This window comes from the organism of the source record quoted next, unplaced genomic scaffold (genome assembly GCF_019419815.1).
Source record: "Pyrus x bretschneideri cultivar Hongxiangsu unplaced genomic scaffold, Pyrus_bretschneideri_v1 Contig44, whole genome shotgun sequence".
In the NCBI taxonomy this organism is placed as follows: Eukaryota; Viridiplantae; Streptophyta; class Magnoliopsida; order Rosales; family Rosaceae; genus Pyrus; species Pyrus x bretschneideri.
Window position 1 is genome coordinate 773,120 of NW_025999768.1, and position 117,512 is coordinate 890,631.

At 37.1% G+C, this 117,512-nt stretch overlaps 18 protein-coding genes, 1 long non-coding RNA gene and 1 pseudogene across 28 annotated transcripts; 11 read left to right on the forward strand and 9 right to left on the reverse strand.

Moving 5' to 3' along the window:
* Positions 1–2,788: 2,788 nt before the first annotated feature.
* LOC125469672 (hexokinase-2-like) lies at positions 2,789–7,779 on the forward strand. Its single transcript, XM_048567322.1, has 9 exons — positions 2,789–3,272; positions 4,076–4,226; positions 4,313–4,495; positions 4,995–5,069; positions 5,198–5,353; positions 5,446–5,544; positions 5,635–5,765; positions 6,620–6,701; positions 7,031–7,779. Exons 1-9 carry the CDS (start codon positions 3,001–3,003, stop codon positions 7,376–7,378), a joined length of 1,497 nt encoding a protein of 498 aa, XP_048423279.1. The 5' UTR covers positions 2,789–3,000; the 3' UTR covers positions 7,379–7,779.
* Positions 7,780–7,841: 62 nt separating this feature from the next.
* Positions 7,842–9,344, reverse strand: LOC125469673 (receptor-like protein kinase 5). Its single transcript, XM_048567323.1, has 2 exons — positions 8,872–9,344; positions 7,842–8,537 (listed from the first exon to the last, which is right to left on the reverse strand). Exons 1-2 carry the CDS (start codon positions 9,233–9,235, stop codon positions 8,119–8,121), a joined length of 783 nt encoding a protein of 260 aa, XP_048423280.1. The 5' UTR covers positions 9,236–9,344; the 3' UTR covers positions 7,842–8,118.
* A 112-nt stretch (positions 9,345–9,456) lies between these two features.
* Positions 9,457–11,511, reverse strand: LOC125469546 (receptor-like protein 52). The gene is made up of 3 exons (XM_048566948.1): positions 10,759–11,511; positions 9,607–10,669; positions 9,457–9,515 (listed from the first exon to the last, which is right to left on the reverse strand). Exons 1-3 carry the CDS (start codon positions 11,509–11,511, stop codon positions 9,457–9,459), a joined length of 1,875 nt encoding a protein of 624 aa, XP_048422905.1.
* A 20,614-nt stretch (positions 11,512–32,125) lies between these two features.
* Positions 32,126–34,050, forward strand: LOC125469728 (ubiquitin recognition factor in ER-associated degradation protein 1-like). Its single transcript, XM_048567454.1, has one exon. The coding sequence runs from the start codon at positions 32,608–32,610 to the stop codon at positions 33,592–33,594; it is 987 nt and encodes a 328-aa protein (XP_048423411.1). The 5' UTR covers positions 32,126–32,607; the 3' UTR covers positions 33,595–34,050.
* A 948-nt stretch (positions 34,051–34,998) lies between these two features.
* On the reverse strand, positions 34,999–36,291 carry LOC125469721 (probable 3-hydroxyisobutyrate dehydrogenase-like 1, mitochondrial). Its single transcript, XM_048567446.1, is given in 3 exon segments — positions 34,999–35,577; positions 35,580–35,694; positions 35,696–36,291. Coding segments are annotated over 3 exon segments (1,044 nt in total). The 5' UTR covers positions 36,221–36,291; the 3' UTR covers positions 34,999–35,173.
* Positions 36,292–36,889: 598 nt separating this feature from the next.
* LOC125469723 (mitochondrial import inner membrane translocase subunit TIM17-2-like) lies at positions 36,890–38,844 on the reverse strand. Of its 2 annotated transcripts, none has more exons than XM_048567448.1 (2): positions 38,141–38,844; positions 36,890–37,198 (listed from the first exon to the last, which is right to left on the reverse strand). In XM_048567448.1, exon 1 carries the CDS (start codon positions 38,842–38,844, stop codon positions 38,158–38,160), a length of 687 nt encoding a protein of 228 aa, XP_048423405.1. In that variant the 3' UTR covers positions 36,890–37,198; positions 38,141–38,157. The 2 variants fall into 2 exon arrangements, with proteins under 2 accessions (XP_048423405.1, XP_048423406.1); XM_048567449.1 differs by lacking the exon at positions 36,890–37,198 and adding an exon at positions 37,600–37,843.
* On the forward strand, positions 38,810–40,288 carry LOC125469722. Its single transcript, XM_048567447.1, has one exon. The coding sequence runs from the start codon at positions 39,377–39,379 to the stop codon at positions 40,076–40,078; it is 702 nt and encodes a 233-aa protein (XP_048423404.1). The 5' UTR covers positions 38,810–39,376; the 3' UTR covers positions 40,079–40,288.
* LOC125469547 (rRNA methyltransferase 1, mitochondrial-like) lies at positions 40,082–41,543 on the forward strand (the record flags this gene model as incomplete). The annotated part of the gene is made up of 1 exon (XM_048566949.1): positions 40,082–41,543. A coding segment is annotated over one exon (1,284 nt), but the record flags the coding sequence as incomplete, so codon positions are not given.
* A 4,280-nt stretch (positions 41,544–45,823) lies between these two features.
* LOC125469677 lies at positions 45,824–51,014 on the forward strand. The gene is made up of 14 exons (XM_048567335.1): positions 45,824–46,215; positions 46,877–46,932; positions 47,063–47,237; positions 47,692–47,793; positions 48,078–48,149; positions 48,355–48,471; positions 48,564–48,641; positions 48,811–48,873; positions 48,978–49,074; positions 49,370–49,448; positions 49,530–49,741; positions 49,917–50,062; positions 50,309–50,431; positions 50,556–51,014. Exons 1-14 carry the CDS (start codon positions 46,120–46,122, stop codon positions 50,703–50,705), a joined length of 1,566 nt encoding a protein of 521 aa, XP_048423292.1. The 5' UTR covers positions 45,824–46,119; the 3' UTR covers positions 50,706–51,014.
* Positions 51,015–51,485: 471 nt separating this feature from the next.
* LOC125469678 (cytochrome B5-like protein) lies at positions 51,486–53,288 on the reverse strand. Of its 2 annotated transcripts, none has more exons than XR_007251894.1 (6): positions 53,127–53,288; positions 52,694–52,811; positions 52,558–52,589; positions 52,387–52,464; positions 52,205–52,297; positions 51,486–51,703 (listed from the first exon to the last, which is right to left on the reverse strand). XR_007251894.1 is itself a non-coding variant. In XM_048567336.1 (6 exons), exons 2-6 carry the CDS (start codon positions 52,770–52,772, stop codon positions 51,637–51,639), a joined length of 348 nt encoding a protein of 115 aa, XP_048423293.1. In that variant the 5' UTR covers positions 52,773–52,811; positions 53,127–53,288; the 3' UTR covers positions 51,486–51,636. The 2 variants fall into 2 exon arrangements, 1 of the variants encoding a protein (XP_048423293.1); XM_048567336.1 differs by having other exon boundaries at positions 52,205–52,291; positions 52,382–52,464.
* A 4,092-nt stretch (positions 53,289–57,380) lies between these two features.
* Positions 57,381–58,485, forward strand: LOC125469548 (protein BEARSKIN1-like). Its single transcript, XM_048566950.1, has 3 exons — positions 57,381–57,540; positions 57,874–58,052; positions 58,141–58,485. The coding sequence occupies exons 1-3, from the start codon at positions 57,381–57,383 to the stop codon at positions 58,483–58,485; spliced, it is 684 nt and encodes a 227-aa protein (XP_048422907.1).
* Positions 58,486–61,784: 3,299 nt separating this feature from the next.
* On the forward strand, positions 61,785–64,143 carry LOC125469698 (senescence/dehydration-associated protein At4g35985, chloroplastic-like). The gene is made up of 5 exons (XM_048567395.1): positions 61,785–62,510; positions 62,891–63,018; positions 63,105–63,271; positions 63,465–63,549; positions 63,815–64,143. The coding sequence occupies exons 1-5, from the start codon at positions 61,920–61,922 to the stop codon at positions 64,005–64,007; spliced, it is 1,164 nt and encodes a 387-aa protein (XP_048423352.1). The 5' UTR covers positions 61,785–61,919; the 3' UTR covers positions 64,008–64,143.
* Positions 64,144–68,660: 4,517 nt separating this feature from the next.
* Positions 68,661–69,302, reverse strand: LOC108868298. The gene is made up of 2 exons (XM_048566951.1): positions 69,149–69,302; positions 68,661–68,971 (listed from the first exon to the last, which is right to left on the reverse strand). Exons 1-2 carry the CDS (start codon positions 69,300–69,302, stop codon positions 68,661–68,663), a joined length of 465 nt encoding a protein of 154 aa, XP_048422908.1.
* A 1,278-nt stretch (positions 69,303–70,580) lies between these two features.
* LOC125469607 (uncharacterized protein C3F10.06c-like) lies at positions 70,581–77,783 on the forward strand. Of its 4 annotated transcripts, none has more exons than XR_007251833.1 (7): positions 70,581–71,081; positions 71,179–71,336; positions 71,846–72,545; positions 72,735–72,832; positions 72,919–76,362; positions 76,635–76,694; positions 77,140–77,174. XR_007251833.1 is itself a non-coding variant. In XM_048567158.1 (7 exons), exons 1-7 carry the CDS (start codon positions 70,784–70,786, stop codon positions 77,316–77,318), a joined length of 1,602 nt encoding a protein of 533 aa, XP_048423115.1. In that variant the 5' UTR covers positions 70,588–70,783; the 3' UTR covers positions 77,319–77,783. The 4 variants fall into 4 exon arrangements, 2 of the variants coding, with proteins under 2 accessions (XP_048423116.1, XP_048423115.1); XR_007251834.1 differs by having other exon boundaries at positions 72,919–75,844; XM_048567158.1 differs by having other exon boundaries at positions 70,588–71,081; positions 72,919–73,027; positions 77,140–77,783.
* Positions 77,784–83,789: 6,006 nt separating this feature from the next.
* LOC125469620 (putative ABC transporter B family member 8) lies at positions 83,790–91,018 on the forward strand. Its single transcript, XM_048567211.1, has 9 exons — positions 83,790–84,534; positions 84,668–84,722; positions 85,138–85,316; positions 85,684–86,141; positions 87,388–87,928; positions 88,186–88,365; positions 88,473–89,762; positions 89,847–90,274; positions 90,455–91,018. Exons 1-9 carry the CDS (start codon positions 84,259–84,261, stop codon positions 90,798–90,800), a joined length of 3,753 nt encoding a protein of 1,250 aa, XP_048423168.1. The 5' UTR covers positions 83,790–84,258; the 3' UTR covers positions 90,801–91,018.
* A 757-nt stretch (positions 91,019–91,775) lies between these two features.
* Positions 91,776–92,718, reverse strand: LOC125469549 (annotated as a pseudogene).
* An 8,027-nt stretch (positions 92,719–100,745) lies between these two features.
* LOC125469550 (E3 ubiquitin-protein ligase CIP8-like) lies at positions 100,746–101,138 on the forward strand. The gene has a single exon (XM_048566952.1). It carries the CDS (start codon positions 100,746–100,748, stop codon positions 101,136–101,138), a length of 393 nt encoding a protein of 130 aa, XP_048422909.1.
* A 2,515-nt stretch (positions 101,139–103,653) lies between these two features.
* On the reverse strand, positions 103,654–105,538 carry LOC103942050. 3 transcript variants are annotated; one of them, XR_007251915.1, is made up of 7 exons: positions 105,283–105,538; positions 104,956–105,173; positions 104,718–104,881; positions 104,582–104,637; positions 104,364–104,456; positions 104,209–104,288; positions 103,654–103,857 (listed from the first exon to the last, which is right to left on the reverse strand). It is a non-coding gene; the product is annotated as an uncharacterized LOC103942050 (long non-coding RNA). The 3 variants fall into 3 exon arrangements; XR_007251914.1 differs by having other exon boundaries at positions 104,773–104,862; positions 105,283–105,535; XR_007251913.1 differs by having other exon boundaries at positions 104,773–104,881; positions 105,283–105,535.
* A 392-nt stretch (positions 105,539–105,930) lies between these two features.
* On the forward strand, positions 105,931–109,095 carry LOC103943898 (2-oxoglutarate-Fe(II) type oxidoreductase hxnY-like). 3 transcript variants are annotated; one of them, XM_048567475.1, is made up of 11 exons: positions 105,931–106,220; positions 106,301–106,527; positions 106,622–106,720; positions 106,856–106,907; positions 107,273–107,394; positions 107,479–107,579; positions 107,681–107,739; positions 107,968–108,024; positions 108,194–108,239; positions 108,565–108,644; positions 108,809–109,095. In XM_048567475.1, exons 2-11 carry the CDS (start codon positions 106,389–106,391, stop codon positions 108,897–108,899), a joined length of 846 nt encoding a protein of 281 aa, XP_048423432.1. In that variant the 5' UTR covers positions 105,931–106,220; positions 106,301–106,388; the 3' UTR covers positions 108,900–109,095. The 3 variants fall into 3 exon arrangements, with proteins under 3 accessions (XP_048423432.1, XP_048423433.1, XP_048423431.1); XM_048567476.1 differs by having other exon boundaries at positions 106,306–106,527; XM_048567474.1 differs by having other exon boundaries at positions 105,934–106,220; positions 106,332–106,527.
* Positions 109,096–110,238: 1,143 nt separating this feature from the next.
* LOC103962461 (NADP-dependent malic enzyme-like) lies at positions 110,239–114,977 on the reverse strand. Its single transcript, XM_048567282.1, has 19 exons — positions 114,758–114,977; positions 113,908–114,028; positions 113,605–113,679; positions 113,280–113,431; positions 113,092–113,197; positions 112,920–112,985; positions 112,692–112,787; positions 112,532–112,603; positions 112,349–112,432; positions 112,154–112,246; positions 111,989–112,036; positions 111,818–111,871; positions 111,625–111,723; positions 111,449–111,538; positions 111,266–111,343; positions 111,082–111,156; positions 110,897–110,987; positions 110,644–110,772; positions 110,239–110,533 (listed from the first exon to the last, which is right to left on the reverse strand). Exons 1-19 carry the CDS (start codon positions 114,892–114,894, stop codon positions 110,445–110,447), a joined length of 1,755 nt encoding a protein of 584 aa, XP_048423239.1. The 5' UTR covers positions 114,895–114,977; the 3' UTR covers positions 110,239–110,444.
* Positions 114,978–117,512: the final 2,535 nt, after the last annotated feature.

A 117,512-nucleotide genomic window follows, 5' to 3' on the forward strand; every position in this document is an offset into this window, starting at 1 on the left:
ATGCGACAGAGGAAGCTTATCCCTTTTGAGGGTTCGACTCCATCGGAAAGGCAGAAACTCGTCATGCGATAGAGGAAACTTATCCTTCTAATTCTTGATAGGGATGGAATTAGATAAATTTTCTTAATAAGTAACTACTTATTAGTAGGAGCATACATTTTGTGTGTGAACAAAATAGGTATATGATTGTTATTTTCTAAAAAATGAGGGTAAAATAGAAAAAAAATAGGAATATGATTGTCATTTTGTCAAAAGGTACTGTTCACATCCTCCCACATTATCCTCAAACGCAACTATTTCAGTTCATTCAAACTATCCAAAAAACATTATGATTTCACTTACGTGTATGAAAAAATGATGATGATACGATTTCTCTTAATAAGTGCATATTTTTTATCTTATGTAAATATTTTGATATAAAATTACTATTTTGCCCTCTTATGTAAATCTTGTATATCAAAAGTGATAGCAAAATAAGAAAAAAGAGGAAAAAGTTCAAAAGATACAAAATTACTATTTTTCCCTCCTTATGTCAACGTTGTGTATTAAAAAACGAAGGCAAAATTGAAAGAAAATGAAGTAAAAAGTTAACAAGTCCTCTTCTCTTAATAGAATAGAAGATTTATATTTTAGATTTAAGTTGGACGCAATTTTTCTACTTCAACATATTTTGAGTTAGTGAATTGTTCAGCCCAATCAATTTTAGAGACCAAACAAGATCTCTGTTATTTCTGTTTGTTGACGTGGTGAAACATCTGTTACGTTGTTTACGATTAATTGATCATGTTATTTAGAAGAAAGAAAAATAAACATATCGTTTAATTTATCGTGTTAAGAGAAAAAAAAAAAATGAACATCCCTTCTGTGTCACGATCATAAGAAATTTCTTCTCGTCTAAAGTAAAAAACAGTGCAATTAAAAGATTCGAAGGGACAACTCAAAAGCAACTTGTGGACCATAGTCAAATTTGGAGACTTTAATAGTTGTGAATATAATAATCATCCCATATAGCATGCGTCGTTATCCTTTGTACTTTATGAGATGGCGCCATGGCGGATCCCTATTTCATAAAATATATTTTGCTTTATCCTTTTTGCTGCAGTTGTTTATTTGATGAAAATATTGTGGATCCAAAATTTCTAGGTGGAAGAATTAAAAGAGTTATAGATTATCTGCTTTCAGATATTCTATGGATTATTAAATTTTCCAGACAAATGATGTTTGACATGGCACCATGTTTCATACTTTCATAAACTATTGGAGAGGTTGATTTCATTGTATACTACACAAGGGAAAGTCCACTTTCCTTATCTCTTAAACTATTCCTACCTTTTTTTTTTTTTAATTTTTCTTATAAATAACACTTTTAAAAAAATCGATTTAAATTTGATATTATCTACATCACATTAAGGAGTAAGAAAGTAGGCTGAATCTCATAATTAGCTAGCCATAATAATTTGGTTCGAATTTGTCTTTGACGAAAATCGAAACGAATACCTCTCACTTATAAATGAAGAATAAAGTATAATGTTAAGTGATTTTATAATGTAACACTTAAAAATATTTTCATTTCACAAATTTAATGTTATGCAATAAAGATTTGATTCGGTTGTAAAGCTATATTCTAAAAGAGGAAGGAGTTGAAGACAAGATCTATATACTCTACAAGAGCAATACGAGAGCAATGGTTGCAAGTGATTATTAGAGAAAACCACTCATACACGTATTTCAAGTCATAAATGTTTTTTTGTTGTTCTCATAATCATTCAGAGACATGTTAGAATCACTTTTTGAGAGAAGGCCACTCGTAAAAAGCACATATAGTCATGCACTCAACCATAAATGAATATGACATTCTCATAAACACTTATGACGAGACAGATCAAAATCACTCGTTGAGATAAAAACAACTCGTCAAAAACATATGCACTCCTAGCAATAAAGTGGATACGAATTCTCAGAATAACTCAAGACGAGATAAGTTGAAAACTCACTTAAAATAAAACTACTCGTTAGAAACTTAGAAGCACATATGTTTCAGCCAAAGTGATTATCGTATTCTTATAATCACTTAAGATGAGACATTAAACAAATTAAACTGAGCTACAAGCTCATCGGCTAGCATATTATTTGAGGAAAACTAATGAAAATGACTTGAAAATTTTGAGTTTTAACGATAATGACAAAATAAAGGGTAAAATAAATACTATCAGGATTGAAGTATAAAAATATGATTTTTCATTAAAATGAACAGTATCAAAAACTTTTCGTTAAAATTCCTATTACATTTTTGGTTCGAAGCTACAACATGTCAACATGTAAGCATGGGAATGAGGGAGAACCTCACACGTATCCTTCCTTAATCTGAATGCTCCAAAAATACCAAACCACCTCAAGATATCGTGTTCGTCCATATAACAGAGTCGCAGACAGCCTCGTGCTTCACACTTACAGGTCTATCTCGTAATTTTCATTCAAAACCATGTTCACTTTTCCTCCAAAAAAAAAGGGCAATTCATTTTTGACGCCAACAAGATATCTTTTTATTTTCCGAGAAAGTGCGAGAAAATCCCCAAGAAAATTTAATAACACTGAAAAGGGGCTAATTTTCCGAGAAAAAAAATAGGGCCAAGAAAATCATAAAAGCACTTTCTATCTCCGAGAAAATTGAAAAATACAGCTTAATTTCCCGAGAAATTAGGCCGCAAATTGGAATTCCTTGATTAACAATTTTCCATTCGTATCCCTCCCCAAAAGTCCTATATAAAGCTTAGGGCTTTTTTCGGATTTTCCTAAAATTATATTTGAATTCTCTACTTCTCACTTTCTCTCCAGCTCTCTCTCTCTCTCTCTCTCTCTCTCTCTCACTTCCAAAACTTTCTCATTCATGCAAGCACGAGAATTTAAATAGGCCCATCAATCCCTGACCAGAAATTCGGGTTCTGGAGATTTCGAACTGAAAAACCCATCAAAGATTTAGTAATTTGAGCGGCTGTGGTGATGGGGAAGGTGGCGGTGGGGGCGGCGGTGGTGTGCGCGGCGGCGGTATGTGCGGCGGCGGCGCTGGTCGTTCGGCACCGCATGAAGAGCTCGGGGAGGTGGGCCCGGGCGATGGCGATTCTGAAAGAGTTCGAGGATAAGTGCGGGACCCCCATTGGGAAGCTGAGGCAGGTGGCTGACGCCATGACTGTCGAAATGCACGCTGGCCTCGCATCCGAGGGCGGCAGCAAGCTCAAGATGCTCATCAGCTACGTCGATAACCTCCCAACTGGGTATTTTTGCTTCTCTCACCCGCCCTTAATTGTTTTATTTTCGATTGGGATTGGAAAGACTCGTAATTTCAACTGGGATTGGGTTTTAAAATAGGACTTTTGGGTTCAATAATTTTGTCTTCTTTTTGAAATGATTTATTTGTCCCCTTTTGTTATTTATTTTTTTAGTTAAAAGGGTTAAAGGTCGAATTTTTATGTGCTTTCTGATTAATTAATACGATTTAGTTATGTTGATTTTTCATGCGGCTCCCATATGATTTTTCGCTTCGAAATCATTCCTTTAATATTTGATCTAACTGTAGATATTGAAGTCTGATTTGCTAAAATTGGCGGTTTCCTTATCCCATGTGTGCTTCCGATGAGGCTTTCATGGCTCTCTTATTAGTTTCCGCCTTTGGTATGTTCTTCATTTCATGTGGTGTGGGCTGTGCTATTTTAGTGGATTATAATGTTCTATGCTCTACGGATCAATGTGCTTCTAATCTTTCTAGAGTGTCATCGTACTGAAAAGAAATTGACATGCTATATTGCAAATGGAAAAAGAAATGCAATTTAAAGTCTACAAGCTTTAGAAGGAGCGTTAGAAATGAATATTTGATATACTGGGTAGATTATATTGGTGATTTGGGTTCGTAAACTGACTGAGTGGCTGACTATGTGTGAGCTATATTTGGTGTCCTTTTCCCCCCTTACTTACATGTTTGCCGAATTAGGCACGATTGTGTTAAAATTACGCCTTGCACTTGAATGTCTCTGGGGGATTATTGGATCCGTAGTACATTCCTTTTACTTTATCGTTTCAGGGATGAGAAAGGACTGTTTTATGCATTGGACCTTGGTGGGACAAACTTCCGTGTCCTGCGTGTACAGCTCGGTGGGAAAGAAAAACGCATTGTTAAACAAGAATCTCAGGAAGTTTCCATTCCACCGCATTTGATGACTGGAACTTCAGAAGTTAGTATTGTATTTCTTCAGGCAATCTAACAATCCTGCTTAGATTTGTTCGTACTTGGTGGTAATTTATCATGATGTGGTTTCAGGGATTATTTGATTTTATTGCTGAAACACTTGCGAAATTTGTTGCTACTGAAGGAGAGGGTTTACATCCTGCACCCGGTAGACAAAGGGAGCTGGGTTTTACCTTTTCGTTTCCTGTGCGGCAAACGTCAATTGCATCTGGGACTCTTATTAAGTGGACAAAAGGCTTCAGTATTGAGGACGCGGTACTTTGACAGCTCTTGCTATATTGATTTTTGTTTGCTAGTTAGTCATGTAAATCATGCCTGGAGGACACTGTACCTGATACCTTGGGCATTGGAGCCTTTATGTTGTCTTTTCTTAACATATGTTCTACCTAAAACATTATTTGCTACCCACTGGTTACCTAATGTGTTCTAATACAACAACAACAACAAAGCCTTTTCCCACTAAGTGGGGTTGGCTATATGAATCCTAGAACGCCATTGCGCTCGGTTCTGTGTCATGTCCTCCGTTAGATCCAAGTACTCTTAAGTCTTTTCTTAGAGTCTCTTCCAAAGTTTTCCTAGGTCTTCCTCTACCCCTTCGGCCTTGGACCTCTGTCCCGTAGTTGCATCTTCTAACCGGAGCATCAGTAGGCCTTCTTCGCATCTTCTAATAATAAAATTAATTTAGCAGCTCTGGACTAATCTATATCGTGTGGTGCCCCCTTGTGACAGTTTCCTTTTGCTAATATTGGTGCAGGTTGAGCAAGATGTTGTAGGAGAACTGACCAAATCAGTGGAAAAAATTGGACTTGATTTGCGTGTTACAGCTTTGGTAAGTCCAGTTTGGTGTCTAATTTCAGCAAGTCGGATGTTCCTGTTATGCTTTAAGGAGCTGATTTAAACCTTGGTGATTTATTACTTAATCATTTTGGACAATCCTAACTTGCCAGGCTGATGCAGGTCAATGATACAATTGGTACATTAGCAGGTGGTAGGTACCATAATCAGGATGTCATTGCTGCTGTGATATTGGGCACCGGAACGAACGCTGCTTATGTAGAACGAGCGCATGCCATTCCAAAATGGCATGGTCTTCTACCTAAATCAGGTGAAATGGTTAGTAATTGTAGAACTATGATTTGTTGCCTGATGCTAAGGTTTAGATCTATAGTTAGAACATTGCTAATTCTTTGTTATTTTTATAATAGGTTATCAACATGGAGTGGGGTAGCTTTCGCTCGTCACACATTCCACTGACAGAATACGATCAAGCACTTGATGCTGAGAGTTTAAACCCTGGAGAGCAAGTAAAGATATTTTCTTTTACTTGTTTTTGGCTTTTTGCATGTGAAGATGGCTTGATTGATATATCATATGGATTTTGTTTTTGTTTGCAGATATTCGAGAAGATCATTTCTGGCATGTATTTAGGGGACATTGTGCGCAGAGTATTGCTCAAGATGGCTGAAGAAGCTGACTTTTTTGGTGATGTTGTCCCGCCAAAACTGAAAATTCCGTTTGTCCTAAGGTATATTCCAACATTTTTTGTAGACGATATTTTTTTCAAACCTTGTTAGCTTGAAGTATGTCATTGGACGTGTTTGTGTGTTCCCGAATTTTAAGAGGATTTGTGTTTTGAGCGGACCTTTTTCTGTGAAATACTTGGGTGTACAATATATGGTCATACTTGCATAGTCAATAAAATTTATTGTAAGTATACCTATGATGCACTTGAAGTCTTGAACCAGTTTACAATTAAACTCTCTACAACCAGAAATCAAATCCGACCCATTATATGATTATCCCATTGATATTCTGGCAAGCGTTTCAAATTTTCATTTACGGCTTTTCTTCTTGTTCTTTGCTGCCTGCTATGAATTCTGTGTCTTGATGTCTTGGAGTTGTGTGAAACCCAGATTTTGTCCCAATTTGAAAATCTAACCACAAACTTGAAGCTTAAAAGTAGCCAGCCTTTCCATTTCGTTTGCGGATTAAATTCTGGGAATGTCTTGGATTCTGCATAGACAACTGTCAAGAGTAATTGGGCAGGTCTATTCCTGAATATCAAAATACACCATCGCAATGGAGCATCAGATAATGTGGTTAATTCCATCTGTTCGGAATGGCAAGTGACTTCCACATGGTCATAACGTCTGTTTTGCTTCTCAATGGTGCCTAGATTAAAACTTGATGCTTCTGCCATTGTGGATTACTTGCCAATTGTCGTTTTTTTTTTTGTTCAAACGGAGGTCTGTGTCTGAAAGTCTATGAAAAGGTTGATAATAAATTAAGTGTTTCACCTATTGCTTTTGCTTGGATTGTGCATTAACTTTGGAATAGCGTACAATTTTCTGAATCTTTATGGTGTTGTATTATTTGCAGGACTCCTGTCATGTCTGCCATGCATCATGACTCATCTCCGGATCTGAAAGTGGTCGGGAACAAACTCAAGGACATCCTTGAGGTAAATTGCCCATTCTATTGGAAAAAAACGATCATTTTGTTATCTGGCTGTGCAACTTCAGATTTTTTTTTTCTTTTCCTTTTCATAATTCTCGTGGGAGGGTGGTTAGAAAAGTAAAAATTGATAAAAGGTTGAAGACATTATACCTTTCACTGAATAACATTTTCATAGGGTGGACATGATACGATTGTGTTTTTTTTTTTTTTGTATCATCCTTGAGCATGCACTTTTAGAAAGGGACCATAATTCCTATTTTTCTATAAAATTTCAAAGCCAATCTTTCAACAGGTGACAAGTGTTTATTGTTTTTGATTTCTTGATAATTGTAGATCTCCAACACCTCATTGAAAATGAGAAAGGTTGTCGTGGCGCTATGTGACATAGTTGCCACTCGTGGGGCTCGCCTATCTGCTGCTGGGATCTTGGGAGTGCTTAAGAAGTTAGGTAGAGACACAGTTAAGGATGGAGAGAAGCAAAAATCGGTGGTAGCACTGGATGGCGGTTTGTATGAGCACTACCCTGAATTCCGCACCAGCATGGAGAGTACTCTCAAGGAGTTGTTGGGCGACGAAGCTGCTGAGCACATTTCTATCGAGCTCTCAAACGACGGCTCCGGAATTGGTGCTGCCCTCCTAGCAGCCTCTCACTCCCAGTACCTCGAGGTAGAGGAGTCATAAAATGGTCAAGACCAGGGTAGATGAATGAAGTGTGAAATTCTCAATTTTGGTGTATTTTCGTTTCCCCTATCTTCCCACTATTTCCTTTGGATCAATTCATGTTATTCATAGCTCCTAGTTTGGAAGATCTTGCACCCCATCCGTAATTTATGAACCTTTAGAGCCGGTAATTGGCGTAGGATCATAATCGGCAGTAGGAGTAGGCAATCGGCTAAGCTTTCTTGCTGCAGCCCGTTGTTTCCCTCTGCGGATGTTTAGGCGTTGTGTTGTTGATCAATTTATAAGCTTGTTTCTCCTGGATTACTTAATAAAAATAGGGGATGTAAACTGTGAGTATGCATTTTTTGCGGAACATTCTCTCATGTTTCCCTGTTGCAAATAATACAGGTTTTTACGGGCCATCAGTTCTTGCTGATTTTTCGAGAAGTTTTCGCTACTCGTTATTGTGATACATACTCAAATATACAGGGTAGTTTTGTCGTCTAGAGTGCAGCTCGGCATCCTAAACGATGCTACTCGTTATTTTGATACATACTCAAATATACAGGGTAGTTTTGTCTGCTAGAGTGCAGCTCGGCATCCTAAACGATGCAGAGCTGCACTCTAGTATTAGTATACATCTGATCACTATGACTATCTAATTCCTTCTCTAGTATGCATTTGATCAGCTTAAGAGCGACCCTAAATGAAAGTCTTATTTCCCCTTTATTTGTTTCCTCTTCGTGAATTCGATGAAGGCATCAGACATTTGTTACCAAACTACCATTCTTGTCTTCCAAAATCCTCTCACGCTTCGAGTTCTTGAGCAGAGGAGCCGCAACGTACTCGGTCTTTTCACCGTTGATAACTGGACGGCTGCATCGGAGCAAGATTTGCAGAACGACCTTCATGGAAGGCCTACTAGCTGGAAGTCTCTCTGTGCAACTGAGGCCAAGTTTGAAAACCGAGCACATTTCGTCCAAGTAACAAGGTTCTTTGACGTCCTGGTCCAAAGCGTCGGCGATAGTGTTTTCTTCGTGAACATGGCGCCACGCCCATTCAGCGAGGGCAGTGTGTTCATCGCCGTGGTTGGCTTCCCTGCCGGTTGTCAACTCCAGAAGGATGACCCCAAAACTATACACATCGATCTTTTGATTCACTCGCGTTGTGTGGGCGTATTCTGCATTTAGGGTAAGAAAAATCAGTTTACAGATTGCTAATGTGAAATGAAAGAAAATACACATGCTTCTTTAGGCACTAAGGGCTTACTTGAGATTGCCTTTAGAAGGGCTAAATGCACTTTTCTAACTTCTAACTGCTGTTGGCAAAAAAACTTAAAAAGTGCTTATGGGTCATAGAAGCTTTATTTTTTTTTTTTTGGGTCGATTGCTTTAGCAAAAGTTTATGAGCAGAAGAGAAAACCACTTCTTGCAAAAGTAATTATAAGAAGTGCTTTATAAAGAAGCGGTCTCAGACATGCCCGAACTTTAGCATTTGTGGGCTATAAGGTTTACCTGGAGCCATGTAGCCAATGGAGCCAGCAACAGATGACATTGTAGCAAGTTCTCCTTCCTTGACCAACATCTTAGCCAGACCAAAATCTGCTATTTTTGCATTGAAATCGGAGTCCAACAAAATGTTGCTCGATTTCATGTCACGATGTACCACAGGCGGCACGCAATCGTGGTGCATATAGCTGAGGCCCTGAGCTGCCCCCACTGCAATCCGCAACCTCTTAGGCCAGTCGAGCGTGACATGATGGACTGACCTCAAGAGATTGGATGGCCTGTTTCTCGTGTGCAGCCATCGATCCAGGCTCCGATTATCTGAGTACTCGTAGACGAGAAGTTTTGAAGTCTGACTGGAAATGCAGCACATCAGCTTCACTATGTTGGCATGTCGAATTGAGCTCAAGATCTTGACTTCAGCAAGAAACTCTTTCTCAAGCTTCTCTTCTAAATTCTTATTCTTCCAAATCTTCTTCACAGCAACAACATCACCATTGCGATTCACAGGAACACGATAAACTTTTCCTGATCCGCCACTGCCAACCAGATTACTTTCTGTCAACCCCGATAGGATTTTCGGCACTGTGAAATTCAAACTCTGAAATTTGTTGAGCTTCCAGTTAGAATCACTATTTCTGTTGCAGTAAACTCTGACCAAGATGACCAAGATGGTAAAAGCCAACAAGCACAACAGTATGCCTAAGGATAAAATCAGTGCAAGAGATTTGGACGAAAGTTTACTGGACTTTCGGGATTCAGAATTGCATATGGAGAGCTTTATTGCCGCTGAGCTAGATGTGCAGAGGCCTCGATTGTCCAAGAAGCTTCCTTCATACGCAGCGTTTTCAAATTCGATAGGGATCTCCCCGGAGAGGTGATTGGAAGAGAGATTGAATTGGTTGAGCTTCAGACGCCCGAGTTGATCTGGAATTTCGCCAGAAAGTTGGTTTGCTGAAAGGTCTAATTCAGTAAGTCCCGGCAGAAGACCAAGTTTCTCAGGAATTGTTCCAGAGAGCTGATTTCGACTGAAATTCAGACTAGCGAGTGACTCCCACGACACAATATCCGATGGAAGGGAGCCAGTGAGCTGATTCTGATCAAGAGAAAGAGTCATTAAACTAGAAAGCGCGGTTAACTCCTGAGGAACAGCACCGCTAAAGTGGTTATTACCGGCGTCAAAAACCTTCAAACCTGTCCAGGAAGACACCCCGATTGGAATGTTGCCCGAAAATCTGTTGTCTCTCATTTCCAACCGCGAAAGATTCGATGACATCTTCTCAGGAAGCTTGCCAGTAAGCGAGTTGTTGCTCACCAGCACAGTAGTCAAGTTTGGCGCCGTCCACATACCGCTAGGAATGTTTCCAGACAGCATATTATCTTGAACCTTGACAATCTTCAAACTGCTGCAATTTCCAAGAGTGCTTGGCAATTCTCCACTCAGATAATTCCCATAAGTTACAATGTCTTCCAGCTTACCCCAATAGCACAAATCGTCTGGCAGTTTTCCTGTTAGCCTATTGACGCAAACTTCAAAAGCTTCGAGCTTCGAGTACTTCCCAAACTCTGGAGCCAATGTTCCTGAAAAATTGTTGTTGAACATTCTGAATTTTCTGAGGTTTGGCAGGCGGCCAATGCTCTTCGGAATTTCACCCGAAAAATCATTGAGAAACAAGGCCAACTCTGTTAATTTGGTAAGATTGCCGTACTCTTCTGGTATTGTCCCTGTTAAAGTGTTCTCAGAGATATCAAGAATGCTCAAGTTCCATGACCCAATCACTTGAGGGACCTCCCCGGAAAGATTGTTCTGTAGAGATAGACTATACTCAAATTCTTCAGCGTAAACAAACCGTTCGGGATCCTCCCACTCAAACTGTTTATTGCCAAATCAATTACTTCCAATGCTTCCATCTCCCCAAGTGTCTCAGGAAGCTCTCGAATCAAGTTCGATTGGCGTATCAATAAATTCTTGAGCTTTTTCAACTTGTTGAAACTGGAAGGCAGGGTCCAAGGCACAAGTTTTATGTTGAAAGACATGTTTAGGTCTTTGAGATTGGACAAGTTACCTATTTCTGGTGGGACAGAGCCATTGAACTGGTTCATCCACAGCTGAAGATTCTCGAGCTCTTGCAACCGCCCTATCGCGGGAGGAATATCGGAGAAGTTGTTTCCGCCGAGGATAAGCTGCTTAAGCCGGGGCAGGCTGTCGATGTCATCAGGAATCGGGCCTACAAAGTAGTTTTGTGAGAGGTCCAAGTATTCTAGCTTGGAACACTTGTAGAGAGATTTTGGGAACTCTCCGGGGAGGTAGTTGTAGCTGAGATCGACGTGTGTGAGGTTTGTGAGATCACAGATGAAGGGTGGAACCGGCAGGGTTATGTTCAAGTTGACGAGAGACAATCCAGTGACGGAGTTGTTTGTGCAGGAAATTTCAGGCCAGGAGCAGTGGGAAGAAGTGTTTGAGTTTGATGGGATCCAATGGCTGAGAAATGGTGGAGACTGTAAGTAGGACTTGAGTTTCAGAAGGACTGCTTGTTCTTGGTCTTGGAGGGATTGGGAGTTGGCATGGCGGAGGAGGAGGAGGAGGAGGAGAAGGAGGAAGAGGTGGAGGTGGGTTTGGAGAGAAGATGTTGGGGTGTGTTTAGCCATTTGGAGGGAGGGGAATTTCAAAAGTTCGTTGGTTCCCGCGGTTGTGTTGAGGACAAGTTAGAACTCAAGGGCTGTGATCCTTTTTATGAGATATGAAATTGTTAGAAATTGGGGGATTTTCCAGAATCATTGCAGGGTCACAAATGGTATGGAGTTTCAGTAGGGGACGACTTGGAAAATATATGGTCAATGGAGAAAGCGTTAAAAACCCACCAATTCTTTGTGGGTTTGTGCCCATCACTTAGCTGTTAACTCATATTCGTAGTTTTTTATTTACACTTGCTTACTGCCGTCACTTTTTCTCGATACATGCATATTGCAGTCTGACACGTAAATTAATAGTATTTTAAGCCTCTAATGATAATATTCGATAAAAATAACTTATTAAAACCATAAAAAGAGAAATTTATGCTCGCATTTCAAATTGTAATTTGTCTATAAAGATGTGTGACCTCTTACATATAAAGGAACTGAGTATTTTCATTTTCGTTTTCGAATTAGGTTTTAGTTTTACAGTCAAGGGATATGAGATGAAGTTCAGAAGCCCTACTATTTTACTTTAATGTATGTGATAGTTATTACACCAAGGGCGCGTTTACTAATCCGTAATAAGATTGAGGGGAATTGAATTGAGGAAGAATTGAATTGAAGGGGAATTTGATTAAGAGGGAATCAGAATCAGATTCCTGTTGAAGTTGTTTACTAAAGCATCTGGAATCGAAATAAAATTGGTGTTAATTCCATAAAATTTGTTTATTTATTCAGTTGAATCGGAAATAAAAATAGTATCATTACCAAACTACCCCTTATTCTAAATAATTATTTTTCATATAAAGTTATCGGAATTGATTTATATATCATATCATATTAATTCATAAAATAATTGAAGAAGCTCTTCTTAAGGTAATATTTATGTAAATAAAAAATAAAAAAGCCACCACCTCATCCCCTTCCTCTCGATGTCCCAGCATCCTCATCTCCTCCCTTTCTTCAATCCTATCTTTCCCCGACCCCCACAACCTTCCCACAACCTCTCGTATTCACAGGTCCTCCACTCCTCCTCCCTTCCATCCATATCCTCTTCTTCCCTAGCCCCCACAACCATCCCACCACCTCCCGAATTCGCAGATTCATATGCATCCTTATTTGTCTCTCTCGTTCTTAAATTCTGCAAGTGACGAGGAGAATTGGAGTTCGGGTGTGACCGGAGCCAACGCTCCTCCTAGGAAAATTGGATGAGACTGGAGAAGATAGTGATATGGGTACCTCTATTGGATTTGGCGATGAAGTTTGTAAGGCTATTTTGAAATTAAGAAAATAAAGTAAGGTAATTTTGGAACAAAACTTTGATTCCTGGATGTAACATTCCACATCGTCCAGGGGTGATGATCTTGTAAGCCTTATATGTATATTTTTATCTCTACCTAGCACGAGGCTTTTTGGGAGTTTACTGGCTTCTGAGTTCATCGGAACTCCGAAGTTAAGTGAGTTCGCGCGAGAGCAATCCGAGGATGGGTGACCCACTGGGAAGTTCTCGTATGAGTTCTCCAAAACAAAACCGTGAGGGAGTGGTCGGGGTCCAAAGCGGATAAATATCGTACTATGGTGGAGTCGAGCCCGGATTGTGGTGTGGGCCTGGGCCGGGATGTGACAATTTGGTATTAGAGCCAATCATTGGCCAGAAGTGTGTCGACGAGGACGTTAGGCCCCTAAGGGGGGTGAATTGTAACATCCTACATCGTCCAGGAGTGAAGATGATGTAAGTCATATATGTATATTTCTATCTCTACTTAACACGAGGCCTTTTGGAAGCTCACTGGATTTGGAGTTTATCGGAACTCTGAAGTTAAGCGAGTTCGCATGAGAGCAATTCCAGGTTCCAGGATAGGTGATCCACTGGAAAGTTTTTGTGAGTTCCTAAAAACAAAACAGTGAGAATGTGTTAGGAGTCCAAAACGGATAATATCATCCTACGGTAGAGTCGAACCCGGCGTCTGATCCGTCTTCCTCCCAATTTCTATTTCATCCTTCTTTCTCAAAGACGACGACGTGGAAGATGGTTCACATGGGTTCCAGCGGGGGCATATAGCGTCGGCGGGTTATCGATTGGAGAAACTCCATCTGCCACTCTCTGCCTGTTGTTCGTCTGTGAGGAAGAGGAAGAGAGGGAGGTGGTGTGGTACCAGATTTGGACGAGATTGAGGTTGGTGTGTCTCGCCGGAGAGGGGTTGTATGGCCTGCATATTTTGTATTTGAGTCTTTCAGTTTTAGTTTTTAATTAATTAATTATTTAAAAGATAAACCTTGTAGATTTATTAATATTGTCAATGGTGATGTTAGGTCCGCAGTCGAGATGTTTAATTTTTTTGGGTTTAGTTTTTGTTTAATTAATTTTCTTAAAAACTAAAACAGATAGAATTTTTAATAGGAAACGTGGCATCCTCCGATTAGATGAGTACACCAACTGTTCATGATGATGTGGGGTTCCCGTCACTTCAGAAAATTTCTCCCGCTGGTAAATTCCTCGTAAACACGCCCCAAAAGTGGACAGAAAGAAGAGAAACCACATGCTTGTAAGTTAAAATATAATTTACCAAAGTTTTAGGTTGCAAGAATTTCAATTCCACTTTGTCCGTTAGCCGAACGTGAGGTACGTGAAAAGCGAAGGCAAGGAAGATTCCTCGAATCTGAAGCGTGGACGAACGCCTTCGTTGAACGAAGACTTCTAAGAACGAAATTATTATATTTTCTTGTGGAAGACCTTGACCTAATCAAAGATAAGGATTTTGATCCCATTTTTTCCATCGGAAATTTATGATTTGGAGGAATGAAAACAGCACGACTGGGTTCACTGACATAGACAGTAAATGACGAGGGCGAGTGCATCAGGCCTTGTTTTAAAAATCTTCACCGAACGTCTAACTTTTATTTAGATGCTATACGATTAACTACCGTCCCGACTAATTTTTAAGAGTTTGAAAATTAAAAAACAGTGCTTAGACTTGTTTAGACACTAACTTAAGTTGCGACTTTCACTTTGACCAAAAATAGATTGTTTTTATTTTGAATTTTAATTGTTTAAGGAATTGTAAGAGACTTGTTGAATACTTAGATGAACACACATTATATATTTGTTTCCAATGTTTTAATTATGTTCTAATATTTTATAATCATCATGTTCTTCAATTTTTCAGTTTGTGTATCCCAATGAAGTTGTGTATTTTTTAAGTATAAACAGACATTTATTTATACAATATACAATAAATTTACTTAAATCCGCATAGTCTCCCACATAAGCTCCACCTAGCCGCTTAGGCTCTAGGCCCTAACCCACCGCCCGGCTAACACCTAGCGTCGTTTAGAACCTTGATGTCAGGTAATCAACCATTGGCGCTCTATTTTTCATGTCAAATCTCTATGATTAATCAATTTAAATACCGAGTATGCAAGAGGAGAAAAAACATGTACGAAAATTACTTCTGGAAAACAAGGGCAGAAGGTGACCAAGTGGCATTGGAAAACAAGGGGTTTTGTAGTTGGTGTTTGTTCTCCTAATACGCTCACTTTTCTTTCTTCTGGAAGATGCACAAAAAAATTCAAACATTCATTTGGGGTGCTAGGAGAAAACAAGAGAAAGTGATATTGAATCGACTGCATATTATTCCACCCACGCACCCACCCACTTGGACGGTTCAGTGCATGCTTTAGAAAAATGATCAGAAAGTGACCAAATTAATGTAAACATAATCTCTGATATTATACCTCCCCATGCATGGTTTTAGACCAACAACTATATGGATACCCTTATTTCTAGAAACTGATACTGAAAAATCAATAGCCAAATCTTTGACCAATCTGTGTTCGATTTCAGGCACCAGTGAATCACAAGATGGTAGTCAGGAAGAGGCTGAAATGCCTTTGTGAGTCTTCCCAGCCCCTGTAATGGTAGACTGACGTAACTAGTCCCTTTTTATGGGGAAAAAAAAGAAGAGAAACAATTGATCTATTTTTCGGATTCAACTTCTATGCTACGTATCATTAAATTCTACGAACATTGGATTGTTTGAATTTTTGAGACTATAGTAACTCATTAAAGGTACATAACTTATGGGCGTGCAATTTATTCTAACGACATATTAGTAACAACTTTTTACTCACGTGTCAAACTGTAATTAACAGATAAATTAAAGGGAGCTTTAGTGAAAATGGCTTCTCAAAACTTTTAATTAATCAAAAACTATCTGCAAACTTTATTTAATAAAAAGGGCTTAAACTTCAATAAAAATGATTCAAATTTTAATGAAAATGATAAAAGTTTTACATAATAATAATAAAATAAAAAAACAGCCAACACATTTTGACGCGCGGGACCACACGTTCACATACTCTTCCTCACTCAACCATTCAACCTCTTTCTCTCTCTCTCCCTCCCTCCTTCACATATTCCCATCAATTTTTCTCTCTCATTTCACCTCATACATCCACATCAACTTTTTTTTTTCTTTTTTATTTTCACCTCTCCCCACTCTTCTCTTTCCTTTCACCTCACTCTATAAACAATTTATTTATTTATTATTTGTTTATTTGACTATTCTTTCAATTTTTTTAGGACAAACTAAGTAATAATATTACAAGATCAAAAATAAAGAAAATTTTCATTATTCAGTTTTATGAACACCAATACTGTCACTATTTATTAAACAGAACATTGACTACTTCTTAAATTTGAACATTATTTCTTAAACTGAACATTGATTACTTTTTAAACCGAACACTAATTCTTAAACTGAACATTAACTACTTCTTAAACCGAACAATATTTCTTAAACTAAACATTGATTATTTCTTAAATAGAACACTAATACTATCACTTCTTAAACTGAACACTGACTATTTCGTAAGCTGAATACTAACTATTTCTTAAACTGAACGCTAGTACTATTACTATTTCGTAAACTAAACACTAACTATTTCTTAAAATTAAAATCTTGTAAACTAAACACTGATTATTTCTTAAACCTAACACTAGTACTATCACTATTTCGTAAACTAAATAGACTATTTATTAAACCAAGTAATAGTACTATCACTATTTCGTAAACTAAGCACTGACTATTTCTTAAACCAACCACTAGTATTATCACTATTTTGTAAACTAGTACTGTCACTATTTCGCAAACTAAACATTGACTATTTCTTAAACCAAAAACTAACTGTTTCGTAAATTAAACACTAACTATTTCTTAAAATCGAACACTAGCACTATCACTATTTTTTAAACTGAACACTAAAAGGTTCAAAATTTGAAGCTCTTTTCTCATTATCATATGAATCACTGACAATAATATTTATATTCTTACAGAGTTAGAATAATGATTTTCACATTCCTATTTGTTCTTTAACATTATTCGAACAATTTATTTGACTTCCCTTTAATTTATTCAATACAAAATTAACAACAAAAATATAAATGAAGGATTAGAAAAGCTAATGTGCTTTCATTGAGAAAAGTAATCTAATATTTTTTATTTTTAGGTTTTAGCTGGATAGGGTTAAAATTAATAAAAAATTTCATAATTTGAACATGGGGTGATGATGAGATGCTACCCACGTGTAGGGCTAAGTGTTAGTCATGTATTGATATTAGCAATATATTTTTTTGGGTAAAGTACAAAAAACTACCTTAACTATTGGTGTCACGACACTTTCATACCTCATCTTTTAAAATTGACAATGTCATACCTCATCTTTAGAATTTGGTTGAATGTTATACCTTCCGTTACTTTGCCGTTTACTTTTCAGTTAAATGCTGACGTGGCTTGATCCGGGTTCCACTTTCTATAAAAAAATTAACAAATATTATTAAAAAACTAAAAAAAATCATTTAATAATTTTTAAATATTAAAATAATAAAGAAAAGTTAAAATAAAATAAAAAAACCTTGTGTTCGTACCCTTCCACCCCTCTTCTCTCTCTTCTCCCCCATCTTCATCTTCTTCTCCCTTCCAGTCACCTTCCTGCAACCTAGAAAAAAAGGAGGAAGAAGAAGAAGAAGGAAAAAAAAAAATAACTGAATTTGCAACCCAGAAGAAAGAAGAAGAAGGAGGAGGAAGACTAAGAAGAAGAAAAAAAAAATCCAAATCTGCAAAAAGGAGGAAGAAGGTGGAAGAAGGAGGAGGAGGAAGAAGAAGAAGAAGAAGAAGAAGAAGAAGGAGGAATGAGGAGGAAGACTAAGAAGAAGGAAAAAAAAAAACCCAAATCTGCAAAAGAAGAAAGAGGAAGAAGGAGGAGGAAGAAGAAGAAGAAGGAAAAAAAAAAAAAAAAAACCCATATCTACAAAAGAAGGAAGAGAAAAAAAAAAAAAAATCCAGATCCCATTGAGGTGGAATCGGGAAACCTTCGTGACCTCCTTCTCCTTCTTCTTCCTCTTCCTCCTCCTTCTTCTTCCTCTTCTTCTTCTTCCTGGGGAGGGGGGGTTACTGAGGTTTTTTTTTTCAATTTTTTTTTACTTTTCTTTTAATATTTAAAAAATATTAAATAAGTTTTTAATAATTTTTAATAGAAAATAGGTCCCGAATCAAGCCATGTCAGCATTTAACTGAAAAGTAAATGGCCAAGTAAGTAACGGAAGGTATAACATTAGACTAAATTCTAAAGATGATATATGACATTGTCAATTTTAAAAGATAAGGTATGAAAGTGTCGTGACACCAATAGTTGAGATAATTTTTTTGTACTTTACCCTTTTTTATATCTCAAATTTCTCTCTCTCTCTCTCTCTGAACATTTTCCTTCCCGATGAAATATTTAAAATGTAATTTGTGTGCTACTTTTGCACTGTCGGTTTTCTGTTGAATTGGTAAATGCTGGCTTTCGCATTGCTAACATGCACACACGCTTTGGGTTGAATAAGTTTTTGTTTTTTTATCTCTTGTCCTTATCATTAAATAAAAGTTATTAAGTGACTTTTGGTTAAAACTCAAAATTTTGAAACCTTTTTCATTAGTTTTCCTTAAATTAAAATGACGACTTAGAAGAAGAAGCCAAATATTTTCTTCAAATATTGATCCAAGTCATATACTCACATGTTGGTGTGCAAACCGCTGGGAATATTGATGACTCACCGTGACCTCTTTGCTTAGCGAAACGTGATGTTAACCACCCCAGTCGCTACCGCTCCCATTTAGTCACTGACCTAATTGTATTATTTATAAATATTTTAATTATATTTTCCTTGTTCCTTTGAGATTAGTAGTTCCTAATTCTTCATGGATCATTTGGTTTTTAAATTACTTATATATAACGCAACTAATGACGTCCATACTTCCCAGTATAATGGTTAGGCGCCAGTCTCTTTTGCCGTGCTTAGTTGTGCAAGTCATTTTATATCGAACTTTAATGATCCGAACGTTTATTTTATAAGTCTTGATTCATAAATCATTTATGCAAAAATTTAATTCAATCCGAAATAATTTGCTCATTTAATTGTCACAATGAAATTTCGGTATTTCTTAGAAAATAGTGTTCTTCACTTTGAATTCAACTAGATGCCTTATACACTTCCAATTTGACAAATATTTTACAAGAATTGTTCATGAGATGCAATATGAAATATAGACGTTTGGATTATTGAAGTTTAATATGGGGTCAACCTACAACTAACCCTATTTTTTCAAAAAATGGAATATCCTCCGTTAAAGAATCTGATATTGACAATATCGGGTGGGAAAATACATTGCCTTTTCAGATTTTGAAAATCTATACTACCGATTAGATTACCCTCATTTCTTCGAAGCACGTCTCTATTTAAAAATAAAAATAAATAAATAAACCTCACGTTTTCTCCATCTCTCTCTCTCTCATTTCCTTCCAGAGTAATGATGTGCCACCAATAAAAAAATAAGCATATTTATCAACGTTTAAATAATAACTCACTCATCAACTTCTATGTCATTTAATTTATATTTTTTCCTTCCTCCATCTCAATCAAACTCACAAATTATAAAACTCAACTTTAACCGTGGATGTCGCTCATCCTCCTCCTCCTAGTCAAAATGGGCCATGTCAAGACCTTTCCTTCCAAATTTCCATAGAGAAAATTGTTTCTAGTGGGAAGGGGGTTGTTGTAGAATTGAGTCGGATGAGGTTGTTGTCGAAGTGAGTTGGATCATGTTAATTGTATCTAGGATATTTTAGGAATAAAAGTGGGTGGAGAAAGAATATTAAGTATTTTTAACTTTTTATGGTGGATGAAATTATAAGGTGGGTAGGAAAATAGGACAATGAGATGGGTCTATTAACACTCTCAATAAAATGCTTCGGTATTTGTTGAAGTGGAATTATGATATTTAAACTAATTTTTTTTAGAGATACAGTTGATGTGAGATATTTCAATTGTTGATTCTATATAAGTTGTTTTAACCCATTTATCATGTTGGTTTTGCTGCCGCTTGCAAAGAATGGCAATCACGTTGGTGTACGTACCTTCACTCATGCTCGTGATCCCTGTCCAGTTCCAAGGAAAAACTCGCCGCCGTATAACAAAGCAAAGTAAATGTTGTGCTGCGGCCATGGTTGGTTGGCTGCAATACACACTCTTGGTGAACATAAAAGTACTGAATGTAACTCTCACCAACGGCCTTTTTAAAAAAGAGTAATACTATTCATACCATATTTTTGTACTATATTTTCATACCACTTTAGGTGGCATTTAATTATTAGTTTATTAAATAATGAACTAAATTAAAAAATTTGATTAATTCAAATGATGTGACTGTCCACATCAAATGTCATCTAAAGTGGTATGAAAATGTGGTATAAAAACATGGTATGAATATCATTACTCTTTTAAAAATTCAACACCGTTGACAATTGGCCTCCCTCCTTTGCATTTTATTTGGCAAATGCGTAACCCTAATTTTTACTCTTACAAGCATTACATTCCTAGGGTTATTTTGTCAGCCAATCCCGTTTTGAATCCGAACAATTATGTGGTTATGGTGTTTTACAACAACCAAGTTGGCTTTCATTAGAGGGGACAAGGAACGAGCAGCTCTGGAATGATAAGGTCGAAAGTTCTGATATTGTCCTATCTCGTTGTTTCTGTTGGTGGCAGGAGTATAACCGCTCCTTGCCTTGTCACCCCTCCCTTCCTCCTCCTGTTACTTCTCATTGGTCTTGCCCACCCACTTCCATGCTTAAAATCAACATTGATGGTGCGTGGAATGAGCGGTCCAAATGGGGAGGTATTGGTGTGGTGATCCGGAATGATTAGGGTGTTTTTGTGGCGGGATTGACAAAAACTTTTGATCATATTGGCTCTCCTCTGGTTAGTGAGGCGTTGGCTGCTAGAGAGGGTGCTTTGTTGGCGACTCAAAGGGGTTTTCAAAATTTCATGTTACAAAGCGATTCTCTCTAGATTGTGACAACGCTTAATGATCCCTCCATTAATTTGTCTATCATTAGGCACATTAATCAGGATTCAAAGGCGCTCCTTGCCTCAGTCGCTGGAGCTATTTCTACCCATATTTGTCGTCAAGCAAATGGTTGTGCCCACCGGCTAGCGCGCTATGCTCTTCTTTCAAATTTCAATTGTACCTGGAATGGGATACCCCCGGATCTGATTCTAGACCCCGTTTTGAAAGATGTTTTGTTGTAATGATCCCTTGATTTGAACTAATGAAATGCTATCGCTCTTTCTCGGGGAAAAAAAAGAAAAAAAGTGGACAAGAGTCTTGGAATCTCATCCCAGATGACAGTTTCTTTGTTGATGCTATCTCTTATGACGGTTGAGGCTATGCAGTCGAAAAGCGTGGATCGATTGTCGTCAAATTTTGACGTGAACTGCACCAGTGATTCTTTAGTGCCATCACAAGCAAAGGCACTTGACCTACCTATGCGTTCCAACATTATGCTGCTCGTGCATATCTTGTGGAATCAATCAAGGGAGACTATTGCATGTTCGAAGAACGACGATTTGCGGATGACTGATAACTTCAAGGTTTACAAATTGGTGTTCAACGACAAAGACAAGTCGATTGCACAACAGGTCGAGGTAAAAAGTATTGGAGATGAGGCTATGTTCGAGGGTGATCCACTACTAAACAAAATGCCCTTTAAGGACACGGTTTTAGTGTCCTTAATTTATTTAAGCACGCGAAATAAAACTAAAATTTGTATCCTCTACGAGGCAGTCATTATATATATAACCTTTTATGTCATATAATTGTCCTCATCAACCACCAATTACTTGTACTGAACAAACCATTCAAAATTCGATGGAAGAAACTCAATGCTAACATCAAAGCAACATAAAATATTCCCAGAAGGAATATTTTCCGAAATAAATATACAAAAGAACAAAAATTGGACATTTAAAATAAATGGACCAATTTAATGAAAAAGCACAGATTTGAACTATTTTTCATCGATTTCGTTCAAAAATATTACGAGTTTGAAAAGAAGTTAGAAGTCAACACCAAAGAAAATTGGGTCAAAGAAGACAAAACCATAGTCTCTTCTAGTCACCTTTCACAAGAAATAATTTTAATCACAACTGCAAACACACAAGTACCAGCCACCCATTTCAAACTTCCCAAAGAAGATGCAGGGGTCAAGCTAGTCATTGAGCAAAACAATTTCACAAACCAGAGTCTACACACCATAGGAAAACAGTTACACAAAATTGAAACCAAAATAGATAGATTTTCTCAACCAAAACCAACAATTAGGGAAAAACCCCTAGTCAACTTCCCAGAGTCGTCCTCTAACTCAACGGCTTTAAAAACAATTTCCACAAGCTTAGGTCAAATGCTACAAGAATTGAAACAAGAAAAAATAGTCAATGTCTTGCATCATCCAGAAGAATCTCAAGCTGAAAGAACTTCTGCATTATAGGATTTAGAAGGTGAAAGTGAAACGAGTTCAATTAAGAAAGTAGAAGAAACTTTTCAAAATCTTGAACTAAAACGAATCACAAACAAAAGAGTCAACCCAACAACTCTTACCAAAAATTGGTATCCAAGGCCAACACCTCTAGATATTCAATTTGAGGAAAGAAACATCCAAAACCAATTCTCAGTCTCAGCTAATAAACTCTATGAATGGAACATAAATGGATTATTAGACTAAGAACTTTTGAACAAATTACAACACATCTCCATGATTGCTAATAGTTATATTACCAATCATAACCTCAGTCAAACAGAAGTTGTCAACCTTTTAGTCACTGGATTTACAGGAATGCTTTATTCCTGGTGAGAAAAACATCTCACTGAACAATCAAGAAATGAAATTAAAAATGCAGTCAAAAGAGATGAAGAAGGAACACCTATCTTTGATGAGCATATAGGACGAGGAGTCTTAGATGCAGTTAACACATTACTTTTCACCATTATAGAACATTTCATAGGAATACCCTAGTAATGTCACCTCCAAAATTCATGACCAACTAAGCAACTTAAGATGTCCAACCCTAAGTGATTTTAGATGGTACAAAGATGTTTTTATGTCTACAATAATAGTTAGAGAGGATAATAATCAACCATTTTGGAAAGAAAAAGTCATTAATGGACTACCAAATCTACTTGCCCATAAAATTAGAAATGTTTTAGTTAATGAAGAAGATATCATACCATATCATACCCTTACTTATGGAAATATTATTAATATTATATAGAAAGAAGGATTGAAAATGTGTATTGATATGAAAATTACGAAACAAGTCAACAAATATAAGTCAATAGCCAAATACAAATTAAGAATATTTTGCGAACAATATGGATTACTTCCTATTGCTCCATCCAACAAAAAGAAAAAAAATCAGAAGCCTACAATAGGTACCCAAATAGGTACTTCAGTAGGAGACATCCCAAATATAACAAATTTAAAAATAAGAATTTTGAAACAAATAGATTTTATGAGAAACCCAAGACCAGCAAGTGGAAGAGGAAATCCTCAGGAAAATTCCACTCCAAAATCAAGAACAAAAAGGAAATTGCTACAAGTGTAGCAAATTTGGTCATTATGCAAATAAATGTAGACTTAAGAAAACAATCAACCAGTTGAAAATTTCTAAGGAAGAGAAAACCTAGTTAATCTAAGTCTTAGAACTTAGAGACACAAACCATAGTCAATCTGAAGATGATTTAGGTTCGTCTTCTTCCAGTCAATCCTCAAGTAGTCTCTCATCCCCTGACACTAAGATAGGATGTACAAATGCTTGTTGTAAAAAGATTTCAGTCCTTAATAAACAAGAAGAACAAGAAGATCTTCTTATTGAGTTAATCAGTAAAGTAGATGACCTTGAGTTAAAATCATTTTATTTAAAAAAGCTTAAAAAGTTAGTCTCTCAAGAAGAAGCCAGTACTAGTCAACCATAAGTAACCCCAAAAATATGTCTTAGCACAACTCTGGAAATGTTTAATAAGGCTAAGAAAGAAATTACGGGCAAAGATCTACAAAGAGAAGTCAATAAGATTAATGAAGAAATTAAGTCATTAAAATCAGAAAACGTAGAAATTCACTCACACCTCAGTAGCATTTAAACACAAGAATTTCTTAAAAACAATGAAATTCAATCTCCTATCAGATGAAGAACAAAATAATTCTTCATCCGATCAACAATCAGAACTAGAAGAAAATTCAACAGCATAACTTAGTGTTAGGATTATTACAAAAAATTAGAATCCAGAAATGGTATTCTAAAATAAAAATAATAATTGAAGACTTCCAGTTGGAAACAATTGCCTTAATTGACTCAGGTGCAAACTTGAATTGTATTCAAGAAGGTTTAATTCCCACCAAGTATTTTCATAAATCAACATAAATTCTTAGTTCAGCAAATCAATCACCAATGTAATTAAAATATGAAATCCCAAAAGCACATGTTTGTCAAAACGATGTTTGTTTTAAAACCCATTTGTTTTAATAAAAAAACATTTCAGATCTAGTCATTCTAGGGCTCCCCTTCATAGCTCTCCTATATCCTTTTAAGGTACACCATAACAGTATAACTACCAGAATGTTAGGACAAAAAAATCACATTTGAATTCTGCATGGAAACAAATCTCAAAAAATTAAGACAATTACAAAAAGATAGTATCTCAAAAACCATCAATCTAGTCATCAAAAAATCACAACAAATTAGTTTCTTAAAAGAAGAAATTAATTACAAAAGAATTGAAGAACAATTAACAAACAAATCTTTGTTACAAAGCATTGACAACTTTCAAAAGAAACTTGTTAATGAAATTTGTTCGGATATTCTCAATACCTTTTGACACAGAAAACAACACATTGTTAAACTTCCTTACAATAAGGAATTTAATGTAAAGAAAATACAAACAAAAGTCAGACCAATCCAAATGAGTCAAGAAGTTATGGAATTCTGCAAAACAGAAATCCAAGAACTTCTCAATAAAGGAATCATTAGGAAAAGTAAATCACCCTGGTCTTATCCTGCTTTATATGTCCAGAAAAATGCTGAATTAGAAAGAGGAACTCCTAGGTTAGTCATTAATTACAAACCTTTTAATGAAGTCTTGGAACGGATACGATATCCAATTCCTAACAAAAGAGATTTAATTAAGAGACTTAGTCAAATAGTAATCTTCTCAAAATTCGACATGATATCTGGATTTTAGCAAATTCAAATTCATGAGGTTAACAAATACAAAACTGCATTTGTCACTCATTTCAGCCATTATGAATGGAATGTAATGTCATTCAGTCTTAAGAATGCACCCAATGAGTTTCAGAATATCATGAATGAAATATTTAATCAATATAGTCATTTCTCAATTGTTTACATTGATAATGTTCTCATTTATTCCAAATCAATAGATGAGCATTGGAAACACATAAACATGTTTGCTAGGATAATTAAGTCAAATTGATTAGTTGTCTCAGCATCCAAAATTAAGTTAATATAGACCAAAATTAGAGTTTTAGGATACAATATTCACCAGTCAACCATCTAACCATTTAACCAATAGATAGAGTAACTTAATTTGCAGATAAGTTCCCAGATGAAATCACTAACAAAACCCAATTACAGAGATTTCTAGGATCTTTAAATTATATTGCAGAATTTTATCCACATCTTAGACAATAATACAAACCCTTGTTTGATTGTCTAAAAGAAAATCCCTCATTAGGGTTCAATACTCATACTTCCATAGTCAAACAAATCAAATCATATGTTAAGACTTTGCCCTGTCTTGGCATTCCAACTCCTAATTCCTTCAAAATTTTTGAAACTGATGCCTTTGAAATTGGTTACAGGAGGTATTCTCAAACAGTCAATTTCTTTCTGGATCTACGGAACAAATTGTTTGTTTCTATTCAAAGGTTTCGAGTCCAGCACAAAGTAATTATAATACTATTAAGAAAGAAATATTATATATATTATTATGTATTAGTAAATTTCAAGATGATTTATTAAATCAAAAGTTTTTAGTTATAGTCGATTGCAAATCTGCAAAACGTATTTTACAAAAAGATGTTCAAAACATTGCATCAAAACAGATTTTTGCACGATGGAAAGATATATTAAGTATTTTTTATTTTGAAATCAAATACATCAAAGGTAGTCAAAATTGCATCCCTAATTTCCTAACTAGAGAATTTCTGCAGGGGAAGAATGACAGCAAGAAGATCTGATCAAATGAGGCTTCCGACCACTCTACCACCACCACCAGTAAAACAAGAATCATGCCCAAATTCTTCATCGGCCTTAGGCATTACCAATCGTTTCACTTCCTTAGGTTCCATAATAGGAAACCTTAGGCCAAATTACCAAACACCATGTCCAAATTACCAAACGGCATTAGTCAGTCAATATGATTCTTATTCAACCCCAACATACCAATCATCATCATCCCAACCAGTCAGTTATACCAAAACATTACCATACGTCAAGAAAAACCTTAGTAAATATCTTTCCAGTATCCCTTTCAATCTTGATCAAGAACAAGCACCATAAAAATTAGCCAAAACAGTCTTTCCACCTAATTTCCATTATCATCCTAAAGCATCACATAAAACACTGAAATACTATTAAGCCATCCTCAATGAAACTGAGTCCATTTCAATCAAACCTCTTTACAGCAAAACCAATGAAAACAAAATCCTCTAACATTCTCTTTACATTGGAAATTTTTTAATCGAATCAGATTGGAGATTCCCCCTTTACAAAAGCAAACCCCTTCACACCCAATATGTTCACATTCTCAATAACCATTACAATTACTTTGATTATATTGATGCATGGACTAACATCTTTCTCCATTAAACAAAAGATTTTAGTCATTCGTGGTTCTTTAATTTTGACAAGAGTTTTAGATTAGATTTTCCTGCATGGTTCCTAAATGATGGTCAATTCACGGCTCAACAACTAGTCTTATACTAGAAGAGCTTATGCAGGTCCTCTTTGCCAGTTTCCAACAAAAATTTGACAGAAGCCGATTCAACTACAAAATTATACTTCTCCCAATTTTCATGGCCAAATACAAAGTCTCGTGGATCATGAAGTGGAATTATGAAGTTGAAATCGGTAAAATCAACAGAATCAGATCGGTCAAGTGGTGGGATAAATTCAACCATCAAAAGACCATCAGTCAAGTCTTCACAGAATTTCCCATTACTCCATCAATTCTGGAACAGCCAGCACAACCATCCCTGCCAGCCATCCCCGAACAGTCATTATCGGACATTAATCCATCATCATCACTCAAAGGAACAGCCAAGTCATCCAAGTTAACTAGCTAAAAAAGAAAAGAAAAGGCCACCCAACTCAAAGACCTAGCCTAACAATTACTTGCAAAAGTAGCAATGCTCTATACTGAAGAAGGAGAATCATCAGACTCCGAATCTTTAGATGCATCCTCACAGCAACTAGCTAACGCAGCAAGCCAAAAACCACAATCAGCTAAATGGGTTGACTACCAGGACTCCCAAGACCCTTTTGCATAAAGCCATGTGAACACAGTTAATCACCATGTGAAAATTAAAGTCATCAAGTTAAGTCATCATGATAATTGCCATCTTTTCAAAGTCACCATGTGAAGCCAAAGTAACAATGTGAAGTTTTCAGATAAAGTTCCATCAATAATTCCTACAAAGTAAGGAATCACTCAGTTACCTGCACATTCCACAGTAAAAGTAGCAATTATTCCAACAAAGACCATTATTCATCAACAGTAAAAGCAAGTCATCATTCATCCGGTGCTTCCATATTAAAGCAATCAATCATCCAAGTAGTCACCATTCATCCCGTTCTTCCACAATAAAGCAATTAATCATCCAAGTAGTCACCATTCATCCCGTTAAATGGTCATCCGATGCTTCCATAGTAAAGCAATCAATCATCCAAGTAGTCACCATTCATCCCGTTCTTCCACAATAAAGAAATCAATCATCCAAGTCTATTTTCCAAGTCTATATGCAGAGGACTCAATTGGAGAAGACTTCAAGTTTGGCATTTCCACAATTTCTCAGTAAAAATTTTCTTTGAGTTCACACTGTATTTAAAGAAATCAAAAATTGTAAACACTTTTAATTTTCAAATGTCAAGGATGCCTGCGTGCACCAATATCCTTTTCATCAGTCATTTTCTTATTTACTGACTTAATCGTCAGTAAATCAATTGTAAGTTCTAGTGTAAGTTTTGCAATAAAACTTAGGCTTTTTAGACAAAATGGTCCTTGAGATTTGCATAACACATTACGTTGGTCCCTGAGATTGAAAATCAATAGAAATGGTCCCTGAGTTTGTCCACCATCCATTATTTTGGTCATTTGATTAAAACTCCGTTAAGTGTCCCGGAGCTCTTGGCTAGAAGTTTGGGCAATTTTCAAAACTTCGTAACTCAATCGTTTCTTAACCAAATTGGACTCATAATACATCAAAATGAAGATAGGAAAGTGTAGAACAAGATTATACCTATTTGGAAGCCCAATCATTGCTAGAGATTACCGGAAAATAGCCTGAAAGGTGACTGGTTCGCGGCAAAATTGGAAAACTTGCCGAAAATTGGGTAAACTTTAAACGTTCATAACTTCTTCAATACTCAACGAAATTGAGTGATTCAAAAACAAAAATCATACTTCTCGACAAGAAAAAGAGATTGGTACCTTTATCAATGTCTAGTTCACTGTGATTTGATCGAAAAATTGCTCGAAAGTGGCTATCTTGGTCTCAAGTTAGCCACTTTCGAGCCATTTTTTTAAAAAACCACAACTAATTAGCCATCGAGAAAGTACCATTCTCTTCTTCACTTCGAGAAGTATGATTTTCATTTTTGAATCACTCGATTTCGTTGAGTATTAAAAAAGTTATGAACGTTTAAAATTTACCCAGTTTCCTGCAAGTTTTCTAGTTTTCCTGCGGACCTGTACTTTTCAGGTTATTTTCAGGCCATTATTGGTAACCATTGGGCTTCTAAGTAGGTATAATCTCATTCTACACTTTCCTATCTTCATTATGATATATTATGTGTCCAATTTGGTTAATAAACGATTGAGTTACAAAGTTTTGAAAATTGCCCAAATTTCCGGCCAAGAGCTCCGAACACTTAACAGAGTTTTTAACAGAATGACCAAAATAATGGATGGTGGACAATATCAGGGACCATTTCTTTTGATTTTCAATCTCAGAGACTAAAGTGATGTGTTATTCAAATTTCAAAGACCATTTTGGCTAAAAAGCCTAAAACTTATTTTCAAAGTATATTTGCATGATTACTTTGAATTCATTATTTCCATAACAACTAATTTTGAATGGCATAAAATCTTTACGTACAGTCAATTCATTGAATATCTCAAATTTAAGGTAAACACAGACCAATCATTTGTTCAATTCTTTTTATTTGTTTATAACAGTTGGTTTTATGAAATATTTAATCTTAATTATCCTCCACATCAAATTGCCAATAATTAACAATTCATTCAATTCTGATCATCATTGTTCTCGAACAATTATATATATATATATATGACACTGTTTCATATACTACACACACGATTCGGTAACATGTCTCACTTGTCATCTTGTAAATTGTCAAAACAACACGTGGTGATATCGGTATCTTCAATTTAGAGGATGGAACCACTACACAACCTTCTCTAAAAAATCTTGGGACGATCGGGTGCCACAAGCAATGTGGATTATGCCACAATTTTACAGACTATTAGCTAAGCTTACAGTTCGTCTTATTTAGTACAATATATGTAACTTTATTTATATTGACGATCTAATGGTACTCCTTTTTTTGGTAAATAATATTACGGGGTTTCAAATTGCGATGCATGACCATATACGATGATATGCCTCAAGTGCAGATCTCGAAAGATAGAGTGGTAGTGGCGGACCTCCTTGCTGGCAACGGTGAGCTTGTCGAAGAGTTAACAAGAAGAAAGGGCACGCAGTGCGATTGTAGGGTTTTGGCACTGTCAAATTGACAATCTTTCTTCTTTTTTTCTGATCAAAAGTCACATTATTAATCTCAAACATGTGTGAATTATACATTTTTTAATACAAAATTTTGGAGAAAGAGCTCTCCAAATGCTCCATATAGTTGTCAACACCAAGTCAAAAGTCAGCTTGGAGGAATCATGAGCAAGCTTAGTTACCCAATCTCTGAAACATACTAATGAATTATCTCGGCCTCTAATGCCCAAACTTGCGAATCGTATTGCCCGAGCCATCGAACAATCTCTCAACACATGCTCGACAGTTTCTGGCTGCCTAGAGCAAAATAAACACTCTGTTTCCTTGACAATACGTTTTCTAGCAAGTTTTGTTCTAGTAGGTAGAGAATCCAAGCACCCCTGCCAAACACATATTTTTACCTTACCAGGAACACAAGCATTCCATAATCTCTTCCAGATCAACGAATCTTAGGCATTCGAACCCGATGTTCCAGCATCCACCTCTCACTTTGCCAAGTAATAAGCACTCTTCACCGAGAAAATACCATTCCGTTCGTAATGCCAAACTTGTCTATCAGACATACGTCGAATACTGAGAGGAATGCTCTGAATAACTTCCACTTCTTCTAAGCTAAACAATCGATGAAGCATGTTTTTGTTCCAAGTTCGTGTCCCATCCAAAAACAAACTCTCCACCGTGGCTTCAAGTAGTTGCGGCAATGGAGGTGGAGTGAAAACTTTGAAATAATTCTCCCTTGGCAACCAATTGTCGCCCCAAATTTTTGAAAGAGTGAAAGCTAACGAATAAGGCTGCATGATAAATCTCCACGCTTGTTTCGCAAGAAGAGCAATGTTAAAAGCATAGAGATCTCTGAAACCCAAACCCCCTTCCTCTTTTGATGTACATAAGGTTCGCCAGTTCACCCAATGAATTTTGCACTTCCCAGGTTCTCCGCTCCACCAAAACTTGGCTGTCATCGTATTCAATTACTCATAGAAAGATTTTGGAAGAAGGAAACACTGCATAGTATACATTGGTAATGCTTGAGCCACGGTCTTGACTAGCAATTCTTTCCCTGCAGTACTCAAAAGGCCTCCACACCACCCATGCAATTTTTTCTATAATCTCTCTTTAACATAGGCGAAAGTCTCCTTTTTAGATTTACCCACAAAAACAGGTAACCCAAGATACCTATCATGGGTTTGCACCCTTCGAACACCCAAGCAATCTGCCAATAGTTGCTGATTTTATATTTTGACATTCATCCAATGTGTCCCTAGCAAATAGAAAGCTGTCATCTGCGAACAAGAGATGGCTTATACTTGGAGCATTTTCACAAATCGCAACACCTTTAATAAGTCCTCTTTCCTCCGCATTTCGAAAGACCGCCGGGAGACCTTCGGCGCACAACACAAATAAGTAAGGAGAAAGCGGATCTCCTTGTCGAATACCACGTTTAGGAGAAACAAAACCCACTGGTTCACCATTTACTTTAAAAGAATAGTGACCGTGGACGCACAAATCATCACCAATCGAATCCACTCCTCAGAGAAACCCATGCACTTCATTATAGACTCCAAAAAGTTTCATTCCAACCGATCATATGCCTTACTAATATCTAGCTTTAAAGCCATAACTCTGTTCCAGCCCGAGCTACGTTTATGCATGTGATGTGCTATTTTTGCCGCCACTAAAGTATTATCAGAAATTAATCTTCCCGGTATGAAAGCACTCTAAGTAGGACTAATAATCGTCGGCATGATACTCTTAAACCTATTTGTGAGAACCTTTGCAACAATCTTGTAAAGTACATTGCACAGACTGATGGGACGCATTTGAGACATCTCCGTTGGATTCTTTACTTTCGGAATCAAGGTAACATGCGTATAGTTAATTTTGCGGAGCATGCAACCTGACTGCAGCATCGAACGAACGCCATCATAAACATCAGCGCCTACCATATCCCAATGTTTCTGGTAGAATCCAGGAGACATGCCATCCGGACCTGGGGACTTGGTCGGATGCATTTGAAACAATACGAAGAAGATCAGCATTCATCGCATCGGTAACTCTGGGTGTAATGTGGTCCAACACCATATTTAAATTTTCCCCACCATTTGAATCAAATAACTTAGTGAAATAATCCACCACCACACGTTCCATACCAGGTTTGTTGTCATGCTAATCCCCGTTCTCATCCTTTAGCCTGTGGAGCCAATTTTTCCTTTGCCTACGAGTAGCTAATCTTCAGACCTCGCATCGTTTACTATCACGCCCTGAAGATTAGCTACTTAATTATCAGATTGCGAAAAGCCCTAAAAGAATTACGAACGGCTACAATTAGAAGATTAGCTACCAATTAGAGGATTATGGACGGCTAAGATTAAAACTTCATTCTCTTTTTTCTTCAAATATTAGGGTTTTCCAGTGAGATTAGGGTTTTCTTATCCTTATAGGATTTGGTTTTGAATTGTCTATAAGTACAAGGGAGGCCACGTTCGTTTTCAGACATCTCATCAATTCGCATCAGACAAAGCACTATTCTTTGCCCTAACTGTTTAGAGTCTCAGTTCCATAGGCCGCAAGAAACCAGAATTACCTCAGTCAATCTATCCATCAAAATCACAAGGACACGATCCAGCTGCGACTTCATGGACGCAGTAAATAATGATTTCTGAAGGCTACCTCAGCGATTCATCTGATGACGACTTTGTTGATGCTGCAGACTACAGCAGAGATTCATCTGATTCTGAAGATGTCGGTGAATCCTTTGCAGACTATAGCAGTAGTTTTTCTGAAGACCATAGTAGTAATTCTTCTGAAGATCATGTCAGTGATTCCGACTTCTATGGCGGATATATTGAAGAACTTAGTAGGAATTCTTCTGAAGATCATGTCACTGATTCCGGATTCTGTGGTGGATATGTTGAAGAACTTGGTAGTAAGCCCGAAGAGCCTGGCAGCAATCCTGAAGAACCTAGCAGTAATTCTAGTTCCTTTGAGCAGCTTTACCGCTGTTACCCTGTTTCCGTCCTCAACAAGGAACATCTCGAAAAGGGCGATAAAATCATAATGCCCTTGTCAGCCCTCGATCGCCTTTTGTCGAATTCACAGGTCAATTACCCCATGTTGTTTGAACTCAGTAATCCCGGTAATTCTGGACGAGTTGCTCACTGTGGGGTGTTGGAATTTGTTGCCGACGAGGGCCTAACGTTTTTACCCCACTGGATGATGAAGAAGTTGCTTTTGCAAGACGGCGATCTTGTTCAGGTGAAAAACAAGAGCCTTGTGAAGGGAACATACATCAAGTTGCAGCCGCACACCATGGAATTTCTTGACGTCTCAGACCCGAAAGACGTCTTGGAGACTGCACTGAGGCGCTACTCTTGTTTAGCCACTGGTGATACCTTCGTGGTCCCTTATAACAATAAGGAGTACTACATCGACGTAATTGAAACAAAGCCGTCCCCTGCAATCTGCATAATTGATACCGACTGCGAGGTTGATTTTGCCCCTCCACTTGATTACGTGGAGCCCCAAAAGCCGTCAGTGCCATCTACTCAGTCTAAGGAGAGACCGACAGAAGCCAAAAAGGATGAAGAACTGTCTGAGAAGATACCGAAATTCATCCCCTTTACCGGTTCAGCAAGATGATTGGATGGAAAACCGGCATTGGACCAATCGGTTGCACCGGTTTCCTCTACTGAATTTCTCGGACAGAACCAGCAGGAGAGTGAGAATGGAACCAAGGGCTCTATGTCATCAACTTCTGCGTCAACGGGTCGACCTAATGGAAAGCTTGTGTTTGGTAAAATTGGTTCAAATGCCAACCATCCCACGAATGAAACCCCAAAAGTTGCCCCAGAGAAGAGCAGCCAAGAGCAGTCTCAGATGGCCGAAAAGCCAAAATTGCAAGCATTCACAGGGAAGAAGTATACACTACAAGGATGAAGTTACGGAATGTCTCCTTCGTCTGTTCTTTCGTAAGATGGCTACGGGTGAAGGCTTGTGTAACAAGTAAAATCCAGATAAAATTGTTTCCTTTATACGTAAGTGTATAGTCTGGAGACTAGTATAACCCAATCTACTTTATGAACATGTTTTATCATACTTCGCATTGGTGCAACACTGCAACTCACTGTCTAGTCTGAAATGCTATACTTGGTATAAAGTTCGCAAAAACAATAGCTAACGTTACAGTTTTGGACGTTAAGCCCTTGATTCCAATCCCTCTTTTCAATTTGTGTACTCTGTTTAGGGAAAAAACACGCAACCACGACCCAAATACAACGAGTATTGAAAGAAAGAATGACGAGAAACTCAATGACAGAAATTTATTTTCTCAGAGGCCACTACTAATGCTATGGTCTTTCAGTATCAGTGGTGTTCATCTTAACTTTGAGGGTAACTCTATCTATATAGCTTATGTATTTTATGTCCCGCTACATATTTTGCAACTTTGGATGTGTTATCATTTCATGTCTCACTACAAAAACTGGAAGATCGAAGGTATTCTACGAACATACAAAAGTAACTTGCTTTCTCCGATCTTAGACAGAAAGAATGCAGACATGCCTTAGCAAGTTATACAAAAAAGAAACATATGAACACAAGAAATACCTAAATTTGGGCGTGACCACCGTGCGTGCCCTCACTGATATTTCAAACAGAGATCCCGTGTCAGGCTTGCACCGAGCTCATACAACTGAACCTGTTATCTTGCCTCCAGTTGTAAATTCCTGAAGTCCAGATAATACAGAATGGTGCCACTAAAGGGTGCATTCGCTATAAGTTTATAACTGGTAATCAAGAATCAATCTAATGCCAGGCAAGAGCCAATACACTGGTTTCACATTAACCGCTAAAACTTGCTTCACCATTTGTTAGTTTTTCGGGTCAAACATCAAGCTGAAAGTGTGCAAAAGCACTTGCTGATAAACTCATTGAGCTTTCCCACCAGCAGGTGCTTACATACAGTTAAACACAATCCATCTAGCAATGGACAAACTACCCTAGCTAACTAGCCTAACCCGCGTCTGCAAAAGTTTCAACCATATATTGAAGAAACGAAACACAATTGCTTAATTTGTTATGAGAAAACCATTTCATACTATAAGCATTGGAGCAAGAAACATCACAGTACAAAGTAAAAAAAACTGAAATTTCAACACGAAATCGAAGAAAATCATCGATAGCATTATAAGAAATGATTCAAACTGCACTTGCAGAGTCATTATTTTGCAGGAGCATATTCAAGTGACACATTATTCAGCCGCTCCACCGCCACAATAAGCGCCTGAGTTCCCAAATTGCCCTCGCCGTGAGCCTTCAGCGACAGATAAAGCTGCTGAGCCAGGGCTAATCCGGGAAGAGCAAGTCCCATCTTCTGGCACTCCTTCAAGCAAATCCCCAAATCTTTCACGAAGTGGTTCACATAGAATCCCGGCTCCAAATCCCTCTTCAGAATCCGGCCGCCGTACAAATCCAGCGCCTTCGACCCTGCGGCGCCCACTTTGATCGCATCTAGGAAAAGACCCACGTCGAGGCCGGACTTGTGGGCGAAGATCATACCCTCCACCAGACCCACCATCGTGGAAGCGATGATCGTCTGGTTCGCTAGCTTCGCGAACTGTCCCTTCCGGCACCGCCCATATAATTCACTTTGCCCATGAGGGAGAACAGAGGGGTTAGCTTGCGGACGGTGTTTTCATCGCCGCCGGCGAGGATCGCGAGAGTTCCGTTCTTGGCGCCTAACGTCGCCACCGGTGACCGGGGCATCGACAGCTGAGCAGGATTTGGACTCAGCGGCGGAGGAGATCTCGACGGCGAGGGAGGGTTCGGAGGTGGTCATGTCGACGAGGATGCCTCCAGGGCGCAGTCCAGAGAGTGCGCCGGTGGTGGGGTCGAGGAGGACGGAGCGGACGTCGGAGGGGTAGCCGACGATGGAAAAGACGACGTCGGATTTGGAGGCGACGGCGCTTGGGGAGTCGGCCAGGTGAGCCCCGAGGTCGACGAGAGGCTGGGCCTTGGAGAGGGTGCGGTTGAAGACGGTGAGGGCGTAGCCGGCCTTGAGGAGGTGGGTGCACATGGACCGGCCCATAATTCCGGTTCCAATCCACCCGACCCGGGTGTCTGACGGGCTTATGGGGGAATCGGATAACGCGACGGTGGCCATGTGGCGACGGCGGAGGAGGAGGGAGAGAGTGGCGGTCCTGGTGGAGCGAGAGAGTGGACGGAGGAGTGGAAGTGGAAATAGTTTGACTATTTTGAGTTTTGTCATTTGGGTTATCTAAAGCGACGGTGACTTTTCTGTTGCAAATTCGTATAAAATCCAACGGCTCCTGTTAGAGTAACTGATGACGTGGCGGGTTATCCAAGGTGAGCGCGCAAGTTCGGGGCTCCAACCCGCCAAACCCAACTGTCTTTTGGGTCTGCTTGGACAAGTTTTAAGGATTGAGATATTTGGGCTGTGATTTGAGAAAAAATAAACAGATTACCATCAAAAGATTCGTGGTCACACATTTTTGAATTCGATACGATAAGAAACACATCCGCTATGATCCACCATCGATATCAAATGCAAGGGCGAGAACCGTGTATTTCCGTAAATACCCTTACGATCGTTAAGTTTTGTTCGATTTCAATTTTGATAGCTTAGTCCTGGTAAACCATTTTGGTCATTTCGTCTGATTTAGGCGAAACGGAGAAGCAAAATGTAGCGCTAGTCCTTGATAGTAAACCATAAGGCGAAGGAGAAATCGATAAGCACGAGTGTCGAATGGATTTAACTATCAAATAAACACGAGAGAGGTAAGCGTAAGACCGGCATTGATTCAAGAAAGTCCTGGCGCAGCACGAGTCATATTCCGCTGCGCTGTATGAAACAAAAGAACCAATTTGGTCAGGTTCTAATGTGCCGCACCATACGACCTGTTCAGAAACCAAGTCATTCGATGAAGGCTAACTAATTCCACATTAATGCAAACACGAAAGTAACAATCATCCTCGAACTAGTTATCCGGCCAGACTATAACGTACAATCCCGAAAATATAACCTTCAATTAATTATTTGGAACTAGTAAACCAGCCAGACTATAACAATGATCTTAATAGTTAACCTAGGAAAACCAAACCGATTGAGTTTACCCATCTTCTTTCGACATGGTTGTTGCGAGCTTCGTGTCTCTACTATGTACTGCTCTTCAAGCGCCTCGGAACAAAACTGAAAATTGCATACCTGTCTTAGGCTCTTTGTCCACTGAAAGAACAAAAAGACAGAACCACTAATTAATCAATGGCTAAAATCAAAGAATCACAGACTACAACGCCACTCGGTAGTTTCAGAAATCCAAATATTTGCACAATCGTAGACTACAACGCATACCAATTCAGCAACGTTCTAATCAGGGCATAAAGGACAGGACTAGTATGGCACACACAACATTTTTGCTTTGAAATTGCGAGGAACAACGAAACATAAACTATCTGGCTTACTTCTCAAAGGAAGGGGATTTCCTTCTCTACATATTGATCACATCAATCTCGACACGCATAAACAAGAACATCAAGCGGTTCACAAATCCGGGCCTTACTTAAACTTGAATGATGCTATTCACATCTACTCTTTGTGAACCTTACGAGCCTCAACGCAACAACTGGTTCCCAAAGCATTCAATATCCATATAACCAGGACAAATTTGTGTAAAATAGTCATTCTCAAAGTATGAGCACAAGAATTACAGAAAAGCGATGATCAAGCAAACAAGCACCAAGGCCAGCTTGCAAATCCTAAACCAAGTCACAACAAAATTATCACATTGTCCACAAAAATTAAGCGAAATCAATCCAATGTATGAAAATTCCGAGCGCTCCTAATCCGCGAAAATTATTGCAAAGCATTCTTCTGCATATCAATATCATCTCCAATACACAAATTAATCCGTGGCTCGAAGAACAATTCAAGCAAGAAATCAAATTTGAATTCGAAAAGCGTTATAATACAAGCTATAACTTCTTGGTTATTCCAAAAGACTAGTAAAAGACAGAGCACAACATAAACATATCTTTTCTGCGAAAATTAGCAATAAAAACCTTAACTTTCCCAAATTCCTCAGTTCAATGCCAACCCATTCTCCCTAAATACAATATATGAATCTAATCATCATCCTTCTAATCAAAACCCTTCCTCCTTAATCCTTACCTTAATCATTCGATCAATCACTTAAACTCGAAGGTTGGAACAGGCGGTGCATCAAAACTCTCCAAAACCTTCGTCTCGCTTCCGCTGCTCTTAGCCTCAGGCTCATTGCCCTTTCCAAACAACCCCCCAAACCACGATCCTGAGCTCGAATTCGCCTCAGAGCCGCCGCTAACAGACGTTGCCATCTCCGGTGGGCCTGGCTGACCAGGAGCCCGGCCCATCGGAGGAAGACCAGGCACACCGGGCATATTCGCCGGTTCTTCAATCACAACCGGCATCTGCTGCTGCTGGCTCATAAACTTATTAAGCATGATCCCAGCTCCTTCAATCAGCGCTAAGAGAACGCCACCGAAGGCGGCCGATCGGGCCGAGGCGCCGAGCCCCTGGCGCATCTGGAGGAAGCCACCGGTGGCGGCGCCGGCGATGATGGAGTTCCAGGGGTCCTCCTTCTGGCGGACGTAGACCATGGTGCAGTCGAAGGCGGAGAACAGGCCTCCCCAGACGGCGAAGCTCCCGCCGACGCGCGGCGCGTTCATCCGGACGGCCTGGGATCCGCCGACGAACCGGGCGCCGGATGGGGAGTGGTAGACGCCCTTGAGGAAGTGGAAGGCGGACCCACCGACAGCACCCATGCCGAAGGCACCGCCGATGTCGTCAAGGATGCGGTCGGGGCACGGTTCCCGGGATGTTTCTGGAGTCCCCATATTTCTGCCGAGAGGCGGTGGTGGGCGGGGAGGGTTTTTCGCTGCTTTCGAAGGTTTTTGTATGGAGAAGGCGAGAGATATCGAGTTGAGAGGGCCTCTTTTGCTTCTGGTTCTAGGTTTTTGTTTGGTGCTCTGACGGAAATATCCTTACATATGTAGCGGGTCCGGGTCGTCCGGGTTGTTCGGGTCGTTATGTTTTGGCCCTGTAAGGGGCATTATTGTCCATCCGATTCCATGTCAGTCGGGTTCATCGTAGGTTCAAGGGTACGACGTCGTATAGCAGCTTACAGTATCTTATCTTCCAAGTCTGCCGTTAACCTCCCCGCCATCCATCCTCACTCTCCGGTAAAGCTTCGTAGTGGTGGCTGGAACCGTTCAGCAATACGATGTCGTTTGAACTGCGGATAAGCATCACGGTGAATCAAAAGGCCTCCAATTTCTTCAGAAATCGTTTCTGAATCAGGTTTTTGTTCTTTCTCTGTACCCCCTTTTATGTTTTCGGATTCTGGTTCTTTTTGAAATAGTGAATGCAATGTATGCGAATTTAGCAAAAGGCCAAGCATTTCCCTTGGCAATTAGGGTTTGTTCGAGACCCAAATCGTTTCACACCTCAAACTTTCAATCTTTACAAATTGGGTCTCATCCAAAACCCCCAATAAACCTTAGTCCGATCAAACTCACAAAACCCACATCCGGGTTTGGTGAAAAAAATTACGGGTTGTCGCATTTGGTTCAGTTTTCGACCGGTTCGTATTGTGAGATTCTCGAAAAGGGGATTGTTGCAAAACCCAGAAGTGTTTCTGGGGGGTTTAGGATGAGAAGTGGTACACAGAATTGGTGTTTTGTAAGAGGACGAGGTTTTTCGAGTTGGTCTGGTCAGAAAGTAAATGGAGGGAGTGGTGTGGGAAGAGCAGGGCAAAGACTGCCGTGGTTGCCGGCAGCAAAAGCTAAGGGAGCACGAGGGTTGGAGAAAGGAACTACAGCGAAGACATCTGTTTCGTCTTGGGAGGAATCTGCAAAGAGGTTAGAGGAAGTTAGTGATAATGGTTCTTGGGGGGGAGCAGCAAAGAGTTTAGATGGAGATAGTAGTAAGTCGTCTTGGGACAATTCAGCAAGTATGTTAGAGGAAGAAACAAAGTCGAAAACTGGTCGTGCTTCTTGGGAGGTGTCAAGAAAAAGTTATGTTAGGAAAAATGGTGCATCAGAGTATGGGAGTAGAGAAGGTAGAACTTGAAGGGGAGCTTTGGTAAGGGATCGTCAAAATGATTACCATGGGAGGGACAGAAGATTGGGGGAAGCCGATACAGAAAAAAATTATGTTAGGAAAAGTGGTCCATTTGAGCATGGGAATAAAGAAAGTAGAATTGGAAGGGGAAGTGCGGTAAAGGATTATCAAAGTGATTACCGTGGGAGAGACAGAAGATTGGAGGAAGCCAATACAGAAGGAGATGCAGAAGAAGAAGAAATGGAGGCAGTTGATGATCCAAGGTGGGATTGTATTCAAAACAAGTTCAGGGGAATGGAAGATGTAAAACCTGGACGTGAGAGACCTGAGTTTCGAAGGTGGAATAGGCAGGAAGATTGGGGTAAGAAGACATGGAAAGAGGCTACTGAATCGTCCGTGCCTAGGATGATTGGCCAAAGTGTTTATGGTGTTGGTCCAGTTTTGGCTGCTTTGTCAGCTGGAAGAAGAGAATTTTATGCATTGTATATTCAAGAAGGGATGGATTTGAGCAAAAATAATAGGAAGAAGAAGGACAAGAAGGGCTTTGAGAGAATTTTAATGATGGCTGACAAGATTGGGTTAAACGTAAAGGATGTCTCTAAGCATGATCTTAATATGGCTACTGATAATCGACCTCATCAGGTTCTGGTTCTAGATGCCTCTCCGTTGGAGATGGTGAAAATTAACGAATTAGAACCTGTTTCAGTTGAGGAAGATAAGGGTTCTCTCTGGATTGCTTTGGATGAGGTTACAGATCCTCAGAATGTGGGGGCAATCATCAGGTCGGCTTACTTCTTTGGAGCTTCTGGGGTGGTATTATGTGCCAAGAATTCAGCCCCACTGAGTGGCGTTGTGAGCAAAGCAAGTGCAGGCTCACTTGAGTTGATGGAGTTGAGATACTGCAAGAATATGATGCAGTTCCTAACATCCTCGGCTGAAAATGGTTGGCGGTTTCTTGGAGGTTCTGTTTCTTCCAAGGCTATACCTTTGAAAGAGGTTGCACCTAGTGTGCCAACAATTCTTGTTCTGGGAAGTGAGGGCACTGGGTTGAGACCCTTGGTGGAAAGATCTTGCACTGATTTGATTAGAATCCCGGGGAATATTCCCATGGAAATTACTGCTGGTGGAGTTGATGATACTGAAACCATGGAAGGGAATCATGCATGCTCAGCTGAAGAGTTTCGATCATTTTTGGCCGTGGAGAGCTTAAATGTCAGTGTTGCAGCTGGTGTGCTGCTTCATCACTTAACAGGAAACGATAACGATGAGAATGTCAATGCAGTTAATCAACACTGACGAACTTGACTGAGGTTCGTCATAGACATTGTACTTTATATTAGCACTTTTTAGAGCTTTATCTAAAGTTGGGAGTAGGTTTACAGTTTTTATTTCCGTATAGCCTCTTGATCAGAAATGTGTGCCATAACAACTAATTTTTGGCGTTAAAATGATTATCTTAAACGAGTTGAGATCATTAAATTGTGCGTCACAGTTCATACTATTGATTTATTTGAAGCTTGGACGCTATTATTCACGTTTGTTCCTAGAAACTAGAAACAGCAACTAATCATCTTCAAAGACTGCTGTCGTGTTTCCTGCAACTTTCCGTTATCGCTTATCACAAAACACATACATTTCCCTCTAATCTATGAGCGTGGTGTTCCAATGTTAATGAGTGAGTACCGCAAATCTCGCGATGATATGAAGTATGGTTAGCTTTCAATTGTTACTCTACACTGCAGAATTGTCTGCATTTACAGCTGAAAGTTAAGTTTTCTGCAACTAAACGTGCGGTACGAGACCTGTTCTGTAGGTTCTGCATATGATATAGCGTTGATGTCAAATGCTTATGAGTTTTTGTTTGTTTCTTGATCGCCTATGCATAGTTGGTTTCGAGCATATATGGTTCGAAAATGGCATCCATCTTTTTTGTTTTCCAGTTCCTGAATCTTATATGATGCGTGTAATCAAACGAAATTTTGCGAAATTTGCCAACCTAAATAGGTGAATAGGATCTCCATAGCAGTTGTGTCACATTCTGTCCATTATTTTCCATCCCAAAGCTCATCCAATCCAGATTCCCAGTGCTGTTTGAAGCGTGAATCGGAGAAGTCATGAATGAGAATGATACCCGTTCTTCTAGTTGTAAAACTACACCCTCATTGATCTAATACCTAGTTGTTCAAATATGAGTCGTGACACACCGAATTTCAATGAGGGACCTGCTTTTGCATTCTCTGTTTGTTCGGGTTTAAGAATGAGGACAATACACATATCTCGCACGCCGATTCTTTGCAAGTAAATATGCCTTAAGAGTCTGGAAGCAAATTGATGCATATGGAATTCTGAGGGCATCTCCAACAGGAGATGTAAATTGTCTTGAAATGAACAATTTACATCTTAAAGCCTAGTTTTTTACTCCAATTGGCCGGAAATTTTAGGATGTAAAAGACCCGTATCACTGGATAATGTAAAAAAAAAAAAAATAAATACCCTATATTTGCATTCCTTTTCCCATCCCAGAATTTCTAACTAGAGGAAAAAATAGTTTGAAGAGCAGAGAATCTTACTCCCTATGCATTGGAAATGCCCTCAAAAAGCTGACAGTCCTCTTTCGACCCAGAATTGTAGGTACAAGTCAAATTAGAAGGATTTTTTGTAGGGACCCCTATCACAATATACCAAATCCAACCATCCCAAATATAAAAAAATAAGAACAAAAAATAAAATATAAAATGTTGCCATGTTAGTTGTATGATCCATCAACATGTTCCATCGGCTTCAAATCTGGCAAGACCATGTGATTCACGAAGAGGATGGCAAATGTGTAATTGAAGATGCGTCCTCCTCATGCCTCTCTCTCTGTCTGAGGTTCTGATTTGGTCCACCCGTCTTCCCAGCCGCCTTTCCTTGCCAATATTAAGCTAAACCAACCCATTGACAGCCCACTTAAGTCAAAAGCACTTTTCCACCTCTTTGGGGGCGACAGCAAAACTTGCAAGGAATATCGTCACAACTACGGTGGTGGCACCGAATTTGTTCCATTCTTTCTCATGGCTTATTTGGAATTACATAAGTGTGAAGTACTTATACTTATAAGCGATTTTGTTAGAAGTGTCTTTATTACAAACATGATAAAATTTCAATTGCTTTCTTGGAAATGCATCATGAAGGGCTACTTTGGAAATGTATTTTTAAAAAGCACTTATATATACTCAGAAGCACTTTCACTAACTACAATTTTTTTTTTTAATTTTTTTATGAAAATACAAGTGCATCTTAAAACACATCACTTTTAACTTTTTTTGCTAAACACGGTCAAAAATATTTTTGGTGCCAAATATGCTCAAAAAAAAACATGTAACACACTTCTCCATAAAATACTATTACAATTCATAAGCGTTTTTTGTTGATAGAAAACACTTTTAACCTTTTCAAAAGCAATTCTAAACAGACTCTTTAATTAACTTCGAAAAAATAATTAGCTCCTTATTGTGCTCCTTGCAGATAAATTATGGTTCAACGCATTTGCAAACATTATTTTTTTGTCTTTATAATACGTGTCAGTTTACAACTTGTAACCAAGAGTCATTCTGCGATACTTATGTCGAGATTGGTAAAATTTATTCCTTTGACTTACCAACGTTGTGTGTCCTACTCATACATCCCCGGACCCAAAGTTATCTCCAAAAGTCGTCTTTGGTAGCTCAAGATGTTACATGAAACATTGAAACATAAGTTTGTATGAATGCTACTTGTACCTACCAATGTGATCACAAGATGATGTGTTTGTATAGGTTTCTATCCTTATTCAATGGATCAAATTTCAAATTAATTGAGTGAGCATATGAATTAGGTTGATTTGTAGAGTTAGTGGAGATCGTTTAAGATGATTTAGACAATTGAACCGAACTCTTACTAATGTTTCAGTTAGAAAATGCGACTACGAGACAAGCTGTCAGTCGTCAAAGCAAAAGGGTAGACAAATATCTATGAAGACTTTGAAAGAGATTTGAAAAAAAAAAAAAAAAAAAAAGACATTGAGTACTTTTCCAGGATCCACTTGAATTTATAGTAAGGATTTGTTTCAAAAACATTTTTACCAAAAACGATTTCACGTCAAAGTAGAGCACATTTCTCCGACTAACTAAATTCAAAACATGCAGCAGTCTACCATTGTTATTTGATAAAATAAATCAAAACAAGTATTTTAGTAAACTCAATTAGCGTACACGAAAGAATCAGGAGACTCACCGGATCCTCTTTGTGAGGATCCCGACTATCCATGAATCGTGTTAATTCATCATACATCATACGGTCATAAATCATTTTAAATATTTTTATTTAAAATTAAACACAAGTAATACCTAATAAAAACTGATCGTATAATGTATGAAAAACAGACACGATTAATAGATTCTTATAATCCTCACCAAAGGGATCGAGAAATGATCATGTTGGTACACGAACTGCCTTGATTCATGGTCAATAATTGCTTCGCACAATAAATAATTAAGAAATTGTATTAAACTTCTTTTTCTTTATAGCTTCTTAATTTTCTCGACATCCAAACATGAAAAAGAAAAATAAAAATAAAAATGAAAGAGAAGATATAGATTGAGTCGTGGAGTTAGCAAAAACAAAAGGGATTATGGGAGTAAATTAAATAATTAATCAATTAATTAAATAATAAGATAAGGATTAAAGAAAACAAACACGACAGAAAGGATATGCGATGATAGCTTGCAAAGACAGTGATGCACAACAATGTTATTCAAAACGACACGAAGTTATAGATTCGGATATTAAATAAGCATCTTCCTTTTATGACAAGATGACACCTCACGACCTCTGATTGGCCGTCTCAATTCCTCTATTTTAATATTTTTATTCTTCTATCAATTTATTCGATATAACACGTGTTTTATTTATCAATGTTATACCGAAAATATAAACTCGTAGTTGTATATGTTACGATACATAAAATATGGCCCATTTTGTTTGTATAGCATTTTTTATCTTTGGTATCAGTATTTCAATTGAATAAATCAAATAAAAATCAGAGTGTAAGCAAAATAAGAAAAATGACACGCGGAAATAATTTTCTTTCATGAAGTAGTAAATTCCCATATCTCTATACTACGCAAAAAATGCTTAGCTCATACATGTAAAAAATCCCTTTTTCCTTACAACCAATAACTTGACGTTGATATGTGCGCCAAAACTTTTTGATATTGATGCTAATTTGTCAAATAATGGAGAAATTTTTCAATGTGCCGGGACACAGCCCAACCACTTGAATTATAATCTTGATGTGCATGTTGTGTCACCCAACACATTGAAAAATCTCTCTAAATAATGATGTGCGACTAAATAGGAAAGATCATTTTACATATACGTCCGTCTAGCAATATTGAGAGATTTTTCCTACGCCCAAGGATGTTCTCACGACCCAAAGATTGATAATATTATGTTACTTAATACTACAATTTTACAATATTTTTTTTTTCATCTAGAAGTGAGAGACTGTAAGTTTAAATCTCGTATCCGAAGATCCTGATATCACTATAATAATTTATCTCGCATCACTTAATGTAAATAATCTCGTTATTGTAGTCGGACTAAACAACAAATGAAAAACGAGGAATTAATATGTAACGGTATCGGTCTCCGTTCTTTTTCAACCCTTTCTCTTCAAAGCCAGCAAAAGTGCACGAAGGAAATACTGTTATATTGTGTGGTCAATGAGCCGCAGCCAGCGAGGCAATTGGAAAATTTCTGTCTCCTTCGAAATATAAAATTACGCGCTCTCACTCTAATCCCCTTTCTCTCCTCTCACTCTCTCTCTCTCCCCTACGTCTCTCCGTCGCGATATCGACGCTGTTCGTCGGCCATGGCGGTCTGAGAGAATGTCTGCGGCTTCTCTCCTCGCCTTAATCTTTGACTCCTCCTACCTCTAGCAAGCAATCCGAGAGAAACAAAGAAAGAGACCTAAAATATATACATATATATATTTATATAAAGAGAGAGATATACAATCACACGAGCGTATGGTAATAATGTCTGCATTGGATCCTCTCGATTCGATACTCTTCTCTCTCAGCAAAGCGTTCTGCAGCCCCCTAGCGGTCTTCGTTCAGATCCAGGTTTGTTTTTTTTCCTTCAAGTTTCGATTTTTTTCGCCATTTTATGTTTCGTTCAGATCCCGGTCCGTTTGGTTGCCGAGAAAATTCAGTGGAAAATTTCTTTTCGTTGTGTTTGATTTGTAATTTGGCGTCGCGGCTGATCGAACTCAGGTTCTCGAATTGCCGATTCCTCAAATTCGAAGTTTGAGTTTCTTCAATTTCGGTTTATGGCGGCAGTTTTTATTTTCGATTATTGAAAGAAAAAAAAAATTAAAGCTTCATGCTTTTTAGCTTAAAAGTAGTTTTCGAATTTCTGTGTGAAATTCGTTGTAGTTGCAATAAATGGAGGTCAACTATTTGATTTCTGGGTGAGAGAGAAGTCAAAAATCCAGAAAATGAGGTTTAAACTGAAAAAAAAAAGTAGACTGCTTTATGATTGAGAAATGTTATTGGCACTTCAAAAATCGACTTATATTACTTCTTGATTTCGCAATTTCCTAGGCGATTATTTATGTTATTTTCAAATTGAAAGATTAGTTTTTTTTTTTCATATGAAGTTCAAATTACACTCTATTGGGCACTGAGATTTGGAAGATTAATATATTTGTGATATTAGATTAACATAGTTAAACTATGTATTTCTTTTGGTGGGCACGTCTAAATTTCTATATTTGCGCCGTAGGGATGTCTAATCTGTTTGGTTCTTGCTTTCGGATGGGCTTGTGCGGCTTATGTCAGGTACTTGAGTTTATATTCTGACTTCAATGTAATATCAACTACTAGCATGGCCACCGTGCTCGTTCGGTGTTAAATCCATTATGTGCTTGATATTCAACGATTTTTTTTCTTCGTATTGTGAACCGCACAGGAATAGGGAGATTAATCGGATGAAGGATAGTATGCAACGAGGCAATAGCTTTGCTTTCCTTTGCCATGATATCGCTGAACTTGAGCACTCAAATCAGCTCAAACTGCCCAGAGTAACAGTTGTTATGCCTTTGAAGGGATTTGGAGAACACAATTTACACAATTGGAGAAGTCAGGTTAGAGGGCGCATTGCTTTGGTCCTGTCAATAAAAACAACATAAATTTACGAATTTGGCTACAATACTTAAATGTATTTACTACAATCACCATCTAATGGTCATATATAATTCATGTGAATATTTGTATTTAATACAATCGAGATGGTGACTATATTCAATACATGTAAGTATTGTTGCCAATCCCCAATTTACATATCAAATTATAAATCTTTTGACGGGGATGCTAGGAGTTTTCTTTGGTTTAGAGGGTACGCTCTTGTGTGTGTATATTTTCTTCTTTGGGGAAAAAAGGAGTTGTTGAACAATTATCATATGTTCAACACCTTTTAAATGATAGATTATATGGTGAAGTGTTCAAAATCCTTGTGCTAACTGATTTAATAGGTTGAATTTGTATCCAAGGTTTTCTTCCAGTATGGTCTGAACTATTTTGTTTCATTAACGAACACAGGTCACTTCTCTTTACGGTGGTCCCTTAGAATTTATGTTTATCGTGGAAAGCAGAGAAGACCCTGCTTATCGTGCTGTATCTTTGCTGCTATCAGATCTTAAGGTATACACAACTTCCCAATAATTATGGTTTCTTTAATATAAGAAGAACTCAAGAACATCCAGGAAAAGTCATATAATATATGCCTGGAAGCGTAAGTTTATGCCTAACATGTGTGCCCAGATGACCATGTTTTAAGTTTAACTTCATTTCCTTGCAAGACAAGTTTGATGCTAAGATTGTTGCGGCTGGTCTTTCATCTTCCCTATAAGTTTAATGTGTAAAATGTATATGATTACATGTATGCCCAGATGATGTGTTTTAACTTTAACTTCGTTTCCATGCAGGACGAGGTTGATGCTAAGATTGTTGTGGCTGGTCTTTCAACAACCTGTAGTCAGAAAATTCACAACCAATTGGTATGTACCTGATTAAAATAATTTATGCTTTGCTACTATGCTTGTGCAGTAGGGTATATGTCTACACTGTATAAAGCATCAGACTCATTGTTGTGTAACTTTTCTTCTTGTTTAAATCTCTTTTCATACATGGTTCAAACTTTAAAGCATGTCATTCTGTAGTGACTAATTATATCAATTACTAGATCGTAATCTCTTTTTGCAGATTGGAGTGGAGAAAATGCACAAAGACAGCAAGTATGTATTATTTTTGGATGATGATGTTAGACTTCACCCTGGGTCGATTGGAGCCCTAACCTCCGAGATGGAGAAAAATCCTGATGTAAGATTTTTGTATGCTGATCCTATCTTATACTGTGGTGTGTTAGCTGTGGGTTCTGTTATGGTGTTAATTCTGTTTTAAATAATGTGCAGATATTTATCCAAACCGGATACCCCCTTGATTTGCCTTCAGGAAGCTTAGGGAGTTACTGCATTTATGAATATCATATGGTACCTACTTATTTTTCAAAAAAAATTCATATACATATATCTGTATTTTAACATCTAAATAGTAAATACATGCGTATATAATTTTTAGTAGTTATTTCTTGTATTTTATCTTAAGCTTCCTACTATATCTTAATTGAAGTCGGACTCCTTGTCATCTTGTTTTGTATAGCCTTGCTCAATGGGCTTTGCTACTGGTGGAAGGACATTCTTTCTGTGGGGAGGATGCATGATGGTAAGTAGTAGTAACCTTCTTTAAGTCCTGCATGCACAAAATCATCATGCCGTTTTAGTTGTTTTAAATTTCTTGCTGTTTTAACTGTTCAAAATTCCTTGCAGATGCATGCAGATGATTTTAGACTCGACCGCTATGGAGTGGTCACAGGACTTAAAAATGGCGGTTACTCTGATGATATGACTCTTGCAGCTATAGCCGGTAATATACTCATTGATGTTTTCTGTGCTAGGTGAAGGCTTAGATGCATTCGTCTTGTCAATCTGATATAATTACCCTGCCAACTTATACCCTGTCTTGTGCATACCATTTTTTTTTGGCTGTTCGAATGTTAAACTAGCGCTCTCCCTTTGTATTTTCGTGTTTTTAAATCGCCTTTGGGGGGAAACTGTTTACAAGGGAAGGGAGACATTACATCAGGGATTTTTGCATGATTTGGTTCTGTATGGTTTTAAAGTGGCTATGCATTGTTGCTGATGTTATGACCTTTTTCCAGGTGCTCATAAAAGGCTCATCACATCACCTCCAGTTGCCGTTTTCCCCCATCCGCTTGCAAGTGATCTTAGTTTTCCAAGGTTTGTAATGCACACTTGTTTACTAAAAAAGGTAAAATTGCAGTCATACTTCATGCTTACATCCTTTGACTTTTCATGAAGGTATTGGAACTACTTGAGGAAGCAGACATTTGTGTTGGAATCATATACAACAACAGTTAACTGGATTATGAACCGTGCATTGTTTACCGTCCACTGCTATCTCTCATGGGGATTTGTAACACCATTCTTAATGGCCATTATTCATATCACCGCAGCCCTACGAATGCATATTACGGGGTATTCAATCGAGGAAACAACCTTCACTTTTGGTGGTGAGCACTCTTTTCTCTTTTAGGTAGGTTAATAGCGTTGATTCAAATGCTAATGTAGAAAACCAGTGTGCAAGATAAAATTTGATTCTCTATCCCGTTTATATGATTATGATTCCTTGCCTAAAAAAAACCAAACGTTTCTCAAACTCTTAAATGTTCAACCACCCTTTCTCAGGATTGAAACTGGTAGGCTGCCTAGCGACATGCACAATTATCGAACTTCTTTCAATGTGGAACTTGACCAGGATAGAAGTTCATTTATGCAACTTGTTATCGCCAGAGACTCCTAAACTCTCACTTGCTACTTACAACTGGAGCCTTGTAAGTATCCATCTCTATACGCTCGAAGAATTGTGAATTTCATTATTTGTGTCTTGAATGCTGTATATTACACTTAACTAAATATCTTGACTGAAAGTATTTTGAAGTACCATAGAAAAAACAGCGTTTCGTAATCTCCATCTCTTTAAAGATCCAAACTTCATACTTAGTTGGAGCTCTGGAACGTCTTGATGATGGCTACCTGAGTATTCTCTAATCCTCATTCACTGGTTTTCGATTTGGCAGGTTTTTATCGCACTTATAGTGGATAATTTTTTGTACCCCATCTCTGCCTTCCGTTCTCATTTCTCTCAGTCGATAAATTGGTCTGGTATTCGATATCACTTAAAGGATGGGAAGATATTCAAGGTATGCCGTCTAAGGCCTTTCTTCTTAGCTTTAAGGACTTCATTTTTCCCTACATATGAAGGGAAACAATGTACAACGTTTGAGCTGCATGTTCTGAATTATAATTTGTATGTTTTCGCTGAAGATTGAACGAAGCAAGGATATGGGTCCGATATATACGGACTTGGGAGGAAAGCATTTAGGGAAGAAAGGAGCTCCTCCGAAACTGCCATTCCTCAGCTCTTTGGCCAGAAGTTTGGCACAATGGCGTCAGCCGAAGAAATACGATATCTAGCGAATGTGATTGGAAAAAACGCCTTTCGATCGGTTTGCCCGGCGTTGAAAGATCGGATGGGCGACGAGATTGTTAGAAGAAAAAAATTGTTGGGGTTAGATTGGTTGGCCATTCAATTATTGATTGATTTAAAGTGTTTTAGGAATTTTAGTCTCATTTTTTCAAAACCCCATTCAATCCATTTGTTCTTCAGCCTCAAACCTGACCTGCCTCGGTTGATTTGTAATTTGCACCCTTTACTTTTTTAGTTATGTAATTCAAATTCTTACAGTTGAGATTCAAATGATAGCAAGTAGAGATTTGATTCCATTTCCAGTGTTGCACTGTTGGCTCTTCCCTTCATTTTCGTCTGTAGCGAAGGAGACATTTAGCCAAAATGGTATCTAAGATTGTCCACCGTCAATCATTTTGGTTCTTTTGTAAAAAAAAAAAAACTCCGTATCATTGAAGAAACCACCAGTTCAAGTAAAGGGTTGATTTGACAAAATACCTTGAATTTAACAAAGATTTTTCATGAAATAATCAAAACAATTGACAATAGACAAGCTTAAAGACCATTTCTATTGATTTTAAATCTCAAGAGCCAAAATGAAAAGTTATGCCAATCTCAAAAGCCGAAAAACTTTGAAAGTTTGAATTAGAGAACGAAACGCAAGCGTGTTGACTATGAAATACGAGTTTTGAAGGGCGTACTTGTGAGGAGCCCTAAAATTTAAACACGAACACGATCGACAACTAAAAGATATCTCGGTAATGTGCCCCTTCGATTTAGTCAGCGGATAAAGGAAAAATTTCTCACTAAAACCCGCTGGAAAGTGTGTAAAGATACATTGCTGCAATCAAGAAACGGAAATGCAAAGAGAAAACGGAATGGCAAAGTACATTCTCCAACCGATATTACAAAAGAGAAAGAAAAGTGACTCCGAGTTGGTCACAGCACCAGATCTCCAATGTAAAAGTCGTCGATCATGTCAAAGACTCGGGTTGCATGCTGCGGCCTACCACACGAAAGGTAAAGATAACAAGAAACTATCAGGAACTGATATAACCTTGCAAATGCAAAAGAATGTGCTGATGTCTACATACATTCCGTTGATTCTTAGATTTCGGGTTAGGAAAGATTTAAGAAAGAACAAGCGGGTTAGTTTTAAACAGAGCCCAGGAGGACAAGAACTTCTGCCTTTCCTGTACCGGAACTATCAACGTAACAAACATTCAGACTTTGCACAAACTAAGAACAATTACAACAAATTATGAGACACTATGTTCGGAGCTTCTCCTAAACATACATCAGTAATCAATCCCAAGTAGATGGACAAGGCTTTTCTGAAAATTATGCAGTCACTTACATTAATTAACACACATCCAACGAAATAATCAATCACGAAGTTATCAGTTGGTGAGTGAGGCTTTGTCGTAGGAATTTAGGGATGGAGCCATGAGTGTGAGTGAAGAAAACAAGCTTATATCTAGTGACATAGAAAACAAGCGATACTCACCCGAAAAACCCTTCAGTCGAATCATCCCCAGCATGATCTAGAATGGCATCACCACCCGGGTGCTCCTCTACGTATGAGGTAATATCAGTATACCTACAACATTGTTGTTAACACAAGGATTATGCAAGTGTGAATCCATGGAAAACAAGAGAGCCTAAGCAACTGAAAAATCGAAATGTTACCTTGTCTTTAATAATTATCCAACAATCCGTTCGCTTGTTATGCAACGAGACATCAGCCTTCGTGTACATTCTGGCTGGCTGAAGAAAACCAGAAAATTAAGGTAACACAAACACTTCCTTAAAAAACAGTCTTAATTTTTGGGTGTTAATGTTGTTAACAATTACAATTACCTTCTGATTCGACAGAACTTTCTTTACTTTCCCTGCATCGAAACAAACATTTTTTTTTATTTTTTATAAGAAGTTGAATCTTTTGAATCTCGTACAACTTCATTTTCTTTTTCAAGATTAACCAAGAAGAAAATACCATATTTTGGGCCTCGTGGGATCAAAAAGAAAGCTACCAGAAGGATAACCGCCACCAGCGCCACCGCGGCGATCATCATATCTCAAAGCTGAGATCTTTACACTTCCGAATCGGAATTCTAAACCAACCAACCAACGAGAACAGATAAGATAATGTGGCAAATTTCACATGAGCTCAAGCTCCTTTTTCAATTAAGTTAGATAATAAACACACACACACACACACACAAAAGACACTGTTTGTTGGGTTCGCATTTTTTTGAAACCAAGCATTTTACTAGGATTTTAACCGACTCAAAAGACCAACTGGGTTCTTGAAGTACGAGTTACCAGAATGTGTTTGGAGTTTCCGAGGTTTTTAAAGATTCTAGATTTTGAGGCAGAGCGCAACATTAGAGAGAGAGAGAGAGAGAGAGAGAGAGAGAGAGAGAGACCTGCAGATTGGACTGGGTTTTCCGGCGATGGCGACTGAGAGCTTGATAGGCGGATTCGCTTCGAGATCTTAGAGGGGGAACTGTCTATGACTCAGACGCACTCTCTCTCTGCACTCTGTGTTGTGTCATCGTGTGGGCCATATAGATTTTGTTGCTGAATTGTGAGAAGCCTATATCTGATAATGGTTTAGTATTAGGCCTCAATGGGCCCAAGCAGGAGAAGATTTATTTATTTTTGTATACGAGATGGATGTTTGAACAAATATGTTTACCCATTTTGGTAGAGAACAAAAGTTACTAGCACTGCTTCAAGTAAAATTGTACACCTAGGATTATGACAATAAATTAGAAGGTGCACAACTTTGCATAATGTCATGTTCAATGTTAGTGCTGTCTAGACCTCGCATTTAGTGACCATTGCTATAATTATTTAATAGGCACTTAAAAAATAAGAAAAGGTGCATAGACGGCTTAGGTTGCAACTCTTGATTTAACATTGTGTTCTAAAAATTGGCCTAGGCAGCTGCCTAGGTGCTGGACGGTTATCGACCGCTGCCATTAATTCCTAATCGATTGCAAAATTGAAAAACATATTAGGCAGACGCTAGGTGGGATTAGTCGGGTCTAGGCGGAAGCTAGGCCGGCATATGAGAAGACGCAGGGATCTAAAATTTTTTATCAATCCGTAAAAATGATGTTGCAGGTCACGAAGATGAACGGGTGGGGACCACCACATTAACTTTCAATTTAAACGGACGGGTGAATTCTTTATGTTCTCACCATCTCCTCTATTTTGGTTGCACGAGTTTCCTCTTTCCTGATCCCAATAACTCTCTTTACCATTTTTATTTTTTTTATTTCTTTTAAGACCATTTACATAAACTAGTAAAAAGAATAATAACTCTCTTGAGAGAAGATTCTCGTCGGATTCTCTTTGTGAGGATTCCGGGTCGGAGATCCTCCAATTACATTCATTCATCGTACATCGTGCAGTCAATTTTTGTCAAGTACTGTTTATATTCAATTTTAAATAAAAAATTTATAATGATTTCTGATCACATGATATATGATGAACGGATATGATTAGAGAATCCCTGAAATCCTCACAAAAGGGATCCGGCAAGGATCCTCCTGGAACTCTCCTTACCATCTCCTCAATCTTCTATTGTTTTATTATTCTTTTTTCTTTTAAGACAATTTACATTAGTATGTATTTAAACCCTAACATCACATATATTATTTTTGTAAAAAGACACATTATTTATACATGATATAGTAAATTTAATTAATTTATATTAAATTTACATAAATCCGTTTAAACCCCGCTTAGCCGCTAGACGTCAATTCACCGTCCAACTAGCTCTAGCGTCTTTTAAAACTTTGATTGAACATAACATATATAACTTCTATTTTGTATTTTATTTTTTCATAAATGGTAAGAGGAGGGTGCGTTTGTTTGCCTCACTAGCTATCACTGGACTGGATTGGACTAACACTTAGTCCAGTCTCGTGTTTGGGTTGGCAAGGACTAGTTTTAATGAGATTAGATGGGACTCGCAGGGACTAACGACCTCGCTAGGAGGTCTTAGCGAGACCCCCCAAAATGCTTCGGACTACTAAGACCGTCTCTTGCGTTAGCCTTCAATTGGGTTTGATGGAAACAAATCTAAGAAATCCAAGTCCATCTCGAATTTCTACAAGCGAAGTCGGAACGGCCATGACAAAGACTTTGAAGAGGTTCATGCAGCCCCACAAGCAATCTAAGTGTTCCAACCCCAAGCCACCGTTGTCTCTCACTCCCCCAACTCCACAAACCCTAACTCCCCACCAGTTACCTCGCCAAGCCTCTGAGAATTGCAAAAATACCACATCTAGGAATTGCAAAACACCCAAAGAGAAGGGCAAGAGGTGGAAAGGGAAATAGAAGGTTTGACTAAGCTTGAAATTGGGAGAAGAAAAAGGAAAGGGAGAGAGAGAGGACAGAGATGCAGAGTAGAGTTCAATTCGACGGAAACGATGGGATACATGAGAAATGAAAGAAAAGATACATAGAGTGGAGAGAGAGTGAGTGAGAAAAAAAAATTGTAGATTAATAATAGTAAAATATTAGTAAATATGAATTAAAAATTTGAAAAACAATTGAATTTAAAAAAAAAAAAAAAAAAGGTTCATGACTTAGTCCGATAGTTTTAGTCTAGTCTAAGCCAGTTCATCTTAATCCCTGAAGCTAGTTCAGTCCGATACAGTTCGATACAATAAACGCACCCTTATTAGATAGAAGAAAGTGTTTTATATGCATTGCATACTCACTCAAGCAAATTCACAGAGACGACGTACCTGTCTGACTAATTGGTTGGGTCAAGATGATGAGTTATTGACTCATGATTTAAGGTTGTCCGTCAGCGGAAAGTTCAGAAAATCCAGTCAATGATTTGAGGATATCTGTTCGGAGATGAAAGAAAATGCTCTGCGGGTCTCTTCGAAAGAGAGAGAAACTGAAGAAAGGAGGAGCCGCAACAGATTTAGAGAGAGAGAAAGAGGACTGAGGGCTGGTTTGGTATTGTTGTGCTTTAAAAAAAAGCTGCTGTGAGAATAAGTGGCTGTGCTGTGAGAATAAGCGGTTGTGAAATAAAGCCAGCAAAGTGTTTGGTAAACTTTTTTGTAAAAGTGCTTTTGGAAACAAAAAGCAGTATCATAGTGTTTGGTAAACTTTTTTGTAAAACAGCTGTGACTGTGTGAAATGACCAAAAAGGGTATATTACTAGATGTGCTATTAATTTAATTTTCTTAACAAATAAAAGTGAATTACTAAATATATTTTATTTTTAGAAGAAAAATATTTATAAACTTTATCTTAAATATTAATTAGTATGACAAACTACTTTAATAGAAATATTTTAGAGTGAATAGCTAGGATTCATTAGTACAATATTGTTAATGTACTTGAAAGTAGTCTAATTAGATGCATTCATCAAACTTGTTGCTATTCTATTTCTTAATGCCTCTATCTCATGTGATCCTTCAACTTGATAATTTTGATATTTATCATCATCATCATCACTACTATCGCTTTCTTCACAAAAGTCCCTAGGGTCATCAAAATGACGATCACGTTCAGAATACCTCCGTATGTAGTTATGAAGAGCCATTGTAGCAATGACAATCTTCACTTGCTTATTGAACGGGTAATTAGGCATATCCCTTAATTTCTTAGTGCCTTTTAACTGATGAGCTTACTAGCGTTTGTGTCAACCATCTACATTTACGGTTAATTAAAAATTAACATTTTGTGTTATGGATGATCCATCGATCGATCGATCAATGATTTGTTTGTACTATATAGATCGAATTGACAATCTCACGGTAATTAATGAAAATCTTAGATTGGTCTTAATTGATTAGTTTTGATTGTGTAGCTATGTCCTGGGTATGAAATGAAATGCTTAAAGGAATTTAATTCGCACCGCTGTTACTACCAGTAGACATTGATCGAGCAGGAGGTAGGAAGCAGGGAGTGCACTGCACTCAAAGAAATATAACATGCTTGTGCCAGCAAAGTCAAGCTTTTCGGCCAACTTTTGTGTTCGATATACTTTTGCCTAATTACTCCATGCAACTAACGAAAACAAATTACTTGAGCTTAATTATAAGATAATCCTATGTTTTAATGTTAGTGTGTGGTGGTTTCCAATCCACTACTAGTCTGTCATGATTTCTTTTTCCGCAGTCATTTAGCTAAAAACACATGCAGGACCACTCACAGCTCCCACAAAGTGAAATCGCCATCATTACTAGCTAACAATTTAGCTCCTATAGAATAGGTTCTATAAAACTTGTAGAATTCCTTCTTCAGTATCTCTCCAAATTAAGAGTAAATTGTTTGGTTGTCTTCTCTTTGATGTTAGACCTACGCCAATTACAAGAAGCTTGCGGCTATATGTTTGAGTAAGGAATTTATAAGTCCTAAGAAATTGAAACTAAGTTATAAAGAAAGGGACTACAAAATGTTAGATATAGAAGATTATGAATGACAACCATGACTGTTACATAGGCAATACGTCTGTGAGAAAAAAATGGATCACATGACTCTTTTTATTTCACATGATGGATGAATATACATGACTACAACAAGATTGGTAGTACTCTCTCTATAAACACTCATGCACATATATAGCTGGTCAAAAGTATAATAATTACTCTTCCTCATACTTCCTTGCCTGATATGCAGGTGCGTCTACATACTGAACATTAGTAATGGAGATGGAATCTTGTGTTCCACCAGGCTTCAGATTTCACCCGACAGAAGAAGAACTTGTGGGTTACTACCTGAAAAGAAAGATCAACTCACTACATATTGACCTAGATGTCATCGTTGACATTGACCTATACAAAATCGAACCATGGGACATACAACGTACTTAGAACCAACTTAATTTTAACATTTGCAGCTTGACTTCGAAATGGCATAAATAGATATGGTCCTAAGGGCGTTTTTGTGTTCATACTATATTTATATTTAAAAATTTTGGATATGGCAACGTGTAGAAAGAAAACAACATTGGAAAAATGCGCGGATGCTTGTTGGTAGCAAAATCAAAACAAAACAGATAGAAACAACATAAACACAAATGCTACTCTCTGTCATCACTCATCAATGGCTAAACAAAAGAGTTTTTATTGACATCTCATAAGATTATGAGCATATTCAGTCATTCTGAGAACTATGTATATGTATTGTGTGGTACAGCGAGATGCAGGTTAGGTTACAGTGAACAGAACGAGTGGTACTTCTTCAGTCACAAAGACAAGAAGTACCCGACTGGAACGCGGACAAATAGAGCCACAGCTGCTGGATTCTGGAAGGCAACAGGAAGAGACAAGGCAGTGCTTTCAAAGGACAACATTATAGGAATGAGGAAGACCCTGGTGTTCTACAAGGGACGGGCATACTTCTTAATTTTGATGCATCTGCAGCTGTGAATTACTAAAAATTCCTACTGTGAGTCTGTGCAAGGGACCAAAGAGGTGGAAGAAGGACAAACCATATGGCAGCAGCACCACCAGTACTATCACCACCCCAGCCACCACAAACACTGCTGCTTCTGCTTCTGCTTCTGCCACCACCACCACCACTAGCACCACTGCCAGAAAGGCCAAAATTGGTGGCAGAGGTGGTCGCACGGACTTGAGTGAGTCACTGCAGGTGAAGTTAGTGGCTTTTGGGAAGGATGTGTGCCTGCAAGGCACACCACCAGTGCAGAAGAAAAGGAGGTACCAAAAGAGGAGGAGGGAGATGGGAGAGGTGGAGCAAGCAGCTGTGTGCTTGCTGGCCATGTCATCTCACTCTGTTTTTGGTTAATGGGGAACAAAAAGTTGTGGAGTATAATATTATAGCAAAGAATGAAGCCCCCCAAGGAGTCGAAATATAGTTTTGGATGGTCTTTTTTTTGGTAGTTAGCTTTACTAATTAAGATCAGGGGGGGTTATTATACCCTTGCTAATGCTCATTAGGGGAAGTAAAGAATAGGAAGGAACTTGGGAAGGTCTAAGAAATAGAGGGTGGTGATGGTTTCGTAGGGAATTAAGACAATCCTGTATTTTGGTGCAATCTCTGATTGTGTTGTACATATTAATGGAGGTATGAGTAATTCACCATACCAAGCAATCATGGAACAATGGACAGAAACAAATCATGGAACAATGGACAGAAACAAATCAAGCAATCCAGATAATGCAGACAGCATGAGAACACACTGAGAAAAACCAGAAACCAAGCAATCATGGAACAATGGACAGAAACAAATCAAATATCACAAATAATTAACACATGTCTTACAATCTCCGCCAAAGAAAAAAAGGGCTAATAATGTTTCAGTTATTAGTGAAAGGGAAAATACAATGGCATCATGTAAAAAAAATTCAGCTTTCCAGCAAAAACCAAAGAGAGTAATAATAAAATTTATTATAACTTGTGCTATTATATTATATCAAGGAAAACAAACCAGAATTTTGGAGAATATAAACCCTCTGAAGCAGACCTTCTTCAAAGCAAATTAGCCCTTCTTCAAAGCAAATCAGAAGCAGACCTTCTTCAAAGCAAATTAGCCCTGACATATACCCAAATCAGAATCAGAAGCAGACCTTTTTTGTTTCCTCCACAAACCCTAATTTTTTCCCCAATTAATTTTTTCCCAATTAATTTTTTCCACAAACCATATCACCCTTCCCCAATTAATTTTTCCCCACCCTCCATCCCCAATTGTTTTTCCCGACACCCATACCCTCATCCCTTTGCTCTTCCCACCCCTCTTTCCCTAATCTCCCCATCCCTAATTTGAAAAATCCAAACAAATAAATGAGAAGCTTACCTGGAGAAACCTGGAGAACGAGATCGGTAGTTTTTGGAACGACGGAACGACGGAACGAGAGAACGAGAGAACAAGAGAGAGCCTGAGGTTCGGGTTATGTGAGAGAGCTCTGAGGTGAAGAGCGTGCGAGAGAGTTTTGGAGAAAGGCGAGAGCGTCGGTGAAGGGAAAAGCCGAGGGCAGTTTTGGGTTATGGTATATTTCATTAAACCTGGACACTGTTCACCCGTGTGTGGGTGAAAATAAGCTGCTTTTGGAAGCTGCAAATTGTAGCTTCTTGTCATCTCTTGGTTTTGGGCTTTTTTTCACCCTCAACTTTGAAAAAAAGCTGATTTTCAAAGTTTACCAAACACCAAAAATTTTCATAGTTTTTTTTCATAGTAGCTTTTTTTTTAAGCACCTCAATCCCAAACAGGCCCTGACTGTTGTCCAGATCGGCAAATTTTGGGTTTACAAAATTGCCCTAAAATGCTATTTATATTTACAAGAATTTCTCTACTGTGTCTTTATCGTGTTCAGACTGTTGACCATGTCTGTGAAGTATGTGTTGGAAGTTGGAACTAATATTAAACTCAACATGAATCCTAAATCACATATTAATATATATGAGTACAGGACTCACCTGTCGAAGTTATAGTAGTTGTAAAAGAATTCTTCTACTCACTTAAAGACCTCTATATTCTAATGGTGATAGATCTTTGAACGTAGAATTTCTTCTCTATGAGCAAGGAACTCATTATATATATGCAATAGTAGCCAAATTCCATCTATCGTGAAGCGTTGGTTGTTCATCCGTTTCAGCCAATCCCAATCATGCATGAAGCAGTTGTGATTAGTGTTTTTTTTTAAATTCATGTTAGAATGTCGACACCGTCACTTCGAGGTTTCGAAGTGTCCGTGCAACGTAGTTCGCAAGTGCAGGCTGTTGAATATCAACACACCAGTGCGTGTTTGTTGGAATCTCTCACACACGAGAAATTTTTAGGTGTGCCGGGAACACCATGCCACGTGGTGTTCCCTCACACATAAAAATTTGACATTTTGAATATACTTCAATTTTTTATTTCAATAAATAAATAAAACTAAATTTTTATGTGTGAAGGAACACCACGTGGCATGGTGTTCCCGGCACACCTAAAAATTTCTCCTCACACACGAATGTGCTTTGCTACAGTGGGCGTTTGGACTTTTGCTTTAATACTTGAAGTTCTTGAAGTTCGCTCACCATTCAATTTAATATTATTGGGTGACTGACATTCAACGTAGGAGATTAGTCAATTAAGGCTTTCGGTTGCGAGTGAGATATTATATTTCTTCTTTAGTACAATAATATTTTTATACTAATAATCTAAATTATTTTATTAAAATTTAAAGCTGTAGGACTAAGTAGCAAGTAAAATATCATGATCCAATATATGTACCCATCAAATCTAATGATATGAATTATTTTATTAAAACGAATGCTATTGTGATAGTAAACTTAATTCTCTATAGGATAATGTTTGTGTTCTCCTATGTGGAGGGAGTCTACTTGGTCCCCACTTATGGTTAACCTAATTTCACCTTACAAATATTACAATCGAACACATTTAATTTTTATCTTAATTTGAAGATTATATCTACAAAAAATTATTCAATTTAAAATATTATTTCAGCTATTTACATGTATCAAACAAATGATTAACTAGTGATAAAAAAGAATACTTGTTATCAAAATTATTTATTGTTTCACATGCATGAATAACTAAACGAGATATATAAATTAAATAATTTTTTACAAAAATAATTTTTTAATGATAAAAAATAGAATAAACTATCCGGTAATAATATCTAAACAATAAAAATTAAACTATTCGATAATAATATCCAACAATAAAATACATTAGTCACAAGTGACATGAAAACACAAATAATAGAGGTAGATTGTGTGTCCTCCTGTTACCGTACATGTTTCATCCCTTTCTATTTGTACGATCACAGTTAAATCATGTCAACATTTTATATTCCTATTATTTTTTATTTTATTATTTTTATTAAAAAATTAATATAATATAACCGCATAAATAAGAGAAGATGCAATAACTGGAGGACAGACAATCTGCCTACACAAATAATATCCTTATGTCGATAATCTGAAACAAAAGCACTTGAGTTCACACCTCAAACCTCTTTGAAACCTGCAAGGTTTGTCTGTACTTTACTGATTATTCCGCATCATATCGACAGTTGGCACCCTCTAAATTCTCCACCGAAAGCCACACGATAATTACACTGACGCAGACGAATAGCATAAAGATGCAAACAAAGCATCAATTATTTCAACAACTTTTCCTCTTATAACACAGCTACCTTTTTCGTCACCATCTTTGCTGCTCCAATCCCTCTCAAAACAACCACAAACAGTTTAGTTTCCTTCAAAACAAAGAAATGGGTTGCTTCAGTCGTTCACGCAGTTCCAAACCCAAAACCACACCTCCGCCGCAGTACGGAACCCAAAACCCTGCTGAGCAATACCAACAACCCAAAAACATCCAGCAGCAAGTCTTCCTCCAAATCCCAGGATGCAGAGTCAACCTCATGGACGAAGGAGAAACCCTAGAGCTCGCAAGCGGCGACTTCGTCCTCGAAAACATCTTGGAAAACAACGTTACTCTGGCCACCATAATCAAAGTTGGCGAAGAACTTCAGTGGCCGCTGACAAACGACGAGCCGGTCGTGAAGCTCGACGCTTTGAACTACCTCTTCTCCCTCCCCATGAAAGACGGCGATCCGCTGAGCTACGGTGTCACTTTTCCCGATCAGTGTGAGAGTCAGTTGGCGTTTCTGGACTCATTTTTGATGGAGCACTCTTGCTTTAGTGCCACATCGACCAAGAATAATAAAAATAAGGGGGTTGATTGGAAGGAGTATGCTCCAAGGATTGAAGATTATAATAATGTGTTGGCCAAGGCGATTGCAGGAGGGACTGGTCAGATTGTGAGGGGGATCTTCATTTGTAGCAATGCTTACACCAATCAGGTTTGTTTTTGGCTTTTTATTTTAAACAAGCGGTTTAATTTTAGTATTTTACACACAATTTATTTAAATTGGGTGCCAAGATTTCGAACTTCGCTTCATATGGGAAACACACGCCCTAGTTAACTTGGCCGAGCCAACATTTCTTTTTACCCTAAAAACAGTACAACATGTAACAAAAGTTAATATCCCGATTTACAAAGTTTTAATGGTCAAAGATTTTACAAATTGCGGTACTGTAATATGTCTGGGACGATATAAGTTTGATATATATTGGTAACTTATTCTGTGACAACTTAAAACTTTTTTTTTTTTTTTTGTTCAAATGATCAGTTTCAGCTTAAACATCTAACAATAATTTGCATGATGGGAGAAGAAAACAGGTCCAAAAAGGAGGGGAAGCGACATTGGCTCGTCCCGTGGAGGGGAAAAGTTATGTCAAGGAACAAGGAAGCAGTAGCAGCAAATCTGCTGCAAAAAAGAAGAGTGGAATCAACAAGAACATAAAACGGTTAGACACATTTTCTTTACATTATTTTGTGAGCGTGTATTGAAAAGTTCTCAAGTGAATGGATCTTTTGTATTGCCATGATTCAGTGTGAAAAATTTGTCAAAGATGACATCAAAGCTCAGCAAAGCTATGCTTGATGGGGTTGGTATTGCGACCGGATCGGTGATGGGGCCAGTAGTTAACTCCAAAGCAGGGAAGGCATTCTTCGCCTTGGTTCCGGGACAGGTCCTCTTGGCTTCACTTGATGCCATCAGTAAGTTCAAATTCATACATTCTTTACATCGAAAATTCTGCCATACATTGCGTTTTGAGATTCAGTATACCGTCATATATGATGGTTTGATCTAAAACATTTAAATCTAGCCGTTCGTTTGAATGCATATTCGAAAAATTCTCCACATTGCCAAGGCTACATATTGAAATATGGTTCATCCTGCAAATTGCAGATAAGATTTTGGATGCTGCTGAAGTTGCAGAGAAACAAGCTCTATCAGCTACCAAAGGTGCTGCTGGTAGAATCGTCAGCAACAGGTAACAATGACCAATCATACAAATTACAATTGAAGGGTCTTGACTATTACAATCATTATATAGAACTGGAGTGACACTATACCACATGATGAAGTCCTAAACCGCGTTTATAGACAGCTTAATTACAGTCTGTTTGGTGTCTTTTTATTTATATTTTCTATCAAAAGATTATAACCAGTTCTAATTATGCATATTTCCCGTCATATATACACTTTTGATTCTTGGATATGTGAGTTGAATTGCTAGTAATGTTGAGAACCGGCAGGTTTGGGGAGAGTGCAGGGGAGGCAACTGAGGATGCGATTGCAACAGCAGGGCATTGTGCTTGCATTGCTTGGAACGTCTTCAAAATTAGAAAGGCCATCAATCCAGCATCATCTGTCAAAACAGGAGTGCTCAAGAATGCTGTCAAAAAAGGAGTCAACAATGCAGTCAAAAATAGAAGCAAAGATTCTTAAAAGCCATCTGAGATTTGTTAATTAGTGTTGGGATGTTTGATGGATGTGTAAAAAGTTGCCACTATGGATTAATTCTAATCGTTATTGAACCTATTCTTAACAAGCAATTGCATATTCGAAGTGGGAATTTCAAGTTTGAAACTCTTTTATCTTCTTTCATTTTTTTTTTTTTTGCCTTAATTTTTATATACGTTTCCTGGAACTCGATTTTAATCTTCTTCTATTTCCTTTAACTAAAAAATCGTCACTTTACTCTTCGAAACTCAATAGTTTGCTCCACTTTACCACCCAGAACTCGATTTTGATCTCATTTTGCCTCTGAAACATGAAAATTATCTTTATAAAATTCAAAATTCGATTCACATTGCCTTTGATCTGTTAATTTCTTATGTGAGTTTAATTTGGCAACGCCAAGCTAATCAATTTGTTTTTTTTTTTTCTTCATCTTTTCAATTTCTTTTAAACTTAATATTTTTTCTATTGTTGAATGTTTATACATAATGAAGATTTATAATTAAATTTATTTCGGTGGTGGGTCTCACATATGTTTCAGGAAGCGACCTATAAATTTCAAGGACAAGAGAGAGTCTACAAGACAAAGTGAAACAAATTTTGAGTATCAAAGAGTAAAGTAATGAGTTTTAAGTTATAGGAGACAAAGTGAGGTCAAAATGAAGTTACAAGGAACGTAGCTAATAATAAGCCTACTTTTTTGGGTGGGGTTGGTACATTATACTACATATATAGTTCCTTGTAACAAACGCAATTTAAGAGTAAAAAAGAACATGAAACTACATCTACCGTTAACAATCACAACGTGATTATTACCTGAAAAAACATGGAACTATATTGTTTAGGGGAAGAAGTTGGTCTCTTTCTTATTATTCATCTCTCTTAGACCACATTCAATGGTGGGCTAAATGCTAAATTCCCCTCCAAAATTTCCCCCCATACTCACTCCAACCCAAGGGAAAAATGTGGGCTAGATGCTAAAAGGGGAAGTAAGGCTAGAAACCGCCCAAAATTTAGCCCAAAATCGGAGTGGGCCCCACCGAAGAGAGTGGTTTTCAGCGTTTGGGCTCCAAACACAGCCCGTGGACTTGCCAAACACGCCTAACGCGCGCTCCTTCCGACTGCCCAGGACCACCCATATGGGCCTGTCGGCCAGGTTCCCCAGAGCTCCAACGACTCTTTTGATCGAACGATTGTGATCATCAGGCCATTGGTTAATCTAACGGCTGAGATCGAATATAATCAAATCTAACGGTAAAAAAAAAAAAAAAGATCTAACGGCTCAAATTTAAATCCAACAACTAAAATAATTAAAAAAAAATATTTAACTCAAAATTCACCCAAAAACTCTATAAATGCCTATGTATTTGTTCAAACATTCACACAAAACTCAATTTTCTACTACAATTCTTCCAATTGTACTAGACAAAATAATTTATCCAACGTACTAGACAAAATACTTTGCCCAATAAGACATTTAAATTTATTACTAGAAAATAACAACATAGTACACTTAAAATTATTACATAAATGCTTAACCAACATCATCAATGTTCACTTTCTCGACGCCATACATGCTCAACCAAATCCTTGCAGAGTATGTCATGACATTGAGGAGCTTGAATTCTATTTAAACGTCTTATATACTCAGTCAAGGTGACCATATCCTGTTGGGTCTCATATGTGGTTGGAGCGAGATATTCAACATCTCTTGCAATAGCTCTCGCATGTGTTGGTTGGTCATCATCCACATCTTCGTCTGAATCTTCTTCAATTTCGATGTACTCATCTTCCACAATCATGTTGTACAAAATTATACACATCATCATGATTGAATGGAGGCCTTCGGTCGGCCAAAATCGTGCAGCCCCTCTAACAATGGCCTATCGACCTTGTAGGATCCCGAATGCTCTATCGACATCCTTCCTGTAAGACTCTTGCCTCTGCGAAAATAATTTCTTCTTTGCACTATCAGGATGAGAAAACTTTTGACAAAGGTAGACCAACTAGGATAAATATCATCAGTTAGGTAGTAACCTAGCTCATACCTATTACCATTTACCTTGTACCGAAATTCTGGTGCCCATCCATTGACAACATTATCGAACAGAGGAGAAGACCAAAAACGTTGATATCGTTGTTTGATTCAGGAGCTGTTACACCCCACCCCCAATTATTTTGTAAATTTCATATTTTCCCCAAAAGGTTTTTGAAAATTTCTTTTTAGTCCCTTATCCTAATCTTATCCGGACCCTTTATCTCGATTTCTCTTCTCCCCCATGCTGCCACGTGGCAAACACCTAACTCCCATTCTCTTTTTCTTTTCCCGATTTCCATGTCTCTCTCACTCTTGCTGTCTCTCTGTCACTCTCTGTCTCACCCTCCCTTAACTCTCTCCCTCTCGGCTCTTTCTATCTCAGTCCTCTCCGAGGGCTTTTCTCACCAACAAACAACACCACCATCCTTGAGCTCCATTCCGGCATCATTGAAACTCGACGAAGGCGAAAAAGTTACAGAGCTCCGGTATGGAGGATGAGCTTCGAAGTCTTTTCTCGAATTCCAGTCACGATGGTAAGTTCTAAACTCTTTTGATCGTCTTTCCCTCATCACTGGTTGAAAGCTAACCCCTTTGCACTTGCTTTGGACGTCAAAACCAAGAAGAACCAGTTCATGATACTTTCTCAGTTTTCCGACGAGCACCGCCCTTTTTGAGGTCATTTTAGGCCAAAACACTGCGAATTGACCGACGTACAAGGTATCAATCTCTTCGTCTCGTCGAGTACTACAACTTCTTTTTTGTTTGACCCAATTTCGTTGAGTATTGAAGAAGTTATATCCATTTGTATCTTACCCAGTTTCCGGCAGACACCCGTGGCTTCCAGGCCATTTTCCGGCCACCTCTGGCCACGATGACGGGAACCAAGGGTATATTTTGATTCTTTACCTTCGGGGCTTCAATTTGGTATATTGAATGACATGTTTTTGTTGAGTTTTGAGCTCCATCGGAGCTTGGGAATTCTCCGGCCGAAATCCGACCTTCTTCTTCCTTGGAATCCAGTGACCCACCCAACCCAAGACCTTTGGGCCTTTTCTGCCGAGCCCAACCCAAACCCATTTCCTTTTTATTTTAATTTAGTTAAATTGTTTTAAACCAAATAGGGCCCTTTGGGCCATTTTCTATTAAGGGCTTGAGCCCGATCCCCCTAAACCCTTGCAAAATAGGCCTTCGGCCCGTGTAGCAAAACCCTAAACCTTTGGGCTTTAGGACCTAAGCCCTAATCCAGATCCAAACCCTAAGCCCAAGATCCTTTGACCCTGTTTGACTATTTGACCCATTGACTCGATCAATGGTCAGCGTTGACTTTGACTTTGACCGGTCAACGGTCAACGTTGACCATTCATTGACTTTTTTGGGTTTTTGTCTGAGACCCTCCTAAGCTAATTTCGACGTCCTGAACCTGTTTCTGATGTCCGTTTTTCCAAAATAAGTTGTTTGAGTAAAGTTTGACTAAATGTACCCTTTATGTGCTTATGGGCAATTAATTGTGGCATTTCCGTCTTCGCTAATTGCGTGGTTCTTCGGAAACTGAGTAATGTGAGTGAACCCCTTCTAAAATTACATGATTTCATAGTTTAATTGCATAAATGAAAAGCATGCCTTACGAGTTTATGGATTGATTTTATGTTAAGCATGTTTATTGAAATGTTGATTATCATCTCGTTATTTTGTAAGGAATTAATTGTTGGCCTATATGGAGCTATATTTTAATATATCGTATTTTCTATAAAAACCATGAACTGGTAGACTACCTGATGGATGACGATAGAATGCTAGAACATGTTTAGAAACCCCTCTTTATAGTATAGACGATTGATGACTTTATACTATGAAGTGGTTATTTATGAAAGGCGTAACTATTTGTGCGTACTTAGTGGACACTATTCCGCTTGGGGCGAGGATCTGGTGTTGGCAGTTAGGCCAGGAGAAATAATCCCTAGCTACGAGTTAAGGGACACGGAGCAGGCATTGGGCCGGAGTTGGTAATCTCTGGCTACGGGCGCAGAGACCACGGTGCTGGCATAGGGCCGGGAGTTATATTTATTAGTGATCTTACTAGCATCACACCGCGCTTACAAGACGATCTATGAGATGATTGATATTTTGATTTTCGCGATGTTTTTCCGCGATATGTCTTTTGAGATGTTTTTGGCTTGCTAGGGTTTTCAGTAAACCTATCACTTATTATGCTAGTAGTTTTCATTATTAAAACTTGGGGGTTAGTATGTTCATAACTGTTTTCGTATTATGTATGTATATAAATTTGGTCCACTCACCTTTGTTTTGCGCCCCCATTCAGGTCTTAGAATCGAGGCATACAATCCTGGCATCAAGGCACTTCAACATCAGCATCTTCAAGCCGTCTCGGTGTAGGACCCACTCCTTTATTCATTCAATTTTATATTATTTCTTTTAGTATTCTAATTAGCTGTATGCTCTAAACACGTTCCTAAGTTGTTAATTCATTGTATTTCAATTCCTAACCCTTATTTATTTCTCATTCTTAGCTTTTGTATCAATTAATGGCTTTCATCACCTTCGGGTGTCAGCCAGCACGTGTCTATCCTGGTATTCGAGCAATATCAAGGTCGTGGCGTGTCAGGAGCGCCGAAGAAAGCATGCCAAATCCATGCGTCGTAAGATGCCACAACCTCGAGCACGATGGTTGGCTTGTTATGACGGCCCTTAAATTGGCCAGCCCAACCAATAGGGCAATTCTTCCATTCCCAATGCATACAATCGAGACTTCCTATCATTCCAGGGAAGCCTCTTTTGTCTGCCTTGCGTAGAAGCCTCTTCAAGTCTTCACGATTTGGCTTGCGGAGGTAAGTGGCTCCATATATGCCTTCAATTGCCTTACAGAAGAGTTTCAGGTTCTCAATAGCGGTACTTTCTGCAAGTTGGCAATACTCGTCAGTTGAGTATGCAGAGCACCCATTAGCTAGCATGTGAAAAGCAGATGTGAGCTTCTAATGAGCTGATAGACCTTGTCAGCCTGCGACATCTAGCCTCCTTACAAAGTAGTGGTCATAATTGACAACTGCGTTCAAGATGCTTTCAAAAAGCTCACTCCTCATCCGAAACCGCCTTCGAAAATCATGAGCAGGAAATCTCGAACGCTCGATGAAATAATCTTTCATCATTCGGTCATGACATTCTTCTCTATCACGCTGCACATATGAACGCCCCGTGACAGAACCACGAGGCGTTGAACAATTCTTCATCCTCAAACTCAATCCTTGCTTGGTTTTGTGCCATCTGCATGGTCATGCTACGCCTTCTTCTATCACCCATTGATGAGATATTGAGGATTTTTAGGAAACAAAAACTCTTTGAAAGTTGAAAGATTGGTGAATATAGATGATGATTGAAGGTTGAAAGGTTGTGTGATCAACTAATATTGGACATATGTTTATATAGAGGATGATTGATGAAAGTTGAATAGTTGGTGAAAGGTGAAAGTTGAAAGTTTGATGTTGAACGGTTGATGAAAGTTGAAAGTTTGGTGTTGAACGGTTGGTGAATTGAAAGTTAGCCCAAGGTTGAAAGATTGGTGGAAAGTTGAAGGCTTGCTTTGTGGAAAATTTAGTGAGTTTTCAATATTTATCGGAATTTACATGTTTTTAGATTAAAATGTTCATAAAATTAATTTAAGATAGTCTACATATTTTTTTTTAAATTTAATTTAAGAAAAAAAATAGTCTAAGTTCATTCTTTAATGATTCCGGGCTAAAAAATTTGGCTTTTAGCCCAACCATTGAAGTTAGTCTTAAGCGTTGGAAAATGTAGGAAAAGGGAAGATTTTATTCACTTGGATGTTTTGTTTTATGTTATTTTATTAACGTCTAGGTTTTTTGTCCTCAAGGAATTAGGTTTTTTCTTATTCAATTACGTTTACTTATTTGATTAGATTTATTTGTTTGATTAGGTTTGTATCTCGTTCTTTATAAATATCTCCACTTAAAGAAGAGCAAAGCATTTGAGTTGTGCAAATTTATTAGAGCGGTTTAACTCTAAATAATTAGATCGTATTTTTCTAGCGATATCTAATATATTCTAGATTAGAAAATACTGAAAAAATAATCTTCGAAATTGAGTATATCGTTCTTTTTCTTAAGGGACAAGTTAGTGGTTTTGGCCACAACAATCTATTTTTTGAGGACAGTGAAGATTGACAGAACATTTTAGTTTTTTTCTGGCCACCAATGTGATACACCAACACTGAAAATCGAATTCAAACTGCGAATGTCACACGGGATCGTCTGTTGTGTTAGATTCTACAAGACACCCTCGAACTAACGTTATTTGTACGACAAGACTGTAAAACTTTAGAACTCTCAAGGTTTTCAATTCAGAATGCGCATCCCCGCGTGTATTTATAATAATTTTGAGATTACATCAGGGTTTATCAACCCTATTTAGACGGCAATATTTGAATTTGAATAATACAACGTCTGTGAAACAAACTTTCAAACATTTAAAAATAATCTAGAACTATCAGACTTATCGTTGGATAAGGACTGTATTGCTGAATAACGGACTTCAGAGTTTAAACATGAGCTGATAACTCTGACTTGGTCTAACAAAGAAAACCTATTCAATCTGAGCCGCCGCAGTTCTAACTCTCATAACTCCCAACCGCCGCTTCTTACTTCGACGAAATTAAGAAACAGAATCTCTCCCAGAACTCCAAGTTCCGATTTCAATGGAAGAGGACGACGGCACGAAGCATCTGAGCATATACAGGGCGGCGAGGACAATAAAACAACGGCAGAACACCCTCTACAACGCCCTCAAATCAATCTACGACGACTCAATCTTTGTCGGAGAAATCTCCCAGCTCTGGCCGGACCTCCCTCTCCTCGCCAACCTCCGCTGCGGCCTCTGGTATTCTCCAACTTCCAACTTCCACTCCACCTGCTACTTCAAATCCACCGACGGCCACACAAACAACTGGTCCTTCAACACCTCCCGCCTCAACCTCCACGTCGCCCAACTTGCCGGTAAGGTGTACCGTAACAACCTGCATCCAATTGTTATTCTCGTTTTTTTGTTTGATTATTGGTTTGATCTTTTCTGGGATTTTGTTGAATTTGGTAGGACAGAAAGGAGGGTGCTTTATTGTGGATGCGACTCGGAAGGGGAAGCGCTTTCCGGATAGCATGTCGAAGACGATTCCGATTTGGACATGTGTTTTGAATCGGGCGATTTATAGGCATTTGAAAAAAGATCGTCAGAGTGATTTGTTCAATGATGAGGCGAGTTGAAATTGAAAACAAAGTGAAATTTTTTAATAATTTGGTGTAGTTTTGAATTATGCATTAGTCTAGAAAGGTAGAGAATTTGATGTGTTTTTGTGAGTAAAATTTAGCTTGTCCTAGTTGGATTATAGTGTGATAAACATGTTTGGGACGGCTTTTGAAGGAAGCACTTTTGTTTAGAAGCGTTTTACATGTCCTAGTTGGATTGTTAGAATTTTTATTGAAAATCCAAGTAGTTTCTGGAAAAGCACTTGGAAGTGCTTCCTAAGGGAGCAACCAAAAAGCACTAAAAAGTGTCTTTATGATGCGTTCTGTCAAATGTTGTCAGAAGCGATTTTGGATGTCTAAAACAAGCTTTTAGCCATTTTGGAGCAAGACCAAACATGCCCTTAATTGGGTGCTCCGTTTCTTTGAGCAATTCTAATATGTGTTACCATTCTTGCCGAAATTATGTAGTTGTCAATATGTTGACTTTCTATCCTTAAAATTTTCTTGCTTTTGATCAGGAGCTAAGTACTTCTGGTGAACATTCTGAAGAGAATGGACAGACCAATTTTGATTGGGACTGTTCCTTGCATCTACCTCTTTGGGTTTCAGAAACAGAGAAGGCATCTATTGAGGATCGATTAGACGAATGGACTCAACAGTTGGAAGCCAGCGGTGCTGACATTGCCCCTCTTGCTTCTTTATTGAAAAAGCCGCTGCGCCCTCTGTGGATATCACAAAAGACTGTGATTTGGTTGAATGAAGTTCCGGACCATGAATCCTGGGATTTCACACCCATCATTCTTGTTTCTGCCTCTGCCTCTAATGGTGTTGTACCACACAGGACTAGTTCGGAATTTAGCTGGAATTACATAGCAGGAGCCGGTGATGATGAAGAAAGCTGGGCAAGGGGTTTAACACCTACCCTCTTCTGGAACCATGCCTATGATATTATCGATGTGGGGCCTGTTTTGTGTAACCAGATGGTAGCTGATATAGTTGAGAAGGATCGTGTTTATCGTGCTCGAAGGGGACAAATTGCTCCTCAGGTTTCTGTCAAGGCCCCAAATTTGGTAGAAAACTCAGTTCATTGTTTGCATGGCGACTCGTTGTTGCCTTTGGATATTTCAAACACAAATATGGATTTAAATCCTTGTGATGAAGATTGTCCTATGTCGTGGCTGGGTTCAACTGGCCTTGCTGTAGGCATATCTCCAAACGGTATGTTCAAAATTACTCATGGTTTGTTAGCATTCAAAATCCAACCAGACCCTTAATTTTCAGCTCCGTCTATCATTGCATGTGAATGTTATGTGTTCATGTTTCATCTGCCTCCCAAAACACTCCTTTGTTTCTCATTGCTTTGTTAATTCTTTTGGCTTACCCTTAAGTTTACCTTATTTGTTGCAGCTGCAGTATCTAAAGTTGATTGCATATTAAATTGTGATCAAGAGTCAATCCCTGTTTCTCATCGGAATGCTAAAGCATATATGCATCTTCCTATGGTGGTGAGTTCAAAAGAATAATAGGATAGCATTCTGATATTCATTTTCATTATGTACTTGTTCCACTAACTTTTCACTTTTCATGGCAGACATCAAAGTTTGATCGGTTTTCCTTGTTGAATAATCTCCCTTCTGCTGTGAACTTCGCAAAGTTGAATCTAAGTGAAGGGAAGACCCTCCTAATTTGTTGCCACAACGGTAAAGACTTCACAGGCTCTTTGCTTAGTCCTATTCCATTAAATAAAACCATTCCACCGTGCATAACATTGCATTTTATTCGAGCGTTTTTTCATATTTGGAATCTAAAGAACTTTAGTGGGGTGTAGTCAAATTTTGTTTTCTAAGTTATCATGCTTAGTACATTATGCTGGGTTCAGAGTCGATATGTCTGCTTTAACCACGTTGATCTGTTACTTGCCCTTTCTGAACTTAGTTGATAACTGTTGGAAAAATTAGGGTCTAATTGCTATCACATGAAAAATCAAGAAATAATTTATGCAATTAGACCCTAATTTTTCCAACAATCTTAAGACAAGTTTAAGTTAATGGTTTGATTGCTATGTTTGAGAACAATATTCTATCGTGTATGTTTCTGCGTGGATTTTCTTTTTCATGGTAGAATGTTTTGGTTTCTAGTTTTGCATAAAGCAGTTCATATGTTAACTGTTTCCAAATGTATTGCAAGTTTATTTGATTCAAAAGATGCCAACTTTTAACCTTTCATCATTATTTTGTTCGTTTGTCTTATGCCTTGTGTAGATGGGATGGTTATAGTTAATTGAACCAAATAACCGTTACATGTTTATTGCATATATGTTGAGATATGCATATGGCGCGTGTGTGGTATATTTTGTGTGAAGTTATTCTTACAATTTCGTATAACCATTTTCTTCGACTATTATTCACGAAATTGGTTTGGTTTGTTTTCATATATGATTTATATGTGTATGTTTTAAACTGTTAGGACATGTTTTAAACCCTGGATATGCATGATAGGGTTGCAAGCATGTGAATGGTATTTGATTCCATTAACCTATTTGATCTGATACTTATTTCTTTGAAATTGAGTTGCATGTGTGTTTGTTGAATTGACTATTTCAATTATATTAGCTTCTCTAACTGAAGGGCATCTAGTGTGAAGAGAAATGTCGGTCGATTTGAACAGACATGTATTATATATATCTGGGTTGCTGAATCAATACGATTCAGATAGGGTTGTATCTGTTCAAATTGAATAAGACATCTCTTCCAAAGGAAAGCACTTCAGGTTCTGTAATATATACGGTTGATTCAATGACTTACATGGCTAACAATAAGTGATATGCATGATGTTTGGAAGCTCTTGCGAAATTAAGAAATGTTGGTATATTTCTCAGGAGCGATGCATCGCTTGCATTCTAAATGCAGACTCCTTGTGAATGCATAGTGTCGCATTATTCTGGTTTTGACTCGTTTGATGTGTCCGACATACTACAGTTATATTAAATACTGTGTTTTGACACAAGGCATGTTGCATAAAACTTCCTGATTAACAGGCATAACTAAAACTTGCAGTGATATCATGAGTATGGTCATATTCTTGATAGAATTTGACAAAAAGGCATGATCGCTTCGATCGTGGAGTCATTAATTTGGTCCATCTCAAACTGTAACCTTCGGTTGCAGTGATGGTGCCATTTGAATGGCATCAGTTGGCTTTGTTGTACTTGAAAAGTCACCATATAGAAGTTACGTATAATTTTCTAAACAGTAAAAATGGAGGTTTTCAATATCATCTTTATGCCAAAGACGTAAATGGTGGTGCATCACACTCGTACATGTTCGTGAAATGTGGTATAGTTTCAGACTGGTGCCATTTTGGAATTAGCTTCCGTAGTGGACACATCTTTAATTGTAGTCTTAACTATTATTATAATAATGTTGTGGTTAATTTTATGAGTGTGGTTCTTGTTTAATTTCAAGAAACAAAAGGTCTGGATACCTAGTTGAATGTAAAAGGAGTGCTTCTTATACAAGGGACTTGTGAGGCTTGAAAGCCTAGAAGTGAACAATAGACAAAAGAGAAAATATCTTCGTTGTTTCCTACTTCATAAGTATGATAAGTGAGTAATTGATAGCTTTAAAAAGCAACCACAATGTACGGGAATTGTGGGGGTGGCTTAGCTATTTTTGAAAAATGATTTACTTAAGTATAATGGAAAAGTAATTTGCTTCAAGAAAAATGATATTCTTTAATTTAAGGTATTGAAAGGTTAGAAACCTTTCGAAAAAAAATACCTTAAATGTGGGGGAGTTTACTGAAGTATTAGCAAATTACTTACCAAGTCCGAATGCATGTTTGGAGGACTAAACGTTAGAAAACAACTATTCTCGAATGAAATATAATTTTATAAATAGAAATGCGCACCATAAGAGATAGTCATCAACCTAGTGGATCCAATTAATTAAAGGTTTGACCAGAGAGTAAGTCATATCATTGAGGGGAATGGGTTAAAAGCCTACGTCTTAAGAATCGCCATAATGGCAACCCAACCTAGGTGACTGGAGATCCCAAGATCTAGGTTCAAAGGGACAACCTGTGGATGATTCAATGGGAGCACTGCGGAGATAATCTCCTACCCTTGTCCTATGATGACACAGTGCTATCTGCAGTGTATTTAGGATAAGCTTTGCTTTTAATGATTCCTATACTTGGAAATAACAAGTGGGGTATTGCAGGATACTCTTAATGGGAAGTCACCTATCTTGAGTGAGGAATGGGGCTGTTCCTGTGAGAATTTTTTGAAAGGCTTAGTTCTCTAAAAGCACGCATGAGAAACCAAGAATTGTTCAGGGCCAAAATGAACACAACCGAGCAACCACAAGGTGTCTGGAAGGGTATTGTGTGATTATTATTGTCTTGGTTTACACAAACGGCTGAGCAGTTCAAGACATCGCGTTCACTGATTAGCCAAGTAAATCCGATAGTAATTCATTACGGCAGGTTCAAAGCCAAAAGCCACCTATCCTGATGCGGTACTTTTCCTATTGAATTCTCGCTCTAGTGTCTGCATTGTCATTTGTATGGTATTGAGTCAATTTCCATTCATGTGGGGGATTGTTGAAAAATTTAAAAATAATATTATTATATTAAATTTATTAATTGAATGGAAATTAGAAGTGGAGCCTTTTGGTAGAAAGATGTGTCTACTTAAATGAAGTGTTGCAACTTTTGACTCTTCATGAATAGTCACATGCTTTCCAAAGAGGTATCTCACATTCTATAAATAGGGAAGCCTCCTATAATCACAAAATAACTTTTCATCATACATACATATAGTGCATTAAATATTAGAGAGTCTCATTTAGTCCATATGAGAGAGTTTTCAACACAATCGTGGTTCATGGAGCCTTGTGATTTGGAGTGCTACTATTACAAGGACGTGGTCGTTGTATCTTGGGAGACATGCGCCGATCAACCATGAGCACTGTAATGGGGCGTAAACTTGTTTTAAGGACTAAGTGTCTAACACTTTCCTCGACCGTATTTTCAGGTTTTTCTAATCCATTATGTTATGTTCGTTTAACATTAGTTACTCATGTTGCATGCATTACTTTGATATATAATTGCATAAATTATTTCTTGATTTTTCATGTGATTTAATATAGCAATTAGACCCTAATTTTTCCAACAATAACGATATAAATATATATTATAATTATACTATGTGAAACTTATACGACATAATGTTTAATTATTATTTTTTTGTTCTTGGATTACCGTTAATGCGTCTGCTAATATTTTCCAATCTTCTATTTATTCCAGGGGAAGATATCAGCGTATGTGTATGTCTGGCAATCTTGACTTCATTATTTGATGATCGAGGTGTGCCTTCTTATGCTTCTAGAAACTTCTTCAACTTTGAATTTGATGGGTTTTATTGTTTTCTCGTTGTGTTGTATGTGCATGTATGTGTATATCTGTATTGTCATGAGTGTAAGCCATTGAGCGTATCTTCTTATTTCATTGATATTATGGTTCTCTATCAAAAGAAATGATGTTCTTGTTGTTCTTATTTCTTGGAGGGGTGTTTAGATTAGATGTAGCGCATAATCCCCGCCCCCTCATCCCTTTTCAGTTAAACATATTTGTCTAAGCTAGCTTGTAGTAACTGACTCATTCTCTCTGTGATTTAAATTTTGTTTATTGTCCTGGATGTTCATTATTGATTCATGTTTTACCGTTGCACTACCAGCATTTAATCTTATTCAAGGAAAGTTGTAATGATATTTTGTTCGAGTATTTTCTGACATTCCGACAATGTCATTAGGAACCTTTGATGGTGGAAGCTTCTTCAGTGAGACATGCATTACAAAATTAGAAATGCGGAGAAGACTCGTAACTATCTGTAAATTTGTAGTAAATGCAAGGCCTTCAAGAGGAAACCTGAAGCAAGTTTTTGGTTTTCTTAATGGCGGAAGAGCTGTCGCGGAGAACAGGCCTGCTTAGACCTTCACTTGCAGAATTAGTTTGACTAAATTAGCTAAGCATTTGTACCGAAAATAAGCAAGTTGCATCGTTTCTGGGCCACAGCTTCAAAGCTTACTTTAACAAGTCCATTTGGTGTGATCTGTCGCAATTTTGAGAGGGAGGCAACTCATCAGGCATGGAGCTGTATAACCGAGTAACCATTGTAACAAAGGGAAAGGGAACTCGGAGAACAAAGCAGATACGAGGCTCCCAGTGGGAAGAGGAGAGTTACGTTTATTCACTTTCATTCGTTTCGCACTCTCTTGCATTCTTTAGTAGCTGCTAAATCCTTGGCAGAGCATGTTTTTTGCAAGGCCATGGACATTTTTGTTGTAAGTCTTCATTAACAACTCTGGGCTTTCATCGAATCGTTTGAGGTTGGGCTGTTTATGATAAATGTGAAATATACAAGATAAAGCATATCTTAAGATTTATTTCACCCAATGTCATATGTTTGATTTCCCCCTTCTCACAGTATCGCTTGTATATTAAACCATGGAAATGTCGGAAAATTATGGTATGTTTACTTGTGTGTAATAGGTGTTAGAATTATTTCGATTATTTGCATGTGTTTACTAATTTCTAACTTTTTGTGCGATAATACCCTGTGGAACTAAAAAGGTGTAGGTTTTACATTAAATTCGTAATCTAATACATAAAAAATTAGGAATAAAATCAGTTACGATGGCTATTGGTTCCTTACTCATATTCTTTCTTCTTCTTTCTTGATTCATGACTAACTTATCCTAAACCTGAAGACCAGAAATATAATATAATGATCAAGAATTTGGAGTTGGTACCATGGACCCAATAAAAAGGCTTTAATTGAGTGAACTTGGCACCATTTGAATCGTTTCTTTTGCTTTGCCTTAATTAGAAGACAGAGGATGATGGTGGATGCCAGGTGGACATGTGAGAACTAAATACATTTTAGTCACAATATTATATTAGTTTGAATTTAAAGGTTTAAAATATTTGTTATTCAATATTACGATCTGATGATATTCCTCTTCACTTGGAAGTGAGAGATCTTAGGTTTGAATCTCGTAGATGACGAATTCGATACCAAATTAGACTGTCTATTGTATGGCTTTGCTGAACTCCCTCTTTCCTTTGTATAAAAATATCAGTACTCAAAAAAACAAAAGATTTAAAATATTTGACGACTTAATAAAACAAAACCAACTAAAAAATCATGAAATTAGAAAACTTATTTTCTTATTTTGTTTTATTAAATTGTCACGTACTTTATACTTTTAATTTTAAATTAATATAATCTTTTGGTTAATATTTATTTAGTCCTTATACGTCCTAAAAAATTCATAATGAAGAATTTAGGAGAGCATGACTCTGGTTTGAAGTGCATATACATAGAAAAATCCAGCATTTTTGGCCCCCTTCAAAGCTCAACCTAACCCGCACCACAAATGGCGGTGCTCCCGTAGTCCCACCTTGGCCCTTAATCACACCTTTAAACACTTTACTTAAGCTATATAATTATTCCTTATTATTTGATCGTGAAATTAATATTTCACATTTATATTTATTTTATGGAACTATATTATTTCACATTTACATTTACTTTATGGAACTATATATATATCAGACTCTTTATGGTTTATGCAAAGGAATTCTTATTTTTTTCAAAAAAATGGGGATTACATATGAAACTTACTTCACATCGAACTTCAACGATTCGAACCGTCTATTTTGTAAGTCTCGATTTATAGATCATCCTTGCAAAAATTCAATTCAATCCGAAACCACTTGCTTATTTAATTATCAAGATAAAATTTCATTGTTTCTTATATAACAAAGTATTCGTTATTTTCTTTGAACCCAATTAGATGTCTTAAACATTTCCGATTTGGCTAATATTTTGCATGGATGATCTATGAGTTGCAACTTAAAAAATAGACGATTCGAATCGTTAAAGTTCGATGTAGTGTAGATCCCACAATTAATCCTTATTTTTTATAAATAAAAAAAAATAAGAATCCCTTCTATTAAAGATTTCCTATATACATATACATAATATATATATATATATATATATATATATATATAATAGAAAGTTGGTGTCACATCCCGGTCCCGGCCCTTACCACATTCCGGGCTCGACTCTACTGTAGCACGATATTATCCGCTTTGGGGCCTTACCACACCCTCACGGTTTTGTGGGAACTCACACGAGAACTTCTCAGTGGGTCACCCATCCTGGGATTACTCTCGCACGAACTCGCTTAACTTTAGAGTTCCTATGGAACTCGAAGCCAGTGAGCTCTCAAAAGGTCTCGTGCTAGGTAGAAATGAGAATATATATATAAGGCTTACATGATCCATTCCCTTGGGCGATGTAGGGATGTAACAATCTACCCCCCTTAAGAGCTTGACGTCCTCGTCGGCACACTTCCGGCTAGGAATTGGCTTTGATTCCAAATTGTCACATCTGACGCCCACCACATTCTCAGCTCGACTCCACCGTAGCACAATATTGTCTGCTTTGGGCCCTGACCACACCCTCAAGGTTTTGTTTTTGGGAGCTCACATGAGCATAACTTCCTAGTGGGTCACCCATATTAGGAATGCTCTCGCGCGAACTCGCTTAACTTCGGAGTTCCTACGGAACCCAAAGCTAGTAAGCTCCCAAAAGGCCTCGTGCTAGGTAGAGATTGGAATATACATATAAGGCTTACAGGATCCATTCCCCTAGGCGATGTGGGATGTTACAGCCGGGGGCTCACGTATGCCGACAAAAATTTGGGGTCACGCCATTCGACAAAAATATTAGGATAAATTGCCCCTCAACAAAAAAAAGTCCAAAAGCATCCCAATATAATATATCAAATAATGCGGGGGTAATTTGGTAATTTGATTATCATAAAATATAATATAAATATAAGTGGGAAGAGAGAAAAGAATACAAAAGGTTTTTCTCACACAGTTAACAATGTGATTAAATAAGTTGTCAAAAGTCTTTCACACATGGATAATAATGTGATTAAATTAATTATCAAATGATTGTTTTTTTATTTATTTATAAATAAACGATGTTATCTACACTAAGAGAGAAGAAGATGAGCTTAACCTTACAATAGACTAGTAATAATATGATTCAATCAATTGTTTATTAAATATTATTTTTTTTATTCTTAATGTAAATTCTATAGAGACTAATTTTATTATGTGAATTCAGCTGCTTTAATTGGTTTATGAAGAGTTTCTTCTAGCATGATCTCAAATTATTCATTTACTTCAAATATTTGACTTTCCTTTTGTCAATTTACGCATATAAATATATTTAAAACGTGTAAGTAGCACGTACCATACCGTGATTCAAAAAATATTTTCTGCACATGCGTGAACCAATGCATGAAGACTAGTATATATATGCATGTACATATATATAATATCAAAAGCTATCAACCTAACATTTCTTTTTCAACTTTTACTTTGCTGTATAATCATAAATAGTGAATTGTACAGTCCCGACTAGAGAAACTTGCGGACTGAGATTAAAGAGCGTAGGACCAACCTCTTTTCTAGATATACCACATTTTCATTTTTCTTGTCATCAGTAGATTATTAGTTTATGGTGTTGATGGTTTGATGATTACGACATTCATACGTTTGATCCAATTAGTGGCGGACATAAGCTTTTTATTCACACATCTGTTTTTATTCTTCACACACTTTTATTAATTTTTGTACTTTTATTTTTTTTGAATTCATTCCATTTGAGGATCGAAAATTGATGAGTGTATGAGAAGTAAAAATAAATGTCGATAGCACACCCCAAAATTTATCAAACAAGAGTGATGGGCCATTAAACTTTTTATGAAAACTTTAGTATTTAGATGATTATATCATAAAAATATAACTTGTTTACGAGTTTTAATAAAAAAGAAAGATCGAACAAAAATTTAAATTCATAACTCAAAACTAATACAATGAGATTTTCCTTTCAATATAATTGAATCTTCTTCTAAATGAATTTCCCTTTCAAAACAGAAGGCTAATTATTTTGAAAGATAATTATAAGGTTTATGGACCTTGTTTTATATGGTAAAACAAAAGAGTTTAAGTTTGAAAAAACCGGAAGGCTGTTAACATCAATGATTTTCAAACATAGGCCCCCATGCAACTTCAAACACCACTTACCAATGTACTATAAGGTATTTATTGAAAACATTAGGAAACAATACATATATATTATCAAATTTCAGGATAGGCTTAGGCCATTTCTGGTCTCCATATGGCTCCGCCACTAGATCCAATATCATGTAAATCCATACATATGCATGTTTAACATGCACATATATCTTTTTTTTTAATCATTAAAATAAATAAAAAATTCTTCTTTTTTTTTCTTTTGAAAAAAAAACTTTTCAATGATTTTCCAGTTTTGTCATGTTTAGGTTAAATTTTGATATGTATAGTTTTCAGATTCGTGGGTCTTCGCTATAATTTATTTAAGTTTTTCAAAAATTATATTAATTAAGACCATGTGAAATATAGTCCATTTCAAGTTAAAATGTGACTTAGAAGCTTACGAGTTTTCAACTTACATTTTGACTCATAACTCAAATACATATCTACACCATCAAGTTAATGTGTTTAGTAATTGTGAATCAAAATTTGACCTAATGAGAGAGCACTTCACCTTAAGGATGAGATCTTCTTAGGTAACCAGAATAAGTTATCCACATCGATGAATTTGATTTTCTTCAACAACGAACTTGTAAACATAATGCTTAACTTTCTTTTAAAGCTTTAGGGTTTATGGTTCATAATCTCTCAAAGAAAATATAGTCATCGCCTTGATTACCTTGGCCGCCTCTTTGGTCTAATGCAACGAAGACCAAGTACATGAAATATTTGTTGTTTAAGCAAAGCAACCAGAAAAGCAGAACCAGAACACCTAGGTTTTATACCAAACTTGCCTGCTAGAAAAAAGAAAAAAAAAAAAAAATTTGCCTGCTAGAAATGTCACGTTTGCAATTGATTGGATTAAATACATGAAAATTAGAATTAATTGCACAGATCGATGTTTACAGTGACCTTTCACGAACCCACTAAATATATCTCCGAGGTTTGAGAAAAGACGTAAAATAAATAGTACAGGACTATAAAATACACTATAAAACGACTTTTATAAAAGCAAAAAAAAGTGTCACATCCGTTCCTGTATATAAATAAAGACTTCGAAATCGAAAAAACATTCATAGGGTTGCATGAAAAGCAACGAATGATGAAATATTATTTTGTATCAAATTTGGCCTGGCTTGGCTATGATAATATAAAAATTAAGAGTAGTGTTATCCCCTAAAAATCGAAAGTAATATTATTTATATACTCATTCTACATTTTACACTCATTTTAAATTTCGTCTAGGTACTACTCTTATTTGAACGAAGTAAAAAAAATGCAATATTTTTTTCGGTCCGTCGAACGAATTAAAGAAGATTAATAGACACAAATTAATAAAAGTGTGTGAGAGATAAGAGGGGTGTGAATATCACTACCAAAAAATTAATTACCTAAAAAAAAACTTTTTATCATGGGATGTCTCCTAGATCAGACGTAAAATTAACCTTTATCCAATCTCAATTGAGGCACGTGATTCTTATGAAAAATACATTACAATTAGTTAATTAACCCTAATCCACTCATGCATATTATGATTTAAATAAAAAACGTGTGGATTGTTGGCTTTTGTAGGGGTTGAATGTTTTTGACTCATTGTTGAAGACGATCGAGCATTTTTTTATGTGGTTTCATCTTTTTACTATTATTTTTTACATAAATATTCTTATGTCGTTAGGTTATAAAAACATGTTCTTATGAATATACTTTTGATTTTTAATTTCTACCCCTTATATGAAATATATATAAGTATAATGCCCATAAATTATTAATCACGGCCAAAAGAACGAGATTCTTGTTTTTTATAATGATTAAAGACCGATCATCAGTAGATTATATGTACGAGAAGGTGGGTGAAGAAAATGATACCTCCACAATCCCACATTTTCTCACAAATTAGTTTTATTACTTCTATAAGATTATCGGTTGATTTCTTTTCTTTATCATGATGCGTCGTTCTACTTCCAAGTTAAATATAATTTTTTTCAGTTTTTTCTTCAGCATATCTTGAAGATAAATATTCTTCTATTCTTTTTAATCTAATTTTCTGTATCAAACAAGACCTTACACTTTGAAAATAGAGCGTGTTGTCAAACTGGGTTGCTCCCTTTCCGTTCCTAAAATATTAGTGTGATACTATTTCTGCACTTGCAAGGCTTGCGCTCGATGAAGTGGCCACAAGCAATCCAATAAGGACAAGATCAACAAATAATTAATAGCGACGGATAAAAAAGCGCACGGTATAAACGACATGCTTTCGAAGTAAACTAAACTAATGAAACTAACCTATAGGCAATGAAATTGAAAAGATGGCCAATGGGGCCGTGGTCAGTCAACTTTGTTAAACAGTACTAGTGCACTGGTCCAAAAATGGGTTAATTAACCTCTGCTTGTTATGGTCTCATTCATTTCATTCATGCTGTTGAGAAAGTACAGCCACCACACAATCAATATATCTTAATATTTATAAGCTAACGCTACATGACATATTTACAAACACATTTAGACCCACATGCATTTTATAATATGTAAGATTCATCCGTATTTAAGAGCGTGTCAGAAATATGTTAGTTTTTTTCTTTTGTGTTAATAAAGCATTATGATTTTTTTTTTTTTTTAATAAGGCTGTTTTATAGAATCACTTTAATTTGCTTGCATATAAAAAGACCATGTAGGTGCAAACCATCTCTTTTATGCATCAACCTTCTGCTCTTCTTTTCAGGCCCTGCAAATCCATTTGCAGCATCATTTTCACTAGTTTTAATTTTTGAGAATGAGTAAAATGAACTCTCCTGAGAAGAATGATGAGAATATGGTAGCAGAGAAAGGAGATGAGAGCAGCAAAGGAGGAAATTCAGTATTGAAAATATTCAGATATGCTGATTGGGTTGATCTGTTGCTGATGGTGCTGGGTACAGTGGGAGCAATAGGAGATGGGATGTCTACTAATTGCTTGCTGGTGTACGTTAGCCGTCTTATGAACAATTTGGGAGATGGTCAGACCCAGCAGAACAGTCATGGGACTAATTGGATGGACGAAGTTGAAAAGGTCAGTTGCTAATTTTCAGTCAATCATATTAGCTCTCAGTGCTTTTGGTTAATGTTCCTTTTTCAACAACAAACTCAGTTCCTAACGTCTCACATTTTCCATCTTTTAATTGTGTCTGTGCTTTTGTTAACAGTGCAGCTTAGACTTTGTATACTTGGGACTAGCAGTAATGCTGGTGGCTCTTTTGGGTAATTTCAAACTTCCTCTCTTTAAATTTTTTTTTTTCTCATTTGCTTTGCGTTCCAAGAACAAAGGGACTCCAATCAATGCGAAGCCGCGATTGACCAAGTTCGTTATGTTTCTAATAGCATTGATCTGACCAAAAAGTGGTAACTTGGCATCTCAATATATTATGAGAAAAAAAGGGAGAGGAGGGGGTGGTTTGAGAATGAAAAAAAGGAAGTATCTTTGTGGAACCCTAAAACTAAAGGCCCTATTTAATGGCTTAAAGTTAAAACCTCTAGAGCATATGGACTCATTGATCGACCATTTATATTTTGTAAATTTGGGACACTGATCCAAAACCCTATGAAATTTGAAAGTTTGATGTGTAACTTGTAATTAAAATCCAGACTAATTGAAGTGATTAATGGTAATTTGTAGAGGGTTATTGTTGGAGCAAAACCAGTGAGAGGCAGGTGCTGAAGATTCGTTACAAGTACTTGGAAGCTGTTCTAAGGCAGGAAGTTGGGTTTTTCGATTCACAAGAAGCCACTACTTCGGAGGTCATCAATACTATATCAAAAGACACTTCTCTCATACAAGAAGTTCTAAGTGAAAAGGTAATTGTACTCATGATCACCATCAAATTGATCAAAATCAAAATTTAGATTGGGCAATTGTTATTCACTGACAAGGATCATATTTTACTCTCTAAAGCTAACATTCTTCTAATATAAAGAGTTGTAGAATGACAAACTAGAAGTGTGAATAACATTTCACTTAAATTTTATGGTCTAATTCCTTTTTAATTTAGAGAGTAGAATGACAAACCGTGAGTGTGAACAATATTTTTCTCACATTCTATGGTTTAATTTGTTTTTCATTTTTTGTGTTCGATCATCAAGTGCCAATATTTGCTATGCAGAATAAAATTCCCTTAAATTTTATGGTTTCATTTGTTTCTCATTTTCGATGATCGATCATCAGGTGCCAACATTCGTTATGCACTCCTCCGTTTTTGTTTCTGGCCTGGCCTTCTCCACCTACTTGTCATGGAGACTGGCCTTGGTAGCATTCCCCACACTACTTCTTCTAATCATTCCAGGAATGATCTATGGGAAGTACCTCATGTACTTGTCTAAAAAATCGTACAAAGAGTACGGAGAAGCAAACACAATAATAGAGCAAGCACTGAGCTCCATTAAAACTGTTTATTCGTTCACTGCCGAGAGGAGAATCGTGGACAGATATTCAGCTATACTGGAGAGGACAAGCAGGCTGGGGATAAAGCAAGGCGTTGCAAAAGGGTTGGCTGTTGGAAGCACAGGACTTTCTTTTGCGATATGGGGATTTCTTGCTTGGTATGGGAGCCATTTGGTCATGTTTAAAGGTGAAAGTGGTGGGAGGATTTATGCGGCGGGCATCTCTTTCGTGTTGAGTGGACTGTATGTTTCTTGATCCCTCATCTCATGCATTTTATGATATTTTTTGTGTGTCTAAAGTTTGTATTTAATTAGTATCTTTTTGGTTAGCTTAATTAAGATTGCATGTTAATGATTATTTATGGAGATATTTACTAATAATATTGCAACCTGCTTAATGAGAAAACTGAGCTCGACTCTGACAAAAGTGCAAATAATTAATTTCGTTTACTTATTAATGTGCAATTTATTCATTTTGATCTCTGTAACATTTGCAATTCTTCATTGTATTATGGGGTTCTTTTAATCCATACTGCAATTCTTCACTATACAATTATGCACTGTACTTATGTGTCAGATTGGAAAATTTTGATTGTCGCATAATATATCATTCATGTTTTGATAATTCATAGTCAAATGTAATATGTTGATCGAACCTTATCTCAATTATGTTTTTATTTTATTTTATTTTATTTTATGTTTTGAGATCAAGAAGACCATAATTTTTGTGGGGTTTTCATTTTAATTTTAACTTTACCCTTTCTTCCTTATTAATATAAATGAAGTGCTCAGTTAATTATTCCCACTTTTGATCAATGGAAACACGTATAAATTGTATCAAACCCGCCAATAATTAATAGTATCTTTTAGGGAATTGTAACGAAAAACTCACAGTATTGTTTATTTTAACGAAAATTCATATTTTTACATTAAAAAGTCAATCCTGGTACTATTCACTTTACCCTTTATTTTGTCATTTTCGTTAAAACTCAAAGTTTTCAAACTATTTTCATTAGTTTTCCTTATCTTTTAATATATGGAGGGTAAAACGTGTTCCAATTCCACGCATGTTTTTTTGGATGTTCTTGCTGCTGGGTTAGTTAATCTACTAATTGAGCTTAGCTCATGTTAGAAAGGTGTGTATTGAACAAAGTACGTATGAGAAAAGCATGTAGATAGCTATCTAGTCTTCTGGATTTATATTAGAATATATATATCTTAACTAAATGAAAATCACTAGCTAGCAAGTAATTATAGTTGTTTTAGTATATTCAATCATGAGAAATTTATGTACAACTGTATATTCGGAGAGAGAAACTTGAACTTGTTGGGTGCAAGGCAGACGCACTGCTCTGGCCGACAAGTGTAAAATCTTTCACAATTTACTTTGGACGTTTTTCTGACTATAATTAAAACCCAATTTTCATTCTGCTGATGTGAATATATATACATTCGATATATTTTGACACAACCTGATGCATGATAACAGATCCCTGGGAATGGCACTTCCGGATTTGAGGTACTTCACAGAAGCTGCTGTTGCCGCCACCCGAATATTTGACAGGATTGACCGGAAACCCTTGATTGATGGTGAAGACACCAAAGGAGTTGTGCTAGACAACATTAGAGGCGAGCTAGAATTCATTGATGTCAAGTTCACATATCCGTCTCGTCCCGATTCCATGGTCCTCAAAGATTTCAACCTCAAAGTTGAAGCTGGGAAGACCATTGCTCTTGTAGGTGCAAGTGGAAGTGGAAAATCCACAGCAATCGCGTTGCTGCAACGCTTTTATGACGTGGATGATGGCGTTGTTCGGGTTGATGGTGTTGATATAAGGACGCTTCAGTTGAATTGGATAAGATCCAAGATGGGACTTGTGAGCCAAGAACATGCATTGTTTGGGACATCGATAAAGGAAAATATTATGTTTGGTAAACTTGATGCTAATATGGATGAAGTCACAGCTGCAGCTATGGCTGCCAATGCTCATAATTTCATAAGGCAACTGCCAGAAGGGTACGAGACCAAGGTGAATATATGTACTAACTGAAAAGGGTATTTAATGTTAAGCAAAATTTATTCCAATTATGATCAGATGCATAGATAGGATGTGCACCCCTCTGAAACCCTAGTTCGAATTTCTCTCTTTGTAGTTTAGGTTAGCTAGGATTTTGGGGATCATATAGTATAAATCAGATTAAAGTTGGATATCGCTTTGAATAGAAAATCATTATCGTTATCAGATTTGACGTAATTGTGATTAAAATAGCGGAATTTATGCAACAGATTGGAGAAAGAGGAGCTCTTTTATCTGGTGGACAAAAGCAGCGGATAGCCATTGCTAGAGCAATCATTAAGAACCCTGCGATTCTACTACTTGATGAAGCAACAAGTGCTCTTGACTCTGAATCAGAGGCTTTGGTCCAAAATGCTCTTGATCAAGCCTCCATGGGAAGAACCACAATGGTAACTAATCAAATAAATGTTACGCTGATTGAGAATCGATTTGATATTTACCTCAATTAGTACATTAATTACCTTTCATCATCTCACATTTTTTGGACCATGATCAGGTTGTTGCACACAAGCTTTCCACAGTCCGAAATGCAGACCTAATTGCAGCGGTGAGTGGCGGTTGCATCAACGAAATAGGGTCCCACAACGACCTCATCAACCGCCAAAACGGGCACTATGCAAATCTAGCAAAGCTGCAGAGGCAGCTCAGTAGTTTTGACAACGTTGAGCAAGAACGAATTTCGGTGTCTCCAGTCACTAGAAGCAGCGGTGGCCGGCTAAGCAAGGCAAGATCAAGCCCTGCATCAGCGTTTGCAAAATCGCCATTAGCTAATGAGACTCCACAACTTGTGTCACATCCTCCGACTTCCTTTTACCGGTTTCTGTCTTTAAATTCCCCGGAATGGAAGCAAGGCCTAATCGGAAGCCTCTCTGCCATAGCGTTCGGTTCAGTTCAACCTGTCTATGCCTTAACCATAGGTGGAATGATATCAGCTTTCTTTGTGCAAAGCCACGAGGAAATGCGTGCTCGAATTCGCACATACTCCTTGACTTTCTGTGCACTTTCCTTAATTTCCATGACTTTGAATCTCTTCCAACACTACAATTTTGCTTACATGGGTGAGCAGCTCACGAAAAGAATCCGATTACGAATGCTTCAAAAGATCTTGACCTTTGAAACGGCTTGGTTTGATGAGGAGCAGAACTCGAGCGGGGCATTGTGTTCGAGATTGAGCAATGAGGCTTCCATGGTTAAGTCCCTCGTGGCAGACAGGGTGTCCTTATTAGTCCAAACCACTTCAGCTGTCACAATAGCCATGATCATGGGGCTAGTTGTGGCATGGAAGCTAGCACTCGTTATGTTCGCGGTCCAACCACTCACCATCCTTTGCTTTTACACTAAGAAAGTCCTGCTCTCTAGCATATCAGCCAACTTCATCAAAGCACAAAACCACAGCACTCAAATTGCAGTCGAATCAGTGTATAACCACAGAATTGTGACATCATACGGAAGCGTGGGAAAAGTACTTCAATTGTTCGATGAGGCTCAGGAGGAACCACGGAAAGAAGCACGGAAGAAGGCATGGCTAGCTGGGCTTGGAATGGGATCAGCTCAATGCCTAACATTTATGTCATGGGCATTGGACTTCTGGTATGGTGGTACATTGGTAGAAAAAGGGCAAATATCAGCTGGGGATGTGTTCAAAACATTTTTCATATTGGTTAGCACTGGTAAAGTTATAGCTGAAGCTGGAAGCATGACTTCGGATTTGGCCAAGGGTTCGACTGCAGTTGCATCCGTGTTTGAGATTCTTGACCGACATTCACTAATTTCAGGCTTTCATGATGTAAGTAGCAACCGAAACCGTAAACCCTAAACTGAAGTTGGTTTTTAGCTTATGGCTAATTGTATTAATTTTGATCTTTTTTAGGTTGGGGATGGAGATAGTAATAATGGAAACTGGATCCAGTTAGAGAAAGTGACTGGAAGGATTGAATTGAAGAAGGTTGATTTTGCATACCCTAGCAGGCCAGAGACATTAGTGCTGTGCCAATTTAGCTTGGAGGTGAAGGCAGGCTCAAGCTTTGGACTTGTCGGGACAAGTGGGTGTGGAAAATCAACTGTGATTGGCTTGATACAAAGATTTTATGATGTAGGGAGGGGATCAGTGAAGGTGGATGGGGTTGACATAAGGGAACTAGATATTCAATGGTTCCGGAGGCACACGGCCCTTGTTAGCCAAGAGCCGGTGATATACTCCGGTACCATCCGGGACAACATCATGTTCGGGAAGCTTGACGCGCCAGAAAATGAAGTCGCAGAGGCTGCGAGAGCCGCCAATGCCCACGAATTTATCTCGTAAGTATACACATTGTCAGCATTGCTCCTTGAACGAAAATCGTTCAGCCATATGATTGTCATCACACAAAACATTGTGTTTGCTTATCTAATTGATTTAGATCATTGAAAATCATTTAGCCATTTGATTGTCATCCTGATCATTCCAAAACACTGTGTTCGTCTGTTTATTGGATTCAGGTCACTGAAGGACGGGTACGTCACTGAGTGCGGCGAAAGAGGGGTGCAGCTATCAGGAGGGCAAAAGCAAAGGATAGCAATTGCAAGAGCAATACTTAGGAATCCAACAATATTGTTGCTAGATGAGGCAACAAGTGCACTTGATCTGCAATCAGAGCAGCTTGTGCAGGAAGCATTGGATCTCATTATGGTTGGAAGGACAACAATTGTGATAGCACACAGACTCAACACCATCAAAAACCTAGATATGATTGCAGTTGTTGGAGACGGGAAGGTGGTGGAAAAAGGCACTTACGCTCAGCTCCAGCAAAAGCGTGGTGCCTTTTTTAACCTTGCCACGTGTTAGTGTAAGGTAAATGTAACTAATAATGGTGTAAGATGTTGGCTTCAACTCAGCTCAAGTGGTTATGGGAGAACCTTGTTTAGGTTAGGGTTTGTGGCTTTGGGCATGAGGATTCACAGTTCTTTCAGCGAGGAGTTGTTGACTCATAGATGGGAACTTATTGCAAAAGCCAAAATGTTATTGCTTTGGTGCGAAATGAATAATAAATACTATACTACCATATGCTGCTTCTTCTTGTTTATTATCATTATTATTATTATTATTATTATTATTTTATTTTTTATTAGCTACCCAATCATGGTGGATGGGAAACCCTACTAACTCGAGAGTTTAAGGACGTACTTTATGTTATTTCATCCAAAGGTGAACAGACCAAGACCACCATAACCTCAACTGGTTAGACTTCATGCAGGCAACCAATCTTCCTTTTTCGTGTAAAAAAATGAGTAAGTAGGAGAGGCACCATACAAATCCGCCAGGAAGCATCGTGGATAAGCCACCTATCGTCAGTATTGAACCCACTGAATGAGCATACTTCAAAGGTGCAACAGAGAAGCAATCACTCTCGTAATTGTGCAAGTGTACATTTTTAAAATGAATAGTCAATATATCATCGATATTAATATTGATGATACAATTGATAGAATGATAGATATGTCGTCGATAAACTTAACTGCACTTTAATGGAGTCCATGAAAATAACTAGGATGCAAAGTTTAGAATGTAGATATGTCGTCAATATTAATATTGATGATATCGAAATAATAATACTTCAAGAAACTTGAAGTTCGTGATTTTCATTCTCTGCTACAACGGCATACAAGGTTTAGGATACCCTTAATTAAGATAACCTTAATTCAGAAACAAAACAACAACAACGACAAGAGCAACCTTGCTTATTCATTCCAACATTAAATTAAATCACTCTACTTATATAGGTAGACTTCATGCCTTGTTGCATTGCTTCATCATTTTCCTTTACTTTGGGGGCTGAGCAGCATCTGCGCGCAGGTCCAGCTTGTCGCACAAGATGAAAGTAGGTTTCCATTTTTCCTTTGAGAGTCTCATGCGCCCTCTTAACCAGCTGGAACTGACTCTTGGTCTTGCAAACATGCATTCATGGACAAGTTTATAATCACTAATTGGCAAAAACAGCTTCTCCCAAAAGTGATTCCGGCTCTCCCAAAACCAACCCCTAGTCTAACACGCTTTACTTGTCTTTTGAATATTCATAAACAAAAGTTTAACAATACATAAAAAAACATGCACAAGACATGAATCTCAACATGACTGCAAAAATGACAATTTGAAGAGGCAAACTAAAATTGGCCGTAGCAGCCAAAATGATTGACTTTTGAGTTTAAAGGAAGAAACAAATATATATATATATATATATATATATATATACACATATATATAAGTTATGAATTAAAAGTAAAGGGGTAGTATCTCATCACCTTTCAACGTGTTCGGACTTGAAAGCCTCCCTCATCTCGTTGGTCTCAATCCACAGTTTGTTAGCTCCAACGCTGTATGACAAAACAGTGCAGTTAATTGCACAAATTATACAAAAACATGTTCGAGTTTTATCAAAATATATAAGCTCAAATGCTAGCCTGAAAATTAATTATTATATTTATGGTAATATAAAGAAAAATGCTCTCTTGTTAAATGTCATATTTACCTGGCGCTGCTACCTTTGAGCTGATGGAGAAACTTATCAAGTCTGTTGGTGTCGTACGGGGTCTCTCCCTACTTAAAACACAGGTAACAGATGTCATCATCATCTTTCAATGTCAAACTGTAAGTAGAAATACCAACTACTAACTCTTGTTCTGGTAACATTTTTCTTTCCGGTGTCATTGATGACAAGCCGATCGAGAAGGTGATTTATATACGGAGGAAAAGAAATCGGGGACATGACACGTTATAAAGGCATGTATTTACTCCTGAAAAAGTGCAGATTATGCAGAATCCAAACAGCAGAATTGGCTGATTGTGTTGGTATGCAAAAGGATGTGCGTGTGAGTGGATGCGCCTCTAATTAAGCAATTGTTCTTAGCACCCTGTTTCTATGTATCATCATATCTAGTCCTAGATTGCAAAATAAATGCATAGAGATTTTGTTTGTTTGTTTGTAATAGGTATGGATTCTCTGGAGTAAATTCATTAACACAGTCACTGTTGAGGATCTGGTACTCTGGATTGGACACCAAGTCAACTTTTTGAAACTATTTTTACATAACTTAAGTAGATTATACCACTTATTTCTAAATGTGTTCAAAATCCAATCCAAGACCCTAATCTGGTTGATTTCATAGCATTGGTGGATTGGATTCGACCTCTAAATTAAAAAATCGACACGTTTGAATGCAATATGATGTTGGCTTTCTCTAAAATAAAATAAAAAATAAAAAAAATTCCAATCTAAATTTGCTTAATTCGAACACTTAATTTCTTATATGCATTTGAAGCATGACGTCTAACTTTTTAAGAAAAATGATTTTCAGACACTCTTTTTTTCTAGCCATTAAATTTAGTAAATTGTCAAAAGAAATCAAAGAAGAGAAACAAAGGGAATAAGTGTAAAATGAGAAAACATGAGTGCCTAAGTCATATCCTGTCTTTAGAACTTGTTTCTAAATTTGAGAACTATAAACATGAATAGAAGGAACCCATTCATGCATAATGCAATATTTATATACATTAGATGAACTTGAACATACATTAGATGAACTTGAACACAGAGCATGATTTTCACCTTTATTCCTTGCTAGGAAACTTTGTTCAGACTTGGTAGATGATTTCACATTGACATGTCAAAAGTAAAATAAATTTTTTATTTTGAGAATTTATTTTTGTCGTAAAGATAATTAATAATGATGAGCAACGTGCCTTGGAAATGAAATATTTCCGATAGCAGGTTGGGAAAAAAAAAAATTATTTCCAAAAAAAATTTATGACGAGGACTTTTTCCTGTTGAAAATTATAATTTGTCACTGTAAAATGTCTTTTCCAACATCATTTAATCCTGACTAATGATAATTCATTTTATAGCGACGGATATTCCTATCATGATGAAGGTGGTGCTCAGCAAGTCCCTTGTGGCCATGTCTACTACCAAACTTGCGTAGCAAACTGGCTCTCCAATTCTAACTCTTGCCCTCTCTGCCGCTCCACAATCATCCCGATCAACCCCAAGAACTAATTCAATTAAGAGTTAATACTGTATACTTTTAGAATTTTAGTTATTTAATTGGAATTTGTTTGTTTTTAGATGGGTGATTTTATACACATCCCACAATTTTATGAAAATATCCCATATTAAAAAAAATTCTACAGAAATCCAGCTTTGTCCCTCATTCTTCTGAAGCCACCACACAGCCCCACTCCAAAAAACAAAAAAATGCACGCCTAGCAGCCACAATTCGACCAAGTATATCTGATTACCTCCATAACCATCGGCCAGAAACTCTCATTTCATTGGTTACAATCCAACACTTCGACTCACCAACCTTGATACTACTTTACCTTTGTGATATCCCATCCCCAAAATTATTATTTTATTTTATTCTTGACGTATTTCGAAGATTTGATTGGAACTAGTTCTTTATTTCTCTAAATTTGAGAAAAAAGAAGTGAGGGGTACTTTAGTCATTTCAAATTTTCTCGACCTATTCGGTCAACTCTTGAATTGGTTAGGTAGAGTTCGATTCTATGAGCGCGTAGGCGTAAACGGATCTTATTTCGGAGTCAGAACGGAGAAATTAGAGTCGTTTAAAGTTGGTGGCATTTTGGTAACTTTATTAAAATACTATAATTGAAGTGAAACCTCTAGAAAAAGGGGGAGGTTTCTGAAAAATGGGAGGAAAAGCTGATGTTAACCTGTTTTAAGGGAGAATTGGACCCATAAAACGACAAAACTTGACCCACTTGTATCTTCTTCATCCGAGCTCCGTTTTGGGTGATCTTGGTGTCCATGGAAAGCTTTTGACGAACCCTACATCTATGTGATGTTAGATTTCCCAATTTCTTTTCCATATTTGCAGTTCGAGGTCGTAAAGTTCACAAGTTTTCCGGCGGTTTTATCATTTTTTCGGTGATTCCGGCAACCCTTTCCTTCGAATGTGGTATGAAACTTCATCTACTCTTCATAATCTTCAAGTTGGTATGCTTAGTTTGTACTTTCGTATTCGTTTTAGAGTTGGATGTTTAGAACCCTAGAAATCCGGTTTTCTCCGGTGAATTTGGACGGTTTCCAGTTAGAATTTATCGTCGACCTAGTTGTGAAAAGTGTTTGACCACCACCGCGTGTGGCGGTGCGTGGGATCGTTCACGAGTGTTGTCTAGGTTTCAAATATCTTCTAGTGACCCTGTAAACCTATGTATAGCTCGGTTTCCAAAGATTCAATTGTTTGGTGTGGTGATCAATTTGGACCGCCACTTGTTTGTGTGATTGACGACAATCCGACCGTTGGATCATAAGGAAATTTTAATATGTTATTCTAGATGCATAATGTTGACTTTGGGAAGTTATGGATCATAAATCTGATATGCGGACTTCAAGATCGAATTACGTAGAGTGGTGGACCATATCGTTAACCGAGAGTTGAATGGTGGTCAACATGTCTCGATACATTCTAAATAATAAAATTAGTACTATGGGAGACTTAAATGAAGTCTATTGGGCCTAAATTGGTTAGAAAGTGACTTGAACATATGTGATATGTTTATTACCTTGATTTCTTGTATTGGTATCATCTGTGAATTTGACTTGGTTTTATAATGTGATTCTATTGAAATGTGATTATATATATATAGTCATATACCTATGTTTATTAAACATGATTTGGCTTGTGTACTGATGATGATCGTGATATGTGATTTGACGTGCATATTTCAAAGGTGGTTGATTTGCATAGATGGTATGATGTGTTGAAATGTGAGTGATTTTAATGTATGTGAATATGAAATGGTTTTATAATTATGTTTCCTATAAATTGTTAATTTTTATATTTAGCCATTGAGGTAGTTTATGAAGTGGGATTTGACGTACATATTGGAAATATGGTTTGTTTTGTATGAGTGGCTTGATTTGATGAAAGGTGAGGGCTAGTAGTGGACTAGGACCCTGCTTGGTTAATCCGCATTGGGAGGTCACTAGTGGTTCTGCTTGGTTAATTCGCATTGGGTGATCATTGTGGCCATGTATGCTTAGGAGTGATCATGCTTGGTTTATCCACATTGGGTGATCACTTCCTAACAGTTGTAGGAGTGACTCTGCTTGGTTAATCCGCATTAGGGGGTCACGGCCTGCTGGGTTACTTTCTTGGGGATGGCTCTGCTTGGTTAATCCACTTTGGGGGGCCACTTCCTGTTTGATGACTTACGTAGGCTTCGGTCGAACTGCATCCCTCTAGTCGTACTTTTCATTGTGTTGTATGAGATTATGGTTGTGAGATATTGTGATTTGTTTCAGACGAACCGTTGGATGTCTAGGTGACTCATTCAGAGTTTTCAAAAGTTTGGTATTGATTTCTTATGAATGATTTATATTCAAGGTTTATAAATTTTGATTGATGGCTGGTTTTATTATTGTATCACATGCTTATTTTATTGTCACTCACCCAAGCCTCTCAGCTTATCTGAGTGCCTGATTTGCCAGTGCACCAATTCCATAATATTGGCATTGACTTTACATATGATAGGTCTGGGTAGATTATGAGAAACCGCTTGATATTTTGGTTCTGTTGAGTGGTCCGGAACCCAATGTTGTTGGATTCCGTTGAGTGATCCGGAATCCTTGCTCTTGTTCATTCCGTAAGGTGATCTTAGAATCCTAAATTCGAGTAGACGGGAATTACCACAATAGATATTGTGAATATAAATTAGAATTACCATGTTTATTACTCATAATCCAAGTGGGGAATTATATAGAGTTTCTTGGTTAATTCGTGAAATGTTATGTTATCGCACTATTTGAATAACGTAATTAAATGCTAAGATCGTGCATCTTAGATTCATGAATTGATTAATTGACGGGATTGTGGAATGACGTTGGATATGAGTGTGGTTATTATGAGTATTTTAGTTGATTAATATTTCTAGAGAATAATATGTACTTTGCTAATTCTTAAATATGTTACACACTATGAAATGCAATTTTATGTGGGAAACGTGATGATTTATGTGATGGATGAAGTGGAAATGTTAATCGTCATGTGGGATTGTTATGTTGGATATCATTGTTATTGTTATGATTAGACTTGTTGATAAATGTGGCTAGAGAATGGTATTGTACATCGTTGGTTCTTTGAAATGATATATGTTGTAACTTGCGGTATCATGTTGCGACATAATGACCTATATATTGATGGAGGGGAAATCATGATTTTCAAGTGGGTTTGTTATGTAACCCTGAGTCTAGTAATTTCATGCTTGTCAAGTTCTATTATTGATTGAGAAATGTTATGCATGTCGACTTAATCGAACTGTGTTATATGTCAATTATTGTGCATGACGAACTACGAATGGCTTGATCCCTGTTTAGGGTACGTAGGCAATCTAATGGGGAAGTAAGATGCAGCCATAAAGCATACGAAAAATTATTATGTGATTCGATTATTGAGTTGTGCTTTGCCCATATCCCGGAGGTGGGGTATGACAGATACAAATTTTTGGTGATGTCACATGTCAATTCTGGACGTGTGTCGGGATTGAGGCGTGACAAACTTTATCACCTTTGTTGTCGAAGTTGTCGTCTCGCCCAGGCCACCCCGTCGTGGCCCTTCTTTGTCTCTCACTCTAGAAAAACATAAAAATAAAAGCCAGACATTTCTTCTAGAGTTTCAGATGCAAATGCAATAGAGAGAGAGAGAGTTGTGCTATCGTGATGAGAAATTACGACTGGTTGGGCTTAATTGCCTATGTTTGCATGAGGTGTTGCCGCCGGCAAGGAATAGTTAGGTGGTTGGGGTTTTCTCTTTGTCTACTAACTTAAATTAAATAGGGGTAAAGGAGGAAATTTAAGTGAAAAAATTAAGATATGGGGTGTCTTCATAAGATTGTGGGGTGTTAATAGAAGGGAATTGTTATTCGCACTTCAAAAATCTCATTTTGCACTCCAAACTTTCTATAATTAGAAAGAAAATTACACTTATGAGGAGTGTAAAATGAGATTTTTGGAGTGCTAATAACAGTTCCCTAATAGAATTACCCTTTTTAGATATGTATTTTTAAATTCAAATTAGATTATATAATTTGCTAATGGTGTTGGAGATGCTTTCGGCTCTAGGATAAATGATTGTCACATAAATTGAGTAATTTTTCTTCTTTTGAGAAACTTAGCTCACTTATGAGAGATTATGTGAGTCAAACTACACACTATAACTCGTAATACGGTTGCTAATGTAACTTATTCCTTCCTCTCTCTAAGAGCAATAAAAACATTTCATCACCCAATAACCCACCACACCCTACCCCGCTCATCTCTGAATATTTCAGTGTAAAAAACATGGCCAGGTATACTAAGTGATAATACAATTGGTTGGTAATTTTTTTTCAAGTTTATAACCAATTGTATTATTACACTTGATGTACAGAACTATATTTCCGACACATTGAAAAATCTCTCCACCCCAAGATCCTTCCAAGAAAATCCAATAAATTATTTTTATGGTTACAATCTTCAAATAAAGTGTTTAACAAAAGATTTAGATGTTTCTCAGAACCAAAGTCTCATGTGTCAACAAACATGAGGATTCGAGGACAAAGTGAAAAGTTTTGGAATATAGACAGATAATAAAGTTACAAAAACAATAATCAATTTGAATCATCTCAAAGAAAATAACAAATGTGAATGCTAAACAATAATAAATTTGAATCATCTCAAAGAAAATAACAAATGTGAATGCTTTGGATCAATCTAGTTGCAATATTATTTTTCAAAAGACAAATCACAGTTTTAAGAAGGTTCACTAGTATTGGAAGGTAAGCTATGAGTATTGTTTAAAATATTTATGAAACTGTCAATATTTTTGTCTAAATATTCAAAAAATTAATGATCAATATGGAAATTGGGTAAGATGAAAATTCCACTCTATATAAACGAGATATTGAAAAATTAATGAATATCACCAATACACTATAGAAACTTTGCAGGAACCATTGCATTGAACTTTTGATTTTTTTTTTTTTTTTGAGAAAATTTTCTCTAATTTTAACTAAATCTGGATAAGTTGATATACCCACTCATTGTAAATGTTCATAATTTTCGTCGAAGGCAATCGATATCGTTATCGATACATCCATTGATATTCCCACACACATCAATATTTTAAATACTAGCCATGGCTAGTGGCCATGCCGCTACTTTTATACTTTCTTTTTCATGTTTGGAATTTTATTGTTTGACATTTGAATCATTTGCAAACCCACGAATACTATGTTCCCTTAAATTGTATTTAATTTATACTTTGGGAACTTATAATCTTTGTCAACTTATTAAGTATAAATTTATGTATTAAGTACAGAAAACTATGTTCCCTCCTAGTTTCATTATTATACATCAAGCTCATGCTTTCTACCTCAACATCTGCGGTGTGTAAAGCAGTATATAGACGTAGACATGAATCATGATTTTTAAAGTCGAATTTGTATCACAATCCGTAGAGAAGGTCTTTTATATGGCATACGGGGCTAGGGACAATGCGAGAGGAAGTTGGAACCAATAGTGTGTCAGGATTAGCATGACAAATAAAAAAATATGTGGTAAAATGTTTTTTTGTATATGAATCTATACGAACATGTGATCCGATTATCAGATCCTATAAGCTCTTCAATCCACACCCTAGCTAGTAGGGGAGTTGAACTCTTATGCCGTACATGCATTATTAACTAGCTATACACTTTTCACCCACAAGATACTATTTCGCGGTACTGAAACACATGTTTTGAGCACACATGTTTTGAGCACCTTGATTCATTGTACTGTGATATTCTAAAGTATAATTATCATTGCAAACCTAATTTAGTAAAGTTAGCTAGAGCATTGCACTATTTGCATCTAAGTTTAAAACTCTCTCTAATTTAACTAAATTTAATGTAATTATCTTATCATTTTCAAAAGAAAAAGCATAATATGATCCCTTAACCTATATTATAACATGTCACATGTGACAGTATTTAGTTTCACTATCTCCAGTAATTTTTGGACATTAAATATATGAGGTACAAGACTTGCAATTTTTTTTTTTTTTTTGAACTAGCGATATTTCTACACTAAGGGGGTGAGAGAGTGGATTAAGCTTCATAATAGGTTAGAAATAATATGGCTCAAATTCATATTTGTCAATAATCAAACTTAAAACATCTTATTTGCAAAATTTAATTAAAAATATTATCTTTTAAGTTAAGGTCCACTGCATATATTTATATATAAATGTACTTGACTAGCCGATCCAATTGGGTGTGAGTCAAACTACCACAAGTCAAATTTGCACATTCTCTAAACCTATTAAACATTTGACCCCATGGTTTTAGACCCAATTGCCAATCTGCTAGCCAGACAGGCTTGGTAAGGTTCATACACATTCCTCCAAATAATAGTCAATTACTTCTTATATCATTCGTCTAATTCATACCATGTTTTTATACTATATTTTCATACCATCTTAGGTGGTATTTGATGTAGACATCCATATCTTTTGAATTAATCAAAATTTTAAATTTAATTTATTATTTAATAAACTAATAATTAGGAAAAATTAGTTAATTAAATAATGATTATGGTATATGATGAGTCTTTGTTCTTCCTTTTCTTGGGTTTTGCAAATTTTTCATTCTCTCTCTCTCTCTCTATAAATATAAAATCTTCTACCTCTTGTTCCTCACTGAATTTAGATATCTTTTTCATCCGTTTCCAAAGCCAAAAAAACCCTAAAACTTTCCATGGCAACTGTATTTTCAGATCAACTGCTCAACACCATATCAACTTACCATATCGACCTTGATGAATTTGATCTGGATGAAGCTTTAACTTTGTCTTTTGCAGAGAATTCCAATTCTGCCCACTGCAATAATAACAGTATCATTGCAGCATCGAATTCAACCTGCAGCTCCTTGAGAGTTGAATGCATGCCAAGTCCTGTTACTGCAGTCGATGATGTTTGTGCGGTTTGCATGGAAGGACTGCAATCAGGTGGTGAGGAGGATCCCAATATTATTGGTAAACAAGTCCCATGTGGCCATGTATTTCATGCCACGTGTATCTCCTCCTGGCTTGTCGCCTGCAACTCTTGCCCTCTCTGCCGCTCCCCCATGATCCCCGCCGTCGAACAGTGACTTTGCAGTTTGCGCCATCCCATTTAATTTTTCTGCGGTTTGTTTATGTAATTATTTATAGGTTTGGTTTGCCGCACCAAAATTAATTTGTAGTACTCTTTAGTAGAAATTGATTTAAGTGTTTTTCAAATAATAATAATTATTAAAAGAATGGTTCGAAAATACTACAAACAAACATGTATCACCCGATTTTATTTGTTTTTATGAAGATAACATTTTTTTTTTCTTTTTGATTGAACAGAAAGTTGACAATTTAATTGGATAATCAAGTTTTGGCCTTTCATAATAATTTAGCAAGTCATTCGGCTAGCAATTTGTTATAGTGTGACTGTTACATCATTGTGCATTGTCACATATCTTCGCAATTATTCTGTCAAGTTGAAAGTGTTATTTATATATAGCTTTTAGTGCAAGTGGTATTTTCTACAAATGTACACTATAAAGAGGGGAAGTTTGAATTCGAAACGTAATGGATTAAAGAGAAAGACCCTAATACCGAGCAATCCACCGCTTACATATAGTGTAAACCCTTGAATTTGCTAAAAATGTGTTAACCTTCAATTCCTAAGTTTTGTCTCATAACTCAACAACCAAGAGTTCCAATTATTTACATATTTCGTTGTGAATGTAGTTTTTTGTTGCCATATATTACTCCAGAAGTTAGTCATATGCTTTATACGTCATGTAGCTTTTTGTAGACAAATATTCCTGAAGTTGGTCATATACTCTGTACATCATAGAATTAACGAAAAGCCAAAATGAAAGTTCTGAGAACTAAGTGAAAAGAAAAAATTATTTTAGGGGAGGACGTTGCTCAAGTTTTCAAATATTTATGCTATACTAAATGTCATAAATTATAATATAAGGTATGGGCGAAAACAACAAATGCTGATATAAGAATAACTTGAAAAAGTTGTACTAGACACCTGGGAGGCAGCACCCAGGGCCGGTTCAAAAAATGCAACCTTGATTGGCTAAACGTGTGTTGAACGTTACATAGATATATTTTGGATGGTCAACTGTAATTAATTTGTATTCCCACCACTTTAACATTTTTTTGACAGATAAAACCAAAAGAATTTGTTCATAAAAGGTAGCAAACTTGGGTTTGCGTAGATTTTATAATTTTTTAGGGAAGAAATCCCAACAAAAATTTAAATAATTCGTATTCCCACCACTTTAACATTTATTGACATATAAAATCAAAAGAATTTTTTGATAAAAAGTGGTAAACGTGACTTTGAGCAGATTTTATAATTTTCTATTTTTTTTAGGGAAGAAATCCCAACAAAAACATTATGAATTTGATCATACAATTGTTTTTTAGCCATTATAAAAAGTAAACTTACTAGAATGAGATTAATAGGAGAAAGACAAATAGGATTTGAGAGCCACCAATCACCATCACTTGGTCAAATGTAGCACAATCTTACCAATATATATATATATATATATATATATATATATATACACAATAACAACAACAACCAAGTCTTATCTCATTGAGTATAGTCAGCTGTTTGAATCCAAGAATCCTACTGCGCTTGATTTTGCATCAATTATTTCGTTAGCTCCAAGTACAACAAATCTTTTCTTAAATCTATTTCCATGTTTTTCTATGTCTCCCTCTATCCCTTTTTCCTTGAGCATCCTTCGTAGTTGCATTTTCTAACAAAAGTATCTGTATGTTTCGATTCATGTTTCCAAAGCATGTTAACCGATTTTTTCACATCTTATCTTCAATTACAACCACCCCTACACCTGGATATCTCCGTTCTTAATGCTATCATCCTTGTGTGCTTACCCATCTAAATCTCACCAATATATTTAAATATAGAAGAACATTATGACAAAAAAAATATAGAGATTAATATTTGACAACGGCCATTAAGGACAGTTTCGATTACCATTTTGGCCCAAAATTAGTAAAACTCTGGATCACGACTAACTCAAAATAAAAGGGGGAAATGGGTCGACTACCTCTTTTTTAGCCTAGATTGCTGGGTCGCTCCTGTGAATAATCTACCAAAAAAGAAAAGGTGACCCAAAAAAATAAACAACAAAATTGACTAGTCTTAACAATTAAATGTTTGTTTTGTTGTTAAAATATTTATAGCTGTTAAGAATACATATCCATATCTTATTTGTTTGACTTACATTTTGATGAGACTCCAAACACAACTGTGGTCCAAGTAATTCATCATTGTTCTAACATGTGCAAATACTAATACTATAACTTGAAATATAAGCTCGGGCTGTTCCAGAATCACTGGCGAATCGTTTGTGTTTCACTTGAGCAAAGACAACTTACTTTTGAACCATAACACGAATTGATTTATGCTCTGGCAAGAAAAGGTTTGAAACTCCTCACTTGAATTTGAACTTTTACAGACGCATTTTTGGGCAGCCAACTCTACTTTAACGTACAATCTGACTTTTAGTGCAAAACTAGTAAATTTTACCCGCACGTTGTTGCGGGAGCGAAAATATAACTATAGACTATATTTTTGACATATAAATAACCAAAGACTAAGATAAACATTAAGTAGAAAATGGAGCAAATATTTTTATAAAGCTGTCTAAGTTTATGTAACTTACAGAAAAGACATTGTGAAATGCCTTGTCATTGATTTACAAAAATGGCTAGTCTAGTATTCCCCATTGACAGTTACATGAACATAGAATATCCCATAAGAGCACATTTTCCTTGAAGCAGTCACTGCATATAAAACAATTTGGATCATCAGGAAAAAAAAAAAAAAAGGTTACAACTGAAACAAAATGTTAATACAGTTGTAATTAATTAGCAGTAATACTTTACATGAATGAATTGGGCAGACGATGGCAAACTTGATATCAATAAATGAAAAAAAAAATCAACGGCCATCATTTATATACAGGAATAATAAAAATCCATTTGCATTAGCTCTGGATCAAGATCAACTCAAGGCTACAAAAAATTTAAACCCGAGATTCAGATCGCACTATTCAACCCCAAAAGCCAAATAGTACATTTAACCGACTTAACACAATGGATGGCATAAATCAAATCTAGGAAATCATACTCAACCTGCATTGCAGAAACGAACACTGTAGCTAATATACATTCTCAATGTCCTCAGCAAGTCCTCTCTCCAATGGCTCAGCAATCTACAAAAGGTTTTTAGAAGATTATAATTTAAAAACTGAATCACATAAAATTTCTGAAATTAGGTTGCTTCTTACCATAGTTATTTTATTCTTCTTATTGGATGTTTCAGCAAAGCATTTGATTGACAAAGGCTACACTGCTTCACAAAATGAAACAACAGGATCAACCTACAAACAAAAGCATATCCATCAAGAAAAGAAGAAAATAAAATTTTACATTCTTAAGGGGTGGAAAAATTACGTTAAAAAGAAACAACGTGAAGAGAGGATGAGGATTGGGAGCAAACAATTACCTTGACTTCTACTTCCAAATAAAGCTCTCTTAGGTCCTTCATTATTCTGACATAGCCTATAACACATTCATTTATGTTAAAAAAACCTAAAAATTAAGCACCAAATGTTTCACTTCAAATTCCATAAAAATCAAACCTCTGAAACAAAAAGTTATTGGGCTTTCTCTTGTGAGGAGGAGTTCAAAACTCACAGTTCTGCAAGATGGGCATCCGCCGTAGATTGATTGGTCTAGGATTTCACATTCGTTTTCTGCCCTTTGCAAAAATCACAGAGCAGCCACCTTCTCCCATTGCAATCCTCTTAGAGAATTGCCACGTCAGCCTTGGAAAAAACTGGAATCAAAGCAAAAACATGTAAAAGGGCGGTGCCATACCTGTGGAGCTCGAGCATGGAAAGGCTCTGGTTCCATTCAAAACAACAGAAAAAACGTTTACAGATCTAGCTTTACAGAGATGCACAACCAGTCGAAAAACGGATACTGGAAACAAAATCCCCAAACAAACGAAAACCAAATTCACTCAGGAATCCGATAGTAGCAAGGTCTAGTTCTCTGGTCATCAGCAGAAATCGCCATGTCGGAAAATCGAGCATCTGAACACATAAACAAAACATTCAAAATTAAAAATAAAAATAAAAACCAAAAACCAAAATTTAAACATAAGTTGTATTTGCGGAGCAAAGGCCACCCAAAAACAAATACCCGAGCACTCGAGCTGAGTTTTGAAAGAAAAGTCGAGCTAGAATCCTAGAAGCCGTCGCCGGCCAATTGAATCATCAGAGATAAGGCAACGATGAGTGGGTATTTTAGATAGAGAATCAAGCGACTGGATATTTCGATTTGCCGTTGGAGATTGGAACGATCTGGATGAATTTTGGTTTCGGGATTCTAAGGTTGGATGAACGCAGATGTTTTTTTTTTTCATTCCAGGAGAGATGAAGCAAATGAAAGCAATTGGAAGCAATTGGAAGCCACTGGAAGCAAATAGAAATCCTGACATTAAGGGCCAAATGATCCCGATGACCAACACGTGGAACTAACACGCAGCAGCAGATAAAAGTGGAAAAAGCTAGAATCCTAGAAAACACAACATGCACGCACGGACGGAAAGAAAAATGAAAGAGGGGCAAAGTGGCCAATTCACCATTTAACCCCACTAAAGCTGAAAAAACATGAAGAGAAAGAGGGGCAAAACCGGTGGAGCACTGTTAATGAACAGTAGTTTCCACCGGGTTTTAGTATATATAAAATATACGTTACTTAAGCATATGGCACCCACTTAATTGTGTGGTGGCAAACCCGTCCAGCTCCACGTACACAAAGAAGAGACAGAACAACGTGCATAAAGCGGCAAACAAAGCCAGCAAAATAGGCGGCTAAACAGAATTACATAAAAAAACCGAGGATAGTGCGTGGTATCGTCCCTCGTTGCCCACCTGAGCTTTTTCGTTAAAATAACCCAAAAGATTGTCCTCCACAATCGATTTCGTACACTGACTTCTCAAGTCCTGCCACTTGAGTTTCCCCGGAAAATGGTAACCCAAATCACAAACGGCGACGGAGTTGCCAGAGTCTCCGCCCTCAACTGCATCGATCTCTCGAGCTCCGAGACCCACCAATCCGTCTCTTTACTTAAACAGGTTAGAAACTTACGACTCCCGCATAAATTCTTCAACTTTTTTCTGGGTTTGACGATTTTCTGTTTTTCTAATCTGGGTAGTGAAGCAAAACTGAATTCTGGGTTGTTTTAGGCGTGTTTGGATTGCGGGTTTTTCTACCTGGTGAATCATGGAATAAGCGAGGAGTTCATGGCGAAGGTGTTTGATCAGAGCAGGAGGCTTTTCGGGTTGCCATTGAGTGCAAAAATGGAGCTTTTGAGGAACAAGAATTACAGGGGATATACCCCTTCTCTCGACGAGCATCTCGATCATGAAAACCAAGTTCACGGTTTGTATCAAACCACTAGGAAAGTACAAATTCTGGTTGTTTCCTTGGGTTTTTGTTCTTGTTTCATAAAATTTGGGTTTTGTTCGATGAGTAGGAGATTACAAGGAGGGGTATTACATAGGAGTTGAGCTACAAGAAGATGACCCAGAAGCTAAAAAGCCGTTTTATGGGCCTAATGTTTGGCCTGCTCCAGGTAAATAACTGCAAGTTGTGGAATTGAATGCTGGATTTCTAGCAAAATTTGGTTTTATAATGCCCTTTCGTACTTTTAGCATCTAGCAATAGAAGGGTGTTATTGATCTTTTCGTACTATTTGTTTTCGTTGTAGATGTGTTGCCGGGGTGGAGGGAGACCATGGAGGATTATCATAGACAATGCTTGTAAGTTGTGCACTTGCACTTAGCAACTACATATGTTTTGTATGATCAGAGTGCTTGTGCATGTGTCTCGACGGGCATGTGATCAATGTTTGTTCCATGTTAGAAATCGTTGTTTTCCCTTTTGGCATTTTAAATAGTGGCTTTTACTCATATCTGCTTCCAAGTTTGCAACTCTGTTCAGCAGAATATCGTAGTGTCGATTGCTATGAGAATATCCCTTATGTTAGTGACAAGTTTTTAGGATGAATGATTGATTACTTTCATAACTTTCAATAATCCTTTTCCATATTTCTTCTTCTAGATTAGTTCTTTCTAGAGTGGATGATAAGCGTTGAGGAGACCTGTTTTCATGAAAATCATTTCAGGGAGGTGGCTAAGTCAGTTGGTAGGCTTGTGGCCCTTGCTCTTGATCTCGACATCCATTTCTTCGACAAACCAGAAATGCTTGGCGAGGCTATAGCAACACTGCGTTTACTACACTATGATGGTAAATTTCAATCAAAAGTTTTGTAACTTTAATTTGATCCTACAACTATTTTAACTCCTAAGACGATGTTCATTTGTTATATAGGTCAAGTTTCTGATCCAGCGAATGGAATTTTTGGAGCTGGAGCTCATTCGGACTTTGGTTTTATAACCCTATTGGCAACAGATGATGTTGCAGGTCTCCAAGTAAGAGTGCTGCTGTGAACTTAAGCTATATTACCATTGTTAAGAAGGCAGGTGTAACTATTGCATTATTAATCTGTTATTCTACCCATATCTCTTTGCAGATATGCAAAGATAAGGATGCAAAACCTCAAATATGGGAATATGTACCACCAATAAAAGGGTTAGTCATTCTACCCTCCGGGGAAGATTGATATCATTAAAGTGGCTTAATTCTGGCTGACTCATATGTGCTATGGTTGTATCCTTCCTTGCGGATATATGCTTCATTGCTAGTAGCATGTTTGGAACGTTTCACGATTTTATATTCGCCACCATAGTAGCAAATATAATGCAAAGGCACCTTTTTAATTCAGTATGGTAACATTCTTTTTTCTGTTTATTACTTCAGTGCATTTATAGTGAATATTGGTGACATGCTGGAACGCTGGAGCAACGGCATTTTCAAGTACTGCACACATCTCTTAGTTCTGTCTGCATTATATGCTCATAGAAGATGAATGCTGGCATTTTGGAGCTGTGCATTTCATTTGGATCTTATTATATGTGCATTCTCCTTTTAGAATTTTTGTGTTCAACTATTGTGACGCATACTCCTGCTTTGTTTTTGTGCTCAGGTCCACATTGCATAGAGTTGTAGGGAACGGTCAAGACAGATACTCTGTATGACTCCTTTTCTTCTTTACTTCTTCTATTTCATGGCGTACTAGACTACATCAGTTTCAGTGTTTTTATGCTATGTAAGATTATTTTGTTCGTTGTGTCTATCATCTGGTTCAAATGTAAACCGTCAATTTCAGTTTTTGTATCTGTGCCTGAATTGTACATAAGCTCAATTACTTGATTTTTGTTTTCTTTTCTCGGGATTTACATGGCATTCGTTATGTTAACTTTCACATATATGATATACTAATTTTTGTTTTCTTTTTTACAGAACATTCTTTCGGATTTTGGAATCAATATCTCATTTGCTTCTTTTCTTTGGCAGATCGCATACTTTATGGAACCAAGTCACGATTGCCTTGTTGAGTGTTTGCCTACGTGCAAATCTGAAAATAACCCTCCCAAGTAAGTTCCGACACAAATGTTATGCTGGAACTATTGTATAGCTATTTGAGCAACTCAAAAATTTTATGCGGCCAAAGGATGGCGGTTTTGAAATTCGAATCATAAAGCATTTAGAGTGATATTCTCACTGTTCATTGCATTCCTGTATCTGTCTACTTTTCCAGATTTCCACCGATCTTGTGCCGCACTTACCTGAGCCAGCGCTATTACGACACTCACGCTGATCTGAATGTCTACACCGAACAAAACAAATAATTTTGTCAGTTCTGCTGCAATTGAAGATGATTCCTCATTCTTCTAAGATAGCTAGCATAAGTTTCGATATAGTTCAACGATTGCTGTACTCCATAATCGCTACGTCACTGTTCAAAATGTATCCCTCTGCAACTTCATATAACCTTGTAATCTGGTACCCTACCGCAATAAATTTTCAACCATTTTTGTTGCAGAATCTGTATCTAACTGACCTAGTACGGAACATGTAGTTCGTTCTAAATTACCGGTAGCGTAGAGTGTGTCGTAAGCCTGCATATTCGGGGTTCTTGGTAAAACTGGGTGCAGTAGGAAGTCATCCATGGTTATAATTAAAGAGTGTACTCCCTCAAATAATTAATGACATTTTAGTCAAAATAGTTCCTGAAATTAACATAACTTATCTTTTTAGTACTTGATAATTAAAATCGATAAAGTGGCCCTTGAGGTTGGTCCACTGTAAATCATTTTAGTCATTTTGTAAAAAAAATATCTCAATATCCTTATTGAATTTTCACCTGAAATACCATGTAACCATCTTTTTAAGGGTATTTTTGTCGAACGAACCCCAACACTTAACGATAATATTGAAAAAAAATTTCATAAATAATCAAAATGATTTACATGTACAATCTTAAAAACCATATCGATTTTTAATGTCAGGAACTAAAACGAAGAGTTATACCATCATATCATTTTGGGTCAAACACCGATCATTAATATCAACACTTTATATAGCTTTACCTGGTTTTTAGCCATGTTAGTGCTGTAATGGTTGAATGATTGGAAAGGAACCCACCATCTCCTTTGTATCTTTGGTGCCACTTGTATTGATCCATTTGCTTTTGGAAAATAGCGTTTCAACAAGTGCGCACTCGCTCACAAAAAGCTTATAATTAAAGTAATTTAGAGTGTACCCTGCAACCGAGATCTTATGTTTATTTCTTTGCTTTATCGTTCGTATTAACAACATAAGTGCACTCTTTGAGCAAACACATTTGCACTCCCTCAAATGATTCGTATCAACACTTGCTTTACTTGGCTTTTTAGCCATGTTAGTGCTGCAATGGTTGAATGAATGAAAAGGGAACCACCATCTCCTTTCGAGTCTTTGGTGCCACTTATATTAATACATTTGCTTTTGGTAAGTGGCATTTCAACAAGTGCGTACTAGCTTGCAAGAGGTTTACCTCATGTGGGCATTTGTCCCTGCAATCGAGGTCTTATGTTTGATTCTTTGCTTTATCATTCTCATGAACATAAGTGCACTCTTTGACCAAACACATTTTAGAAACTATACATATGATTTGTAGAGCAGGAGACGTAACGACATCAAAGAACAAAATGCGAAGGAGGCTAATGCATTTGATCTGCAGGAACAAATACAATTAGCATATTTATTCGAATTTTACAAACCGATGATTTACACGCATCATCTTTCCCTTATTTCACAAGCACCGATACAGCACATCTTCAGAAACACACATTCTTGATAAATAGCCTCAAAGCAAAGCATAACACACAACAAACGACGGAGCCAGACACTGTTTAGCGGTAGTTTCTGTAGACGGGACTGTACATGCAACTCTCGGCATGCTTCACAAGATTCTCAGGACGGGGGAGACGCGTAGCCACGCCTACAAAAGCATAAGATGAAAAAGAGTTACATGGGGCATGGAAGAAATGATATATTTTTGGGTTAGAACTCAGAATATACCAAAGTGACAAAAGGCAGAAGAAAACTTACCAAGGTCATATGCCTTGGCAGCTACATTAGCAGCTACTTGGGCAGAGATCTTTCTGATGTTCGACAATGGTGGATAGATCAGCCCCTGTGCAAAATTCTCCTCGGAAACTTGCCCCGCCAAGGCTTCCGCTGATTTTAGGAGAAAACCAAGAAGTTGAACAAATGGTAAATGCAAAAGTCGGAAAATGCGATACAAGTTCTACTTTGCATTCTTTTTCAAAATTACGTCGTTCAAAATTTTCCATCTACTTACAGGCTGCCAGAAGCATGTCATCGTGAACACGGATTGCTCCAGAGATAACCAAACCCAGACCAAATCCAGGAAAAATGTATGCATTGTTGGACTGGGACGATACAAAAATCTCGGTTATTGATACTCAAACCAATGTGTTAAAATTTGGTCTTCAAAGTTCAAACTACAAGCTAGTTTTGCATTACCTGGCCAGGAACAAAAACTTTGCCATTGTACTCAACAGGATCAAATGGACTTCCGCTGGCAAAAATTGCACGACCCTTGGTAATGGAAGCCGGACAAGAATCATGAATGAGAAATTAGTTTCACTTTCTGATATAAATCCTCAATCAAGTAACAACAGATTAATAGTAAGCGTAAATATTATACCTCACTGTAAGTATAAGCTTCTTCAGCGGTACATTCAGATTGTGATGTTGGGTTGGAAAGAGCCAAAATGAGAGGTTTCTGCAGCATTCATTTCTTAATGTCAATAAAACCGATGCTGAACATGTTATGCCTACGTACAAGAAGATAGACACGGAACAGGGGTAAGAGAAAAAAGAGGATTACCTCATTGAAGGACGATACTGCTTCAATCACCTCCTTTGTAAATGTTCTTCCAACACCAGACGATCCAATAAGAACTGTTGGTTTAATTGCCTGATGAAGTATGGATGTACTATCAAAAACCGAGAATTATAAAACTAACATATATCCACTAAAAATATATATCATATGATTCGAACCTTGACAGCATCCAAAAGATTATCAACAGGCTCATGCTCATGAGCCCAAGGCTGCTTAAAATGTTGAAGAGAATCTTTACGAGAGATAACAATCAATCCCTGCAAGACAATTCATGGGCTGCGTTAAGTATGGAGAGGAAACTAGAAAAATTGATAAGGGACAGTCAGAATTTTGATCGAGAACGCTACCCACCTTTGAATCAACAAGCCAGATCTTCTTACGGGCCTCTTCCACAGGAACTTTTGTCTACAAGAGACGAAGAAAACTAAATAATGAAGGAAGAACATTGATCAATCGTGACTAGAAGTTCTTTACATCTCTGGATTGACATGAGGCATGCACATTATTTTAGAAAGTTAATACCCTTTTCGAGATCTCAAGAGCTATTAGTTCTGCTATACCGGTACCAGCCTACAATCACCAAGTAACAGTGGAATGAGAATTATGCTGTAGAGTTGGACTACTCTTGGTTCTCTACCAATCTGATGCAGTAAAGAAAAAAATCGACAATTATATAACAATTCTTACTTCTCCAGCGCCAAGGAACAAAAACCTATGCTCAGACAGGGAACCACCGATTAACTTCAGTGCTGCCACAACTCCTGCAAGAACTACAGATGCCTGTCCCCTGAAACAAGGAGACAATGGTTCAAAACAGAAAGAAACAAAGTGTACACACCCTAAAGGCTATCGTGCAAGCTCAGTCAGTTATCTAATTTGTACCTGTATGTCATCATTGAAGACGAGATGAGATGATCTATATTTGGCCAGCAGCTCGAAAGCATTGTGGTTTGCAAAATCTTCGAACTGCACATTTCAATATAAAGGGACTAGACAACCTCAGAAAATATGAAAATTTTGTACTCCAAAAATCCAGTGTATAGATGATGTAACATAAGAAGCAACCTGTACAAGAACTTTTTCGCCATAGTTCTGCTTGACAGCACTCATGAACTCTTCTAAAAGATCCTCGTACTCCTGCAAGTACGATCAAAATCTCTCACATTAAGTTAAGCTTTATAATTCTGGATCATACACGCAAACTAGAGACTGGAGTAAGGTAAACCTTTCCCCTTGTCCTCTTTTGTCTGAGTCCAATGTAAAACTCATCATCCAGCATCTTCTCATTGTTTGTCCCAACATCAATTGTTACAGGCAAACACTGAAGAGAAAAGTCCACGGAATTCTTGATTAAAATAAATAAATATGCTATGATATCCATGATTTGCAATGCAAACCTATCATGTTGAAGTGTAAACAATGATTACTATTTAGTAAATAGGAAAACGCTTACCGCTGAGGGGCGAACTCCTCCAAGTGCCGTATACAATGCCAACTTCCCCACAGGAATTCCCATCCCCTGAAGCATGTTCAACAAGGCGGTGTGCGTCAAGTTATTTTCCAGTATCGCTATTTTACCAAAATGCTTATAACTCAAAGAAAAAAAATTCATTCCGCTACCTTACCTGACAACCAAGGTCACCGAGTCCCAGTATACGTTCACCATCAGTCACAACAATAACTTGAACAGCCCTTACAGGCCAGTTCTTCAATACCTCAAGAACTTTACCCCTATAATGTTCAAGAGTTTTTCACGTTATAGAACTTCATGTTGAGAAAACAGAAAAATCACGGTGTAAACAAATACTCGTACTTCTCTTTTAGACTTATGTAAAGACCCTGAGGGCGCCTGAAGATGCTCCCGAATTTCTGGCAAGCCTCACCAACAGTCGGAGTGTAGACAATTGGTAGCAATTCCTCGACATTATCAATGAGAAGTTTGTAGAACAGCCTCTCATTCCTCTCCTGTTAAACAAAGCAAATGAATGATCCTTTACATCCTTAAATGTTTAACACATTGCGCCAATAAATATAACACACTTGAAACAGTTTCAATCTTATGGAAACCGAGTTTAACTTCAAGAAATAAACTCGAAATCAACCTCAAATTAAACTGATCCGGGTGAAAGAAAAAGTACCTGGAGTTCCGTCAGTGCCATATATTTTTGCAACGGGACTTGATATTGTCGGATGGTATTCATCAACTTCTTCTCCTGGTTAACAGTAGTATACAATGTTAAATGAGCCAACGACATTTTCATTTTTTTCTAAACTATTCTAATTTGCGGGGAGGGGGAATCAAACTCGAGTGAAAGGTGGCGGGAACACTGTCATGACCAACTGGTCTAACCGAGCTAACAACATGTTTGAGTTGTTAAAACATAGCCATATATGTAAATCAACTTAAGATGAATACCAAGTAGAGTTCTGAAAATTGAAACCTGGACTTGTTGAGAAATAGTTGCCGGAGGAAGAAGACCACGCAAGTAATGGGCGTCCCTCTCTTTCTCTGTAAATGCTAGCCCCTTGTTGTATTGAGGATCTCTCAGCAACGAATACCCACTGCATAAAAGACACACCAAAAATTAAACAAAAAAAAAATTAACTATCACAAAAAATGGTGCTTGATCCAAATGAGAACGCCCTTCACCACCGCAGTGGCGGAAAGTAATCATGCTTATCCACTATGGTGTGAGTTCGATCTCCATCTTCTTCTCCCTAACAACTATCTAATCCTAACGCTATGTTTGTTTTAAAAATAAAAAAAATAGTATTATAAAAAGTTAAAAACTTTGAAAGTTGATTGAAATGATTAATTAATTTACAAATTTCAATTCATGAACTGATTAAAATCAAATACTGACGATAACACGATCAAGCATTAACTGATCAAATACTGAAAAGTGGTCATGTGCTGGTCGTGATGATATATCGAAATCGAATATTAACCGAAGAAATACTAAAAAAAAATGGTCTAGATTTGTAACCCAATCATTTCCCAAAAAACTTACATGTATAAATATATATTCTTTGTTTTTGTTATTAAAATCCTAATTTTTATTGAAAATAAACAAACAGCCAGCATCAGAACTGCAAACTTTTCAGTTTTCACTTTTCAGAGACTTAAAATGGAAGGTTCAGATTTCAGAACTGCTTCACAAGGGATCATAGAATTCTGTGGGGCCCACAACAGGTATACTGAACCTCAATCCTCCATCATCAGACACAGCTACTATGATCCATGTATGAAACCAGACGGTAAAGAGTAACTTAATGAAAAGAGATGTTGACCTGGCAACGGAGTAATTCCAGGGGGTGACGAGTTGGTCCTCGGTGGCAGTGTCCTCACCGTATACATCCTCAACGCCGCCGCCGACGGTGGATTTCGGGTCGATCTTAACCGTAGGATCCGTGACCTTGCTCGCCATCCTCAACGACCCAAGTAATATCTTAAGATCAGATTCAGCACCAACCTTTCTCAGTGACCCTTTGAGCTCAAAAGCGCTTATGTGAGAAGCAGAAGCAGAAGTTGCAGAAGATGGTGCAGTGCTCTGCTTTTGTGTTGAAGCTCTTTTTAATAACAAAACAAACAGCGACCCATTTTACATTTCCACCAATGCAAACCACAGATTTTGGAAAGATTTTTCAATGTAACCGGCACTCGAAATGGTACATCATGTGTCATTATATAAAATTTTCACCGATGCAAACCACAGATTTTGGAAAGATTTTTCAGTATGGCCGGCACGGTACACCACGTGTCATTATACAAATAGTGGAATTTACGTGTTATAAAGTTAATAATTTAAAAAATAAAATTTAGCATCGCTTACATAAAAGCACCTGATGTACCATCTGTGTTATCATCACAATTAAAATTTTCTCTAGATTTTGGCTTCTTCTACAGGGAAAGTCAAATCGTAATAGGAAATTAAGGACCAGGATCCTCTCCTAATCTAAGGATTGAGAATCCTCATGATTAAGGGATGTGGGCTGTTAAATTTTTATTCAACGGTTACAAATAGAAGGGTTCCTTTAAAATTATAATAATTATAATCGTTGAATTTTTATCTAACTGTCCACATCTCTTGGTCATAAGGATCATCATCCTTAGATTAAGAGAGGATCCTGATCCAGATAGTAAAACGGTAAGAGTCGTATTCGAGTTAACTATTCAATTTTTACTTTTTTTCTTCTCTTTTTTAGTTAATTATTAGCATAAAAGAACAGAAAAGTTAGTAGGATATTCTTATGGATTTCATTGTAAAAAAACATCGAGGGAATAGTTAGATGGGTAAACGGATAGGATTGAAGAGAGAACTAGACAGAGACATGGGATTTTGTCTGTGTTCGGCGGTACAGACGGTAGAGATGAGAAATTTTATAGTGTGTCAAAAATATGGCTTACAATGCTAAGTTCCTTCTTCCTAATCATCAAGTAAGAAGATTTGGATTATTAAAATTTGATCCAACAGTTATAAATAAGAATTCATTTTAAAAGAATTCATTTTAAAAATTATAATTAAGCAGTTCGATCAAATTTTAATAATCCTAATTCTCGAACTTAATGGATTAAAAAAAAGAAATACGAACATGATCTCTTTCCGTTTATTAAACCGTACTAAAATATTTTTTTAATAAAATGAACCGTGTATTCGGCACAACGAAAATTCTTACCGTGGTGAGAGGAGAGAGAGAGAGTTGATAAAGAGTGATAGGGCGATCTGATTTTTTATTTTTTTTTTTTTTTGGTAAAGGGTTCGATTCAATTGGATGATGAGACTATATTACACATGTCTGTGAGAGCAGGAGAGAGAGTTTGACACGGAGTGATTTTGGGGGGGGGGGAGTTTGATTCATTTGGATAATGAGATTATATTGCACATGTCCGTGTGTCGGCTCTCACAGCTGCCTCTATTGTCGTTGCTGTCCGTCAATCATTGCATGTAACCCAAAGAAATTTGTAACACAGGATGGTAGTTACTATTTTCTTTTCGTTTTATTTTTCGGTTCTCTTATTAAGTTGTAATAGTATATTATTATCGAAATCGTCTACTTTTTAGTTTAATTGTAGAGACAAGTTTATCAAATTATTTAACATTTGAATGAACGATTTCAATATTTCAAAATTTAACTAAATAAAATGAGTTGTATGTTTGTTATATAACTATTATGTGTGCAAACGATTTCAAATTTGATTCATTTTAAAAAGTTGATAGTTAAAGAGTGATATAAAATCAAATTGTTCAGATCATCGTGTGAAATCACATAATGAGAATTACTGATAAGATAGATTAAAAAAGTTCAATGAGAAAAATACTAGCATTTCTCAACTAATCAAAATAAAATAAAAAACTCTTTCCCTCTGTACATGTAAGCGCTATTCTCTTTTGATACGAATTAAGTTACTTTAGTATGTATGTGTGGTATACATTTCTTTTCATAATTTTCACTATTTCTTTATTATATACATATGTAAAAATGTCCTTTATATACTTATAAATGCACCAAATAATGATTTCAGTTCTACAACATTGAAAATTTTAAATCCACCAATTAAAATGAGTTTAAATTTAGACAACTTAATAAAATGAGTTTAGATTCTTATACGTAGTAATTGCCCTCTCGTTAATCACCTAATAACAATATCATCTCAAATTACTTTGCTTTAAATATTAAAAAAAAAGAACACTTTGCTAAACCATTTAAAAGTTAAAAGAATATATAATACATCATTATACGTTATTCTATTTTCTATTTCCTCCTTTGCATTGTTCAAGTTAATTTATTTGCGTTGAGATTTTATCACACAACCACATATCTTTAGAGGCTACTCAGTACTACCAACTAACACAATTATTAATATATCAAGTTCTTAAGTTGTCAGATTAAAATTTCAGAATCAATAGAATTATTATTTTTTCTATATTCTAAATAATTAGGCATGAGAATACTCCTCTTGCACAATATATATAGTATATATTATATTGTGTATACCTTTCAAATGACTCAAGCTTTCACATCATTTGAGAAAATTTTTATAGTG

Coding starts and splice junctions, on each gene's coding strand:
- LOC103943898 (XM_048567474.1), top strand. CDS start 106,113: ATGGTAACCCAAATCACAAACGGCGACGGAGTTGCCAGAGTCTCCGCC. Junction 106,221..106,331: donor CCGTCTCTTTACTTAAACAG/GTTAGAAACTTA, acceptor GGGTTGTTTTAG/GCGTGTTTGGATTGCGGGTT. Junction 106,528..106,621: donor TCATGAAAACCAAGTTCACG/GTTTGTATCAAA, acceptor TTCGATGAGTAG/GAGATTACAAGGAGGGGTAT.
- LOC125469677 (XM_048567335.1), top strand. CDS start 46,120: ATGGTAATAATGTCTGCATTGGATCCTCTCGATTCGATACTCTTCTCT. Junction 46,216..46,876: donor CGGTCTTCGTTCAGATCCAG/GTTTGTTTTTTT, acceptor TTTGCGCCGTAG/GGATGTCTAATCTGTTTGGT. Junction 50,063..50,308: donor CTACTTACAACTGGAGCCTT/GTAAGTATCCAT, acceptor TCGATTTGGCAG/GTTTTTATCGCACTTATAGT.
- LOC125469722 (XM_048567447.1), top strand. CDS start 39,377: ATGTATGCGAATTTAGCAAAAGGCCAAGCATTTCCCTTGGCAATTAGG.
- LOC125469723 (XM_048567448.1), bottom strand. CDS start 38,844: ATGGGGACTCCAGAAACATCCCGGGAACCGTGCCCCGACCGCATCCTT.
- LOC103962461 (XM_048567282.1), bottom strand. CDS start 114,894: ATGGCGAGCAAGGTCACGGATCCTACGGTTAAGATCGACCCGAAATCC. Junction 112,788..112,919: donor GAGGAGTTCGCCCCTCAGCG/GTAAGCGTTTTC, acceptor TTTTCTCTTCAG/TGTTTGCCTGTAACAATTGA. Junction 112,247..112,348: donor TCTTCAATGATGACATACAG/GTACAAATTAGA, acceptor TTCAGGGGACAG/GCATCTGTAGTTCTTGCAGG.
- LOC125469607 (XM_048567158.1), top strand. CDS start 70,784: ATGGAAGAGGACGACGGCACGAAGCATCTGAGCATATACAGGGCGGCG. Junction 72,546..72,734: donor TGTAGGCATATCTCCAAACG/GTATGTTCAAAA, acceptor TATTTGTTGCAG/CTGCAGTATCTAAAGTTGAT. Junction 76,695..77,139: donor TTCATTATTTGATGATCGAG/GTGTGCCTTCTT, acceptor CAATGTCATTAG/GAACCTTTGATGGTGGAAGC.
- LOC125469620 (XM_048567211.1), top strand. CDS start 84,259: ATGAGTAAAATGAACTCTCCTGAGAAGAATGATGAGAATATGGTAGCA. Junction 85,317..85,683: donor AAGAAGTTCTAAGTGAAAAG/GTAATTGTACTC, acceptor ATCGATCATCAG/GTGCCAACATTCGTTATGCA. Junction 87,929..88,185: donor CAGAAGGGTACGAGACCAAG/GTGAATATATGT, acceptor TTTATGCAACAG/ATTGGAGAAAGAGGAGCTCT.
- LOC108868298 (XM_048566951.1), bottom strand. CDS start 69,302: ATGAAGAATTGTTCAACGCCTCGTGGTTCTGTCACGGGGCGTTCATAT. Junction 68,972..69,148: donor AAGGCGGTTTCGGATGAGGA/GTGAGCTTTTTG, acceptor GCCAACTTGCAG/AAAGTACCGCTATTGAGAAC.
- LOC125469672 (XM_048567322.1), top strand. CDS start 3,001: ATGGGGAAGGTGGCGGTGGGGGCGGCGGTGGTGTGCGCGGCGGCGGTA. Junction 5,070..5,197: donor ATTTGCGTGTTACAGCTTTG/GTAAGTCCAGTT, acceptor AGGCTGATGCAG/GTCAATGATACAATTGGTAC. Junction 5,545..5,634: donor GTTTAAACCCTGGAGAGCAA/GTAAAGATATTT, acceptor TTTTGTTTGCAG/ATATTCGAGAAGATCATTTC.
- LOC125469546 (XM_048566948.1), bottom strand. CDS start 11,511: ATGGCTAAACACACCCCAACATCTTCTCTCCAAACCCACCTCCACCTC. Junction 10,670..10,758: donor GGGAGATGGAAGCATTGGAA/GTAATTGATTTG, acceptor CTATCTCTACAG/AACAATCTTTCCGGGGAGGT. Junction 9,516..9,606: donor TTCTGAATCCCGAAAGTCCA/GTAAACTTTCGT, acceptor CATCTTGGTCAG/AGTTTACTGCAACAGAAATA.
- LOC125469678 (XM_048567336.1), bottom strand. CDS start 52,772: ATGATGATCGCCGCGGTGGCGCTGGTGGCGGTTATCCTTCTGGTAGCT. Junction 52,590..52,693: donor CCCACGAGGCCCAAAATATG/GTATTTTCTTCT, acceptor GTTTCGATGCAG/GGAAAGTAAAGAAAGTTCTG. Junction 52,292..52,381: donor ATTATTAAAGACAAGGTAAC/ATTTCGATTTTT, acceptor TTGTAGGTATAC/TGATATTACCTCATACGTAG.
- LOC125469548 (XM_048566950.1), top strand. CDS start 57,381: ATGGAGATGGAATCTTGTGTTCCACCAGGCTTCAGATTTCACCCGACA. Junction 57,541..57,873: donor CGAACCATGGGACATACAAC/GTACTTAGAACC, acceptor TGTGTGGTACAG/CGAGATGCAGGTTAGGTTAC. Junction 58,053..58,140: donor TAGGAATGAGGAAGACCCTG/GTGTTCTACAAG, acceptor AGTCTGTGCAAG/GGACCAAAGAGGTGGAAGAA.
- LOC125469728 (XM_048567454.1), top strand. CDS start 32,608: ATGATTTCTGAAGGCTACCTCAGCGATTCATCTGATGACGACTTTGTT.
- LOC125469673 (XM_048567323.1), bottom strand. CDS start 9,235: ATGTGCTGCATTTCCAGTCAGACTTCAAAACTTCTCGTCTACGAGTAC. Junction 8,538..8,871: donor CATTGGCTACATGGCTCCAG/GTAAACCTTATA, acceptor CCCTAAATGCAG/AATACGCCCACACAACGCGA.
- LOC125469550 (XM_048566952.1), top strand. CDS start 100,746: ATGGCAACTGTATTTTCAGATCAACTGCTCAACACCATATCAACTTAC.
- LOC125469698 (XM_048567395.1), top strand. CDS start 61,920: ATGGGTTGCTTCAGTCGTTCACGCAGTTCCAAACCCAAAACCACACCT. Junction 63,272..63,464: donor GGCTTCACTTGATGCCATCA/GTAAGTTCAAAT, acceptor TGCAAATTGCAG/ATAAGATTTTGGATGCTGCT. Junction 63,550..63,814: donor GGTAGAATCGTCAGCAACAG/GTAACAATGACC, acceptor GAGAACCGGCAG/GTTTGGGGAGAGTGCAGGGG.